Source organism: Bos indicus, chromosome 29 (genome assembly GCF_029378745.1).
Source record: "Bos indicus isolate NIAB-ARS_2022 breed Sahiwal x Tharparkar chromosome 29, NIAB-ARS_B.indTharparkar_mat_pri_1.0, whole genome shotgun sequence".
Classification (NCBI taxonomy): Eukaryota; Metazoa; Chordata; class Mammalia; order Artiodactyla; family Bovidae; genus Bos; species Bos indicus.
Genome location: NC_091788.1, coordinates 43,904,052 through 44,038,873, shown reverse-complemented (window position 1 = coordinate 44,038,873; position 134,822 = coordinate 43,904,052). Strand labels below are relative to the sequence as shown.

The following is a 134,822-nucleotide window of genomic DNA, read 5'->3' as shown; positions in this document are numbered from 1 at the left end:
TGCCTTTTGCCCTTGAGCTCCTCAAATCCTCTGAGAGCCAGTGAGATGGACAGAGCCAGCATCACTATCCCCCTTTATAGAAGTGAAAACTGAAACTCGGGGCACTGACAGTGATCTACTTAGCCTGAAAGGGCAAGACCTGCTGGCTCTGGGTCCTCCTCCCCGCTCAAGCTTCCCACCCAGCCACTGTCACTCCTGCCCTCCCCTCATTCCTACAAAGCAATCATGTTGGGGGGACAGCTCGATGCCCAGCCCTGAGCACTGTCTCTGAGCCACAGACCCAGGTTCTGAGCTGACTGTGCTGCTGACTTGCTCTGTGGCCACAAAGAAAGGGCAATCCCTTTCTGAGCCTCCTTGCCTGTAAAAGTGGAGTTCCATAAGTCCCAAACAAGATAAGGGACTTGCGCTTGTTTTGTTGATGGGAACACACAGTCCCTGCAGGCAGGAGTTTCATGGAAACATTATAACTGGAGCTTTGGGGGATGGCAGGTGGCCTTGCCACCTGACTTGGAATGAGTCTAATGATGAATAGCTGACTCTGTTAATGACTCCCCTGAGCCTGTGGGAATAAGGCTGAGACGCAGCCCCCACTCTCTGCCCATCAGTGAGCATCCTCCGTTGGGGGAAGAGACTTGGGAAAGGTCAGAAGCTCCATTCAGGGCTGGTGACAAAACAAAATTACAGGGACGAAAGCTTGGAGAGGCAAAGACCCTTATCCAAGGCCACACAAAGCCAGGAAGCAACTCCAGAGCTCTCTGGAGAAGTTCTGGTGTATCAGTTTAGTTCAGTTCAGTTGCTCAGTCTTGTCCGACTCTTTGCGACCCCATGAATCGCAACACTCCAGGCCTCCCTGTCCATCACCAACTCCCAGAGTTCACCCAGACTCACGTCCATCGAGTCAGTGATGCTATCCTGCCATCTCATCCTCTGGTGTATGGGGGAGGGCAACTGGAAAGCCCTGGGGATGACAGAGCACTTGGGCGATGATTTGTCCCCCAAGCCTGACCCAATCCTGGGCCCTTCCCTCAGCAGTCAGTCATCTGCCCAGCCTGGCTGAGTGGTCAGGGCTCCCAAGCAGGACCCAAAGCCACAGGAAGAGCCACCTGCGCTCTGGGGCTGTTCTAAGCCCACCTGGATGTGACACTGTTCCACCCAGCGCTGGCTCCCTGGACGGTTCCTACTCCCCTTGTTATCAACCGGAGTTCCAGCCCCTGCAAAGCCCACATCCAAGGCCTGCTCTGTGCCTGGCACTGGGTTCTGCACTTTGCAAGCGCTCAGGTAGGCGGTCCATTCTCCCCATTCACAGAGGCAGCTGTGTGGCTTGGCTGGGGCCTGCGGAGTCCCTGGGGAGCCTGCTGCTGGCTGCTCTCAGCTCTGCTGAATGGACGGGATCCTTGCAGACACACCCCGTGTTGCCATGGTAGCCCTGCAGTTAATGAGCATTTATAATACAGGATTTCATTGACTAGAATTGTGTATGTGTTGTTTTGTTTTTTTTTTTTATGCAATGTCTCAGGCTGTGTGTAAAGGCCTGAGTACGGGTGATGAGGCTGGGATCCTGGGCCAACGGAGCATCGAGGTGTCCTGTGTTTCTGACCCAGTGGACGCTCAGGCCAAGTGCCTCCTGTTCAGGGCCTGGACTGGTCTTGCCGGAAGGTGTCTCGGACAGCCTAGGGTCTAAGGGGTAGGACCCTGAGGGACGTTCAGGAGAGGCGAGAGGCGAGGAAGCCTGGAGGGAGAAATGCCCCAATGGGTCATTCAAGTCCCTTCCCCTCAGCCTGGAGCCTCGCCTTGATCCTGAGCTAGGCCCGGGCACCATAACCCTGCCCCTCAACCCCACAGCTGCTTCCCCCACCCAAGGACCTGTAATCGCCACACAGGGACTGACTCAGCTCTTCCTTCCCCTCCCGGCCTCTTCTTCCTGGAAAGCACCAGCGTCAGCAGCCCCAGCCCCTGAGGGCCCTGGGGGATAGAGCTGGAGGCCCCCTTCTACAAGGTCATCTGGGGAGAATGATGGAGGAACCGAGCCGGAGGGTAAGACTCCCAGGCTGGAGCCAGCTCTCCTCGGCCCCTCCCACAGGGCACCTAGGGAGGCAGGTGGGACGAGGGGGCCCAGGAGTCTGGGGACAGGTCTGGGGACAGGGCATCACAGGGGAAGGGACATCAAGGGAGCAGAGAGAGGAGACAAGGTCCCCGAAAGGGCCTAAGCTCCCCCCACCCCCATCCCCTCCCACGGGAGGCAGGGAGTGGGACAGGCTGCATCCGCCCCTAGGAAGCCTCCTCCGTGGCGGCCTGAGGTCAGCCTGCAGGGCCCTGTGGCCTGAGCCAACCCCCGGCCTGGGATGGATTTTTCCTTGATTGTTTCTTGTTTCCTTCCTCCCCTGGGCTCCTGCCAACTCCAGCCCTGTCCTCCTCACTTCTCACCCGCCTTTAGGGAACTCTGACCCGACGGAGGCTGGGACTCCAGATGAGAGCTCCCCCAGAACTCCCCCAGCTCCTGCCTCTGCCTTGGTCCCCTCCGTGGGAAATGGGTGGCAGGGCCTGACTGGAGGACTTCTCTGTGGGTCTGGATTTTTGGTCCCAGGCCCAGGGCCAAGGGGCTTTCCAGAGTCGTGACAGCCCTGTCCTAGAAGGGACCAGTCCAGGCACTTCCTTGGGAACCTCCGAGCCACATGGCCGTCTTTTGGTCAGGGCAACACAGAGTTAGCAGAGGTTGTGTTCAACACTTCCCACCCTTTTGAGACACTTTGTCATTATTCATTTTGAAAACTCATTGGCATCTACCTTGTGCCTAGGGCTGTGCCAACTGGAGAAGACACAGATGGCCAAGGCTGAGTTCCAGACCTCAGAAAACAGAAACTCTGGGTAAAACAAACAACCAATTCTGTACCATAATGGAGATCCTTGAAAGCAGAGGCCAGCTCTGATTTATCTCTTTCCTTCCCGGGCGGCATGGATGAGGCCCAGTCAGTGACAATGGATTGCATGCATACTATTAATAAGTCGCTTCAGTCGTGTCTGACTCTTTGCAACCCTATGGACTCTAGCCCTCCAGTCTCCTCTGTTCATGGGGTTTTCCAGGCAAGAATACTGGGGTGGGTTGCCACGCCCTCCTCCAGGGGATCTTCCCGTCCCGGGGATTGAACTCACATCTCTTAAGTCTCCTGCATTGGCAGGCAGTCTGTTTACCACTAATGCCACCTAGGAAATGGGTTGAGAGAAGAACCAAAAAGAACAGCAGTAAGACTGGTTTGTTCTGCTAGTGGAGGGGAAGCAGGTGGAAGAGTCAGGAAGGCTTCAAGAAGAGGTGATATTTGAGCAGGATATTAATGGATAAGTAGGAATTTGCCAGTTGGAGAATGGAAAAGATATTTCAAGGGGAGCAGGCAGGGACAAAAGCAAAGGCCAGAAGGAGTACGAGTAGATGCATGGTGTGATCAGGAAACAAGAGATGTCTAGCAGACCATGGCATAGAAGAGGGGGAAAGACCAAGAGGGTAGAGGGCACCATTTGCCTTGCTCGCCTCCCATCCTTCTTATTCTGGCGACCACCCATCAATTTTCCAGAGTCTCTAGTATGATTGACCCCACTGCCAAGCTCTAAAAGTGGGTCTGAGACCCTGGTCTACCCAATCTGAGTGATGGGGATGGTTTAGGGATAGGCATATATCAGCAAGGGCTTCCCTGGTGGCTCAGTTGGTAAAGAATCTTCAGGCAATTCGGGAGACCTGGGTTTGATCCCTGGGTTGGGAAAATCCCTTGGAGGAGGGCATGGCGATCCACTCCAGTATTCTGGCCTGGAGAATTCCATGAACTGTATAGTCCATGGGGTCTAAAGAGTCGGATACGACTGAGCGACTTTCACCACCATATATCAGCAATGAGCTTCAGCCTGTGATTGATACGGCGACAGATGGCAAGACGTCAACTCAGGACTCCCGGCGGCCAGCTCTGTCCCTCTGAGGGAAGAGCCTGTCAGAGAATAAAGCCAGCACAGAGAAAAACAGAGCCAAGAGAATGACTTTCAATGACATGGCTTGTGCTCCTGCATCCAGTCTTGCCTGAGGCAGACATCCATTATATGAACCAACAACTTAACGACTTTTGTTTAGTGCAGTTGGAATTGGGTTTCTGTCACTTGCCACCAAGAATCTTGCCTATTAAAGAATAGTTAAAAGCAGGACTTCCCTGGTTGTGCAGTGGATAAGAATCTGCCTGCCAAGGCAGTGGGCACGGGTTCGATCCCTGGTCTGGGAAGATTCTACATGCTGCAGAGCAACCAAGCAACTCAGCAACAACTGAACCCTGGAGCCCTGGAGCCCGTGCTCTGCAACTAGAGAAGCCACCGCAGTGAGAACTGGAGCCCTGGAGCCCGTGCTCTGCAACTAGAGAAGCCACCGCAGTGAGAAGCCCTCGCACTGCAACGAAGAGTAGCCCACGCTTGCTGCAGCTAGAGAAAGCCCGCTCGTAGCAACGAAGACCTAGCACAGCCAAAAAGAGAATAATTAAAAACAGACAATAGCTCATGGTAGCTGCTGAATGGGTGGGAATCAAGGATCTGTGTAAGTGCGATATGACCAGAATTGCATTTTTTCACTGAAATTACTTTTTTTTTTTTTTTTTTGACATGGTAGCGCTTTCATTCGGTTCACAATTTAGAAATCACAAGGGGCAGAACGTCTCCCTCTCACTCTTGTTTTCCAGGCACCAGTTCTCCTCCCCACGGACAACCAGTACTGTTTCTTGTAAACACTTCTAGAGATACTCTTTGCACAAGCAAGGCCTCTCTCATCTTCTTTTATACAAGTGAAAGTTGCTCAGTTGTGTCTGACTCTTTGAGACCCCATGGACTATACAGTCAATGGAATTCTCCAGGCCAGAATACTGGAGTGGGTAGCCTTTCCCTTCTCCAGGGGATCTTCCCAACCCAGGAATCAAATCAGGGTCTCCTGCATTGCAGGTGAATTCTTTACCAGCTGAGCCACAGGGGAAGCCCTTTTTTACACAAATGGCAATATTTAGACAAGGAGAGCCCCAAAGTACAGCAGGCCATGGTGGGAGTGGGGAGAGGAGAGGCCGCATTGCTGGGGGTGGTGGGGGAGAATCTGCAGGGGCTGTGGGAAGCTGCATTTTTTAAAACCCCTACTATTCACATTGTCCTGCACCTCCCTTTTTTCAGTTAACACTATACTCATGACCACATCATATCCGTTCATAGAACATGTCATCAGTGTAATTTTTTCACAGCTGCATAGTGTTCCACATGGGGTGCCCCATAATTTACCTAAACTATGGCCTCTCCAGTCTCAAGCTACTCCTCTGCTTCCTCTGCTCCAGACACAGGCTTTCAGCTCATAATGGTCTCAGCTGACAGGCGTTTAGCTTGTCCCCAGGACTTTCTGTGACAAGCAGTGCTGCAGTGGGTCATCTTGTATAGATGCTGTTTTACACACATGTGAGCACAGCTGCAGAATAAGTTCATAAGAACTCAAGAGTCATGTGCTTCCCAGTGGTGCTAGCGGTAAAGAAAGAGTCCCCCTGCTAATGCAGGAGACGTAAGAGCCGTGGGTTTGATCCCTGGGTCTGGAAGATCCCCCGGAGGAGGAAACGGCAACCCATTCCAGTGTTCTTGACAGAGGAGCCTGGGGGGCTACAGTCTATGGGGTCACAAAGAGTTGGGCATGACTGCAGCAACTTGGCGTGCGGCACACGGGTGTCACAGGACGCTCGCAGCTGTCATTTGATCAGCTCTGTCCACTTGTCCTTCTCAGGGGATGTACCAGGTCCAGGGTCCCTACATGGACCACAGGGCCTGTTTCTCCTCAAGCTTCACTGGTACCAGGTTCTCAGCCTTTTTGATTATTTTTTAAAATTCTATTTATTTATTTATTTGGCTTTGCCAGGTCTTAGTTGAAGCATTCGGGATCTTTAGTTGTGGCCTGTGAAATCTAATTCCCTGACCAGGAATCGAATCTGGGCCCCCTGCTTTGGGAGCGCAGAGTCTTAGCCGCGGAACCACCAGGGAAGTCCCAATCTATTTTATTGTTGTCACCGTGATTGGCAAACACTAACTAAAGACAGGGGAAGCTTGAAAAGTGAAAGCAAAGGTGTTTGTCGCTCAGTCGTGTCCGACTCTTTGCGACCCCACGGAGTGCAGCACGCCAGGCTCCTCTGTTTATGGAATTCTCCAGGCAGAATACTGGAATGGGTTGCCATTTCCTTTTCCAGGGGAGTCTTCCCAACCCAGGAATTGAACCTGGATCTCCTGCATAGCAGGCAGATTCTTTACCATTTGAGACACCAGGGAAGCCTTGGTATGGTTTTAACCTACATTTCTCTTATGATAAATGAGGTTGGCCATTTTTCATAGTCTTCAGGCCAACTTTCTTTCCTTTTCCATGAGCTGACTGAGAAGTATGCTTTGGAGGGTCGATTCAGAGACGAGGGTGGGGCAAGAGGCCTGATTGGAGGCAGGGGCCACTTTGGGGACAGTTGGTTCAGAAGAGAGACAGAACTTGGGTCTGAGCTGTGGTGTAAAAGCCGGCGCTGGAGATAATGAGGTCGAAAGATTGGAATTTGGTGACAGATGGGCTACGGGGGCCGGGGAGGAAGGAAAAGGACGGGTCAGGCCAGTCCAGGGTGATGACTTGGTTGATACGAGGGGGCAGGGTAGGAAGGGAGGATAGGTGAGTGAGTCATCAAAGGCGGTGGAGGATCCCAGCGGGTCCCTGCCCACTCTCCATCCCACGTAGTGACTGATGCAAAACACCGAGCTGATGGCCACACACCCCTGCTCACGTGCTTCGGTGGACACAGACCCTGGGCAGTGCCCCTGCTTGCCTCCAACTCCAAGCCACTGCTTGGTTCCCTCTGCTCTGGACCCGGCCTGCACCCACCCAGGCTCCAGGCGCAGGTGTCTTGCATGACTTCTTTCTCGGGCCATCTCCCTTTATTCTGCAGCTCTCAGCCATGGGGTCAACCCCAGTTGATGTCAGGTTGCCTCGGAGAAACTCTGGACCACGGTTCTCTCTGTGCCATGGTCATCTGACTCATGTCCACCCCCTCACCCTGACACTGGACTTTAACCACGGTTGTCTCCCCAGAGTGGATGCCCATGAATGTGAGTGAATGAATGAACGAAGGGCAGGGCGCTGGAGGCAGCAGACGGGGCAAACAGGAGATGAGGGTTTAGGACGCCAAAGGGCCTGGCGCCGGCCGCCTCTCTGTGAGGCACAGCCACTCGGCCCCTCCCTGGCGCCCCCTCTCATGCGGCTTGCTTGGGTTTCTGCTTAGCATTTGTGTTAGTGCTTGGTGGCTTGCAGTTTCTACCTTGGAGTGGAAACTCCAGGAGTTCCCTTTGGTTGAGGTCTGCATCTCGATGCTGAGACGAGATCCCGACAGGAGCTGGCAGCACGGCAGGCGTCTGAACAGGAGCGGGTGTGGGAACTGACGGGCTGAGGCCCAGGGTGGCACGCTGCTGCGTCCTTCTCTCTAAGAATCTGTTTCTGTGGATGGACTGAGGACGTGTTATGACCCTGCATTCCTTCGGTGGGTAGCTCTTGTGGGTCTACTGTGTGCCAGGCACTCTACAGGGACAGGACAAAGTCTTTGCCCTCAGGAGACAGGTTTACAGAGCTGAAGGGCGAGAGAGTTGTATGTAGATCTATATGGGGCTCCCCATGTGGTGCTAGTGGTAAAGAACCCACTTGCCAATGCAGGAGACTTATGAGACTTGGGTTCGATCCCTGGGTGGGGTAGGGTCACATAGTCAGGCACTACTGAAGCGACTTAGCATGCACACACATATATATATACATTATTTTCTTTCTTTTTAAAAAAGTTCATGCATATGGCAAAAGATTTTAAACAGGATGTGAGGATGGACATGACTAATTCCTTGAGACCTCCTGCTCCTGACCCTGCTTCTTCAATCCCCAGCCCCAGAGGAAAACCACTGTGATTGGAAATATTTTCTTGTGGTTTTTAAAGACTTTTTTTTTTTTGATGTGGATCATTTGAAAAATCTTCACTGAATTTGTTACAGGATTGTTTCTGTTTTATGTTTTGGTTTTTTGGGGTGTGTACCAAGTGGGATCTTAGCTCCCCTACCGGGGATTGAACCCACACCCCCTTGAAGTGGAAGCCAAAGTCTTAACCACCAGACCACCAGGGAAGCCCCCGGAAATATTCTAAGAGCAGAACATTTGAGATTTTTTTGTTTTGCTTTTAATTTAATTTATTGGAGTATAGTTGATTTGCAGTGTTGTGTTAGTTCCTGGTGTAACAGAAATCATTTCTGTGTATAACAGCACAGTGGTTCACTTATACATACATAATAATCCGCATCTGCTAATCTCAAACTCCCAAGCCATTCCTCCTCCACCCACCCCTACTTGGCAAGTCTGTTCTCTATGTCTGTGAGTATATTCCTAATTTGTAGATGAGTTCATTTGCGTCATATTTCATTTTACTATTATTTTTTTTGGCATGCCACAGCATGCAGGATCTCAGTTTCTGGACTAAGGGATTGGTGTGGCCCTCCCCCACTCCCCGGCAGTGGAAGCCCAGAATCCTAACCGCAGGATCTCTGGGGAATTCCCCATTTGTGTCATATTTTAGATTCCATGTATAAGTGATATCATATGGTATTTGTCTTTCTCTTTCTTACTTCTCTTAGTATGATAATCTTTAAGTTGTTGCAAATGGTATATATGTATATATATATATATATATATATATATATCTTTTTTTTTTTTTTAATATTTGGCAGCATGTGAGATCTTAGTTCCCTGACCAGGGATTGGACTCTTGCCCCCTGCTTCAGAAGTCGAGAGTCTTAACCACTGGACCACCAGGGAAATCCCTACCATATTTTCTTTATCTATCCATCTATCGATGGACATTAAGATTGCTTTCATGTCTTGGCTATTGTAAATAGTGCTGCTATGAACCCAGGGGTGTCTGTATATATATATATATTTTTAAATTTGTATCCATCTTTCTGAATTATAGTTTTGTCCATATATATGCCCAGTAGTCGGATTGCTGGATCATATGGCGATTCTGTTTTTAGCTTTTTGAGGACTCTCCATACTGTTCTCCATGGTGGGTGCACTGGTTTATATTCCCACCAATGGTGTAGAAGCTTTTCCTTTTCTCCACACCCTCTCCAGCATTTGTTACTTGTAGACTTTTTTTTTTGTAAACTTTTTAATAATGACCCTTGACTTTTTAATGATGACCACTGACTTTTTAATTTCTGACCACTTCCTCATTGCAGTTTTGATTTGCATTTCTCTAATAGAGTCTGGCGGGCTACAGTTCAAGGGGTCACAAAGAGTTGGACATGACTTAGCGACTAAACAACAGCATATAATTAGTAATGTTGAGCATCTTTTCATGTGCTATTGGCTGTCTGTATGTCTTCTGTGGAGAAATGGCTATTTAGGTCTTCTGCCCATTTCTTTTTTTTTTGCCCATTTCTTGATTGGGTTGTTTGTTGTTGTTGTTGTTATTGTTATTGAGTGTATGAGGTGTTTATATATGTGTGAAAGTGTATGTCTGACACTTTGTGACCCCATGGACTGTAGCCCACCAGGCTCCTCTGTCCATGGAATTCTCCAGGCAAGAATACTAGAGTGGGTTGCCATGCCCTCCTCCAGGAGATCTTCCTGACCCAGGGATTGAACCCGAGTCTCTTAAGTCTCCTGAATTGACAGGCAGGTTTCTTTACCACCAGCGCCACCTGGGAAGCCTCTGTGTGTGTGTGTGTGTGTGTGTGTGTATGCGTGTGTATATTTTAGAAGTTAAGTTGGGGGCAGAACATTTGAGGAGGATTCCAGATCTCAGGGGAAGGTGGGCCCCAGGGCTCAGACAAGGCGAGCCTTCCAGATTCTGCTTGAGGGCTCCTCCAGCTCCTGGGAGCAGAGAAGCCGGAGGGGCTGCTGCGGGGCTGCCTCTGCTGGCCTGACTCTCCTGCCTCTCACTCCTTGGGGCGGGGCCCACTGACTCAGCCCTCCAGGCCTCCTGTTCTGTTTCTCAGCAAGAAATGCTTCAGACCCTGGGAAGATCTGGAAGCAATGGAGCTGGCAGGAGAGATGGGGCTCTTTGGGGCCCCACCGGCTCGGGGCGGACGCCTGGGCTCTCAAGGAGCAGTGTACAGGGGCAGGGGTCAGCGGGGTCACAGCCGGCAGCTGTCCGGAGACTCCTGAGGGGCCCTGGGCAGCTGCACAGTGCTCAGCTGTCAGGCGGGCTCTGGGCTGACAGGAGGAGGAGGGTGGGTCTGGGCAGGGGAGTCTGGAGCTGGCCATGGGCCTGGTGGGCCCAAGAGCAGGCCAGCCCTGAGGCCCCTAGGGCCCTGGCATTTCCAGGAAGACCCAGAGGGAGCAGAGATAGGCCTGGCTGCTTAGGGATAGAAGATATAGAATGATGATGTCAAGGAGCCAGAGGCGTCCAAATGCCTGAGTGCAGGTGGTTAAGTCCCATCCTTTTGACCTCTGGACGTTATGGCCAGACAATGTGGCCTGGTGCTGACCTCTCTCTCCCCCAGCTTCCGGTTCTCTGTCCTTTGGTTTGATCCATACTCAGGAGGAAGCTTCCCCTCATGGAAGCAGGATGGCTGCAGCAGCTCCATCCTCGTGGCTGTGTCTTTTCTCCTACCTCCAGCAGAAGCCTTGGAGCCATGGTGTTTACCGTGTCTTAGGTGGTGTCTATCCCTGGCCAACCACCGAGGCCAGGGAAATGCAGTGTGTGGTTCGGTTTAGGCAAGGGAGGAAGGGGGAGGTTCCCCCCACCACGGAAACTGGGGTACAGTTTCTGTAGGAACAGAGGGTGCTGGGGAGGCTCTGTCCTCTGTTTTTTTTTTTTTTTCCTTTCTTTTTTGGGCATGTTTGTTGCTACGTGGCCATGTTTGTTGCTATGTGGCCATGTTTGTTGCTACGTGGCCATGTTTGTTGCTACGTGGCCATGTTTGTTGCTATGTGGCCATGTTTGTTGCTCTGTGGCCATGTTTGTTGCTATGTGGGCTTCATTAGTTGCAGCATGCTGGCTCAGTAGTTACGGCGCACGGTCTGTTTCCTCTCTGCAATTGGAATCCTCCTGGATCGGGGATCGAATCCATGTCCTCTGCATTGGCAGGTGGATTCATAACCACTGGACCAGCAAGGAAGTCCTGTCCTCTGACAGCTGTTAAAGTGTCTCGCATCTCTCTCAGCTTCACTTTGCCCTGTGTGGCACTGCCAGCCCTTCCCTAAGTTACAGGCTGGATGTTGTCTGTCCACTGTAGAAAAGCCTTCAAAGATCCCCCGAGACACACAGAATCTGTCCAAACTCCTTCACAAGTCTAGACTGTTTGAGTCATCTGGCTCTAATACATGGTACCAGGTCACTCAGTTCTCTTTTCTTTTCTTTTTCCCCTTCTCCCTCCCTTCCCTTGTATTCCCTTCCTTCATAAATTTAGAGCCTGGGTGTATACACAAGAGCATTGAGAACACGTTCACACAAAAACTTGTACACGAGTGTTTATAGCAGCACTACTCACAATAGCCCCAAAGCGGAAACAGCTCTAATGTCCATCAACTGATGAATGGATAAACAAAATACAGTCCATCTGTACAATGGGATGGGGCTTCCCAGCTGGCGCTAGTGGTAAAGAACCCACCTGCCAATGCAGGAAACCTGAGAGACTTGGGTTTGATCTCTGGGTTAGGAAGATCCACTGGAGGAGAGGATGGCAACCCACTCCAGTATTCTTGCCTGGAGAATCCCATGGACAGGGGAGCCTGGCGGGCTACAGCCCACAGGGTCGCAAAGAGCTGGGCATAACTGAGGAGACTTAGCACGCATGCACGTACAATGGAATAGCATTCAGCCATAAAAAGAAACGAAGCGCTGATAATGCTACGACTTGGGTGAACGTCGAGAACATTATGCTCCGTGAAAGAAATCAGACACCAAAGAGCACACTGGTATGATGCCATTTATTCGATATGCCCAGAAGAGGCAAACCCATAGAGACAGAAAGTAGATTAGCGTTTGCCAGGGGATGGGAGCAGGGTGGAGGCGGTGAGCAACTGCTAGTGGGTATGGGGTTTATTTTGGGTGGTGAAAATATTCTAGAAGTAGTGGTGATGTTTGTACCACTTTGTGAATGTACTAAAACCCACTAAATTATACGCATTAAAGTGAAGTTTGGGAATTCCTTGGCTGTCCAATGGTTAGGACTTGGTGCATCTACTTCCGTGCTGGGGCCCCTGGTTCCATCCCTGATTGATTAGACCTAAGATTCTACAAGCCACATGGCAAAAAAAAAAAAAAAAAATCTCTGTTACAATTATAAATTATTCGAGTTTTCTGTACTGACAATCTGAATGAACTTTTTGGCCAACCAATATCTCAGTAATTAAAAAAAAAAAAAAAAACTGCCTTCCTCTACCCTCCACCAGTCAAGGTCTCTCTCGTTTACTTACAGGGTTCTTTGAGGGAGAGGCCACGTGTGTCCCGCAGGGACTGGCTCTCAGGTGGCTCAGCCAGGAGCCCCAGGGTCAGGGGAAAGGAAGTGTGTATCAAACAGAGAAGTGAAAAATCAGCCTAAATGGCTATTCCCAGCACCAGGGGAAGCAGCGAGGCTGGGCTGAGCCAGCCTGGGTGACCTCGAGCTGAGGGAAAGGAAACACTGAGGTCAAAATGGCCGCAGGAGGCAGGAAGAACGGATGGCAGAGGAGAAGTCATGGCCCTGCCCAGGTCCTCACCCCCCAGGACCTCCACCCTCAAGAACCCCCAGCTTCCTGGTTAGTATACACTTGGGGTCCCAGACACAAAGCGATGAGGGGCTTTTATTCCTTCAGCAGCTCTCCTCTGACCTTCCTTGATACAGAGCCTGAGCCTAAAGGGTGGCTGAGCAGGGCTAAAGGAAGCTGGGCAGGCCCCTGGGCCAGCGGGTGAGAGGGCTGGGGGCCCTGCCAAGGGCAGAGCTGGGGCATCGAGGCGTGGAAGGCAAACTTGGTCTGAGTGCAGGACTTTGCTTCTTCAGAACCACCTGCTTCACCCTTGGGCTTATGTCTCAAGGGCCCGGGGCACGACCCGGACCAGGGAAGATGCCACCAAAGCAGGTTCTGGAGCAGGTGGGTCCCAGGGGTCCAGGCCCAGCTGGACTCCTCTGCTTCTCCCCGTCGCCAAGGCCCCCCACCCCCCCAGAGCCTTATTTTAGAGTCGTGAGCCCCACACGAGTGAGAGGGACGAGGCTTAAGGAAACTGCTGAGCCAGCTAGAGGGGGCTGAGGAGCAGTCGGCTGGCAGTCGTTGGGCACTGACTTCCTGCTGAGAGCAAGGGAAGTTTCTGGTGTGGGGGGCACGTGTCTGCCAGACCTGTCTGAATCTGGGGTTCTCATCCTGCTTTTTCTGTTTGTTTTCAATGCCTGCCTAGGCCCTCCCAGAATGCTGCCCACAGTCACACGACTTGTATCCAGGCAACGGGCTCTTGTTCCCATTCATGCCAGCTCCGGCTTTCTCCCCCAACCTGCCCTGCACGTGCTTCCCTCCCCTCCCCCCGCCCTGCCCCCACCCCCACCAGGATACAGGTATTGTCTCCCCTCTGCTAACCACCCCCATCCCACTGGGATCTCTGGACCGTCCTTGCCAAATGGGCACCAAGACATTACCATTCCCCACACAGCTTCTCCAGCAGCAATGTGAAAATAAGTGCCGGGGTTATGGCACCCTGGGAGCCACATGTGGCTCGCAAGATGAGGGTCGTTTTGTTTATTGTGGCCAAAGGCTTGTCATCTTCCCAGGCAAGGGTTTCCCGGGGGTGGGGGGTGGGGTGGGGGTGGGGGTGGGGGTGGGGTTTTTTTGCTGACATTTGGCTGGGTAAAATGCAAATGACATTCTTGAGCTGCAGCAATTCTATGGGGTTGTGGAAGAGGGGCCCGGGCTCCAAGAATGCCGGGTCTGGAGGCTGATAAGTCACGGTGGCCTTCTGGACCATGGTTGGGTGCTTCACGTGTGGGGGACCCTGGGGAGCAGTGAAAACCAGCCTCCTCAACCCCCCAGGTGGGGCTGGTCTCTAATTCTGGTCCTCAGAGGAGGCGCCTGTAAAACGAATACAATGGAACAGCAGCTGCTTGTTTTCAAAGGGGAGACCGGTTCTGCCCAAGCCTGGTCAGATCTGTTGATTCCACTTCGCCGTCAGACGGGGGAGGCAAAAGTTGGACAGTTAGGTTACCTATTTATCTCTGACTCAAGGCATTGGCCCTTGGCCTGGCAGCCGGGAGTTTCCAGCCGTGGCTCTGGAGTCTGAGGCAGGACGGCCACCAGCTGAGAACAGAAACCCACTCCTCATTTAGCAGCGATAGCCTCTTGCCAGGTGCCAGGACCCCCAGGGGTGGGGACATGGTGGGGGCCCTGGAGGGCCTGGCCTTGTCCGAGCATTATGGGCTGGAGGCGAGACCCGGCAGCGGTGCAACTCGGCCAAGCCAGCGCAAGGGGATCTGGCTCTGGCGCAGCTCCGGGAGGCCCCGCTCCAGATGCAGGGGTCGGGCCGGGACCACGTTGGGCCCGAGAGGACCGCGCCTGGCGGGCCCGGCATGCAGCCAGCTGCACGCTCCTCGGCCGAACCCAGCGCCTCCTCAGCAGAGGCCATGGGGGCCTCAGAGGGTCAGAGCTGGGGCTGGGCGGAAACTCAGCATGACAGACGCTCTGCTTCTCTGGACAGAGGTCGAGGAGGCAACATTCTTTGTTCACTACCAGGAAAAAGAAGGAGTGGAAGACAGATTCAACGCAGAAGTTACAGAATTTATTCTATTTCTCCAAAAGTTGTTTTCCTGTCTGACTCATATACGAAATCGTAAAGCCTTGACCTTCCTGAGCGTGCTGCACCCACGGCCAGTTCTCTCTGGACTCCAAGTGTCCAGGAAGAAACAACAGTTTTCTTCCAGAGAAGCTGGACTCAGGGATGGGGACCAGCTGCCCGAGGCCTTCCCGCAGGGCCCCTGCCCCTTCCACGGGTGGGATCCTGTTAGAGGGCTACTCCCAGTCCCGACGTCTGTGAGGCCTGCGTGACGGGGCTGACGAAGGACAGCGGCTCAGATCCTGACCACCTGAGCGGCAGCACACGGACTCTGCCGCCCCTCGCCGCCTGCGGTCTGCCTCCTGAGGTAGAGTCGGCCGAAGGTGCCCCCCACCTGGCCTTTGGTGAGGCGCCCCGGGTTCACACAGACGCAGCCAAGGATGTCCTGGAGGGGAGGAAAGAGTGACTGTGGGTCTGGAAAGGCTGAAACCATGGGCACGGATGTGAAGAAGCTGGACTCATCTAGGGGTTCAGCCCCAGAGGATGTTATAGAAACTGGAAACAAAGGCAGACGAAAACCATCTTCGGGCCAATGTGTTAATTTATTACAGAAAACTCTGAGTCCCTCTTGTGTCTCCAAAACAAAATAAAGAAGGTGACTCAGCCAATTCCCAAACGTGGAGACAAACTTGCTCTATTGGTTTCACAGCGTGAAAGGTTTACCTCCTGAGGTTGCACTGGCTCTGCTTTGGCAAGAGGAGGTTGATGGGGTACATTCCCCCACGAGAGCCCGAACCTGAACGTGCCCAAGAGCTGCTGGGAGCTCATCTCAGAATTCAGGGAGGGGACAGGCAAGCCCAGGTCACCCGAGGTGGCCATGGGTGAGAACCGTGGTTCGAGGGCCTTCCTAGCTGCCTCCGGGGCTTCCAGGCTGGGCTGCCTGAGCGCCATGCCGTGGGTGGGGTGGGGTGGTGGCAGTGGGCAGCAAGGGCGCATCACTTAAGCATTATACTAACAGATTTGTTTTCTACTCCTACCCCTCCCCCAAAGGAACGAGGCCACTGTCCCCACCAGCAGACCCGAGAGGAGTTAAGTGCCAGGGCTCCAGAAAGGAACTGGTTCTGGCATTGCTGGGAAATGGCTGAGTTCAAACCCACCTTCACGAAGTATCTCAGCTCTGATGGGGCTATGAAGACGTCGGGGGTGACGGGCAGCTGAGCGTAGAGGTAGAAGTTCTCGTAGTCGATGGCCATGTCCTCCTGGGGTGGGTAGAGTGGGTAGTAGCTGCAGAGAGGAAGAGAGAGTCAGCAGCAGCGGACTTGGGAGCCGTCCCCAGATGGACTCCTTCTCTGCCGCTGGTTTTCACGCTGTCACACCCTGCCTCTCCCCGCCTCTGTATCTGGGGGACAGAGCAGGCCTGTCATGCCAGGAGGGAGCTCCCTGGTGGGGCCTAGGGAAGGCTGTTGTTGTTCAGTTGCTAAGTCGTGTCTGACTCTTTGTGACTCCAGGGACTGCACAGGCCAGGCTTCCCTGTCCTTCACCATCTCCAGGAATTTGCTCAAACTCATGTCAACTGAGTCGGTGATGCCATCCAACCCTCTTATTCCCTGTTGCCCCTTTTCCTTCTGCCCTCAATCTCTCCCAGCATCAGGGTCTTTTCCAATGTGTTGGCTCTTTGCATCAGGTGGCCTGGCCAAAGGATTGGAGCTTCAGCTTCAGCATTAGTCCTTCCAATGAATATTCAGGGTTGATTTCCTCTAGGATTGACTGGTTTGATCTCCTTGCTGTCCATGGGGTTGCAAAGAGTTGGACACGACTGAGCAACTTTCACGTCCACTGGGGAAGGTTCTTGAAGTCAAATCTGTCCGAGCTCTGTGACTCCAAAGCACCCCGGGCACGGGCAGGTGCCCCACCGGGCGGGCTCACCTCCGCTGGGTCAGGATGTGTCTAAGAATTCGGCTGAACCGGTCTGAAGTTCCAGAAGAACTGCAGAAGGAAGAAAAGCAAGAAACGGAATGTGGAAACTTGTCTCTCGGCACCTGTTTCTCTTTGGGGAGGATTTCTTAAACTAGAGAGATGTGATGTGGCCAAGGTGTGTGACAGGAAGTTGCCTCTGGGGAAGTTTAAAGACGTATCTGTAAACAGCTCGGTCTGTTGAGCAGGACACTGGGTTGAGAAGGGGAAGAGCGGGAACTCCTTGTGATCAGGCCCAGGCAGGCCGTCATCAGCCCCACACCGTGCGAGAGCACGTGGGGTCTGCCCCTCGAGGGGCCAGCTGTAGCTGGCTGACCCTTGCACCTCCAACCAGAGCCAACCTGCACACACCCATCTCTCCTAACACACGAATGGCTCCACACTCCTTCCCATCACAGGTAATGGAAGAACTGAACCACTGGGCCTCAGTTCAACAGACCCGGTAGCATCTGATCCCCTGCAGAGTAATACCTTGTTCTGGGAGGGGGAATACCCTCCAGGGTAAATACAGTCACCCCATGCGCATGGACAGCTTGTTTAGGTCACACATGTGGCAAAGGAAGCAAAGTAGATGAATGTCTATGACTAGAAATTAGGGGCAAAGATAGGATGGAAGGGACCCCGCAGGGCCTCAAACACTGCAGACAAGTGGTAACAGACACATGCGTGTCCCGCCGCCCCCTGTGGGTGCAGAGAAACTCACTGGCCAAAGGGTTTGGCAGAAAGTGCTGCTCTAGGGACTGCCCGTTTGAGACTCTGCCCAGCAGGCCTTTGGCCAAGGACAGGACCAGGGTCCAGAGGGCCAGAAACTGCCCGTGGAACTGGAAGCCCCTTCTCACCTACTGATCTCCTCAGCCCCCATGTGGAACAGCAGGTCGGTGGATGTCAAACCAAAGATCACTCCGTTGATGGAAAGGGTGCAGGGCTCGGACACGAGCCTCACTCGCTGGAACGAGAAGGGCGGGGCAGGTGTTAGTGTGTCGCAGTTAGAAACTTCTCCTCTGGGAAAGTGGGGGGTCCAGAGGGCTGGGGAGACCACGGAAAGTCCAACACACAGTACATAACACATGTGCTTGTGATAAAGAGAAGCTGAGAGTCAGGCCCTCCATCTCCCCACCCTCCACTTCCAGATGGAGTTGGGTGGTCGCCACCGGCACGTTGCACTCGGCTGCCTGCTGTTACGGAGGGGACGCGTGTACCTTTTTGTCCTCTCGAAGCAGGTCGGAGCAGCTGAAGGGAGGCTGTGGGTACACGGGCTCATGGTGCACGTCTCTCAGCGACGGGACGATGATGAGGTGGGAGCCGGAGCTGGTTTGCCAAAAAAACATGTCAGAAGAAGGAAGATGAACACAGCTCATAGCCGGGTGACAGATTCCAAGTGTCAGGGCCTCAGACAAGAGCCTGCTTCCAAGGGGGATGCTCAAACAGAGCTCTTCCATGAGGAGGGGCTGCTGTTTCCCCATGGGGTACTGGGTGTGAGAGACGGGCTGTTCTATCACACAACCACCTCGACGGGCTCAGGACATGTTTTCTCGCAGCTCCGCATCATGTTCTACTGAGAGAGGAAGAGAGGATGACCGGCAGAAAAAGGGAAGACGAGACAGAGATCTAGAAAATCAGGAAGGACAAGGATGTGACCAGAAATCCTCAGAGCCCAGACGGCGCAGTGGTAAAGAATCTGCCTGCCATGTAGGAGACCCGGGTTCGATTCCTGGGTTGGGAAGATCCCCTGGAGAAGGGAATGGCAACCCACTCCAGTATTCTTATCTGGAGAATTCCATGGACAGAGGAGCCTAGAGGGCTGAAGTCCACGGGTTTGGAGAGTCGGACACAGCTGAGAGACTGAGACATCTTCACCTTCCTCAGACCAAGAGCTGAAGCCAAAGTTCTGACTCTTCACACTGGGTGAACAGATGTGGCTTTTAGGTGTCCAGTTGCCTCCCTGACTGGGGGCTCTTCCCTCGGGAGGGACCAGGCAGGCAGGCTGGATCCAGGAGGGGGAGAGATGGTGCATTCTCCCAGAGCTCACGCCCCCTCCCTGCCCCTCCGCCTCACACAGGGAACCAGGGCTGGTTTTTATTCCTCAGCTGACGGTCTGACAAACATGAAAGAGAGATCTACCAGCAACAGCAGAAGCAGAGATGACAGACTTCCCTCTGTGGAGGGTTGTAACACAGAAGTGAAGAGAAACCCCGAAACTCTAGGGGCCGATGCTTTATCCTCTCCAGCCACACAAGAGAAGAGGGAAAAAACCCATCTCCTTGATTCCCTCGCTGTCCTTGGCAGAGGGGCCTAAGGTGGAAGGTGTTATTTTGGAGGCATATCTGACATCCGCTGGGCTTCTCTGGTGGCTCAGTGGTAAAGAATCCACTTGCCAAGCAGGAGATTCGGGTTCGATCCCTGTGCATGCTCAGTTGCTCAGTTGTGTCCGACTCTTTGTGACCCCATGGACTTGCCAGTTGCCTCTGTCTATGGGATTTCCCAGGCAAGAATACTAGAGCAGGTTGCCATTTCCTATTCCAGGGGATCTTCCCTACCAGGAATTGAACCTGTTTCTCTTGCGTCTCCAGCATCCGTGCCTGGGGAATCCCATGGACGGAGGAGCCCGGCAGGCTACAGTCCATGGGACCACAAGAATCGTTAACAACTTAGCCACTGAACAACACCCACCACTAGCTTTCACTTCTAGCGCCCTCTCTTGCTTAAGACGAGAAGGCTTCCCAAAGGTGGGCACAGGCAGGTACCCACCTGTGCAGGTATAGGGACACAGCTGCCTCTCACGAGGGATAAAGGTGCTGCTGATGCTCACACACGTGCCACTTGTTTGTCACGCCTGCTCAAAGCGTGAGCCGACACTTCTGCAGCGGAAAATCTGAACCTCGAGACCAAGGGTGCTCTGCAAATGAGTTACTGTCCCTTTGCCACTGAGAAGTTCCCTGTGATTATCCAAGACTACCAATTTGGGTGCTGAAGCCTGGCAAACGAGCGAGGGGTGGCCTGGAGGGGACAGTGTGTGTTCCAGACCCCCGGGGCTCAGTGTGTGATGGACACAAAGAGCAGAGGTGCAGCCGGCCGCTGTTAAGACGTGGACTTGCTCTGTTTCCTCGCAGGAGCTGGCAGAGCAACAGTTAAGGAGGAAACGGGCCTCCTGCTCTGAGTTATACACGGGTTGTAGGGGGAGGGATCCGCGAGAAAATTCCAACTATGCTGAGCATTGCACAACTTCACACATCATGGTGGGCCGGGCCTCGCAGCCGCTCCCTCAAGCTCCGGGGCTCTGCTGGGCTCCCGGGAGGGAGGCGGCACTTCCTCATGGGCTCTGGTTTTCACTGATAAATGGGCTCAGTGCTCTGTACTGCTGACCCCTCAGAGTAAAAATAAATCCCCCCAAAGAGGGCCATTTTTATACTGTTTGGGGAGGGTGGGCAGCCCCTCTCCCCGAGGCGCACTCTGGCTGCAGATGAAAGTGCCTGGTGGTGCTGGGAGCTCACCCCCAGGGCAACAATGCCCGGTCTGTTCTTTGTGTGGCACTGCTGTCAATACCACATGGGGTGAGGAACCAAAAACAACCCCATCTCAAGGGAAAGCACCCGGCTGGCGTGCGGGGCGGTCCCTGCCTATCCCGGAGGGGACCCAAGGGCTGACAAAACAGGGACACCAGGCCTGCCCCTGGTTTTCAGGGACTTATCTCCTGAGGAGCCTCCAGGTCTGACAAACTCATTCAGGGTCCCAACAACCCTGGGGGTGCAGAGGGAAGACACCTGTCGTGTCACTTGGAGTGGGGGAGGGAGAAGGGAGCGGCAGGCCCAGCTGCAGGCTGTCACACCACACGATCCGAGCCCCCCGATTCTGGGGACGGTTGGGGTTCTCCCCCAGTCCGAGAGGCCTACCCTGCTGGGACGAGAAGGTAGAATGACAGCTAATCATTGCTGGGATCAGTTCTCACCGCCAAGGGCGGAAGACTATACATCTTGTTTCAAAAACCACCGTTGTTCCAGACGTATTTTACACTTAGCCTCAGGAATGTTTGTTTTCGATGAGCTCAGCTCCTGGCAGGCAGATCCCCGGAGGAGGAGATCCACCACCAAGAGCAGCTTCTCTCGAACCCGGGCACTGGAGGGGAGTGACAGGAAATGGGGGTGTCAGCTTCCAGAAAAACTTTCTACTTCTAGCTTAGGCTCTTCCTGGAATAGCGACTTTTCTCTCAAATTAGAACTGCCCAGCCCTCATCACCGCTATGACCTTTCCCAGTCCCATCCCTCCAGTCCCTGGCAAGGGTTCAAAATCCCCACCCTCATGTGTCCCCACCCACGTACGAGCTGTCGCGGGGCGCCGTGAAACCATCGAAGCACTGACTCGGGGAAGGACTTGGGCTCACCCCCCAACTCTCACTCACAGGAGATGTTAGGCCCCCTGGGACTCTGTGCTGTAAGCCATCAAACACTCCCCGGCCCCACCCCGGGAAGATTCCCAGGGAACATGAATTTCTACAAAAGGGAGTGAGAAAAGGAAGGAAATGCAGAAAGAGCCAGGGAAGAGCGAAAGTCTGGGCAGCCTTGTCCTTTCCAGTGTGTTTATCTCTGTTTTTACAAAGATGCCTCTTCACTCAGGGTCGGCGCGCTTGAAGTGCAAGGGTTCTAGCTGATCTCTGCAGTTCAAAAGGATACAAGGATGGGAACTACCACGACTTTTGAACGGTTTCAGCATTAACGGGGAGCCCTGGAGAAACTCAGGAAATGTAAGGTTCTGCCCAGTATTTTGAATGCTGACCTTCGTGTTCCTTCAATAATTGTTCGGAGACATTGCTTGAAAACATCTTCAAATGAGCTCGTCAGCAGACAGCTCTGCAAGAAAAGAAAGGAGATTTACAGGTTGAATGTTTGGTGTCTGTTCACTTGTAGAGCGCTGGTCAGACGGCCATGGGGGCAGATGCTGGGTGAGGAGCTGAAGGAGATACAAAGATACACAAGACAAAGGTCTCTGTCCTTTTGAGAACTGAGTCTAGTTGGGAGCAGGCAAGGAGGTCAGGGAAGAATCAGTCCTGAAAGTGAGCCGAGGGGAGGAGTAGGAAGAGCTTTGCAGCCTTTGCTGTGGCTGGTAAACCTGAGAGGGCTTCCCTGCTGGCCCAGGGGTAAGGGATTCACCTGCCAACGCAGGAGATCCCTGGTCTGGGAAGATCCCACATGCCGAGGAGCAACTGAGCCTGTGCCACAACTACTGAGCCTGTGCTTTTAGAGTGCAGGAACTGTGACGACTGAGCCCATGTGCCGCAGCCACTAAAGCCTGCATGCCCTAGAGTCCACGCTCCGCAACAAGAGAAGCCACTGCAACGAGACGCCTGCACGCCGAAACTGAAGAGCAGCCCCTGCTTGCCCAGCTAGAGAAGAGCTCGCCTGCAGTGAAGACCCAGCAGTTGAAAATTTAAAAAAAAAAACAAAAAACAAAGAAACCCCTCCAGAAGGGCCATTTGTGTGTTAAGTTCAAAGGACAGTGACACTCAGGGCCCAGAGCTGTCGCAGCCAGCAAAGGGCTTTCACAGGCACAGCTCCGGGGGACCACGGGCACCTCCCCCACCCTCCTGCCCCAGAGCCACACGTGTACACGAAGGGGACCAGGACTCAGATATTTGGATCCCCTCCCCAACCCGCCCCAGCTTCCAGATGGCTCTGTACTCTGGTGAAATGAAGCCCTCACATTCAGTACCTTTATTAGACTTGCCCTGCAATCATGTTTTTCTGATCAGCCACAGGGATTCATTTAGGCTGTTACAAATGCAGGATAAACTCCAAGAAATGAAAGTAACAGTGAGGCCTTGACTGAACGCGAGTACCCAGTCTCTCCCTGACTCCAGCCCCAGCCACTTACCTCAACCTGTTCATGCTTAGCGTCCAGGAAAGGGCCAAACTGCAGAAACGAAGGTACCAAAAGAACACATCAGAACTGCACGTGCCTCTGAGTACCCTCACACACCCGATCCTAGCAGTTCTCCGCCCAGGACCCATCTCTCCCTCCAAGGCTGCCTGTACAGGCTGGGACAGGTGGCAGGTGGCGGGGGTGGGATGGTGCCCAGCCATATCACAGGCAGAAGGACACAGCCTCCTGGATGGCCAGGCACTGGGCCGTCACTAGCTGCTTTGCCTCCTATAATGCTGGGTTTTGTTCCCCCTTCAACCCAGCAAGGGCAGTCTACCTCCAAGAAGCAGTACTCTGAGCTTTCAAAAGAGATGAGTCCACAGATGGGAGTAATTAGACAAGAGGTGAAATACTGAAAAGTCAGTGCAGGTGGCAAACCCCTTGGGCTTTTTGATTACGACCATGCACACAAAGGGACTCCCTGGTGGGCCAGGGGCTAAGACTCTGCTCCCGACGCAGGGGGCCCGAGTTCTATCCCTGGTCAGGGAACTAGATTTCACATGCCACAGCTAAAGATCTTGCATGCTGCAACGAAGATCAGAGACCCCACGCACCACAACTAAGACCCGGTGCAGCCAGATAAACAAACGTTAAAACAAAGACCACACACACCTCGCCAAAGAGGGAGACCAAGAACTCAGCAATACTTTTAAGAAGGAGGAGAGTTTGACACTCTTCCTAAAAATTTAGAACCTCATCAGACCTTTTTCTAAGATTACGCCCACCCCATTCTCCCTTCGGTGCCTCCCTAGGTGAACTGTCCCCGGAGGGGCCCTACCAGGATGCAGACGTCCGGTCGGTCGCGGTTGATGATGGTGATCAGGTCGAGCAGGGGGTCAAAGGTGATGCTGTCAGATGTGGTGTACGGCCCACAGGCCACCAGGACCATGAACTGCTCAGAATCTAAGCCGGAAAGGATTGTTAAGGTGTTGATGAGAAGATGCTGGGATGGTGGGAGAAAGGACAATGAGGGCAAGAAGCCTCGGGACTCAATTAAGAGTCCCACATGTGCAACTCTGGGGATTGAAAGGAATGAGACCTCACCCTGCCCTCAAAGAGCCCTCCATGAGCTGCACAGACAGGCAAGTGTGCAAGCAACCAGAACTCCAGAGACGATGGGAGGAAGGTGGGAGTCATGAGAGAATTGATCGAAGTGACGTTTGCTTACGTGGTTTTCCTCTTAACTTTTTTTTTTTGGTGGTAAAATATATACAACACAAAACTCAACTTTTTGGGGGGCGGGGGGACGTGCTGCGTGGGTCTCAGGACCTTAGTTTCCTGACCAGGGATCGAACCTGAGCCCTCAGCAGTGAAAACTCGGAGTGTAACCACTGGACCACCAGGGAAATTCCTCCTGATCACAGCCATGTTTAAGCCAACATTTCAGTGGTATTGCTGCTGCTGCTGCAGAGTCACTTCAGTCACGTACGACTGTATTGCAATCCCATAGCTGGCAGCCCAGCAGGCTATTCTGTCCCTGGGATTCTCCAGGCAAGAACACTGGAGTGGTATTAGATAAATCCATAATGTTGTGCAATTGTCACCACCTTCCATCTCCACAGCTCTTTCTATCTCGTAAAAATGAAACTCCGCACCCGTTAAACACTAACTCCCTGCTCCCCCTCCCCCAGTCCCTGGCAACCACCTCTATGATTCTGACGGCTCTAGGAACGTCATCTAAGGGGAATCATGTGGTATTTGTCTTTTTGTGACTTTGCTTACACTTGAGAGCAGAGTTTTTCGGGAGCCCGGGCAAGGCAGGTCCCCAACAGCACTGAGGTTTGCGAGCTCAGTGGGAGGGACCATCAGTGTTGAGAGCAGCTGGAGAATTTGGTACATCGAGGGGTCCGGGAAGACCAGCTAGGGGGCAAGGCTTGGGACGGGAGACTCTCGTGTTATGGGGTGCAGGGCCTTGTTTCGGGGTGCCCTTTTCCTCAAAGCATCTGCTTTCCTTTTAGAGAATCTGCCTTGGCGTCCATAAGGTCCTCTCCCCTCCACCCGCTGCCCTATGGAGATGTAAGTTAGGTGCACCGTCCTCCCCAGCCAAAGAGCAGCAGGCATGTACTGGCTTAAGCCATTCACTCTTTCCTCTGGATTCCAGAATCTCAAGGTGAACTATGCAAGGACAGAAAAAAGACAGGCGCTGACCCATCCAGCTGAGGTGCCTGGTCAGTGCAGCCCAGGACTCCCTGCTACCTGGACACCTGGCGTTGCTGAGCCGTGATCCGGACTGTAAGCCTGTTCCGGCCATTGTCCGGGCTGTGTGCTACCTGAGTTTCCCCTAACAAATTCTCTTAAATTAGTCTGAACCAGGTTCTGTAGCTTACAACAAAGCCAATGATCCTTGACTTCTTAACAGGCAGCTTTATTAGCTTCTTATGGTTTTGGTAACAAACTACCACAAACTTGGTGGCTTAAAACAATACACATTTGTTATCTTACAGTCCAAGAGGTCGGAGGTCCTAAAATCAAGGTGTGGGCAGGGCAGCATTCTTTCTGGAGGCTCTGGGGAGAATCCTTTCCTGGCCCCTTCCAGCCTCCAGAGCTGCCTGCATCCTTGGCCCATGGCCCCTCCTCCATCTTCAAAGCCAGAACCTGACATGTCCATCTCTGTGACCCGCCCTCTCCCGCCCTTCCTTATAAGGACCCTTGTGGTTACACTGAGCCCACCTGGACAACCCCCATCTCGAGAGCCTTAACTTAGTCACACCTGCAAAGTCCCTTTTGCCATATAAAGTCATATGTTCAGGAATATATTCCAGGAATGAGGGCCACTGTTAGTCGAGCGTAGCAGTAACTGAACTGAGATAGAGAATTCAAGGAGGAGAGTAATACTGGTGCTGTGCAGAGGGGAGGCGACAAAGCTACATTCAGTTCCAAGGCGCCCAGGAGACGCCGGCCTCAGGTAAACGGTGAGCGCCCAGGGCCAGGTCCATGTATTCTGTGTCTCCACACCCAGGTGTTGAGCCCAACACCTTGCTCACAAAATGTCTATTAACAACTGTTTCAGGGACTTCCAGCAGTTAAGATTCTGCACTCCCAGTGCAGGAAGTTCAGGTTCGATCCCTGGTCAGGGAACTAGAGTCGGCATGCCACAATGCAGCCCCAGTGCAGCCAAATAAATAAATGACTATTAACAAAACAAAAGCAACTTATTCAATTGCTTCCAAAGATTTCCGTGGCACAGCTCCGGCTCCGGGCAGTTCAGCCCTGTCTGTCCCCTTTGCTACCTGAACTTGATTCAACACCAGCACTCCAGTTTCCATAAACACTTACTTCCTGAGAGAATGTGCAAGGTCATAAACTCCTAAATCTTGCTCCCAATTCCAGGCCGCCTCTAAGGATGACCTCACACAACATTAACGTGGAGCGGGTGTTGACAATACAGCTAGCATCAGCTATCTCCCTGCTAATCCTCAACAGCCTACTGCTCTGCTTACAAAAATGCTTGGAATTGTTCTGAAGCCAAGTTTACTGAAATGTTCATCTTTTCTCATCTAGGTTAGCTACCAAGATGGTCTAGGCTTCCTGAGAAATGTATGTAATTTTAAAATAGAGTTTCCTTTTTGGAATAACCTTAGAATTGTAGAAATGTCCCAAACAGAGTCCAGAGTTCCCGTATGTACACCTTTCACCCAGCAACCGCTAATGCTAACATCTTACATAACTAGGGTACATTCATCAAAACGAAGGCATTAATACTGGTATGTTACTGTTAGCTCGTGACTTTATTTAAATGTCACTGGTTTTTCCACTAATGTCCCCTTTCCTTGTCCAGAATATCACATGGCATTTAAAGGAATTCTTTTTTAAATTGGTGCTCTTTACCCTTTTCTTGTTTTTTTCCTTTTCTTCCCCCTTCCCTTTCATTTTTTGGCCGCATGGCATGCAAGATCTTTCCCAACCAGGAATGGAGCCTGTGCCCCTGCATTGGGAGCTTGGGGTCCTAAGTACTGGATAGCCAGGGAATTCCACTGGTTTTTTTCTTTTTCAAAGCAACCTTCAAACACTTGTTCAACATTAGTCTTGAAATGCCAGCTCTTGTGGAATCAGAGCACAGGAGGTAAGGCTGACCAGCCACACAGGCTCAGACCCCTGGCCTTCCACAAAGGGCCCGTGAACCCATGAATCTGCGGTCGCCGTGGAGCTCCAGAATGGTTCTCTCACAGCTCCTGAAGCTTTCCCAGGGCCAGAGGAACTGTGCTCCAGACCCTGGCCCACCCTTCTCCACCCGCACTGTTGGCAAATACCCTTGGAAGTCTAGCTCACCTCCATCCTCTTCATCGGGCTGATGGAATGGGAGCGGCACACCCTTCAAACAGGAGAGAAAACTGTGGTGAGGTTTTGCCCCAGGTTCCGCCTCTGGTCAGGAACGGGGTGGGCACTGAATGGGGGCTTGTTTGTGGGTGTCTTGCTCCTTGGAGCTAAAAGCCCACAGAGTTGATGAAAGTGGAAGTCGCTCAGTCGTGTCTGACTCTTTGAGACCCCATGGACTACGAAATCCATGGAATTCTCCAGGCCTGAATACTAGCGTGGGTAGCTGTTCCCTTCTCTAGGGGATCTTCCCAACCCAGGGATCGAACCCAGGTCTCCAGCACTGCAGATGGATTCTTTACCAGCTGAGCCACCAAGCAAGTCCAAGAATACTGGAGTGGGTAGCCTATCCCTTCTCCAGTGGATCTTCCCGACCCAGGAATTGAACCGGGGTCTCCTGCATTGCAAGTGGACTCTTTACCAGCTGAGCTATTAGGGAAGACCACAGAGTTGATGCCCCTTCCCTTTTCCTCTACTGCTCAGAGTGGCCAAGACAGCCGGTAGCATGAGGTCACGGCTAAACTCAAAACACACCCAGGAAAGAGCAGGAGCAAAACGGGCGACTGCAGGATCAGTGTCCTGCCTGGGAGGGCAGGTGCTGCTACTTCTTCCACATCCCCTGGAAGCCGGCAGAGGATCACCGCAGAGCAGGGGCTGCTAAGCTATGGGCGAATCTGGCTACCGCCTGTTGCTGTAAGTAAACTTTCACTGGCACACAGCCACGCTCTTTGGATAATGGGTTGTTCGTGCCTGCTTTTGTGCTACGATGGCAGAGTTGACACTGTATGAAGACCAAGTCTGTGGAGTCTGAAATATGTATCGTCTGGCCCTTTAGGGGAGCAGTTTGCTAAGCCCTGACCTAGAAGTAGGTCATACTCTACAGAGAATTGAGAAGCGAATCAACAGGCCTTTACAGAGGATGGGCTCCAGGATGGAGAGAAGCCCACACACTGTACCTCGTAGAGTCTGGTGGCAACAAGTTTTCTACCCGTGGTGTTGATTCCTTCCATGACCACCACCTGAAAGGCAGGCAGCAGACAGACTTGGTCAACAGGAGGTCTGGAAGAAGTTACTGTGATAGAGTTACAAGTACTGTCCAGCTACTCTCATTCTGTAATTGTAAGCTTGGGGTGTTTTTCTAGAAAACAAATGAAGTGGGTTATATTAGTGTAATAATAATTACGCTTTACATGGTGATCTCATTTTTACAACATTCCTATAAGGTGAGGATTATCATTTCCATTTCACAGATCAGGACACTCTGGGTTTGGGAGGTTAAGTAATATCGCCACAGTCATCCGCCCTGCGGGGTGGAGCTGGGGTTGAAACCTGGCAGCAGATCCCAGAGCCAAGGTCGGAGCACACAGGGGACTGGAACCCCCACACTGGCATCCGCTCTGGTGCCTGAGCTCCAGTTACACCTCTTGGCATCAGAGGTCAAAAGTGCGGGGCACCTGGCCACAGTTCACTACACACACCAGGAGCAAATAGCATAGCCGCATCCAGAGGGGAGACACACCCCTGATCTCACCTGTCCAGGAAATAGAGAATATTCTTTGAGCTCAGATAGATCCACTGGAATCTGAGCGCCTGAGGAATGTTCCAAATCTCCCTCCAGAATCACTGACTTGTGGTTCAGCTTCCCGTTGCTGTCACAGCCGATCTGGCCCAGCAGGGTGACGGGCTCCTACCGAGATACACAGGAGAACAACAGTCTTTGGGACACAGGAGCTTACAATCTGGTCCGCCCGATGGAGAGCAAAACAGCCCTCCAGTAACAGCACTCATGTTTTTTGGTGGCGCGTCACTTTGAGCCCGAGGCGACCACAAGTATCATCACTGGCTCCCAGGGGTGAAAGGACCCTTAAAGGGCACCTAGCCTGTCCACCATCTAATGCCCCAGCCCCTCTAAGTGGCTGTCTGAGCCACAGCATCTCCAGTGAAGGGGAACTTGCGCCCGAGCCCACCGTCCCCACTGGCAGCCCGCTCACCACATATCTCTCTCTTTTTTAAGTTCTACCAGCTTATCGCTACCAACCCATCCATCTCCCTCCACCTTCCTCATGCATGCGTGCTCAGTCATGTAAACCCATGGACTGCAGCCCACCAGGCTCCTCCATCCACTGACTTTTCCAGGCAAGAATACTGGAGTGGGTTGCCATTTCCTTCTTCACCCATTTCCTGAATAACGGTTAATGACAGCTCTGGTTTACTGGGCTCACTGAACACCAGGCACTGTTCTAAAGGCTTATGTGTATCAACTCACTTAACTCTCACAATAACTGTGAGGTGGATATTATTATTGCATCCATATTAGACATGAGAAAAACCAGCAGCTGAAAGGTTAGATAATTTAATCAACGTCAAACAGTGGGCAAAGTGTGGGTTTGAAGCCCAGATGTTTGGCTCCAGGGCCATATCCTTTAACCACACACCATACCGCCTTGTAACAGGAAGTTCTTCATTAAACTGAGCTGAAATTCCTCTCTCGGTGGCTTCCTCTATCCTGTTCTCACTCCCGGGAGCAAACCGAGGAAGTCTAATCTTTCCCCAAGAGATTGTACAACCCAGCCTCCCCTCCACTACTTCCTCCCAACTCCCCCGAATCTTCCTTATATGACACGGTTTTGCATATCTTCCCCAGCTGGCCATTCTCCTCTGAATGCAAATATGTGACAGAGGCGCCGTAAAGAAACTCTGAGAACACATCTCCCCTTAGCGTACATGCTAGAGAGAAAGCACTGTACACGTGCTAGATTAAAGTATGACGTGGACATTATTCACAGCACCTGATCCCTGATGACAGAGACCAAAGAAGGGGAGAGACCATGAGTCACCGTTTCTGGAAATCCTCACTTTGCTGCTGTTCTCATATCCTGACACTTGAATGCTTAAGGCCCTCAATCTTGTTTACACGCAAGGCTCTAACCCAAGTGCAAAGCAAATGACTTAATCTGGTCACAAAACCAGACAGCACTTATAACCCATTTTACCAAGTTCATCCAAGGTAGATGTTCTAACTAGAAGGTAGACAGTTAGTGAAAAGGAAGCTGGAGGTTGACTTTTCATCACTGATTTAAAAAAACAGTATCAATCAGGAAAGACTATTAGAACAACTCTTACCTGTGCTGGGACTAGAATAGGAGCAAAAGCCTCAATTTTGTAATGTTCCTTGAGTTCACTGCCAAGTTCTTCTATCTTACAGGTCAGAACTGAAATCCCAGAGGGAAAAAGCGTGTTTAAGACATTTTACTTGCCAAGCAGAGAAAACACAGCACCTTGTAAAACACTAAAGTCAGTCATTTCACAGAAGCAGGCAGGGTGCCAAGGACGGCAGCCAGTCTGTAAGCTGCTCAAGCCCGAGCCAATTGCCCAATATTTGGTTGCTGAACCCGGCCTTCCATTTGGCCATGGTCGGGGGGAGGGAGGGGTCACGGATGAGGTCACAGTCCCAAAGTCGGCCTGGATCCCTCCCCAGCCTGCCTCTTACTCAGGTGGTCAGGGGGGTTTCAGGGAAGCCAAGAACAACCCTAAGAGCCTTCCAGTCTTTCCAAGGAAGAAGCCATAAATGTCTCCGCTTCCTTTAACACTCTAATTGGCTTCCTCTACACAGTTCAAGTGGTTGTTACTGGGAAACGGTTATGTGCTTTTTCTTAGCAAAGTGCTTGTGATTTGGGAGAATTATTGAGAGTGGTCATCTCATATCCGTTTCCTAATAGGGGCGCCCAGAGGACATCTATCAATCAAAGGGAACCTTGAACTTGTTCTACCAGCCTAGCTGACACTTTGTTACTGATTCAAGCCCCTCCAGGTGGTTTTATACCCTCCAGAATGTCAAAGGGAAAAACAAATACCTTCTCGAATGTCTGGGAGCTTCTGAAACATGTATTTGTAGCTCCCGGTGAGCGGCTCTGGATGTCCCAAGACCTTCAGGCTGAGGGGACTAGCTCCTCCTCTCCCGGACCAAGACATCCCCTGCGCCGAGCCAAAGGAGGTAACCACTTCTCCCCGGTTACTTCTCGAGCTGTATTTCTGAGGGGGAGTAGCGCTGATTGGAAGCAAAAGACATCAAAGTTACCGCGTTCACATCTAAAAGGAGAGGAGTCTAAGATGAGGTTACCTCTTGGAAATTTGGGATTGGAGGCATGCCAGCCTGGCCTCACATTTTATAAATCTAATCAGCTTAATGGGGTTGGACATTCTGGACCTTTAAGGAATTTTAGGAATGAGTGGGGTTGAGGAATACCAAACGTGTTTAGAAAAGCTTAGACACAGAGACACAGTTTAAAAGGTCTTCTCCTGGCTTAAAACTAACAAAGTAAAACAAAACCCAAACTCTGAATTGATTAAGAGCCAGTTTCAAGTACCATTTTCTTCCTTATGCATTTTTAGCATTTGTTAGAATATCATCAGAGCCTCAACTGTGGATAAGCCGAAAGTTGCTCTGTGTACACGTAACACCTCATGATACAGTTCAAGGTAGAAACAGTAACAAAATGAAGTTAAATGAAAGGGAATCAGCTTTCCCCAGTGTCTCTGGAGGTGGACAGGTAATGAATTCCGTCAGCCAGTGAACAAACACTCCCATTCTCCAAGTCTCAATCGGCAAGTTCTCGTCTTTCTCCTCACTCGCTGATAAAGTCCACCTCCGGGGACACACGAGTGTGGCTGATCTGCTTAGAGGACAGCGAGGTCCTCTAAGCCTTTGGTTGTGAACACAGTGCACCGAGAGGCCTGCTTACAACAGGCTTCATCTGATGCCCTGAAACCCTGAGGGAGCCAGTTCTACGTGGGCACTGTTCCAGTGGGTGCTGCCGGTTCCTCCTTTGCAGAGAGGCTGCAGCAAACAAGCCTGACTAATGACCTCTGTCTCCAGTGCTGCCTCCACCTGAATAATTTAGAAGTTACTTTCATAAATTACGAAGCCAGTTTCTGATGTCGGCTTTACTAGCGTGCATTACAGAATGACTAGGCAGGGCATCTCGACTGCGCCAAGCACGAAGCTCTGTGAGGCGCACATTACAGCCGGCCCTTTAACCCAGGAAGATGCTCACACGGGGTCTGCTGCAAACAGATCTACAAGTTTCAAAGTCTTGCTTGTTGAGAGAACAGAACTGCTGCCATGGTGCTGGCACCTACAAGAACCACTCTGTAACCAGCCATCTCTGTGCATCCAAAGATGCCCTTCTAAGTCTAGAAAGTTCTATTCGGAAGCCAGGGTGAAAACTCCTGAAAGCAGGAGTGGGCCACACCAAAGTCAAATCTGCCCTCGGGATCCACTATCTTTCAGGGGACTTCCCCAGTGGTCCAGGGCCTAAGACTCTGTGCTCCCAATGCAGGGGGCCCGGTTCAACCTCTGGTTGGAGAACGAGATCCTGTAGGCTGCAACCAAGAGTCTACATGCCACAACTAAAGAGTCCACATGCCACAACGAAGACTGCTGCTGCTGCTAAGTCGCTTCAGTCGTGTCCGACTCTGTGCGACCCCATAGACTGCAGCCCACCAGGCTCCGCCGTCCTGGGATTCTCTAGGCAAGAACACTGGAGTGGGTTGCCATTTCCTTCTCCAATGCATGAAAATGAAAAGTGAAAGTGAAGTCGCTCAGTTGTGCCCGACTCTTAGCGACCCCATGGACTGCAGCCTACCAGGCTCCTCCATCCATGTGGTTTTCCAGGCAAGAGTACTGGAGTGGGTTGCCGTTGCCTTCTCCGACAACTAAGACTAGGCAGAGCCAAATAAATAAATAAATTGAAGAAAAAAAGAAGAATCTGACCCGCTCTGATCTTGAACAATGCTAGCGCTTTTTTTTTTCTTTTGTGTGTTTTGGCCCTGCCAAGTGGCTTGTGGGATCTTAGTTCCCTGACAGGGATCAAACCTGGGACTACGGCAGTGAAAGAGCTGAGTTCTAACCACTGGACTCCCAGGGAGGTCCCTATCACCTCCTTTCTGATGTGACAGAAAGTCTTAGGTTGGCAAGTCTTAAGCTCTGCTTGGTCTAGAAGTGACTCCCGGCAGCCAGTGTCGCCCTAACTGGTTCACATCACTGTTCTTTTGCCCCATCCCGATGCGGCAGCACCTAAAGCCCTTTCTTCTCCTCAGCAGAGCTCCCACTACAGAATTCTCTCATGGAACATGTGTCATTTATAGATTTCCAAAAGTCACACGTGATCCCTGTGGATTTATGTGCAGAAGTGGCAGCAGGGATAAAATACCAATGAAGTTGGGGTAGGTTCAGGGACAAGAAAACTCAGCAACTAGTTGTAACCTGAGTGAGGAACAAAGAACAGGTTACGCAACATTATGAACAAAGATACGTGCTTTTCTTTTTAAAAAATAAATACCTAAAAAAAAGAAGAAAGAAAGAAACCAACAACACATGAACTAACAGAAGCAGGTGGAAACCTATTAGCCTCCTCCTGACAAGAGACTCGCAGGCTCCCCAACTTCTGAATAGACAGTTTGTTTTCGGTAGGAGATATCAGTTTCTGAGCTAGGAAATGAGCCCTAGAAAAGAGGGTGGAAAGTGAGTTTCCTTAACTACAGCTAAGAAGCAGTAACTTTCCACACAGGATGAGGGTGGAGAGGGGAGGGAGCAGTCGGCCGTCCAGCCAGTCGACTGCAGAGGGAAACGTCCACCCCTCCTCCTTAAGTCAGGCTGTAGTGTCTGGTTACCTCCACCAGGTAACCAGAGAGAGGGGAGGGCAGGCCTGCTGCCTGACAGCTGAATTATCAGAATGCATACCTTGGAGAGAAACTCGATGGTGAGAGGAGCTGATGGGGGCTCCGAGCAGACACACTCCTCTTTGTGAGGGGGGTTTCTGGGGTGGTGATAGTTCGCTTCTGAGAACCCTAGAAGCAAAACAGGAGAAGGGCCCAGTCACTCTAGACCCAGGTTGCTAAGTGAAGTGCGCATATCCTCAGGAAGAAAGGGAGGACGTGCCCGGATGAAGGGCACAGACCGCACAGGCCTGGGTTTCTTCTGAAGGCCCCATCTTTCAAGCAGAATCTGACTTCAGCAACTGTAATTCAGTCCTCAGCAGTATGCTGTCTCCATTTGGGAGGCAACTATGAAACAAATGCCAACAACATCCCCCCAGAGGACTGCCAAGCAGGCAATCTGTCCTGTCAAATCGCTCGTGTGCTCACTTTCCTTCCCCATCTCTCTGCTTCACCGCAGCTGGGAGTCTGGCTACACAAACAGTTTTAACCTGCACGGACACATTTTCCTGTCAAGGGATGGGACCATGTTACTATTTATTCTGGCAAAGTCTACCACACGTTTTCAGAATTAAAGAAGGGAGTGACTCCAGGCAGATAACACGGGTGAGCTCATACTTGGAGAGTATTTAGCACACGCCTCACTGATGGTCAGTTTTGTTTTCTGAGTGGTTTTGCTCATTAAGAAGAATCCAAAGAGATGCCTGGAGTGGAGGGTGAAACTGGCAAATCCCGAGATCCCTCGCTCCCCAGAGTCTGGGACAACGGACTGTGGCTGAGCAAAGACAAAATCCTCCGCTGGAGGGAAACCAGGCAGCCGGCTAGTTGGCTGGCGTTCCCCTGCCCTTGGGCTCCTCCTGGCTGCGGGTTTAGGTTATGCCACCAAAGCTGCCTACAGGGGTGACTACAGACAGGCAAGGAGAGAGAAAGCAGGATTCGAAACCACCCTTAAGTGGCTGGAATGGAAACTAGATTTTAAAAGGACCCTTCCTTATGTACCACACTTATACAATAGCCATTTAAAAATACTCCTTTCTAGTATTTCAATATTTTTCCAATTGAAAATATTCTAATAGTTATAATCTTAGTTTGAATATGATCCTTCATTGAAGTATTGTATATACTGAGTTTTTTGCTGTACATTAATTCTGAGCATTTCTCCTACTTTGTCAGTCTTCACCCTTTCTGGTAGCTGTGTGGATGGAATTGATACATAATAGTCTACGTAACTACTTCTCTATTGTTGGGTGTATCTGTTTCTGGAGACAACAAATACTGAGGTGCTATCACACACGTAGCTTTTCCTGGAATTTGGATGATTTCTTACGAGAGATTCTTACTAGGAGCGATTACTGGGCCAAACGATGGCAAAGATTTTATGGTTTCAATAGGCTTTTCTCAAACTATTTTTCCCGAAGATCCTTCTAATATATAGGGGGCTACAGAGCTCCAGGTCCATCTCCCAGGATGAAGCAAGAGGACAGGACTCTGGGAAAGAGCAGAGCCTTGGGGCTCAGCCCTCAGCCACGTGGTGAAACCTGACTGTGTCAGCAAACCAGCTCGAGACGTCCCTGGGGTGTGCTCACTCGAAGCAAGCTCAGGAGACTCACTGCTAACACTACGGGCTGGGTTATCCACCCATAACGAGACATACAGAGGGACTGCAGTCTCATACCCTGGGGGGAGCTCATCCTCACAGCACACAGGAACCCAAGTTATAGCCAGATTATTCACTTATTAGAAGCATGACGCCAGCAGCACGGGAACTTCAAATCCCCAGGCTGACACATCTTTCCCTGTCAGGCGGGACATGTGGGGAGCCGGACTACAACCGGAAGATTTATGGTGAGCACGGGGGCAAGGGTAGCTGGTGGGACTTCCCTGGTGGTCCAGTGGCTCAGACTCTGCACTCCCAATGGAGGGGAGCCTGCGTTCAGTCCCTGGTCGGGGAACTAGATCCTACATGCTGCAACTAAGACCTGGCACAAAGAAATAAATAAATATTTAAAAATAAAAAAAGAGTAGCTGTCTTTGCACAAGTTAAATATTTAATGGTGACAAGCTAAGACCACTGACATACTCACCTCTGCAATATGGGCCCTCCTGCCCCTGGCACTGGTCTGGGTGGGAAAGGCCAGCCCTGGGCTCTGACCCTGTCATCGTGCTGCGCTGATGCCCGAGTTCCCACGTGCTGGGCACTGTTCAAGTCTTTTTCCTGTTTCTACCCCAGATCCAGTCTGCCTCTCCTCTGAGCTCCAGATGCATATTTCAAACTGTTCACTCATTTCAGCTCATCTCTTGGCTATGATTCCATGGCCAAACTTTGATCTGTGTTCGAGCCTCCTGAGTACTTCTGTAGCAGGAATGAGGTGTCCTCAATATGGTATTTCAGCCATCAGAAAGGTGTATACTTCAACAGTAAATTAAGTAAATTTGCATCTGATTTATGTATCAGTCTACTGAGAGCTGAGTTACCACGAGTCAGTCCTCCCAAATATGAACAACTCTGATGCTGTGAACATTTTAGCTTTTTTGCTCTCCACAAGCACATTTAAATGACTCACCTTTCCTTCCTTCTTTTTTTTTTTTTGGGTGGGGGGCCGTGCAGCGTGGCTTGTGGGATCTTAGTTCCCAGATCAGAGACTGAACCCAGGGCCCTGGCAGTGAGAGCACCAGGTTCTTGCCAGGGAATTCCCTTATCATCTTCTTTGTTACAGTGTAATTTACTTTGATAGATTAAGGCTTGCTCCTTGTTTAAGGATTGCCACAAATTCATTTTCCATAAAGACTAACTATGATTATTGAATACATTGCTTTGGGTTTGGCACTTTACATGTTCATTTAGTTTTCAAGCCCTTCAAGATATTATTCAAGATAATATCACGGGGTATTATCTGCTGGCTATTGGCTTCTTGAGGGCAGAGCACAACCTTGGCTGCTTCATTCACCAGTTCATCCAGTGTCTGGCTCACAGTAGTTGCTCAGTAAGTGAATGAATGAACCCTGATTATGTAGGAAAGGAAATGGCAGCTCAGAGAGATAAAAGCAGCTCACTCGAGGTCACTTATGTCTTTGACTCAGGCTTTGAGGACCGTGCCCTTCCACTGCTCTACTCCGCCTCCTACCATGGGGCCCAACACATAAACTGGATAAGCAGCAGTCACAGTGCCTCCACCCGCTACAAAACTAGACTCCCACTAAAAAGAGCAATTATGGGGAAATCACACTGACCAAAATTTTATGATATGCTACCTGAAGACAGCAGGATAACTATGTGTCCACAAGGACTGCCATCATGTAAAATCATCTACGCACATGATCGGAAAGGAAGATGCATACGTGGAAATAGAGTAGGAACTGTATGAGTGGCTAATTTTCTCCTTCAGAACTTCAAGTGCTGTGCTGATATTTTTAGAATAAAGAAAAAAAATGCTACATGTAGAATGCAATTTCCAAACAGGGTACACGCACCTTAGAGGGTGTGGTGTAAGAGTTCAAGAGGGTCTCCTCTTCCTCCTCCACTTCAATTCTAAAAACACTGGTTAAGAGATAATAAACTTCCACCCAAAATCTAAGGCAAGGATCGATCAAATAAGAAATCTGAATACTAGGTATATTACTTTAAATTTGAGTTTGTTCTTATGTTTTTTGTGGTTTTCAAAAAATTATTTATTTATTAAAAAAATTTTTTTTTTTTTTTAGGCCATGTCATGTGGCACACCAGATTTTAGTTTCCTGACCAGAGATGGAATCCATGTCCCCTGCATTGGGAACTCGGAGTCTTAACCACTGGACCACCAGAGAAATCCCTTATTACTTGCTCTTAACTTACACATGCAACTATAGACAATGAGAAAATACAATATGTAGATTGATACAAGGGCCTTGAGCAGAAAAGGATACAGCTCTTGTATGGAGACAATGTCTCTGGCTCCTGCGTGCCTGAGCCCTTTGTCCTTGGAGGCGCCATGTCGGGTTTTGGATACTCTTTTGCTCAGAAACTGAGGAATAAAAGATAATGAATATATTATTCCATAGTCAAGTAATAGAGGAAGCGTTTCCCACAGTCATGAGGTAATCATGGGCATTTTGAAATATAATCGAAAATATAAAATTCCTCAAAAGAAGAATGAAGATGTACATGATAGACTAAAGACTTAACCTGTCGCTGTTTCTCTCCAACACGTAACAATTCTAATATTAACACCAATTACTTGCTGACAAACTACCACCTGCTGAGCATAGTTTTAGGAGGGACTTACAACCATTCTCAATTCATTCAATAACCATAAAATATACACATCATGGGGACCACTACTGAAGAGGAAACTGAGGTTAGGAGTCATTAAAGAGTTGGTCCAAGCTCACTCTGGGACTGGAATCCAGGTCTGATTCTAAGGTACACACTCTTCTCAATACAGTGCTCCACCTTCCGACAGAGCAGACACGGAAATTTACATTATTAGTTTGCCTACAGTTTCTTCTTACCTCGTGCTCAAAAGAATTCAGGGTCTCTAAGGTAAAGCAGTCTTTATGTGTGCTGGTGCAGAAGGCTATAAGCTCGCTGGCCATTCCCTCTTCATTCTGTCCATACAGAATGCACAATTCTACCACTGTAGGGGGAAATTGGACACATAAGAACTTAGTTCATTTCTTGTGGCTTTCACCTTGAAAAGTGAAAATAATCTTTTATTTATTCAATAGTCATTTATTCAGCACCTACTAGGGACAGGCACTGTTCTAGACACGAGGATATATTAATAGCAGTGAATAACAAAGAGACAAACCCTTGTTCTCACACAGCTCACTATGGAGAGGAGACAGAAAACAACCAAATAAGTAAAAAATGTATGTTAGCTGGTTAAATGTGTTTTGTAGAAAAAATAAAGCCTGGAGAGGGATCAGGGGGCTGGCAATTTTAAACACAGTGATTAGGGAAGGCTTCATTGAGGGCATGACATCTGAGTAGACTTGGAAGAAGTAAAGGAGTGTGGCAGGCAGTGTTGAGGGGATAGAGCTTTCAGGCAAGGATCCTGAGGGAGAAGCAAGAGCAGCAAGACCTCCACGGCTGGGATGCAAAGAGGAAGGAGGAGACAGAGACAAGCTGAAAGGGTAAAGGGGGTGCAGACTGCTGGCCCCTGTAACTATTCTGAGCAAGCTCAGAAATCACTGGGTGGTTTGAATAGAACAGTAACACAACCTGACTTCCAATGAACAGGGTCACCCTGGCTGCTGTGTTAAGCAGATTGAAGGGGACAAGGGCGGAATCAGGGACCAATGAAGAGAACCATGGCAAAATCCATGGTGAGAGATGACAGTTGCTTGGGTCAAGGCAGTGTCAGTAGAGGAGGGGAGAAGTGGTTGGACTCTAGACTGGAAGCATCCTGAAGGTAGAGCCCGTGGGATCTGCTGACTGGATGTGGGGTGTAAAGAGAGAAAGTCATGAGGATGATGCTGTGGGTTTAGCCTGAGCATCTAGAAGGGGCCAGTTACTATGAACTGAGATGGGGAGGCAGCAGGAGGAACTCTGAGGAGAGGGAGCAGGAGCTTAGCTTCAGACACTGAGGCTGAGATGCCAATCAGACTTCCAGCTGGAGACATGTGGGAGGCAGACTGGCCTGCAGATCAGGCAAAAGGTCTGGGCTGAGTTATAAATCTGGGGACCACTAGCAAACACATGAGATCAGGTGAGATCATCAAGGAGCTGGGGCTTAGAATGCAGAGGAATGTGCAAAGGCTAAGAGGTGGTGGCACGCACATTAGAACACCCAGGAGGAGTGTCCAAGCAGCTAAGAGGAAAATGCATTTTAAAGAAGAGGACCGGATGAATGGCATCACATGCTGCTGCTCATCCAAAGGCGGACAGAAAAACGCATCTGCGGCTTTGGCCAGGTGAAGGTCGTTGGTGACCCTGGGAGGAGCAGTTTCAGTGAAGCGGTGGGGATGAAAAAGCTGACTGAAATGGGCTTAAAGAGGAAAAACTGAAGAAGAGGCCATCATTCTGAGAAGATTTGTTGTAACTGGGAGAAGATAACTGGAGTGGGATGGGGCAACAATGGAGTACTTAGAGGTTGGGGTAAGAGTCACATTCCTAGGCTACTAGGAAAAAATATCTTACGGAGAGAAAACAGAAAATAAGAAAGGGAAGAATTACTGAAGTGATGTCCTTAAGGAGGAGAGAAGGAATGGGATTCAAGACTCAAGTGGAGCGGGTGGCTTTTGCTGGAAATATGGAGAATTTATTCACTGTAATGGGAGGAGGCAAGGAATATAGCATAGACACAGGTCCTTCTATTTTTCTCAGGGAAACAGAAAGTAAGTTCATCAGCTGAGAGTGAGCATGGGACAGAAGACTGTCAAAGGAGGACCAGGTGACGAATGTCTCCCACAGGAGACTCAGAGTGAACAGATCAGGGAAATATGCTAAGATATGTCAGGCAATATTGAGGTCCAGGTGAGGTTAGCAATCATGAAGCACAAGTCTAGAATTCCAACATCACTGCCAATGTGGTCCTACACGAAATGGGACCAGGAGGCATCTTGGATTGAAGCCTTTACCAACTTAGTTCACACAACTCATTTCTCTTGTTTTGACTCTAGGCTCACCAAGTAAACTTCTGACTATGATTGGTCTTCTCATTCAAGTCTCCTGTTGGGAAGAGAATGCCCTGGAGATAAAAATTTAGAGTATTCCAGTCTCTCATAAATTAACGTTTGCATTCTGGTTTTCTATATTAAAAAAGAAGTTCAATGTGCTGATGAAGGGTAAAGGCAGATGCCTGATCATCCTGATTCTAAAACCGGTAACTCCACACCTCCCGAGAGTTTGCTTCCTGACACTGCCCTAGAGCCTCACCAATACAATGGACTACTGGACGTGGGCGCAGGAGATCTGGTTCACAGCCCAGCTCAGGCAATTAACTCTCCTTATCTGTTTTTCCGTGGCTCAGTGATAAAGAATCTGCCTGCAGTGCAGCAGACATGGGTTCGATCCCTGGGTTGGGAAGATCCCCTGGAAAAGTAAATGGCAACCCACTCCAGTATCTTGTCTGGAAAATCTCATGGACACAGGAGCCTTGCAGGCTATAGTCCATGGGGTCATAAAACATTTTGACACACCTAGCCTCTAAACAACAACAATAGGTTTCTCCACCTGTAAACTTTGTCAGCAACAGCTGCTAAGCTCCTTAAAGTTCCTTGCAAAGCTAAAATTTAATTTTAGGAACCCAGGACAGGGACTCTTATTTGCACAGACCACCAACAGTTTTGATGAGAAGTGATGGATCAGCAGAAGTTAAGGTGTAGGCTGGAAAGGGAGGAGCCAGGAATAAAAAGCTACATTTCAAAATCCCAACATCTCTTGCTTTTCTGTTGGGCTTTAAACATTTTCCTAATTCTGTGCAACTGCGCTGACTGAAAACCATTCTTCACATTCTTATTTTTCAGTTGGGATCCAAGCAGTACCCTGTGAGCATTTCAAAGTTTCAAACTCAGTTTCACTCATCTCACAAACACCGACAAGCCCCATCTAGGGGAGGTGAACCTCGGAATAGAGCAGGGAGGGGGTGGACCTGGGCTGGGGACCAGAGAGGGGGCAAGGAACTCACATTTCTCAATCACAGCCTCCTCGCATTCTAGGCCGAAGATCTGCAACTCCTCCACCAAGAGCTGGGCGGACACAGCCATGATGACCCAGGAGGGGGACCGGGGCCGGGCCCACCCTAGCTCCGATCTGACGCCAAGAAACCCACAAGCCTGGAGATCGATGAGCAGAACGAGGTCCCTCTGATCCTTTCACCCTCCGAGGGCCTGAGGCGGGGAGTGACCAAATGGCCCAAGACCTCAGGCGGTCAGAAGGGCCCAGTCGTCAGTCACGGAGAAACACTATTTCCTTCTTTTTTTGGAAGCCCTCAAACGCCTAGAGAAAGAAAACAGAAAGCTTGAGAAGTTCGCTCCCCTGGAACGTCCTGCTTCCTAAAAGCCACTGCAGAACTTCTCAGTGATGGGAGCAAAACAGAGTAGCCCGGAAAAACCCGCCAAATGCTTTGTACGGCGCACGCATGCGCGAGACCCAGGTTCAACCCCACCACTTCCTCCTGCTTCCGGCTGTCAGGTCCCTGACTAAGCGCGCGCACGCGCGTCCGAGAACGCTTGAGCACAAATGCCTGAGTGCCAGCTCGCGCGCCGGTGCCTGGCTGCCCGCCCGCTCTACAGGCGGCTCCGCAGTTAGCCTTGGTGCTACGCTAAGTCTTCAGTCATGTCTGACTCTTTGCGAGCCCACGGATCATAGCCCGACAGACTCCTCTGTTCATGGGCTTCTCCAGGCAGAGTACTGGAGTGGATTGCCATTTCCTACTCCAGGGGATCTTCCCAACCCAGGGATCCAACCTGAATCTCTTTCTTGTCCTGGATTGGCAGGCGGGTTCTTTACCACTAGCGCCACCTGGGAAGAGATTCCTTCAGTTCAGTTCAGTTCAGTCGCTCATTCGTGTCCGACTCTGCGACCCCAGGGATTGCAGCACACCAGGCTTCCCTGTCCATCACCAACTCCCAGAGTTTACTCAAATTCATATCCATCGAGTCGGTGATGCCATCCAACCGTCTCATCCTCTGTCGTCCCCTTCTCCTGCCTTCAATCTTTCCCAGCATCAGGGTCTTTTCCAAGGAGTCAGTTCTTTGCATCAGGTGGCCAAAGTTTTGGAGTTTCAGCATCAGTCCTTCCAATGAATATTCAGGACTGATTTCCTTTAGGATGGACTTGTTTGATCTCCTTGCAGTCCAAGGGGCTCTTAAGAGTCTTCTCCAACACCACAGTTCAAAAGCATCAATTCTTTGGTACTCAGCTTTCTTTATGGTCCAACTCTCACAACCATACATGACTACTGGAAAAACCATAGCTTTTAGTAGATGGACCTTTGTTGGCAAAGTAATGTCTCTACTTTTTAATATACTGTCCAGGTTGAGCATAGCTTTTCTTCCAAGGAGCAAGTGTCTTTCAATTTCATGGCTGCAATCACCATCTGGAGTGATTTTGGAGCCCAAGAAAATAAACTGTACTAATTCCATTGTTTGCCCATCTATTGGCCATGAAGTGATGGGACCGGATGCCATGATCTTAGTTTTTTGAATGTTGAGTTTTAAGCCAGCTTTTTCACTCTTCTCTTTCACTTTCATCAAGAGGCTCTTTAGTTCCTCTTCTCTTTCTGCCATAAGGGTAGTGTCATCTGTGTATCTGAGGTTATTGATATTTCTCCTGGCAATCTTGATTCCAGCTTGTGCTTCATCCAGCCCCACATTTAGCATGATGTACTCTGCATGTAAGTTAAATAAGCAGGGTGACTTACCTGGCATGAAAGCTAGCCTTCTGCATGCAAAAGCTGTACCTGTACTGTGGTTAGTTGCTCAATCGTGTCCAACTCTTAGCCCACCAGGCTCCTCTGTCAATGGGATTCTCCAGGCAAGAAAACAGGAGTGGGTTGCCATGCCCTCCTCCAGGAGATCTTCCCAACCCAGGGATCGAACCCAGGTCTTCCACATTGCAGGAGGATTCTTTACCATCTGAGCCACCAGGGAAGCCCATGAATACTGGAGTGGGTAACCTATCCCTTCTCCAGGGGATCTTCCCTATCCAGGAATTGAACTGGGATTTCCTGCATTGCAGGCAAATTCTTTACCAGCTGAGCTACCAGGAAAGCTCAAAGCTGTAACTGCCAGCACCAAAATCCCGGCTTTGTACCTTGCCTTCCAGGCACCCCCTGCTCCATGTTACTCGTTGAGATGTGTCTGTCACTCTTTCGTCTTGCCCTTTGGTGCGTAGGTGCTTCGAGTACATGCCGTTACGTGTCCCATTCTGTGCCCAGTGCAGGAGAGGAAAGCCTGTAGTCCCACTCGGTCTCCTGGGTCACCTCTGCCCTCAGTGTGATTTCTTTAGGGAATCTGGTTGCCATGGTTATCGTCATGGTTACTACCATGGTCCCAGTCATAGTGATAGATCTGTTTTCTGGATCTGGAGCATTTCAATGGAGAAGAAATGGAAAGGAGACAAGTGATTTAGTTTTGGAGACAACCTAATTGGAATTTTCAGGTAGAGGTTCCCAGTGAGTTACTGGAAGCTTGGGAGTGAAGATGAGTCAGTAAATGGGAGAGAGTTCAAAGGTAAGATGAGAAGAGGAGCTTCCCCCCAAATACCTCCTAATTCGTTGAGCCAAAAATCTCCATTGGCTCAGCTTAGATCAAATAACCTTAGACATCATACTTCAGTAATGGGATGGTAGGTTGGTAGAGTCTCTAGAAAAACTTGGCGTTATGTATCAGGAGCCTTAAAAATATTCATCCCTCTTGACTCAGCATTTCTTATCCTAAGAAAACCAGCCAAAATTCAAAGTTTTATAAACAAAGATGCTCTTCATTTTTTGTTGTTGTTGTTTGTGAAAAAAAAATACAATTAAAAAATGGAAACAGAGTGTCCAGAGGTAGGAAAGTATAGAGTATCACTAGAGCAGTGATTCTCAAGACTGTACTAGAGAGACTTTCTGGGCAGTGCAGTGTTGAATTGGTAATGGATGAGGGGCGTAGTGTGCTGCAGTCCATGGGGTCTCTGAACTGAACTGATTGGGTCAATGCCTCTTCCTGTTGGAGAAGTGCCCTCCTCACACTGCTATCAAGGGATTTACAGATGTAATTATGTCCCCAAATCAGTTGACCTTAAGAAAGTGACATTATCTAGGTGGTCCTAACCTAAAAACATGAGCCCACTAAAAGCACTGTCCCTAGCTGGTGGCAGAAACTTCTAGAAAGGAATGCAACTTAGCCAACACTTTAATTTCTACCTTACTGAGAACCCAGACATGTTGTGCCCAGACTTCTGACCTACTGATCTGTGGGTTAATAGATGAATATTGTTTTATGCCACTAAATTGGTGATAAATTATTACATAGCAACAGAAAAATATATGCTCTACTGCTTGTACCCAGGTGAACTGATCCCACCCTCTGTCCTTGGTACCCACCAGTAATAAGTCTTAGGGGAATGTAAGGTGGTTTTCCCTCCCCAGCCCTCTCCCAACCGCAGTTAATACGCAGAGTACACCCTGTTTCACAAGGCTGGACTGAGGCCAAGACAGGGCTCTGCCTGGCCCTTCCTCACTCATGTCCTCAGGTGCCCCCTGAAAGTCTTTGACCCCTTTAGTGCAGTCTCTTTTTAATGTCTGTTGCTGTTGTGTTGCTTCTATTTTTTGGCTGTATTCCAAGGCATAATGATGTTTGTTCCCCAAGCAGAGATCAAACCCGGACCCCGTGCCCCTGCAGTGGAAGCCATAGCCTTGACTAGATGGACCTTTGTTGGCAAAGTAATGTCTCTGCTTTTTAATATTGACCCAATAGAACACAACAAAGAAAAAAAAAACAGAAGAGGAAGTTATTAGAACAATGACATGATCTATTTTGAAATATATAATGCCTTCAATATTGGATACGGTTTCATTACATGGTAATTACCAAAATAGTGTCGTATAATGGTGAGAGAGTTAAAACATCATCTGTTCTGGGTGTTAAACAGGCTAAGAATGACTTTGACCCCTCCTCTCTTTCCTTTTCTGAATTATCATGCTTCGTTGCTCAGTCGTGTCCAGCTCTTTGCGACCCCACGGACTGTAGCCTGCCAGGCTCCTCTGTCCATGGGATTCTCCTGGCAACAATACTGGTGTGAGTAGCCATTCCCTTCTCCAGGGGATCTTCCTGACCCAGAGATCAAACCAGGGTCTCCTGCATTATAGGCCAATTCTTTACCATCTGAGCCACTGGGGAAGTTCCTCAGTTTTTTTTTTTTATTTTTTTTTTTATTAGCTGTTATTATCTGGAGATGAGTGATGAGGGTTGATAGTCAAAGGACTGGTTCTGGTCTCTTCTAGAAAGCTTTCAAGAGCATGTCAAGACTTTCTTTTTAGAATGTAGGGTTATTCGTCATATATCGCATTCAGGTAAAAGGAAAAAAATCTCTTTCTACATCCTGTAACAAATGCTTAGTGACGGTTTGGATTGGTTTTTTTCTGCAGATTTACATCCGTTGTCCTCTGCCTTTCCTTACCAAGCAACGGGGGCTTTTTGTACATCAAAGCCAGGGGTCCAAGACTGTGGCCCTTAGGCCAAATTTCACCAGTTATCTTTTTTATGAGGCTTGCAAGTCAAGAATGGTTTTTATATTTAAAATTATGTTTATTTATTTAATTAATTTATTTTGTTTTTGACCATGCTGCATGACTGGTAGGGTCTTAGTTCCCTGACCAGAGATCAAACCTGGGTTCACAGCAATGAACATGTGGAGTCCTAACCACTGGACTGTCAGGGAATTCCCAGGTTTTGCATTTTAATTTTTTAAAAGGGATATTCCTTTACTTTGCATTATGACCAACAGTGATTATCAATTTTATGATGATGCCGTAATTTAAAAAGTAATTTTATTCATTAGTTTTTTTGGCGGCCCTGGGCCCCTGTTGCTGTGCACAGGCTTTCTCTAGTTGCGGCGCGTGGGGGCCAGTCTTCGCTGCGGTGAGCAGACTTCTCTTTGCAGTGGCTTCTCGTGGTGGAGCACAGTCTCTAGAGTGTGTGGGCTTCAGTTGTGGTGTGTGGGCTTAGTTGCTCTGAGGTGTGTTGAATCTTCCGGGACCAGGGGTCAAAACTGCGTCCCTAGCAACGGCAGGTGGATTCCTAACCATTGGACCACCAAAGAAGTCCCTCAGTTCTTACATTTTTAAATGGTTGAAAAAAAAATGATTTGTGGAAATTATATGAAATGCAAACTTCAGTGTCCATGTAGTTTTTTAGAACACAGCTGTGCATATTTGTTTATGAATGCTTTATGGTTGCATTTGTGCTACAGAGAACAACTTGAAGGGTTATGATTGAGGCCCCGAAGCCTCAAATATTTACTGTCTGGCTCTTTACAGAAAATGTTTGCAGATGCTTGCCATAGACAATAATCACTGTCCATCAAAGGTGTTGCATGTATATTTTTCCCAGTTTTTTTTTTTTTTATCAAAGGTATTTTTATCCTATTTTCTTCCAGGTGTATTGAGATATAATTGACATACAGCACCGTATAAGTTTAAGGTGTATGGCATAATGATTTGACTGACTGACATCATGAAATGATGACCACAATAAGCTTAGGGAACATCCGTCATTTCCTAGAGATACAACATTATAGAAATAGAAAAAAAATTTTTTTCCTTGTGATGAGAATTCCAAGGGTTTACTCTGTAACAACTTGCATATATAACATAGAGCAGTATTAGTTATTGGAGAAGGCGATGGCACCCCACTCCAGTACTCTTGCCTGGAAAAAATCCCATGGACAGAGGAGCCTGGTGGGCTGCAGTCCATGGGGTTGCAAAGAATCGGACACGACTGAGCGACTTCACTTTGACTTTTCACTTTCACGCATTGGAGAAGGAAATGGCAACCCACTCCAGTGTTCTTGCCTGGAGAATCCCAGGGACAGGGGAGCCTGGTGGGCTGCTGTTTATGGGGTCGCACAGAGTCGGACACGACTGAAGCGACTTAGCAGTGTTAGTTATATTTATCATGTTGTACATCACACCCCTAGCGAAATCATTAGGCCGCATCTTGGGGTGGTCTGACTCTCTGCAATTCACGGGGTTGCAAACAGTCGGACATGACTGAGAGACTGAACTGAACTGTACATCACACCCCTAGCAAAATCATTAGGCCGCATTTTGGGGTGGTCCAAGAGGTTCTAGTTCTTTATGTCTCAGGGCAGAAAGAACTCAGTGAGAGGCGAGGTGATAGATAAGAAGTGATTTACTAAAACAGAACCCTTGTGAGGCTTACAAGTGGGTGGGCAAGAGGGTGCTGCGCCCCAAGAACTTATTGGGCTACAGTTTTATAATCAAAGGAAAAGGCGGGGAGGGGGAAAGACCACTGTCTTCCTCATTCTTTTTTTTTTAACTATTTATTTAATTTTTGGCTGCGATGGGCCTTTGTTGCTGTGCCTGGGCTTTCTCCAGGTGTGGGGCTTGGGGCCACTCTTTGTCGTGGAGCCCAGGCTGCTCACCGCGGTGGCTTCTCTCACCGACTCGAGAGTGCTGGCTCAGTAGTTGGGCTGCAGGGGCTTCGTTGTCCCGCAGCATGCAGAAGCTTCCCGGACCAAGGACTGAACCTGTGTCCCCTGCACTGGCAGGCGAATTCTTTACCACTGAGCCAACGGGGAAGCCCCAATCTGTCTTTTAAGGTTTTTAGGTTTCCTGCTCTACTTAACAAGATCTTCCCAACCTAAGCTTATTCAGCTATCCTTCTAATATTTCTTTTGTGAACTGCTTTACAGTTTACTTTTTATACTGATTTGAATCTTTAAAATTTATTTCTTTATTATGTAGGCTGTGCCAGGTCTTAGTCGTGGCATGTGAGATCTAGTTCCCTGACAAAGGAGTGAACCCAGGCCCCCTGCGTTGGGAGCGCAGAGTCTTAGCCAGTGAGAGCCCCACACCTTGAAATCATTATGGAATCATAGTGGACACCCATACCTTCTTCCGGGGTCTGATGGCAGTGACTTCAGGATGGCTCATTTAGTTCGATGTTTGCTACTTGTTTCTGTTAAGGATTCATAATCAGAGTCTAGTTTTTTTCTTCTAGTTCTGTTTTACTCAAAGTTTATTAGAAATGGCTGCTGAATTATGCCCAATTCCACAAGAGAATGGTTTCCTCTTTTAGCTCAAGAGTGTAACAAAATGTCACTTTTATAATGATGAAATAAAGATTCACTCTAATTTAGCAGATTGTGTATTTTTTTTCAGATTGTGTATTAAAAACATTTATGAATCAAAGAATACTATCAAGAAAGTGAAAAGATAATCCATAGAATAGGGGAAATATTTACAAATTATGCATCTGATAAGGGTCTAGTTTCCAGAATATGTTAAGAACTCCTACAACTAAGCAACAAAAAGACTCAGTTTAGAAATGGGCAGAAGACTTGATTATACTTTTCCCTAAGAAGATATACAAATAGCCAATAAGACATGAAAATATGCTTAACCTCATTAGTCATTAGAGAAATGCAAATCATATTACTTCACACCCACTAGAATGATTATAACAAAAAAGGATGAACAGTAGCAAATGTTGAATTTGTGAAGAAGCTGAAACCTTCATACATGCTGATGGGAATGCAAAATTTAGAGGAAACAGTCTGATAGTTCCTCAGATTATTAAACGTAGAGTTACCATGTTGCTGTGCTAAGTTGCTTCAGATGTGTTTGACTCTTTGTGACTCTTTGGACTGCAGCCCACCAGGTTCCTCTGTCCATGGGGATTCTCCAGGCAAGAACACTAGAGTGGGTCGCCATCCACTCCTCCAAGGGATCTTCCTGACCCAGGGATCGAACCTGCAGCTCTTATGTCTCCTTCACTGGCAGGCATGTTCTTTACCGCCAGTGCCACCTGGGAAGCTCCTGGGAATTACCATATGATCCAGCAATTCCACTCCTAGGTATATACTCAAGAGAATTGAAGGCATATGTTTATACAAATACGTCTACAAGAATATTCATAATGGCACTATTTATAATACCCAAAGAATGGAAGCAACCAAATGTCCATCGACTGATGAGTGGATAATAAAATATGACATATCCATACAATGGGATATTATTCAGTGAATAAAAAGGAATAAAGTTACTGATTCATGCTACAACATGGATGAATCTTGAAAGCATTATGTTAAGTGAGAGAAGACAGAAACGAAACAAAAAAAAAAAACAAAAAAGAAACCAAAAAAATATATATTGTATAGTTCCATCCATACGAAATGTTCAGAATAGATACATCTGTAGAGACAAAGAGTAGACTTGTGGTTTCAGGGGCTAGGGAGGGAGAATGTGGAGTGACTGCTAATTGGTAAAGGGTTTCTTTTTTGGGGTGATGAAAATGTACTAGCATTTAATAGTGGTGATGGTTACACAATTGTGTGAATACACAACATTGTGAATACACAACATTATGAATACACAACATTGCGCATGTACTGCTGCTGCTGCTGCTAAGTTGCTCAGTCGTGTCTGACTCTGTGCGACCCCATAGACGGCAGCCCACCAGGCTCCTCTGTCCCTGGGATACTCCAGGCAAGAATACTGGAGTGGGTTGCCATTTCCTTCTCCAATGCATGCATGCATACTAAATCACTTCAGTCGTGTCCGACTCTGTGCGACCCTATGGACAGCAGCCCCCCAGGCCCCTCTGTCCACCGGATTCTCTAGGCAAGAATGCTGGAGTGGGTTGCCATTTCCTTCTCTGAACATCAAATTGTACACTTTGAAAGGGTGAAGTATCTCAATAAAGCTTTTAAAAATGGTCATGTGGCTGTGTTTTGTAATAGCATAGACCAATGTAAATGCTCATTACGTAGTATCTCACATTAGAGAAAAACAATTTCTATTGAAACGGTCAGGTGGCATTTTGGGGAGCTCCAAAGAGCTCTGGTCCTTTATGTCCTAGTTCAGAAGGAATTCAGCAAAAAACAAAGTGATAAGTGATTTATTAGAATAGGACGCTTGTGAGACATGCAGGCAGGCTAGAAGATGCTGCCTGAGAACTAAGTGGGTTACAATTTTACAATCAAAGGAAGAAATCACCAGCTTCTCCTCCAAGTTGGGCAGGGAGTTTTCTTGCCCCTACATGGTCAAGCTAGGTCTACAAATTACTGTGTTTTTTATGTGTGCAGAGAGCGTGTCCTAACTTGCTGAGCTCACTGGGCAGGATATGGGTCTCATGCCGTCCATTGCTGTTTTTTTTTGGTTGTGCTGGGTCTTTTTTCTCTAGTTATGGTGAGCAGGGGCTACTCTCTAGGTGCAGTGCAGGGGCCTCTTGTTGCCGTGGCTTCTCTCGTTGCGGAGCACAGGCTCTAGGGCATGTGGGCTTCAGGAGTTGCAGCTCCTGGGCTCCAGAGCATGGGCTCAGTAGCTGTAGCCCAAGGGCCTAGTAACTCCACAACGTGTGGGGTCTTCCTGGATCAGGGATCGAACCCATGTCTCTTGCACTGGCAGGTGGATTCTCAACCACTGAACCACCAGGGAATCCCCCACCATTGTTTTCTTGTTTGGGGGCATGTCTCATGCTTCTGTTGCTAAGCAAACCTACTTTCTCGAGTAAATATTAACAGAGGTCCTTCATTTTTTCTACTTACAATTCCCTAGTGGGATTAACTATTTGATCACCTATTTTGTCCCTTTACTCTGTCCCTATCACTGTTAGGCTGTAAAAAACCCATAATATCCTGAAAAGCTGGGGCAGAGAGGGTTTATCATTATTACTATTTTTTTTTTTTTTTTTTTGAATGGCTTGTCATCTCAAAGGAACAGTTTGGTCAGGGAATAAAATGCATGCAATGTCCCATGCTGTGACATGCTGTCCTCCGCATGTAAAGTCTGCCTGTGGGTGGAAAGCCCAGGCTATCTATGGCGGAGGGAAGAGCACCTCCTGGTCCAAGTGGCCGTGGCCGGGAACAGCCACTCTGGGGAGGCTCCCACACCAGCCTGTGTTTTCTAACAGAGCCCTTGGCTACTAGATATTTTGAACCTGCTCTCAGATATCTCTTTGACCTTCGTTTTGTCATGCAATGATGATCCAATCCCTGAGTTATTGGTATTGTTACCTCTATTTCCCACATGCAAATAAGGAAACTCAGAGAGGGAAGTGACAGGCTTGGGAAGAGTTCTCTCTGGGCAGAGGCGGATCCAGTCCAGCCCAGATCTCAACCTCAAGTTCATGCTTTAAATGCAGCCCTAAACAAACAAAACTCCCCAAGATGGAAAAAAAAAAAGAAAAGAAAAACAGAGAATCCCATCTTAATATAGAAATACAATTCTTGCATAGTGTTTTCCAGCTTATAATGCTTTTACTGTACTTTGTCATTTGATTTTTGGCTCATTGGTTGTTAACCCCATTTTACTGATAGGGATTCTATAAACTTGGAGAGTTTAGATAATTTGCTGGGGGTCACATTGCTGGTAAGGAACAAGGTAACTGTAGACCAGTTCTTTCATATTGCAGCTGTGAGTAAGCGTAGAGAAACTATTGTGGGGAACTCCCAGGGAACAATGAGGTGAGATTTAAAACCAGCTCCTGTTAGAGATCCTGGACTTTGATTGCAAATCGGGACCGCAGTTACCTCACATTTGTTAGAAATGATTTAAGGAGTTAAGGTCAGGGCCAATGGCACGCTGCTGTTGGCTCATGCAGTGGCTAGGTCACATGTATTCTGTGCCCCAGAAGGAGCTCACGCAGTGGAAATCAGATGGAACATGATGCTGAGAATTTATGCTTGCAAACTTAATAAAGGGCGGCTTTTGAGCCAAAGAGCAGCAGTATATATAAACACAGCATGTAATATACCATTGTCGTTCAGTTGCTCAGTCGTGTCCGACTCTTCCCGACTCCACGGACTGCAGTACACCAGGCTTTCCTGTCCTTCTCTATCTCCTGGAGTTTGCTCAAACTCATAATACATGTTTAATAGTAAATAGCTATATACATCCCCAAGGATGCCCAACATAAATTATAAAGGGCTTGAGGGAAATGTAGAGATAGGACAGAACTGTCATGTAATAATACAGTTTGTAATAATGAGAAGTAAATCTTGAGACTACAGCATAATCCCAGTATTAGGCAAGGCTATATCCTAAATCAAGTGAGAAAGGATTTATTTCACACTTATAATTTTTATTATTTCATTTATTTTTATTGTGGTAAAAACATAAACCTAAAATTTACCACTTATTTACTTTTATTTGTATACTTCATTAACATTATCTTGTATTTCTGACACTAGTATTGCCTGGAGGCATTGCCCTGCAGTGTAGACATGTTGCCACCAGGTGGCGGCAGTGTGGCACAGTCCCAGGGATTGAGCTTCTGCAAGATTATTCAACCTCTGTCCTTCCCAGACTCCCCAGGCTGTTGCTATGGGAAACTAAGACATTCTGAATAGAGGGAGGCAAGATTTTTAAAAAGAAAGCTATGAACCTTGAGATAATTAACTACACTTTATTGAGTTACTATCAAGTCTGAGGTGCAGAGTTGGTGAGGGAGTGAGGGGAGGGAATGTTACAAAGATGGTACATCCTTGGTGGGCTGAAGGCTGGGGTCATAATGATCGCAGTGGGTATCTACTGTGCACTCACTCTGCTGGGTGCCTGTCCTGAGTTTTCCTTACTCCTAAGGCAACCTTGTGTGGCATTACTGCAACCAGCCTTTACTCCCCGTGTGTGTGTGTGTGTGTGTTGCTCAAATGTGTCTGACTGTGACTCCATGGACTGTAGCCCGCCAGGTTCCTCTGTCCATGGGCTTCTCCAGGCAAGAACACTGGAGTGGTTTGCCATGCCCTCCTCCAGGGGATCTTCCCGACCCAGAGATGGAACCCTGGTCTCCTGCACTGCAGGCGGGTTCTTTTCTGTCTGAGCCACCAGGGAAGCCTACCCTGCCAGTCAGTCGCTCCCTTATTTTGGCCTCTGCGATCTGTTTGAAATGCAAATGTTGTCACGTCAGCCCCGCCCCTTGGGTAGAACCCTTGCGGTGGATTCCTCTCACCTCTGGACCCCCACCCCAGGCCCGGCCTTTGTTCTCCTTTCTCAGGCCCTGCTGGTCCATCCTCCGCAGAGGTTTTGTTCCCACTCTGTTTTGCACCTGGAGTGTCCTTGCGTCCCCTCTTCACGGATTGACTCCAACTCCTCTTTCTCAAGGCCTCTTCCTTGACCGCCAGAATCTCTCCTTCATGACCCTCAACACAGCTTTATTTTCACATTTGTCATTTATTTGTCTTGGACTCATATCTCCCAGCTCATTTTCCCACAGGCTCCCTAAGGCAGATCACATGTCTGTGCTGACATCTCGGTGCTGACCCTTGGCAGGTAGATGCTCTCAGGAGGTGCTTATTGACTAAACAAAGGGAAGAAGCTGGCGGCTGGAGGGCCGTGCTTAGGCTCTGAGCCAGTGGAAGTGCCGGCTGAGACTGGGCGCAGGTCTCCACTCTGTGCACTCAAGTCGAGGCCTTTGTGACCTCAGACTGATGAGCTGAGCTCCGCACTTCAGTTTCCTCATTGGTCAAATGGGTATAGAAGCAGGTGGAAGGACTGCCGGACTCCAGAATGGCTACAGAAACGAAATGAGTTCACACACGTGGAGGAAGGATATAGGCACTGGGGTGCTGGCTAGAGACCAACGAAAGAATGTAAAATAGCTCATTAATACTGCTTTGTATTGGTTACAGGTTGAAATGATAATATTCTGAGTATATTGAGTTAAGTAAAATGTCATATTTTATTATACTGTATATTATAAATTAATTTCGTTTTCCTTTCTTGGGCTGTGCTGGGTCTTTGTTGCTGCGTGTGGGCTTTCTCTAGTTGCGGTGCACGTGCCTCTCCTCGCAGCGGCTCAGGCTCAGTAGTTGGGGCACACAGGCTTAGTTGCTCCTCTGCATGCGGAATCTTCCAGGACCAGGAACTGAATCTGTGTCCCCTGCATTGCAAGGTGAATTTTTAACCACTAGACCACCAGGGAAGTCCCTCTTTTTTACTTTTTCAAATATGGCCACTAGAAAATTTTAAATTACACATGTGACCTGCATTATATTTCTACCAGCCTATCTCACCAGGATGGCTGGATTGGTCCCCACACCACTCTGGCTCCCTTCCAATCTATTTTCTATTAATACTCCATAGCCAGAGCAATCTTTTCGAAAAATAATATAATCCTCTCACACCTGTTACCTCTTGCGTCTTGCCCCGTCTTACGTAAGACCAATCCTTCATTTCCCTTTGTTAATAGGATGAAGAACCACATCCTGCTGAAGCCTTAAGCCTCTGCCCAGACTGGCCCCAGCTGCCCCTCTCCAGGCGGCATGTGAACGCTTAATTGTGGCATGGGGGATCAAGTTCCCTGACCAGGGATTGAACCCAGGCCCCCCGCATTGAGAGTTGCAGGGTCTTAGCTACTGGACCACTGGTGAAGTCCCAACAACCTCCTCTTTAAAAAACAAAACAAGAACGTTCCCAGTGGCGCATATGTTCCACCCCCGACCTGGGAAGATTTCACATAATACTGAGCAACTAAGCCTGATCACTGAAACTGCAGGGCCCACGCTCTAGCGCCGGAGAGCCCGCGTGCTGCGACTACTGAAGCCTGTGTGCCTACAGACTGTGCCCCAAATCAGGAGACGCCGCCGCAATGAAGCCTGCTCGCCGCAACTACAAAAAGCCTGTGCACGGTATCAAAGACCCAGTGCGACAAAAAATAAAGAAATTAATACAATAAAATAAAAATTTAAAAAGAAAGTAGCTATTGCTGTGAGGTTTTTTAAAAAAATATATTCTATTTTTATCTATCTATTTTTGTCTGTGCTGGGTCTTTGTTACTGTACGGCTTTTCTCCAGTTGCGGGGAGCGGGGGCTACTCTCCACTTGCAGTGTGAGAGCTTCTCATTATGGTGGCTTCTCTTGTTGCAGAGCACGGGCTCAGGGTAGCTGTGGCACTTGGGCACAACTGGAGCTCAGGCTCAATAGTTGTGATGTATGGGCTTTGTTGCCCTACAGCATGTGGGATCTTCCCGGATTAGGAATCGAACCTGTGTATCCTGCATTCACAGGCGGATTCTTTACCACTGAGCCACCAGGGAAGCCCTGCTGTGAGGTTTTGAGAATTATCAGTGAACTGTACACGATAGGAATTAGGCCAGGCAAATTGCTCTCCTCCTACAGTAGAACAGCTTAATGTTAAGTGAGTAAGCAGAACCTCTAAGTGCAGTTGTGCAGGCTGTTCACTGAGCAAGGAGGCCTGGCCAAATGGGTGGGAACAGGCTGTTGAAATCGAGCTCATGTTTTGCTAGCCAAGCTGTGGATCTCTCTGGGGGTGGAGTGGGCACCACCCACCCACCAAGCTGGGTGCTGAGCATGCTGCATCTGCCTGGAGGGGGTATGTTTTCTAAATTCACCCATGGGTGGTGTATGGACTAGGTGGCCCTGCATTTATGGTCAGCCCAATGGTATGTTTTAATTGAGTCAAGCGTTCTATCGTAAGAAATTACGAAGAAAAGACAACTTGTTTATTTGGGGTGCATGCCGCATGCTAAGTCCCTTCAGCTGTGTCCGACTCTTCGTGACTCTATGGACTGTAGCCTGCCAGGCTCTTCTGTCCTGGGAGTGTTATGTATAAATGTGAGAATATGGCAATGACATTAGTCTTTCTTCCCCTCACTTTCCCAGCTGTGCCCTCGAGCTGCAGGATGCTTGGCATCTGGACCTTCTTCCTTAGCTCATGATGTGAACTAGAACCGGGTTGGACTGGGCTGGACCCCAGTTTTGGCTGTTTATCTTGTCCTTAAAGGTGACATTGTGGGAATTGAGTTGTGTCCCCAAGGATCACGCCAGTGTGCAGGACAAACTCTGCTTCTCCCTTTAGCAAACATTCCCTGAGGGCCAACCCAGGTGACTCCTTGCCACTGCCGTCGCCCGGCGTCCCCCCACCCCCATTTATCAAAGAAGGGCTTTTCTGGGACTTCCCTGGTGATCCCGCAGGGAGCATGGATTCGATCCATGGTGGGAAAACTGAGATCCCATATGCCGTTAGTGACAGTGAGAGTCGCTCAGTTGTGTCAGACTCTTTGTGACCCCAGGGACTATACAGTCCATGGAGTTCTCCAGGCCAGGATACTGGAGTGGGTAGCCGCTCCCTTCTCCAGGGGATCCTCCCAATCCAGGGATTGAACCCAGGTCTCCCTCATTGCAGATGGATTCTTTACCAGCTGAGCCACAAGGGATTGGGCATGGCCAAAAAAAAAGCCTCTTCCTCCCCAGCCCCTCTCCCCCAAGGCTGAGGATGGATGGGGACAGCAGCCAAGGAGGGGTGCCGTTTCCTTTCTGAGTGTTTCACCCTGAGGTCCAGTCAGACTGGAGCTGCTGTCCTGACTGCTCCGGTTTCTTGGGCTGAGGAAAGGGCAAGTTTAATGAGTCCAGATGTTTTTCTGACTGGTTGTGGGCACAGTGTAAGTGTTCAGGAAGACAAGGAGGTGTGCGTGAGGTAGGCTGGGAAGATGGACCCATCGAGAAGGCAAGTTCTGGGTTTTTTTTTTTAGAATTAGCCAATTCTTCTTCTTCTTATTAATGAACAAAGCAAAACAAATACCTGGAATACATGAGGTAGCTAGCAAGTGGCCACAAAGCTGAAGTGCATTTTAAGCTCCATTTATACAGAATTAAAACTGCAGTTGTTACACATTCTCCTACTTTAGTAAATAGCAGATTTTCAATTCGTGTTAGTAGGTACAATGAGCTTCTTCCTCAAGATGATCAGGCTGACTCTGACACTTCTGTTCTGTCCTTTCTCTTTTTTTTGTAGGCATAAAAAAGTTTTATCTTTTTTCTAAAAAAAATTGAAGTATAGTTGATTTATTTTGTTTCTTTATTATTTTGTTTTCTTTTAACCAACGTATTTTCATAGTTTATTATTTCTTCTCATAGTTTATTATTATTTCTTCTTTCCTAATCAGGCCAAAAAACAAATCTAGAACATTATGAGTCTTTTTCAGATACAAGAGGACATTTAGTTATTTATTCTTCTTTGTGTAATATTTGGGGCTTCTCAAGAGGCGCAGTGGTAAAGAATCCACCTGCTAATGTAGTAGATTCAAGAGATGCGGGTTCAATCCCTGGGTTGGGAAGACTTCATGGAATAAAGAAAGACAATCTACTCCAGTATTCTTGCCTGGAAAATTCCATGGACAGAGGAGCCTGGAGGGCAGCAGTCCCTGGCGGGCAGGGTCTCAAACAGACACGACTGAGAGCACTCACTCACACACACACACACACACCCCTACGTGTAATACTTAATAACCTTCTATGTTCTAAAGTCACATTGGTGTTTTTTAAACCTTCAGAACTGAATTGCGGGTGGCTTTCTGATAAATAACAATGTCTTGTTTGGCATATTGAATGAACTTGTGTTTGATTTTTGGCCGAGGTGGTCCACAGCTCTCTAGTTGTGGCCAATGGGCTTAGTTGCCCCCAGCAGGTGGGATCTTAGTTCCCTGGCCAGAGGTCAAAACTGCATGCCCTGCATTGCCAGGTGAATTCTTAGCCACTGGACCACCAGGGAAGTCCCTTGAATGAAAAAGTATCATTACAAGTTTGTTGTTGAATTTACTTTCAAATACTTCTTAGCTTTTACCTGTTAACATGAAATCAGGCAGAAGTTTGGGAAGAGAATAAACTGAACATCATGGTAAAACAGATTTACGATACGGAAGTCCTTCCTATCATCAGAATTTCTCTGAATAGTTCTGTTTCTGCAGCAAGCAAGCATTTACCCCTTGAGTGTCTGGACCCCAGGGGCCCCTGGGGTGGCTCTGTGGCTCGCTGACTCCCGCTTGGTGCTCCATGGCTGCTGTCCGGCTCTTCACTCCCCCCATCTCCTCTCCAGGCTCCCCACTTACTCATAGATTAACGCCTTCCATGGAGAAGCTCAGGCAAGACCAGCTACATAATTTGTGAGACCTAGTGCAAAGTGTGGAGAAGGCAATGGCACCCCACTCCAGTACTCTTGCCTGGAAAATCCCATGGGTGGAGGAGCCTGGTAGGCTGCAGTCCATGGGGTCGCTAAGGGTTGGACACAACTGAGCGAATTCCCTTTCACTTTTCACTTTCATGCATTGGAGAAGGAAATGGCAACTCACTCCTGTGTTCTTGCCTGGAGAATCCCAGGGACGGGGGGAGCCTGGTGGGCTGCCGTCTATGGGGTCACACAGAGTCGGACACGACTGAAGTGACTTAGCAGCAGCAGCAGCAGTGCAAAGTGAGAATTTGGGGCTCCTCGTTCAGAAATGACTGAGCATTTCAAGATGGTAGCAGCCAAGCATTATACCCAAACGTGGTACCCTTCTGAGCGTGGAGCTCCAAGCAACTGCAAGGTTGCACACCCATTAAGTCGGCCGTGTTCACAGTCCTTCTCGATAATGCCAGAGCCTTCCTTTGCTTGAAGCCAGCACTGGACTAGGACCACGTGGGCTGGCTGCCCTTCTCCTGACTTGGGCCCTTCAGCTGCTTCTCTGCTGCCTGATGGGTCTATTTTATAATCTTAATTAAGTCCTTCTGAGACCTGAAGCTGCTCTGAGAGAGGGGAGGGGTGTCCTGGGGCAGACATGGCTGGGGAACCAGGAGACCTGGCTGGGTTCTGTCTCCAGAAAGGGCTGGGTTGGGGCTAGGCTTATATGACAACTGACCTTGGGTTGCCCTTTGGGTGAGTGCTTGCTAAAGAGAGAAGTAGTCTTGGCACCTGGGAGCTGATGAAAAGCTGCCCGAAAGAGATAACAATGGTAGCATTATTTCAATTTGGGTGTTTTTTTTGGTGTTTTGCACAGTCATCTTGTCTTGCACAGAGCTACTCTGGAAACTTGTCTAGAAATAGTTGGAAATCACCCAGGAAAGTCATGTGTATCCATCACCTTATCATTAAAAGTAATCAAGACTCATTAAAAGAGCTGCCTTCTTGTAAATAAAGGAGACGCTATGCCCAGTGCCCCTTCAATCTCAACAGTGATGATCCTGAGACAGCTGGAGAGGAAGTACCCAGAGCAGGGCCATGGTGGAAAGTTTCTAGATCTGTGCCGCCTGGTACAGTAGCCACTAGCCACATGTGGCTACTGAGCACTTGGAATGTGGCTAGTGAGACCCAGGAATTACATTTAAATTTTATTTAATTTTAATTAATTTCAATCTCGGTAGCCACAGGGAGCCGTTAGCAACTGCATTGGACAATGCAGACTACATCTGGAATCTAGATTCAGAGCATTGTAACCCTAAACAATTTTAAAATATTTGTAAAGACCCAAATCATGTCAAAAAGTGGTTCTATTAAATGTTTTAGGCAGACAAAGCACAGTACTGGGAACCAGATAGAAGAGCCTTGTATTGACAAGGAGACAGATACGGAACTGACTAAGATGTAAGAATTGTAGAATTCGTGAGCTGATGAGACCTAAAGCTTTTTAAAGTCCTTTTCCAATTGTGCTGGTAGACCCTGTTGCAGAAACAACCTCGCAATGTGACGATGATGGTAATGTTTTGTCAGTGTCATCCTCCAAAAGTCACCAAGGACAGTGGTCCTTCCAGTGGCGTAAGTACCTCCAGAGTCTTCTCCCCTATAAAAACATGTGAACACTGGCCAAAGATGTTGAAATCAACTTTTTCAGAACTCTGAAAATGAATCAAAGGCTTGCAACAGATGCTCAACAGATCAGTCATTAAGAAAATGCGAATCAAAACTGCAATGAGATACCACTTGACACATACTAGGATAACTATAATAAAACATGGAAAATAAGTACTGGCAAGGGTGTGAAGAAACTGGAATTCTGTGCTTTATGGTACAAATGGAAAATGGCACAGCCGCTGTACAGGTCCTCAAAAAATTACCTGATTACCCACAAATTCCTCTCCTGGGTATTTAACCTAAAAAATTGAAAACAGGTATTCAAACAAATATTTGCACATGAATATTCGAAGCCACACTATTCACAGTATTCTCAAAGTGGAAGCAACTCAAAAGACCATTAGTTGATGAATGGCGAAACAAAATGTGATTTATCAATGCAGTGGAATATTATTTGGGGATCAAAAGGAACGATGCATGGATACATGCTACTATAGGGATAACCCTTGAAAGCATTATACTAAGTGAAAGAAATCAGACACAATGACCAGATTTTACATGATTCCCTTATCCATCTCTCTCGAAAGGTAAGTACATTCACGGTTCTTTATGATTGGTGCCTAAGGCAAATTTATAGAGATAGAAAAGTGGATCAGTACCTAGAGGGGTGGGATGGGAGAGCAGTGGGAGGCATGTTCGAGTGGGAGGGGACATGGGTAAACCTGTGGCTGATTCATGTTGGTGTTTGGAAGAAATCAACACAATACTGTAAAGCAATTATCCTTCAATTAAAAATAAATACACTTAATAAAAAGAAAAGCCGATTAGTGATTTGCCAGGTGTTCGGGGAAGGCAGTCATGGGGCTTGCCCTCACAGAGTTCACAGTCTAGCTGAAACTGCAGACACCGAACAAGGAGGACAATGAGATGATAAAATGTGCCAGGGGCTATGGTTCTACTCTAAGAGCACGTGGTCCCGGCTGGAGGGGCTCCTGGCCAGGGGCGGGCGTGCTTCCTGAGGGAGAGCTGTCTACCGGGCGAGAAGGCATGAGCCAGGGTAGCGGCGGGGGAGAGGGGAGGGCCAGCCTTCAGTTCACCCCCTTCTCTTGCTGCCTTTTCTTCCAACCCTGACACCTCTGACCCTCCCCACTGCTGCCAGAGAGGCTTTCCTAAAATTCACATTTGTGCTCGTCACTTACTTGAAACCCTTGACTGAAAAAAACCATAAAGAACTATGAATGATACTTACCTCTGGGGAGAGAGACTGACAGGGGAAATTTTTTTTTTTCCTTTTGTGCTTTTCTGTGTTTATACTTCTACATGTACAACTTCTGCTTTTGAAATGTCAACAGAGGTCATTTCCTTGATATTCCCTTAGGAGATTATATTTCTCTTCATGTTCTTCTCTGACTTTCTGCCGCCATCTGGAGAAAAAGTCATTTCTTTAGCAAATACGATCTTCCCTCACATTTCCCATTTTTTTCCAATCCCAGTTGATGCTCCAGTATTTTAGTCAGGACCTATGAAGGAGAACGGAGAAGGCAATGGCACCCCACTGCAGTACTCTTGCCTGGAAAATCCCATGAACGGAGGAGCCTGGTAGGCTGCAGTCCATGGGGTCGCTAGAGTCAGACACAACTGAGCGACTTCACTTTCACGCACTGGAGGAGGAAATGGCAACCCACTCCAGTGTTCTTGCCTGGAGAATCCCAGGGATGGGGGAGCCTGATGGGTTGCCATCTATGGGGTCGCACAGAGTCGGACACGACTGAAGCGACTTAGCAGCAGCAGCAGCGGCATGAATGAGAAATGACAGAAATGTGACTCAAAATATCGTATGCTCTTGGCTTTGCTTTTGCTCTGGTTGGTTTCATGGCAACTGGAGCGGGCTGGGAGAACTGCTCTACCTGTTCTGTGTCTGTTTCGTGTTTGAACGTCCTGTCGGGCAGGCAATGCTTATTACTCTCATTTCATAGAGGAGAAAACCAAGACGAGAGAGGCTAGGCAGCTCCCCCAGCGTTTCACAGTTAGTAAGGGAGCTGGAACCAGACAGGTTGCCTCCAGAGCCTGCCACCTGGGACATGGATCTCTTGCTGAAGACCTCCAGGGTCAGGATCCAGAGGATATCTTCCTCCAAACCCTCATCAAGTGAATCTGATTGGCCCTCCTTGGGTCACACGGCCTCCCTGCACCAAACCTTGGTGCTGAGGAAATGGCATGTTCTGATTGGTCAGGCTGGCCATGGAATCAGCCTCTTTAACCACAAGGACTGGGTGTGGGGGGCGTTGTTACCTTTGCTCTGAGCTCATCTAGCCACAGGATTCCACCTTGCATCTTCTAATATGCATCACACTCTCTTTACTTCTTTGTCTCTGCTTTTGCCCTTTCTTCTTCATGGGACTATTCCCCACTCCCTTCCACCCCGCCCCCCACCCCTCCCATCCCTGCTCCCCCCACCTTCCCGCCCCCACCCCCCCAACCCCTGCCCCACTCCCGCCACTCCCCACCCCCCATCCCCCCACCCCTCCACCCCCTCCCGCCACTCCCCACCAGGCTAGTGACAACTTCTCCATCAAGATTCAGGTCTCTCATTTTCCGCAGGAAATAGTTTGTAACCCAGCAGGCTGTCAGACCCACGGTTCTCCCATGGCTCTGAGCGGGCTATACCCCATCCTGGTTGAGGCTTTCTGATCCATGTGTTCAGAATGCACTAGAACCAAGTAAAGCAAGTCAGATGCTATCCAAGGATTTGAAAATGTTAAGTGAGGAATCAGAGGCGGAAGATGCTCAGAGCTGCACCATCACCCACAGGGCCCTGGTTGTCTACTAAGGCTGGGGCACTCTTGCTGAGCAGCCCTGGGGCTGCTCAGATCCTTTCGCTTTTTCTTCCAGTCTGTGAATTCACCCAACAACTGTCCAGAAAAACCTCTCCTGGGATTCAGTTTAGGCAGAGTCAGTTTCTGTGGCTAAAGACTAGAAGAATCTTAGTAGACAAGTGCCTCTTGCTCTGGTCATACCTGTGCACACCTGTCATACATCAGCAGAGCTGAGTTATTTGCTCACTAAAGCAGTTTCCCTGCACACAGGGTATTGTCCCCATTTTACAGATGAAGTAAGCTAAGCTTTAAGATGTTAAATGCCTTGCTCAAGTTTACACACTTAGTAACTGATAGCACTGGGACAGATAGGTACTTGGAATAATGGGAAATGAATGGTTTTATGGAAACATAGTTGTCGTTATTGTTCCATTGCCTGGTCGTGTCTGAATCTTTGCGACCCATGGACCGCAGTACACCAGGCTTCCCTGTCCCTCACCATCTCCCGAAGTTTGCCCAAGTTCACGGCCGTTGCATCGGTGATGCCATCCAGCCATCTCAGTCTCTGATGCCCTCTTCTCCTTCTGTCCTCAATCTTTCCCAGCATCAGGGACTTTTCCAGTGAGTTGGGTGTTCACACCAGATGACCAAAATAATGGAAATGCAGACCTGGGTTCAAATTACAGCTCTGCCACAGGTCAGTCAGTCAGTCAAGTTACTGACTACTTGACTTTTAGCCAGGAGAGGTACTACCTGAACGCTTGATGGGTGCCAGGTAAGGTTATTTGTATATATGATGTCATTTAATCCTTACGACAACTCTGTTGGGTAGGCCTTATTTCCCCTCAATTTACAGTTGAGGAAACTGAGAATCAGAGCAGTCAAGTGACTTGCCCAAGATCACAAGAAGAAAAAACATTCTGAAAGAATTTACCTCTAACTGTGAAGAGAGCGTGGGAATCGACAGAGTACGGGGAAGAAAATTTCACATTTTTTCCAGGCACTTTCCTCTCAAGTTTGAATTTTTACAACATGTGAATTGCTCCCCAGGTGGCATTAGTGGTAAAGAACCTGACTGGCAAGGCAGGAGACTTGAGAAATGTGGATTTGATTCCTGGGTCAGGAAGATCCCTTGGAGGAGGGCTCGGCAACCCATTCCAGGCTTCTTGCCTGGAAAATCCCATGGACAGAGGAGCCTGGTGGGCTACAGTCCATGGGGTTGTAAAGAGTCAGACATGACTGAAGCGACTTAGTGCACACACATAGAAAAAAGATTAAAATGTCTGAATAATATTATTATCACTGTCTAAAGGCTTTAAGGTGGTAGGTGAAGTCTGGGGAGGAAATACCCTGCCATAACCACAGTCAGAGTGTTGGGGGAGAGTATGGCACCAACCTCCAAAACCTCCTTCCAAAAACCTTCACCTCTTGATATCCGAGGCCACAAGTAGATTCATTTGGCATGAGTCAGGGCTAACTTGAGTGATTAGTAGAATGTAGCAGAAGTGTGTGCTTTCTGAGGGTAAGGTCACGAAGGGCTTTCATTCTGAACTCTGTCTTGAGCTCTGGATCACGTCTTATGGAGGATGCCAGTTGCCATGTTATGGGAATGCTTCAGCAGTCCAATAGAGGCCTTCGGAGAGAGCAACGGAAGCCTCCAGCCAACAGCCAGCTCCAACTTGCCAGCTATGTGGGTGAATGACCTTGGAAATGGATCCTCCAATGCCAGTCAAGCTTTTAGATGACTGCAACCTCATGAAATTCCTGAGTTAGAGCCACCCAGCTGAACCCTTCTTGAATTCCTGACCCACAGAAACCAGCAAGAAGAGATAAGAAAGCCTTCTTCAGCGATCAATGCAAAGACATAGAGGAAAACAACAGAATGGGAAAGACTAGAGATCTCTTCAAGAAAATTAGAGATACCAAAGGAACATTTCATGCAAAGATGGGCTCGATAAAGGACAGAAATGGTATGGACCTAACAGAAGCAGAAGATATTAAGAAGAGGTGGCAAGAATACACAGAAGAACTGTACAAAAAAGATCTTCACGACCCAGATAATCACGATGGTGTGATCACTGACCTAGAGCCAGACATCCTGGAATGTGAAGTCAAGTGGGCCTTAGAAAGCATCACTATGAACAAAGCTAGTGGAGGTGATAGAATTCCAGTTGAGCTATTCCAAATCCTGAAAGACGATGCTGTGAAAGTGCTGCACTCAATATGCCAGCAAATCTGGAAAACTCAGCAGTGGCCACAGGACTGGAAAAGGTCAGTTTTCATTCCAATCCCAAAGATAGGCAATGCCAAAGAATGCTCAAGCTACCGCATAATTGCACTCATCTCACACGCTAGTAAAGTAATGCTCAAAATTCTCCAAGCCAGGCTTCAGCAATATGTGAACCGTGAACTTTCTGATGTTCAAGCTAGTTTTAGAAAAGGCAGAGGAACTAGAGATCAAATTGCCAACATCCACTGGATCATGGAAAAAGCAAGAGAGTTCCAGAAAAACATCTATTTCTGCTTTATTGACTATGCCAAAGCCTTTGACTGTGTGGATCACAATAAACTGTGGAAAATTCTGGAAGAGATGGGAATACCAGACCACCTGATCTGCCTCTTGAGAAATTTGTATGCAGGTCAGGAAGCAATACTTAGAACTGGACATGGAACAACAGACTGGTTCCAAATAGGAAAAGGAGTATGTCAAGGCTGTATATTGTCACCCTGCTTATTTAACTTATATGCAGAGTACATCATGAGAAACGTCTGAGTGAACTCCGGGAGTTGGTGATGGACAGGGAGGCCTGGCGTGCTGCAATTCATGGGGTTGCAAAGAGTCGGACACGACTGAGCAACTGATCTGATCATTTGTTTAAGCCCCCAGGTTTTGCAATGATTTGTAAAGCAGCAACAGATGACTAATCATGAGGGCGAGTAGAGTGGGGTGGAGGTCCTGGCTGATTGTTTCACTCTGTCTTTCAAACTTGCCATAGTGTCATATTCCTAAGGACAGAGTAAGGAACAAGGTAGGTGATGAAATAGTTAATCCCACTAGGGGGTTGTAATTTAAAAAAACACAGGAGGCTGCTCTAAGTTACACAAGAAAGCAGGTTTGCTTACCCACAAAACCAAGCAGGCTTGCTTAGCAACAAAACGATGTAACAGAAGCAAGAAATATGCTCCAGAACACTAAAACAATGGCAGCAGGAGACCCGCGTCCTTCCCTGTGAACTCAGCAAGTTAATGATCCTTAGGGCATACTCTCTGTACACATAAAAAATGATGATTTACAGAAAAGTACTCACTGTTACAGAGACCTGGAATAATCTCTACAGTCCTGACCTGAGCATGTAGAAACAACAAAAAACTCTCCTGCTCAACCTGGAGGAGGAGCTGATGTTGCAAGCATGACGTCTACTCAAGAACGACAAAGAAGGTCTTCTCCCCCTCCCCACTCTTCTTTTGATTATAAAACTGTAGCTCGCTAAGTTCTCAGGGCAGCACCCTCTCCCCCTCCTGCTTGTAAGCCTCAAAATCATCCTGCTCTAACAAATCACTTCTTATCTATCACTTCGCCTCTCGCTGAATTCTTTCTGTGCTAAGACATAAAGGACCAGAGCTCTTCGGAGCCCCCCAGAGGGCCACCTGTAGTTTGCTAAAACTTCAAAAACAGTGGCAAAAATCACTTAAAAGAAGAGAGAGAAACAGGTTATCTCTACACCTCTGTATTTGTTCCAGCACTCCATGGAAATACCCCACGAAAATATTACAATGTCTTAGTATTTACTTCTTTTTTTTTTACTAAGATAATAAAAGTAATGCAATTTGAATTTGTGTTGTACTTTTTTCTGCTGCTAAGTCACTTCAGTCGTGTCCAACTCTTTCTGACCCCATGGACTGCAGCCTGCCAGGCTCCTCTGTCCACGTGATTCTCCGGGCTAGAACACTGGGGTGGGCTGACATTGCCTTCTCCAACTTGTCTCTAATCTTTCAAAATATATTTAATACTGGATCTGAGCTCCGAGGGGTGCTGTGTCATACCAGGGACTCGATCTTCTGCTTGACTCCTGGGAAACCGAACCACAATCCATTTCTGCAAAGTGGAATTGCTAGGAATGCCAGTGACGGGTGGAGGTCTCTATCCATCGCCCGAGTCTGGCTGCATCATTTACTCGTCAACTGTGTGTGGAGACTGTACTGTCTCCCAGGCCCATTGCTGGGGAGACATTTGCCAGGGGAAGATACAAGTCACACACCAGGGAAGAGCTTTAATCATATAAGGCAGGAAAGAGTTAATGCCAAATGAGTGAGCGCAGTGAGTCCTGAAGTTCCCGGAACCCAGCAGGCAGGGGCTGCTCCAGGGACAACGAGGGGCAGAAACATCACCTTAACCCTCCAAAGACATGGCATTTCCACGTGGGACAAGGATGAACAGAGAGGATTTTAAGGGGCAGAGTCAGGGATTGGAAAGGAAGACGGTGCCTTCTTGGGCCCCTGGGCACAGTTTCTCTTTTCTATACTTTCACAAAGCCGGCGGGCCGCTGCTGGCTGGTTTTCTCCAGCAGCCCCAGCCTTGCTGTCAGGGCAGCTCTCTCTCATGGCTCTGCAGAGTCGCCCTAGTCCTCAGCCAGTCTTGCCCCCATCAGCGCCAGGAGAAACTGGAGGAAACTGGACACTGGCTGGGGCGCTGCCAGCAAGTGCCAGGCTGTTGGCAGCTTAGATGGTTTCCTTGAGGGGCGAGACTCCCAGCTGCTGAAGAGAAACTTCTTCACCCTTCTCTTCTGCATCATTCCTAGACAGGCGTTCTTTGACTCTGTTGAAATGAAAAGACAAATGACATTAAAAGGAGGTGATGAGGGGCAGGGATTGCGAGCATTGTGGGCAAGGGTGTATTTGTTCCACATACAGGAGGTGTATCTCCGCTGTCCCAAAGTCCCCAAAGAAGGTGACCCGTCCTCTCGTCCCTGTGAGGAACCTCAGCAGGTGCCTCCCACCGTCCCATCCACTCCCTCGCTCTCTCCTGAGATCCACAGCTACCAGGGGCTGGCCTGGCTGGTATCAGCCAGACTTGGAAAGGATGCCAAGTCAAAGAGTCTTCAGATGAGGACCTGAGGCCAGACACACACCCCAGGTCACACAGCTGGTGAACAGGGCACCAGGCTCAGCCCACTTTCTGCTGCTGGGCCGGGCTTGCCCAGGGACCAGGGGCACCAGTGAGACCCCAGGACTGGGCCCTGGCCCAGGTAGAGGTCAGTCGTTCAGGAGGCAGGGAGGGAGGAGTCAGGTGAGGATGAGGGCAGGGAGGTCACTGCAATAGCCTCCCAGTAGCCCGAGGGCTGTCCCCAGGGCTGCCTGTCCCTGATCACATCCAGTTCTGCTGCTGTTTCCTATTCAACCCTCTAGTCTTTGAAATGATTTATGTTCTGACCTCCTTCTGTTTATTTCATCCTCTTCTTGAACAGACTAAGAACTGTCTATTTTTCTACTTAGTTTTTCTTATCTTCTTGTCTTAATCACTCACATAGCTTGCCAGATTCTCCTGTCCAGTTTCAGCTGGTTCCATTTTTAGAACTTGTTGCATATTCAAAACATTTCATCAGTGTTTTTTTTTATTTTTAATCCTTACCCATTCTATTTCTGATTTTTTAGTTCAATGGTTTAAGCCTTTGTGTCTGTGTGATCATGGCCTAACATAATCACAAAGAAACATTTTTCTTCTCGTTTTACTGTTCTGCATCTCTCTTTTCTGCCCATTAAGCCTCGTTTTCCTGACTTCTGTCCCTCAGGGTCATTGAGGGACAGAAGCTTGTTGGTTTTGCCTGCTAAGTGCCTGTGGTGGGGAGTGAGAGGTGGTTCTCTCCAATTCTGTCTGATAGATTCCTCTTCCCTTTCAAAGATGATTCCTAAAAACCCAGAGGCAGACATTCTCCACATTCAACTGCTGCAATGGGTAGGCTTGCTCAGTGTTATTTTTGAAACTCATCAAATGAGCAAAGACAACCAGAGGCAGCCTCTTCATGTAATCCATAGTCTTTTTTTTTTTTTGGCTGTGCCTCGCAGCTTGCAGAGTCTTAGTTCCCTGACCAGGGACTGAACCCAGAGCATAGCAGTGAAAGCGTGGAGTCCTAACCACTGGATCCCCAGGGAATTATCAATGGTCTTCTTTTTTTAAGTATCTGAAATACAGTATAAAAAATATATATATCTGAAATATAGTACACACACACACACACACAATGATTAGGACTCCACACTCTCAAGGTAAGCATTAAAAACATGCTTGGGTCAGCCATGCAGCTGGTGCTCACTATGGGTGGGAGGGCAGCCGGAGGTCCTAGCTGACCAAGAGCCTGGCCCTTGGCCCTGGTGGAAACCAGACCTCTGCTGAAAGGCTGAACTTTTCTCTCCACCCTTCACCTCTCCATGCCCCCCACCAGTGGGAAGAGCTTCATGGACGGTCACTGGTTGGACCTTTGGCACTTTCTCAGGCCAGGCTACCTCTCTTCCGGGTTTTCCTGACACCTCACAAGCTTAGGGGAGCTTCAGCTTCACCCAGCTCCTTCCCTCACTTCTAGGCCTGGGAAATAGGAAATGGCCTAATTGAATTCTTACAATTTTTTTCATTGTGTGACTCATCTCCTTGATTACCAAAGAAAACCTGCTCAATGCAGATAATTTGGAGAAAAAAATTCTAAATATAAAGCAGCCAGGAAAAAAATAAAATATCACTTATACTTTGAGACAACCACTGTCACCATTTTAATATACGTTTTTTCTCTTTTGAGTCTCTATTTCTTGACATGATTAGGAAAATATCCTAATGATAATACACTGAAAACATTTGTTTGTATGTTGTAAACATTTGTTTGAATGTTGTAAACATTCCCCATGCCATTAAACACTCCTCGTCAGCATAACATTTAACTGGTGCACAGTGTATCATAGGTTATCTAAATTGCTGGATATTTGGAGAGTTGACATTTTTTTCTGATACATTAAGCATGATGATGAATATCCTTGTAAATAAACTTTGTCCACATTTCAGCTACTTTTTTTAGGGCAGAGTCTTGGAAATGTCATTGCTGCCTAGAAGCTTGTGAAAAATTTTCCAACTCATGGTCAGTAATGCCAAAGAACCTTCCAGAAAGCTTGCAGGAGTTTCCTCCTTACTATCTGCACATCTCCTGCATTGAAAATGTTTCCTTAGTGAATATTTAAAACAGGACATCATATGGTTTTATTTGCATTTCTCTGATTATGACTGAAGTGGATATTTTTTCTCTTTTTACTTCCTACTGGCATTTCCTTCTTTGTGAATGTTCTATTCTTACATAAAAGGGCCTTTAAAAAAAAAACAAAAAAAACAGGATTAGTCAACTGCTTTTTTGCTATTTTTTCCAACAAACTAGGGCATAGACCCAACTGGGGCTGAGCCCTGGACCACATCAGGCATTCAGATACTCTGAGAAACAGTATCTGGTCTCGTGATGGATGAAGGGTCTTGAGGATGAGCAACTTGAACTTTAGAAACAGGCATTTTCTTTTCACCTTAATCTTTAACATCCTAGGCCTGTGACCGGCATTCATAACTATCTGATGAGATTAGAAACAGAAAAATGAGAGGGGCTGAGAAGTTCTGAATTCTTATTGTCTAAATGGCTGAAACTCCACTCAACTGTCTCATCAGAAAGGCTGTCTCTTGCCTCTCCTTCCCCAACAAACCAGAGCAAGTCCAGATGCTGCCATCTCATGTTTGGTTGGACAAGAACAGTCGAGAAGAACCCTGGACTGGCCACTGAAGAAGCCCAGGTACTAGCTTCTATCATTTATAATATGCTGGTCAAGTCTAAATCTCCTGTTGGAGGCAGCCTCTTACCAGCCTGTCTACACTGTTGATTGAAAATTATAGATTTGTGGTCTACATCCGGCTTACCAGATTACACAGGCTGGTTTGGGCTATGACCAACGGAATGGAAAAGACCCTTCAGCAAGCTTGTGCTTGCCTCCCTGAGATGGAGACCCACATCCTGATGGCTTGTGATGCGGGAATGAATGGCATCCCGGCGGCTCTGAGGACCCTGGCAGGTGTACTGAGTGCTCTGGCCCTTCCCAATATTAGCCTATATTTTCTTCCTCCTGCCATATTGTATCCTTTGAATTATGACAACCTTAAATAAGTGTGCTTTGTGGAGTCTTATTAGTGCTTCCAAATATAAAATCCTGTGTAATTGCTGGAGTAGTGGAAGTCAAAGAGCAAAGGACCTACTGGAGCCTGAAAGAGACGTGACAACTAAATGCCCCTTGTGATTCTGAACCCGACCCTCCTGCTCTACAGGATGTGGTTGGGGAGGACTTGAATGAGGTCTGAGGGTGAAATGGTAGTCACATAGCAACATTAACTTTCTGACTGTATGTGGTGGCTGTATTGTGCTCATGCAGGAGAACACCCTTGGAAAAATTACACACGAACATATTTGAAAGAGATTTCAACAACGTTCTCCATATGGTTCAGAAAAGAAAAGTTCTTTGTCCAGCACTAGCACTTCTGTTTGAGATTGTTCCAAACCACACAAGCATGTGTGTATACATATGTATATATACAACTATAAAGATAAACAACAAAAGCAACACAAAATACGGGACTACTCTGTCATGCTTAAGAGAACTTCTCGTACTGTGGCAGTCACAAGCTCTTCCTCACCCCTGGGAGGAGGGGACTCCTGACAGCACCAGCTAGATCAGACCCAAACAGTAGATCGCTGTGAGAAAGAATCACTTGTTGTCAATTGCTATAAAAATCAAAATTATTCAGGGCAAATGGTGCCCCAAATTCAGTTGGTTCATAGCCAGTAACAACATACTGTAGTTTCATAATTAATTGTTCCTGGCAAGGTCAAAGGAAAGTATATTACCTAAAACCAGAATTTCATTTGGCATTACTCAGATTTTTCTATAGCCAGGGCAAGCAAAATCTGATTTTAAAAATGCCAAGGCCAGACCATTACAGTGGTTCTCTCTGTCATATTAGGGAAGGACACTTCTCCAGTTTCTCTTCCAAGTACCTGGGGCCCTCAGGCAACATCTCAGAGCACCTGCGAACAGGTTCCGGACTGGGTTATTGACAAATGCTTACTAGACCCTGGGATACATGGACCTACATCTGTTCTGTGGGACGAGTAGGGGCTAAGAGCAGAAGGAAGAGCATTCCAGACAGGGACCCCTGGTGGTGGGCAGGGGTCGAACATGGGAGGGTGGGCAGGGACCATATCCTGAGAGTTTCGTAAGGTTTCAATTTTTATCCTCAGTGCAATAAAGAGCCAAGAAAGGGTTCTGAGGAGACAACTGCTGTGATTCTACTCACAGGATAAGTCCTTCACACCAGCACCTGTGTAGAGAGGAAAGAGGAGAGGGGCAGGGGAGGATCTGAAGTTTTTGTGATTGTTCAGACAAAAGATGATGGTGGCCAGGAAAGTGGAGAGAGATCGACAGATTCAAAATATATTTTGGAAGTAAAATTGACAGGACTTGTCAAGATCTATATCCTTGATCTACATGAATCCAGACTTTGTCCACAGCTCAGGGTAGAAATGGGATGTTTATGGTTTGGGTTATGGATCCCGCAAGGCTTACAGGATCCTAGTTCCCCAACCAGGGCTTGAACCTGTGCCCCCTGCAATGGAAGCACAGAGTTCTAACCACTGGAGCTCCTGAAAATTTCATGGGGGTTTATTTTGAAGGGATGCAAACACAGTCCATGCACACAGGCCTCTGGGCACAGATGGTTCAGCTGTGGCGTCAAGCTGGACCCAGAGAGGTCTCCTGGCATCCTAAAACTGAGGCTCATCCTGGAGCCCTTGTTGGTGAGAAATGCCTCAAGAAGCCACACGAGTCCCCTCTGATCTTATTTTAGAAACATTGTCAAGGACATCCCTGTCAGCTCACACAGTGATCTCCCTGAGAAGACGTGTTAGAGACACGTCTTCCAGTGCTAGCTGCTGAGAAAAACCTCCTTTTCTCTGAGGAACTGGTGTTCCCCGTCCTCTCTGAAAAGAGTCATCAATGTGGGGTCTCCCTTTCTGCTGCCAGAAAGCTTAGAGCCAAAGTGGACAGCCAGCGGACAACCTCGTGGGCTGGTCTTTGCTTCAAACTGGGGCGCCTCTTCCTCCCGCTAAACATCACCCCACTGCTCTGCCACATTTCGCTTCAACTCGTCCTCTTTTTCCTGGTCTGTAGGTTATTCTTATTTCCATTTCACCGTTCGCTGTGGAAAAATGGAGGCGGGCAGCACGCTGGTCTCTTGGGCTCTGTTGTCGCCACCAGACCATGTGTTAGCGGCACATGGAGGACCTGCACTTGTCTCCGCTGCCCACCCCGACTGTGCCCAGAGGCCCCTCACCTCCTCTCCATCGCCTCGATGGTCTCCACCAGGGGCAGGTCACGCGTCTCAGCCAGGAAGCAGACTGCCAGCCCGGCCAGGATCGAGGGGGCCCCGAAGCCCACGGGCGGCAGGACGGCACTGAACTCCCCGAGCATGGTGAGCAGCGGCGCTGCCAGGCCCCCGAGCCGGGCGTTGACCGAGGCAAAGCCCATTCCCATCTGCCTGTCGGAGCAGGGGGCCGGGTTAGCCGCTGTGGCCTGGACGCCCGGAGGGCCCGGCGCGCCGGGTCCTGGGTGTTGGGGGCAGAGCAGGACAGAGAGCGGGTCCTGCTGCAGTAAGCCCAGCAGGCGCCAGCCTGGAGTGAGGACCTCCCAGTTTGGGGCCAGCACCCTTGTGTACCCCCTCACCTGCCCCCAGGTCCCCACCTGATCTCCGTAGGGTACAGCTCTCCCGTGAACAGGTACACGCAGATGAAGGAGCTGGCCAGGCAGCCTTTCCCCAGTGCCGCCTGGGCCGTGCGCAGGCTCTGCATATCTGGGGGACAGGGGGACAGAGTTGCAGGGGGAGCCCAGAGCCCAAAAGGGGAGCAGGGAGGCACAGCAGGGTGGGGCTGGAGGGGGAGGGACTCCTGGGGAGGAGGGTGGATGAGGCTCAGAACCTGCAGAGGGAGAAGGAGGCAGAGCCCTGGGGGTAGAAGCTCTGGTTGCAGAACATGGAGGGGAGGATGGGGGGGTTTCTACCTCCAGGGACCCAGAAGCTTGCACACTGCCCTTCTCTGCCCTCTGCCTCCCTCCTTATAATAAGATGCCTTATTCCATCTATCACAGTCCTTTTGGAAAGGCAGGCCAAGCTGCAGAGTTAGGCCTGGGTTCCAACCCAGCTCTGACTCAGCTGGGTGACCTGGCCACTGTGACTCAACCTCTCTGAGCCTCCCTGTCCTCATCTGTAAAATGAGGGGAAAATGCTCAGTGTCATTGAAAGTTTGCTGTTACCATCATTATTCATCATGCAGCAAAATTCCAATGACAAGCCCAACATCAGGGTGATGGTCAAAGAAATTATGGCACGTCCTCTGGATTGGGGGCAGCTCCCACTGCACGCTGGAATCAGGAGAGGAGATTTTATAAACACCCACACCTGCGCCCTGCTCCATCTCCAGTACATCAAAGCCTCCTGGGGCTGGTTCAAGTTTGGGTATTTTTAAAAGACCCCCCAGGGGAGTCTGATGTGCAGCTAGAGTTGAAAAACACCAATCAGGTTAAATACTAAATAGTATAAAAAATTAGGGTCATGAAACATTTGCATTAATGCGGAAAAGCAGATTTGTGTTACAACAAATAGTGAAAAGAGATATGTTTTATATAGATAACTATGTATAGTATATACATATATAATCCTATTTATAGTATTATGTATATATTTATCTCAAATACGTCAAGTATAAAATCTATGAATGGGAAAAAAGATTGGAAGAAAATAAGTCAAAATTTCAATAGTAATAATTTATCTATTCTACCATTCCCTCTCAGATTGAACAATAAAGAATCTGCCTGCAGTGCAGGAGACCTGGGTTCAATCCCTGGAATGGAAGATGCCCTGGACTAGGGAATGGCAACCCACTCCGGTATTCTTGACTGGAGAATCCCATGGACAGAGGAGCCCGGTGGCTGTAGTTCATGGTGGTCACAAAAAGTCAGACATGACTGGGTGACTAACACACACACACACACACACATCTATTCTTCAGGGTAGGAACTGAAGCACAGAGAAATCAAACAACCCGCCCAAGGCCATGGTGGCAGAACTGGGGGTCACAGCTGGGCCCTTGGCTTTGCTCAGGCCTCTGATATGCAAGCCTGGCTTCATGCTGTGATCATTGGACTAAATACTGAGGTTTGGGTCCCTCTCTTTGAGACTGGTTGCCTTGGCCTGGAGCCCATGGGCTTTGGGAGTTTTCAAAGGTCTCCAGATTGGTGATGATTGCAGCCAGCTTTGCAAACCACTGTTTCAGATCCGGCTGGTGGAAGTTCAGACTCTCAAGTGCCTAGCCAGGCTCCAGGGGGACATGCCAGCCCGCCCTCTGCCTCTCCAGCTCACCTTAGTGAAGTGAAAAGTGACGGTGTTAGTTGCTCAGTTGTGTCCAACTCTTTGTGACTCCATGGACTATAGCCACCAAGCTCCTCTCTCCATGGAATTCTCCAGGCAAGAATACTGGAGCGGATAGCCGTTCCACTCTGCAGTGGATCTTCCCAACCCAGGGATCAAACCCAGGTCTTGTGCATTGCAGGCAGATTCTTTACTATCTGAGTCACCAGGGCAGCCCTGGTGTTCTTATTCATCATTCTAATCTCTCTGGCAAGACAGTAAACGCTCTGAGGGCGAAGACTCATGTCCTTTGTAGATTCTCCACTGTGATACTGTCACTAGGTCCTGCTGCTGCTGCTGCTGCTAAGTCACTTCAGTCGTGTCCGACTCTGTGTGACCGCATAGACGGCAGCCCACCAGGCTCCCCTGTCCCTGGGATTCTCCAGGCAAGAACACTGGAGTGGGTTGCCATTTCCTTCTCCAATGCACGAAAGTGAAAAGTAAAAGTGAAGTCGCTCAGTCGTATCCGACCCTCAGCGACCCCATGGACTGCAGCCTTCCAGGCTCCTCCGTCCATGGGATTTTCCAGGCAAGAGTGCTGGAGTGGGGTGCCACTGCCTTCTCCTGAGTCACTAGGTCCTAGTGCTAAACTCCAGTAGTCTATAGTCACTTTCTTTCCAGATCCAGAAGAATATCCCTCAGCCTTGTTTCTGCACAGTGTCTGTTGCCCCTCAAACCCTCAACCCCAAAGGCAGAAGCAGGCAGCTCACCTTCCGGCACAAACATGTTCGAGATCACCATGAGCCCGGCCAGGATGAGGAAGGAGGCCACTGTGGCCCGGCGGCCCACGTAAATCATGGTGGTGGTGGCCACCAGCATGGCCGGGATGTCTATGACGCCAAATAGGACCTGTACCAGATACACGCTGAGCCCAAACTTCTGCAGGTCCATGGCCAGGCCGTAGTAAGCCAGGGAGTTGGAGAACCTGGAAGAGGAGGCAGAATGGTCCTGCTTCAGCCCAGAGCTCACTGTCCTGGATCTGAGGGCACCCAAGGGTGAACGGCATAGGACTCCTCTGCTGGCTCTACCATCAAAATATTCCCAGAACCTGACTACATCAGGGGGGAGCGAAAATCCCCTGGCTTGGCAGGATACTCCCTCCTGGTCTCCTAAGCCTCTGATTTTGGCCGTGGAGCCCACGGTCCTCCATCCACATCCCTTTCCAGCCACCCTGAGTCCAGCCAGCACCATTCCAGCCCTTCCGTCTCCAGGCTTCAGCGGCTGATCTGATTTGGACAGGACATCAAGAATTATGTCCTGAATTATCAAGGGAGGTTCAAGAAAAAGCTTGTGACTGTTTTATATGGCTTGTCTGGAAACTTCTGTAAATCCTATGTTTTAGTAAAATATTTTTGTTATTCTTAAAAAAAAAAAAAAGAATTGGAGGGAGGGACATCCCCAGTGGACCAGTGATCAGGACTCGGCTCTTTCACTAACGTGCCCTGGTTTCGATCCCTGGCCGGGGAGCTAAGATCTCGGGGTTCACAGCCAAACTGACTCTGTTGGCCTGGAGTTCCAACACTTGGGGTCTCCACAGAAACTTACGAGGTCCCTGAGACAGTGTCTCAAAGAGTTACTTGTACATCCATGTTCACAGCAGTGTCATTTACAATAGCCAAAATGTGGAAGCAAGCCGGGTGACCATCAACAGCAAGTGGTCTACACGTGCAATGACTCAGCCTGAAAAAGGCAGAAATCCTGACTATGCTACAACACAAATGGATCTTGAGGACATTATACTAAGCGAGATAAGCCACTCACAAAAAGATAAGTGTCGTATGATTCCACTTACGGGAGGCCCCTAGAGTGGTCAAGTCCACAGACATGGAATGCTGGTTGCCAGAGGTTGAGGGGGAGCAGGAATGGAGGAGATATTGTTTAATAAGTACAGAGCTTCAGTGTCGAAAGATGAAAAGAGTTCTGCTGACGGCGGTACAGCAATGTGGTAGGTACCGCCCAGTTACCAACGGTTAGGATGCTGCGACTCCCCTGGTGGCCCAGTGGTAGAGATTCCACACTTCCACTGCAGGGGCACAGACTTGATCCTTGGAAACTAAGATCACATTTGCCACGTGACATGCCCCCCCAAATGGTTAAGATGCTGAAGTTTATGTTATGTGTATTTTATGACACTTTCTGGACATGAAACAAAATAAAATGTCCCTGAGGAAGGGGCTTGAGATGGGCCCTCATGATGAGAGGGTAACAGGCAGGAAGGCCAGGGGTCTCCAAACGGAGGAAATAGCCTGCAAGTGTCAGACATTTTTCTCTCTCTAAAGCGGCAGGAGGAAACAAACTAGCGATATTTTTTTCCTTCTCTGTACAAATTTAAAAGGAGGTTTCTCTTCAAATACTGTGTTGCCATAAGGACACCTGGTTTCACCTAAAGTTAACTATTCTCAAACCTAGAGATAACCAATGCCTTTTTCTTATGGAAATGCTTGTCTTAAGCGATGCTAATGTGCTATGCATTTACCCCAAACTCTGTCTTCAAGTCGGTTCCACCTCTTGGCTCAAAACCTACTTGACACACCAGTATGTTATACTCAGATATTGTTCCCTTAATCTATGTAAATGAAACTATTTGTACGGTGGTCTGCCCTTCTTCAAGATTCAAGTTAATCATTTTATGGCCCAGGATAAACCATTTGGTGCCAAGATTATCCCAAAATGCACCTTATGCGTGAGGGGCCTGGTGCCATTCTGAATTTTAAGACATTCCTTTCTTTCATTAACAGACTGCTAGTGACTATATATCGGAGAAGGCAATGGCACCCCACTCCAGTGCTTTTGCCTAGAAAATCCCATGGACGGAGGAGCCTGGTAGGCTGCAGTCCATGGGATCGATAGAGTCAGACACGACTAAGCGACTTCACTTTCACTTTTTACTTTCATGCATTGGAGAAGGAAATGGCAACCCACTCCAGTGTTCTTGCCTGGAGAATCCCAGGGACGGGGGAGCCTGGTGGGCTGCCGTCTATGGAGTCGCACAGAGTCGGACACGACTGAAGTGACTTAGCAGCAGCAGCAGTGACTATATAACATCCAGCTGAAGACTAGCCAGGCCGGGGCGGGGGGTGGGGGGTACTCTTTTGCCCCCTTCTGATGCCTATGTCAGAAGCTTTCTCTATCTTCTTTATACTTTAATAAAACTTTATTACACCAAAGCTCTGAGCGATCAAGCCTCGTCTCTGGCCCTGGATTGAATTCTTCTCCTCCGGGAGCCAAGAATCCCGGTGTCTTTGTATGATTCAACAACAACCTTTCAATGACCCACCTGCATAGGTCTTATTTCTCTGCAGGACATGCTGGCACAGACCCAGGAGTGTAGGGAGAGGGGAAGTGGAGAAACAGAAAGTGGCAGTGGGCTCTCTCCTACCAGGGCCCAGCATCAGCCCCCAAACCACTTACTGAGAAACTCCTGCCATCCCTCCCGGTTATCCCCAGCCGTGTGAGTCAGTGAAGATGGAGAAAAGGAGAAAAAACTTCAGGAAAAGGTAACAGTCATTCTTGTGGGCACTATCGACAATAGCCAAGACATGGAAGCAACCAAAATGTCCATGGACACATGAATGGATAAAGAAGTGGTAGGACTTCCCTGGTGGTGCAGGGGTTAAGAATCCACCTGCCAATGCAGGGGACATGGGTTCGATCCCTGGCCCAGGAAGATTCCACATGCTGTGGAGCAACTGAGCCTGTGTGCCACATACTAAAGCCTGCATGCCCTAGAGCCCGTGCTCCACAACAAGAGAAGCTGCTGCAGTGAGAAGCCGTGTGCCGCAACTAGAGAGCAGCCCCCGCTCTCCGAAACTGGAGAAAGCCACTGCAGCAATGAAGACTCAGTGCAGCCAAAAAAAAAAAAAGAATAAATACAATTTTTTTACATAAAATAAAGAAGATGTGGTATATTTATACAGTGGAATATTACTCAGCCACAAAAAAGAATTAAATAATGCCATTTGCAGCAACATGGTAGGTTTATCACGTCAAGTGAAGTAAGACAGAGGAAGATAAATATCATTTGATATCACTTATATGTGGAATCTAGCAAATGATACAAATGAGTTTATATATGGAACAGAAAGACCCACAGACAGAAAAGAAACTCACAGTTTTTATGGGGAAAAGTGGAGGAATTTGAGATTAACATATATACCTACTATACACAAAATAGATAACCAACAAAGACCTACTATACAGCACAGGGAACTATACTCAATATTTTGTAATAAACTATAAGGGAAAAGAATCTAAAAAAAAATACATAATGTATAACGAAATCACTTTGCTGTACTCCTGAAACTAACATAACATTGTAAATCAGCTATGTACTTCAGTTTAAAAAATAAGAGAGAAAAATGACGGATTTTTCTGGGTGAACCTGACCTAGTCATAGAAATCCTTTAATTCTGGACATAGAGGTCAAAGGTGGGGAAGTCAGAGACTCGATATGTGAGAAGGATTTGCTGTGATGAAAATTCTCCTTTGAGATGGAGGTGGCCATATGGCAAGAATATAAATGGCCTCAATGACTTGAGAGTTCAGTTCAGTTCAGTCTCTCAGTCGTGTCCAACTCTTTGTGATCCCATGAATCGCAGCACACCAGGCCTCCCTGTCCATCACCAACTCCCGGAGTGGCCCCTGGCTAACAACTAGTGGAGAAATGAACATGTCAGTCCCACAACAACAAAGAACTGAACGCAGCCAACACTTTGAATGAATCTGAAAGTGAATTCTTCCCATGCAGCCTGCCCACCATCTTCATTTCAGCCTTGTACGAAAATCCTGAAGAGAGAACTCAACCATACTGTGCCTGGACTTCTGACCTACACAACGATAAGCTCATAAATGGATATTGTGTGGAATCTAAAATATGACACAAAGGAACTTATCCATGAAATAGAAACAGACTCAGGATGTAGGGAACAGACTTGCGGTTGCCACGGGGGAAGAGAGGAGGGGGAGGTTGGACTGGGAGTTTGGGATTAGCAGAGCCAAACTGTTCCATATAGGATGGATAAACAACAAGGTCCTACAGAATAGCACAGGGAACCGTATTCAATAGCTTGTGATAAACCATAATGGAAAAGAACATGAAAAGGAATGTATAAATATATGTAATATAACTGTCACTTTGCTGTACAGTAGAAACTAACAACCACTGTAAATCACTATAAACCAACTATCCTTCAACAAAATGAACTTTTAAAAAATGGTATTGTTTTAAGGGCGGTTCAAGAGGGACAGGACATACATATATCTATGGCTGATTCATGTTGATGTTTGACAGAAAACAACAAAATTCTGTAAAGCAATTATTCTTCAATTAAAAAAATAAATTAATTTTAAAAAGGGGGAAATTGTTGCTTAAAAGACATTGTTAGTTTATTGAACCTGGGTATTTCTTAAGACTTCAAATGTACTTCTGTATCATTGATATTTCATTAAAGAAACTCAATTAATGAAAAAAATGGTATTGTTTTCAGCTGTTGTGGTCATTTGTTACATAGCAACATGAAAGTAATACAGTATACGAAAACTAAAGTGATTGTTGAGAGGGCTGAGGGACACCCAGTCAAAAATTAACTGGTTTCCATTCATATCCTTTGCTTAATAATGCGTGTGCTCAACTGGGGATTAGAAAGTGGGGCATATAAGGAGTGGCCTGTGAAGACGTGAGCGCCCTAGCTGAAGGTCTTCCCAGCACCTGGGTCCTGAGGAGCTCTCTGGCTGCCCAGGCCCAGAACGGCCTCACAGGCAGCACTTTTGGGGCAGAAGCCCTCTGAATGCTCAGTGTGGGGACAACCCCACATTTGCAGGGCACAGGGACACAAGTGCTTTGCCAGAGTGGGGAACTTCCCAGAATCCTCTGGAGGCATATTAGGATACAACTAGGTGTATTTTATTCAAGTTGCCTGGCTGATTTCAGTCGGTGCCCCCAGCTGGGTGAGACCCATCTCTAGATGTGGGTTCCCTAGGTCAGCAGGGGTATCTTATGCACGGCCTTAGGTCTTAGCAACCAGCAGGGGCCCAGAGGACCCTGGACACTCGGAAGACATGGGAGAAAGCACAGGGAACAGGACTGACTTCACAAGGCCCTCTGTGCATTGCATTAAGTATTTGAGAGTTTGTCAGTGGGGACACTGGCGTGTCCTGGCCTTGGGTCAAAGTCCTGGACAGGAGCCCAATACCTACCAGACCACCATGAGACAGCACGTGACTTTACGGATGGCTGGGGTTCGGAAGAGGTCCAAGACTGAGTTGGAGGGGCGACCAGCTGCAAACTCACTCTGGATGTAGGAGCTCACCACCTGGGCAAGGAAAGTCTGATCACGGGGAGGCGGGATCTGCGATCCTATTCCTAGGGGAGGGCCAAGGTCGAGAGCCCTGGCAGGATGGTTGACCCTTGTCTCCTCCCTAGGCTGGTTCCAGGACTTTGAGTTGAAGCAGAGCCTCCAACCTGAGTCCCAGGGCTCCTGGGCTGCCCACTGATTAGGCTGAAATAATCAGGGGCACCCTCAGGCCCACTCCTGGCGTCAACTCTGAGACAGTCTCAGCCGGTGGTTAAGGAGGCAGGTTCCCAGGGGTTCTGCCACCTCCTGTTGTGTTTTCTTAAGCAGATTGCCTAAGTTATTATTTCCCTGCCTGTTCCCTCTGGATCCAAAGGGTTGGGTGACTTGGTAATCCAAACATCAGATTCCTCATCTTTAAAAGTGAGGCATTAGGAAATCCCCTGGTGGTTCGGTGATTAGCACTTGGCGCTTTCACTGCCATGGCCCCCATTCAGTCTCTGGTTGGGAACTGAGATCCCGCAAGCTGCGCAGAGCAGCCAACAAGAAAAAAGTGAGGCATTAAATGAGATTGTGTACGGAAAACCCTTAGCACGGTACCAAGCAACTGGCTCGATAAATGTATTTATTTATAATAAATGGTAGCTATCTTATCATAAATGGTATGCATAGTAAATGGTACTTTTGTTATTGATTATTTGATAATTTCATCTTAGGATTTTTATTTTTATTTTATTGAATTTCTGGCTAAATGTGAATGGGTTATTTCCCCATCCCATGGATGGACAGATTGATAAACAAAACAGTGAAATGATTTACCCCAGATCACAGAGCCATTCTGTGGTTAAACATCTTCGTCCCACTGGATCTCTTCCCACTCTATTTATTCTCAGCCTGTTCACCTGGATGGTGAGTCCTGGCAAGTCACCAAATCCCAGCACATCTCGAGGCTGCCAGCAAGACTGAAAACTGGTGCTCCCCTAACTTGCAGCAGACCTGCCTACCTCCTTGGTCAGCCTTTCCCCTTCCTCCTTTCTCCCGTTCATCGCAGCCACCTTCCGCAGGTTCTTCAGAGCTACCTGGGTCTTGCCATGAAGGAGGAGCCATCGAGACGACTCTGGCAGCCACCTGGGACCAAGAGAAGGGTGGAGAATGAGTGGCACTGAAATGGCCCCTGTGATGCCCTCTGATGGCCACCGGGGCACTGAATGGGCCGAGTGGCACTCATGCCATTCCTCAAACCAGAGCACACCTTCTTTCACCTTCCGGACCCCAAAAAAAGGAAAAACCCTTGCTGTCGGCAGAATCGGGAAAACTGGGGGACGTGCGGCCTCTCTTTCTTGCAGCACATCTCTCAGAGAATCTCTGCAGTGTATTCAGAGACGACATGGGCCTTCAGGTGTCCACAGATCTGGTTTTGAGACTGGTTCTGACCCCAGTAAATGGCTTTTTTATTTGTTTTCCTTTGGTTGTTTGTTGTAGTTAATTTTCTTTTTTTCTTAAAATTTTTGCTGGAGTACAGTTGATTTATAATGCTGTGCTACTCTCTGCCATAACAACAAAGTGAAACAGTCATACATACACCTAAATCCCCTCTTTCCTAGATTCTCTTCCTATATAGGTCATTATAGAGTACTGAGTAGAGTTCTCTATCCTATGTAGTAGATCCTTATTTGTTATTTACTTTACATATGGAAAAAAAGTGAAAGTGTGTTGCTCAGTTGTATCCAACTCTTTGCAATCCCGTGGACTGTAGCCTGCCAGGCTCCTCTGTCTATAGAATTCTCCAGATATGAATACTGGAGTGGGTAGCCATTCCTTTCTCCAGGGACTCTTCCTGACCCAGGGACTGAAGCTGGGTCTCCTGCACTGCGAGCATATTCCTTACCATCTGAAGCACCAGGAAGCCCTAACTTGTATATGTCAATCCCAGTCTCTCCCAGTATGTGGCTTTGAAGAAGTCATGGATCCACCTGGGCTGCCTCATCGCTCCTCCTATAAAATTCCCTGGGGTTGTTGTGAGGCGCAAAGGAGCTGATGAAGGCAAAACTCTCGGTGTGTTCTGGAGCCCCTCAGTAATGTAAGGGGTTCTATCCTGAACCTGCCCACAGCCATGCATGGTCCTCGTGAGCCCATGTCCTCACTTCTGCACGTCCCCACCACATCCCCCAAACTCCAGTCGCTGCCCACCCCAAGGCTCCCCCAGGGACAGGTGAGGGCCTGGCTATACAGGTGCACTCTGCCCCAGCCCTCTCTGCTCAGAACGTACCAAGAGTAGAGGAAAAAGATGAGGAAGGGGACAGAGACCGCAAACTGCAGCCACCGCCAAGGGCGGATCAGGTACGCCACGCCCGCCAGGATGAGCTGACCCGAGGTGAACGAGTACCCCAGCAAGATCCCCGCCACGGTCCGGCCCCGGGTGGGCATCCACTCCACGACTGCGGAGAAAACCACGCCAGGCTCAGTGGGGCTCGTTGCTCACATGGGTGTTTAATTCAAGCCTCCCCGCTCCTTTAGAATGACTCTGTGGCCACTGGAAATCATTCCAGAGAGGCATGAGCACAGACAAAGATGTCCCAACCTCAGTCCTTACCCTTAGACAAATGCCAGGTGGACTAAAGAGCTTCATGTAGGGCTTCCCTGGTGGTCCAGGGTTAGGAATCCACCTTGCAAGGGAGGGGACACGGGTTCGATTCCTGGTCCAGAAAGGTGCTACATGCCATGGGGCAACTAAGCCTGGGCACCATAATTACTGAAGCCTGAGCCTAGAGCCTTTGCTCCGCAATAAGAGGAGCCACTGCAGTGAGACACCTGCACGCTGCAACTAGAGCATCGCCCAAGACTAGAGAAAGTCCCTGTGCAGCAACAAAGACCCAGCACAGCCGAAAATAAATACATACATGTTAAAAGGAGCTAAATAGAACAATAAAAGCATAACAATATTAGAAGAAACCATGCTAGATGTCTTTTCAATCTTAGAGTCAGGAAAGGCTTTTCCAAGAATGTCACAAAACCCAGAGACAACAAAAGGGAAAACCAAAAAGAGCTGCATAAAAGTAAGGAGTCTCTGCTTAAAAAAAAATACCCATTGTAAGCAGAGTCATAGCTTCAGCAAAAAAGACAGGAAAAAAAAATACCATTTCAAATAACAGTCAAAGGGTGACTTTCCCTAATCTGGGAAGAATTCTTACAGATCAATAGGAAAACAACTAACACGCCAAAAGGAAAAACGGGCCAAGGCTGTGAACAGTTGGTTGAAAGGGAATATAAGACTTAATTACGCATGTGTCTGTCTGTGTTAGTTGCTCAGTCGTGTCCAACTCTTTGTGACCTCGTGGACTATATATAGCCCGCCAGGCTCCTCTGTCCATGGAATTCTCCGGGCAAGAATACTGGAGTGGGTTGCCATTCCCTTCTCCAGGGGATTTTCCTGACCCAGGGATTGAACGAACCCGGGTCTCTTGCACTGTAGGCAGATTCTTTATCATCTGAGCCACCAGGGGAGCCCCTTTTAATTACATGATTTTTTGCAAATAGCAAAGCTTGGAAACAATTTAAATGTCCATCCGTGGGGGCCTGGTGACATAGAGCAGGCACACTCTCACGAAGCAACCAGAATAAACGGAAGAGGATGCTGCTTTCAGGCAGCAGCCAGCTCGTGTGTCCAGTCCATTGGCAAGCCCTGTGGCTTCTCCCTGCAGAACCTCAGAGCCTAACTGAACCTTCCTGCCTCCCCCTGTGCTAACCCCAGCTCACTCCAGCCTCGCCTCTTGCCAGGTGACCGGATGAGCCTCAGACCGGCCTTCCTGCTCCTGTCCTCGAGCCGCATGGCAGCCTGAGGGGTCCTGGCCGATGCCAAGTGGGACCAAGTCAGGCCTGTCCTCAGCTCAGGGCCCTCCAGAGGCTCCTGCCTCACTCGGAGTCAAAGCCAACGTCCTTCAAGGCCCAGGCCTAAGGATCTGCGGCCGTCGCCCCAGCCCTGCTTGTCACCCACCTCCGCTCTGTCCAGCCACGAGGACCTCCTTGCTCTTGAGTCCTCTAGACACACTCTTGCCTCAGGGCCTTTGTCTGGAACGTTCCCCCCCGGTGGCCACAGGTCCCCTTCCCTCACCTCCCTCAAGCTTTGGTCAAAGTGACCCCTTCTCAGCGAGCCCTGCCCTGAGCCAATAAAACTGCAGGCTCTCTCCGCCTCAGGCCGCCACCGCCCAGCCCCTCGCCTGGCCGCTCTCATCCCCTTTCTGGGCTCTGTAACACTTATCACCTTCTAACACACTACGCAGTTCGCTTATTTGTGTTTATCTGTCTTCTTGCAGGAGAACATGGGCTCTTCAGAGCAGGATCTACTTGTTCTCCACCTCCCACACCTAGTAGTGTGTGTGTGTGTGTGTGTGTGTGTGTGTGTGTTCGTGTGTGTGTGTGTAGGGATGTGTGTATATGGTGCATGTCTTGTGGGTAGGAGTGTGTATGGTGTGTGTGTAATGGTTAGGAGCATGTGTGTGTCTGTATGTAGGAGTATGTGTATATGTGTGTGTGTTATGGTATGTGTGTATGTGTAGAGGTGTACACAATTGTGCATACAATATACACATTATATATTGTGCAGGGGTGTGTGTTGTGGTTAGAAGTGTGCATGTGTGTATGTCAGAATGTGTGTATATGGGGTATGTGTGTGTGTAGGCATGTGTATTATACAGGTGATTCTAGCAGGAGATGGATTTGGGACGACTGTTTCTGCCTTTAGATTCCATGAGCCATGGCTGGACGCCCACCCTGAAGGATGAGGCAGGTAGGCTGGGGTTTGCTGAGGTCCCACCGTGAGCTCAGCACCCTTCAATGTCCGGATGTGGGAAGGAGAGGTGACCAGAGTGTGACCTGGAGCATCCTAGTTCTCCGGCCCCAAGATTCCCCACTACCCTGGGAAAAACGACCCCAACAAACCAAGTAATTAGAGGCAGGGGGCGGGCCTGCGTCCAGGCTGGGCTTCCTCTGCCCACACGGCTCTCTGCCACAGCCACTGGAACCAGCCTGGAGTGACAACTGAGCCTGTCAGTGTGGGGTGGGGATGTTCCCACCTGGCACCCAGGAGGCCAGGCCGCCAGCGGCCCCAAGGGGAAGCCTCGCCTCTTTGGGATCCACATACTTTCGGGATGCCTGCCATCCACCCCGGGGACCCTGTGTCTCACCTCGTTTCCACGTCCCCACGCTAAGCCCCACAGGAGCCTGGCACACAGTAGGTCCTTAGTAAGTGGTTATTGCTGACTAATTCACACAAGAAGGGAACCCAGCCCTCTCAGCTCGCAGACATGCAAATCGCAACCCAGGGTTCCCAGCTCACTGCTGGCAGGCCCCGCTGAGAACCCAGGTCTCCTGAGAACCCTGGTGGGAGGCTGTGAGTTGAGGTCACCGGATGAGAATCCCACCACAAGGAAACGGGAAAGAGGCGCACCAGTGGGGCTGCCATTGCCCTCCTGCCCCTGCCAGGCCCTCCCCTGCAGTCCCCTCCACGGCTGGACTCACCCAGAGAGAGCGAGTTGAGGATGATGCCGGAGAAGGTCATGCCCATCAGGAACCGGCAGAAGCAGTAGGTCCCAAAGGAGCTGAAGTATGCCGTGGCCGCCCCTGAAACTGCCAGCTGCAGGTATGACCAGACCAGGGGGGCCTTGCGGCCCAGCCTGAGCCCGGCCATAAGCCCAGGTTAGGGTTCCGAGGTGGCAGCAGCTTCCCCCATGGCTGTCGTGGAGGGAGGATGAGAGGAAGCTACTTATCCCCACCCCCCAATTTGAAAGCCACTCATCCTAAGAGAAGCGCACTTGCTGGGGCCCAGGCCCTGGCAGAGGCCAGGGAGGGAGAACACGGTGTGGAAGGAGCGCGGGGATGAAGAGACACCTTCCTGCCTTCGTTCTTTCACTCAAGGAGAATTCTAGCTCCCGACCAAGACCCCACTCTCCCAGGATTTGGGGGAAGGCAGAGATTCTGCAGAGGCCCAGAAGCTGGTGCAGAGGGTTATGAGAGGGTCCCCTGAGTGACCTCCTGGCAGGGGGTAGCCCTCGAACCAGAACTCATGGGGTGTGAGCCCTTGAGGGGGCCCAGGCTGATGGGAGCCGGACCCCAGGAGCCGGTCTTCATTTGAATTGGTCATTTTGGTGGGGCCAGGGTGAGGTGGGGCTTGTTATACCGTAAAGGAATCCAAGGCCAGGGAAGCAGGGCCTTGGCATTGCCCCATTTGTAAGTGAGGGTCCAGGGCTGTAGCCCTAGCTTGGCCAGGTGGGCAGCACTTCTTTTTCACACACCGCATGTTACACTCATTCATTCCATCGTTCATTCATTGATTCTGTTGCACAGATGTCCATTGATGACCTCTAAGGGGTAGGTCTGAGCTGGGGGCTGGTGACAAAGAAGACACTATGCATAAGATACAGGCTCATTCAGAGAAAGACCCAATGTGTCATGACACAGGGCGACAGGGGCTACGACAGGGCCACCCACGAGGCGGCTGAGGCACACAGCACAGTCCAGGGTGTGGGTCTGCAGTCCTGGAGACCCCAGAACCTGAAGATTGAGAGGAGGGGCTGTGGGGCGGGGAGAGGAGAGGGGGAGAGAGAGAGAAGGGGAGGCGAAGCATGGAGGGAAGGGAAAGAGGACGGAGGAGGGAAGGATGCCAACTCCATCAGAGCCGTGGTGTGCGCTGCGCTTCGGGGCATCTCTGTACCCTCAGGTAGTCAGCAGTGGCTCACCCACACAGTGCAGTGCAGCCTGGATGTAGGCAGGATGGGATCGCTGTCTGAAGCAACACGCAGAGGCCACGAATGAAGTGAAATGAAATCTTGATAGAGAAGCATGTGTGGGCTGTGCCCGCGTTTGTATGAAAAAGGGGGATGGAGCACATGTGCGTGCTCAGGACTGTTGTTCAGTCGCCCAGTCGTGCCCGACTCTTTGCGACTCCACGGACTGCAGCTTGCCCAGCCTTGGATTGTATAAAATCATAAAACATCTCTGTGAGATACACAGAACCAGGCTGCCCTAGAGGAATTACTGGAGTGCAGGGCAGAGGGGAGAACGCTGGCCTGCATACCCACTTGTACCTTCTGGAATCTTGAACCATGCGAATGTATTATATAATAAATTATATAATACATATATCTACTTTAAAATAAATATTTTAAATACATATTAAATACATTAAAATACATATTATTTTAAATTTTAGTTTAAAATAAACTTTAATAAAGAAAAGTTAATGAACAGACTGGGGAAACCCTCGCCCCCAAAGGCTCACCTGTCTGCAAGGCTGCCAAACACAGCGGCGCCTGCCAGCACCCCGGCCATGTAGGCGGACTGAGCCAGGTCGCGGAGGGTGCGGGCCTCGCACACCAGGTCCCACTGCGGGGGAGGGAGGGACGCTCCAGCCTCGGCCTGGGGTGCAGCCCCCACCAACCCCGCAGCCCCTGGCCCCACCTGACCTCCGTCACGATGGTGGACGGGAAGACACTGCGGTCGTACACCCAGCCGTCCTTGCAGCCCTCCGTGGCTGCCCCGTCGACAGAGGCGTTGGGGCTCAGGAGGGCCCACTGAGGCCGTGTGAAGCGCCGGCACGGCTCGGGGAGCCCGAGCGGGTGCAGGGGTACGGTGGCTCTCAGCCAGGCCCCCGAGCCGTAGACGGCGGCCGCACTGTGGTTGGCGGGGCTCTGGCAGTGGTGAGGGGGCACGGCGGCCGTGAAGTTCTGCAGGAAGTTGTGACAGGCCAGCAGGCTGCAGGGAAGCAGCAGCAGGGCCGTGGAGACGAGCTGGAAGCGACCCACGCCACCCAGGGCGTCCAGCAGGTCTGTGAAGGCCATGGCCCCGGGCCTGTCCTGAGGCCCAGGTGTGGGGCCTTAAGTAAAGGGGCTGGGCCCTGGGAGGTGGAGGAACAGGCCGGGGTTAGGACCGCAGATGCCCCGTGTCCGGAACTCACAGGGGTCCAGTTACACCTCACAGGAGGCCTGGGGCGTCCCCACGTCTGGAGGCTCCCCTGCTGCCAGGCCCTTTCTCCTCGTTTCTCCTAATCTCTCACCTCCCGGGTTAGAAAAGTGAGGGGTCCCAGGGGGCCGCCTCACAGCCCCCTGCCCAGATCTGCAGGCCCAGGCCCCTGCCCACAGCCCTCATGGGGGGACCCCAGCCGTAAATGCAGCGCCATCGTCACCCTCCTCTTCTTTCTGGAGGCTGCCGTGAGGCGTCTTCAGGAGCCCAGTTCCAGCCTCAGCGCACGGGACCCAGGCCTGTCACTGGTCTCCCCTGAGGCCAGAGCCTTAAAAGCTTGGAGATCATGTAAGGGGGTGCCAGCGATTACTGCTGCTTGCCTCTCCCCCATTTTCCTGGAAGTTGTGGGCTGCACAGGAGATATTCAGAAAAAAGTCCTTTAAAAATGCCCAAATAGGGCAACCACGAGGAAGGCCTGCTCTCCCTGCCTTCACCCCAGGCACCCTCAGGCTGGAGGTGGGTGAGGGGTAGGGCCTCCACGCTTGGGCACCCACAGTGTCCCAGCCTCTCATCAAAGGAAACCCACTACAGAGAACCAAGAGGGTGGGGCCCTCCACCTGCCTCCTCTCACAAACCAGCCCTGGCGCCCAGGAAATGACGGGCCACTCCCCTTACTGATGAGACCCAGTAGACCGGCCCAGGGACTCCCAAAGGAAAAATGCAGATTCCAGGCCCCGTCTGCCACTCGGGGCTCCGCCTGGGGCTCCCGGGGCCAAGGGCAGTCCCCACCCCCACCTGGCTCCATCAGTCTCTGCCCTGCAGGTGCTGCCCTAGTTTGCGGTTCTCCCCTCGCGGCACTGCTCCCAGCCCCTCCTCTACCCCCAACTCAACCTACTTTTATCTCTGGTAAGAAGAGCCTGGATCCTTAGGACCAGAACAGCTTATATAAACCACAGGTGTCTGGGTCACAGGGCAACTCCCCTCCCCCAGCCTCAAGAAGACTTCCAGGAGGCTCTGTGCTCTGGGGAGGTTCCTGGGGGTCAGGTTGGTGCTAAGTAGGGCTTTGGGTCTCAGCCAGAGCCTCACGTTCCCTGCAGAATGTGCAGGGAAGGAAGGGGTCAGGGCTCAGAGGAGGGGGGCATGGAGGACCAGCAGGGCCATGTGGGACCTCAGCAGTGTGGTCCCATCCCCGCCCCCCACCCCCTGTCAGATGCCCAGGACTCGGGCAGAGGTGCCAGCCACTGGGGCGATGGGGAAGGAGACAGAGGGCAGGGCAGGGGTGGGTGCAGGATAAGGTACCCTCGTGGGCCAGCAGGTTTAGGCAGAAACATACTCCAGAGACAAAAGTGGGGTCTTTTTCTTTATTGTTCGGGGTTTCTCCACATGTAAACATGAGACCCCTCCCACCCCATGCCTCTGGTATCCCCGTAACTCAGTCCCCACAGAGTCCCCTTTAAAATAACCAATATAAAAAAGGAGAGCGGAGGGAGGGAGGGAGGGAAGGCCTGACCACCCCCCAGGCTAGGCTGCTTCTGGTCAGCTGGCAGGGACAGGCTAGGGGGGTCATGGGGCAGAGGGGAGCATTGGCTTCCGCACAGGCACGAACAGGCGTTCCCAGTCCTGGGGAGGGGGCCCAGCTGGGAGGGGGCTCCACAGGTCTAGACTGCAGACTGTTGCAGAGCTAGTGGTTATAAAGTGTGTAGGTGGGGGAGGGGGGGAGGGGTGGCCTGTGGGGGCAGGAGAGAGGACACGTCAGGATGTGGGAGGCTTGGGGCCCCCAGCTCCCCGGGGAGCCCCATCCTGAGGCAGGAACTAGCGAAAGCTGCCTCCCTGGTCTGGCGACCGGAGGGGCCGGGTGGAGGCAGGGAGGGCCCCACGGCTCTGCCCAGAGCAAATGAAACACGGCGGCTGAGAGGCGAGGGGACAGGAGGTCGAGGCCGCCTCCTGCTCCAAGGAAGGCACCTGCAGCTGGTGTGGCCTGGTGTGGCGTCGCAGGAAGGCATGGCTTGGCGGACGAGGAGGGCAGAGGAGCATAGCAAGGGGGCCTGAGCCCCCGTCTCACGCAAACATGGTCAGCTGTAACCACTGCCGGGCAGAGAGGGCATAGAGAGCAGTCAGCCAGGGCAGAGGCCCCAAGTCCCGCCTCCCAGCTCCATGGCTCAGGGGCTGCTGTCTCCTCCCTCTTTCAAGGGCAGGAGGGAGAGGGACCCTCCTGGGGAGGGGGCCACTCTTACCTCCTCTACCCCTGGGAGCCCAGGCTGCCGGCTCCTGTGCAGGCCTCCAGGGGCCTGGGTCTTCCTGCCCCCACCCTCAGAAACCAGAGATCCTTGCTGTGTCTGTGCAGGATGCAGGTGGCCAGCCTCAGGGCTGACTCTGAGGCTGCAGGCTCCAGCCCCTCCGGGGTGGGGGGCGGGTGAGAAAAACCCACTGCCCCTGAGTGCCTTCCCCCACCCGACCAGAGGAGAATCCCACCTTAAACAAGTCAAAGGTCACCACTCCATCCAGATCAGTGTCCAGAGTTTTGAAAAACCCTGTGTGTTCAAGAAACGAGATGGGAGGAGGGCTCGGTGAGACACGAGTTCGAGGGCCAGCCCCACCTCCAGCCTCACCCTCCACCTCCCCCTGCTGCCCGAGAGCCCCCTCCAAAGTTCCCTCCATACTCCTCATCTCCTGGCACTCAGCCTGTGTGGACCCCCAGCTCCATTCCCCGAGACCCTCGTGGGAAGGGGGCGCCCATGGGGACACTCACGGAACATGGTCTCCAGCCGCACCAGGCAGCACACGAAGTTGTCGAAGTCCACGGCCAGGTCGGGCTCCGAGTAGCGGGTGATAATGAGCTCGTACAGCTTCTTGTTGAGCTTGAAGCCTGGCCCAGGAGAGCAGGTGAGGCCCCGGGAGGTGCGGGAAGGGGGACGGAAGGCTGGGCAGAGTGAGCCCCGCCATGGGGGGAGGCAGTCCTGGGCAAGTGCTGGCCCAGAGAAAGCTTGAGGACCCAGAACGACCCACCCAGGAGCTGGCCATCAGGCCCACAGGTCCAGTTTCATCTGCTCGGAAAGCCCTGGCCTCATCCTGAAGTGGGACTGTGAGGGTGAGCCCTGCACAGCTCCCATTGGAGGCCCTGGAGGCTGGCTGCGCTTCTCCCTGGCTGTGTGGCTCCAGGCCAGTCACTTCCCCTCTCTGAGGAGACACTTTTCTCTGTGCTCAATGGGATAATAAAAGACCCTATCCTCGCAGGCTGCAGTGAAACAAAGTGAAGTGAGTGAAGTGAAGTCGCTAAGTTGTGTCTGACTCTTTGCGACCCCATGGACTGTAGACTATCAGGCTTCTCTGTCTAAGGGATTCTCCAGGCAAGAGTACTGGGGTGGGTTGCCATTTCCTTCTCCAGGGGATCTTCCCAACTCAGGGATCGAACCCACGTCTCCCGCATTACGGGCAGACGCTTTAACCTCTGAGCCACCAGGGAAGTCTAGTGAGGACAAGAGGAAATGCTAACAGTTACCAGGAGAAAAAGGCAGTAGATGGCTGTTTGTTATCACTTCACCACCACTGCCATCAACAACCCCACCCCACCCACTGACAAGGCCCCATGGGTGGGCCACTGCCCTGGGAGCTGTCAGGGAAGCAACCCGGGCCATCTCCCTGGGGGCTCCACAGGTCCTGCCCGCCCTCAGGCCTCACCTGCAAACTCAATGGCCATCCGCATTTCATAGGCACTCATGCTGCCCGACTTGTCCAGGTCAAACTTCCGGAAGATGGACTGGGGTGGGGGGCAGAGGGTGAGGGCTCGGCAAGCATCCAGCCCTTCCCATCCGCCCAGCGTGGAGGGTTAACGAGGGTCGGGGGAGAGGGGGTGAGCCACTGGGACACGTGGGCTCAGAAGGGCAGAAGCCAGGGTGAGGGCTTGGGAACCACATAGCCGGTCCGGGAGCCGGAGGCCCGCCGCCCGCTGTGACTGAGGCCGCAGAAGAGGGGAGGGTGCTGCGGGCAGGAACCACCTACCAGGTAATTCCGGATCCGGTTCCATAGGATGTTGAACTCCACCAGGCCCAGTTTGCCATTGCCGTCGCGCTGGGCGGCCGTTAAGAAGAAAACTCCACAGCGTAAACCAGACGCTGGGTGAGTGAGTACTGAGCACTGAGGGGAGGAAAGACTGGCCGTGGAGAGAAACCCGAGGTAGGGGAGGGGAGAAGCTGCAGGAGCTGCCCAAAGCCAGGCCTGAATTGGGGTAGGCTGGGAGGGGTGTTCTCTGAGTGCCAGCCTTAGGGTCACCTGTAGACGAGGCCCTCCCCCGTCACTTGACACAGCCCTGCGCCTCAGTTTTCCCCCCAGTCAAGGGGAGGATGCCAGGAAGGAACTGGCCTGTCCACATCTGTCCCTTTCCCTGCTCTTGGGACAGGTCGGCCCTTCCTCTGCCGACATCCCAACCCAAGCCCTTCCTATGCTGACAACCCAACCCCGGGCCCTGCTCAGGAGGATACATCCATGAGGTTGACCATGCTGCGGCAGGACTCCAGGCTGAAGCCCGTGGTCCGCAGGTCTTTGTCTGCAAGAAAGACCAGTCTCAACACCTCAACCCGACCAGCGTCCCCAGACTGCCCCGTGCTGGGTGCACTGGGTGGGAAGAGGGGCAGGGAGGCACCATTGCTGTCCGCTGGTATCTAAAATCTAGCTGAGGAGGTGCGTAGGATTGTTTTTATCATCAGAAAAAGTTTAAAGTATTCTAGTAATCAAGCCGCTGACCCAACAGCCACGTCAACACCACGATTAGATGTGAGTAAAAAGGACCGGTGCTGGACAGAAGGGAAGGAAGTGCAGTAGAAACATGCAGGGAAGGGGGTCACGGCAGGGCTAGGGGCTGCCTCAGGTCCCGAAGGGTGAGAAGAGCAGGAGAGGGGCTCTGGGCTGAGGGAAAAGCATGGGCACAGGTTGGAGGTCAGAGGTCAGAGGCGGGGGCAAAGGGAAGGCTAAAAGGCAGCTGCCTTCAGTTGTACCCAACGGGGAGTGAAGCCCGTCACCTGTCACCCGCCTTCTGGGACGAAGGGGGCTGGCACACTGGCCCTAAGGTGCCCTCAGCTAGCTAAGCTGCTTCTTTTTTGAAATATCCATCTATTTATTTATTTGGCTGCGTCGGGTCTTGGTTGCGGCACGCAGGATCCTCCTTGCAGCACATGGACTCTCCAGTTGTAGCGCAAGGGCTTTGCTGCCCCTTGGCCAGGGATCAAAGGTGGATCCTTAACCACTGGCCCACTCCCCAGCTAAGTTCCTAATCACACCAGGGCCTGGAGCTCAGGCACAGAGAATGGGGTCTGGCAAGAGGAATTTAAGAGGAGAAAGCGGGGTGAGCAGGACTCTGAAAGGCAGTGGAGGGTGCCCGCCCTCAAAGACCGAGGGGTTGGGTTCAGCCCAGGGTGGGAGAAGCCTAGATCCTGGAGTCTGGAGGAATGGGGGCTGGGGGCGTGGAGGCAGACACGGGGTGGAGAACAGCTACCCAGGGACGCTCACGTTTGCTGATGATCCTGTTGAGGATGGTCCGCAGCTCCTTGACGCTGATCTCCATGTCCTGGGGGGAGATGGAGGATGGCACCTGCCCTGGGGAAACCCCTCAGTGCCCCAGACACCCGCCACCAGGCCCAGCCTACCTCCCCTGCCAGTTGTCTGAAGAGGGACTTGAAGTTCTCATCAATCTCCTCTTCTGAGAGCACTTGCTGGAGAGGGAAGGTGGGGAGAGCAGGTCAGGGGCGCCCCAGCCTGGCCTCTGCGTGGCCAGCAGCAGCAGGCGGGGCTGGGAGCACTCATCAGCTAGGTGTCACTTCACTTCAGAGCCTCACTCTCCTCATTTGTAAAATGGGAACCCAGTCCCTACTGTATTCCTGTCTAGAACTCTTGTGGTCTAAATATGGAGGTGGAAATACAGCCCAATGATGAGGGGTGAGCCTGGATCCCTGCTGCGTGACCTTGGGTAAATTCCTTAACCTCTCTGAACCTGAGTTTCCCTCTGAGAGGAGAGACGGTGACAGCACCCTGACACGGTTGTTATGGAGGAAACCGGGTGATCCAGGTAAACAGCTCAGCACAGACCCTGCAGAGAGCAAGAACCCAGGGGCCCTGCGCCATTACTATCGCAAAGTCCTTTGCAAACTGTAAAGTGCTTGGCAAGTGAGGGATGTGTATGGCTCCTGCCAGGAGGGGGTCTGCCTTGCTGGCTAGAGACCAAGACACAGGACACCCGGGTCCCCGTCGTGCACCCAGGGTGGGGGCAGGGCACGTACCTCGTCGGGGAGATTGGCCTGGACCTGGTCATCCAGCTCTCTGCAGAGGGTGGGGAGAGAGAGGGGCCAGTCAACGGGGGTTGGGGCAGCAAGGGTGTGGTGGGAGGAAAGGGGGAGACAGGGGAGGGCTTTCTACTCACTGGGTCCCTGCGCTCTTCTCTGAGAAGAAACGCAGCACAAAGTCACCTTCCTTGTTGGGCTCGAAGGTGGAGGGCACCACCACGTACTCCCCAGGCGGCAGGCGGAAGCGGGTGCTGACCTCCCGCAGGTTGATGAACTGCTCGGACCGGGCCCGGGAGGCGTTGGACAGGAAGAAGTCCCGCTTCAGATGCACGGCCGGCTGGCCCATCAGCTGGTGGGAGGGGAGGAGAAAGTGGGGGCTGCAGCTCAGCCCACCCTTCGGAGTTGCCCCCAGACCCAGACCCAGACCTCAGGCTCCAGGGTCTGGCCAAGGGGCCAGAGAGCTGGGTCACGGTTCAGTCACCCAAAGGCTGCCCATCCCTGATGAGTCACATTGCTCGCTTCCTCATCTGTAAAATGGGTGTAAAAGCCCTGCCTGCTGCACAAGGGCAAGGGGAGGAGACACCACGGAGGTGAATGCAGACAGTAAGGGAAAACCACTAGACATTCAGGCATGACCTAAATCAAATCCCTTACGATTATACACTGGAAGTGACTAATAGATTCAAGGGATTAGATCTGATAGATAGACTGCCTGAAGAACTATGGACAGAGGCTCGTGACATTGTACAGAAGGCAGTGATCAAAACTATCCCCAAGAAAAAGAAATGCAAAAAGGCAAAGTGGTTGTCTGAGGAGGCCTTACAAATAGCTAAGAAAAGAAGAGAAATGAAAGGCAAAGGAAAAAAGGAAAGATATACCCATTTGAATGCAGAGTTCCAAAGAATAGCAAGAAGAGATAAGAAAGCCTTCCTCAGTGATCAGTGCAAAGAAATAGAGGAAAACAACAGAATGGGAAAGACTAGAGATCTCTTGAAGAAAATTAGAGATACCAAGGGAACATTTCATGCAAAGATGGGCTTGATAAAGGACAGAAATGGTATGGACCTAACAGAAGCAGAAGATATTAAGAAGAGGTGGCAAGAATACACAGAAGAACTATACAAAAAAGATCTTAATGACCCAGATATCCACAATGGTGTGATCACTCAACTAGAGCCAGACATCCTGGAATTCAAAGTCAAGTGGGCCTTAGGAAGTATTACTACGAACAAAGCTAGTGGAGGTGATAGAATTCTAGCTGAGCTATTTCAAATCCTAAAAGACGATGCTGTGAAAGTGCTGCACTCAATATGCCAGCAAATTTGGAAAACTCAGCAGTGGCCACAGGAATGGAAAAGGTCAGTTTTCATTCCAATCCCAAAGAAAGGCAATGCCAAAGAATGCTCAAACTACCACACAATTGTACTCATCTCACATGCTAGCAAAGTAATGCTCAAAATTCTCCAAGCTAGGTTTCAAGAGTACGTGAACCAAGAACTTCCAGATGTTCAAGCTGGATTTAGAAAAGGCACAGGAACCAGAGATCAAATTGCCAACAACTGTTGGATCATAGAAAAAGCAAGAGAATTCCAGAAAAACATCTGCTTTATTGACTATGCCAAAGCCTTTGACTATGTGGATCACAATAAACTGAAAAATTCTTCAAGAGATGGGAATACCAGACCACCTTACCAACCTCCTGAGAAATCTGTGTGCAGGTCAAGAAGCAACAGTTAGAACCGGACCTCGAACAACAGACTGGTTCAAAATTGGGAAAGGAGTACGTCAAGGCTGTATATTGTCACCCTGCTTATTTAACTTATATGCAGAGTACATTATGAGAAACACTGGGCTGGATGAAGCACAAGCTGGAATCAAGACTGCGGGGAGAAATATCAACAACCTCAGATATGCAGATGACACCACCCTAATGGCAGAAAGTGAAGAGGAACTAAAGAGCCTGTTGATGGTGAGAGTGAAAAAACTGGCTTAAAACTCAACTTTCAAAACACTAAGATCATGGCATCCAGTCCCATCACTTCATGGCAAATAGATGGGCAAACAATGGAAACAGTAACAGACTATTTTCTTGGGCTCCAAAATCACTGCAGATGGTGACTGCAGCCATGAAATTAAAAGACACTTGCTCCTTGGAAGAAAAGCTATGACAAACCTAGACAGCTTATTAAAAAAGCAGAGACATTACTTCGTTGACAAAGGTCCATCTAGTCAAAGCAATGGTTTTTCCAGTAGTCACATATGAATGTGATAATTGGACCATAAAGACAGCTGAGTGCTAAAGAATTGATGCTTTTGAACTGTGGTGTTGGAGAAGACTCTTGAGAGTCCCTTGGACTGCAAAGAGATCAAACCAGTCCATCTGAAAGGAAATCAGTCCTGAATATTCATTGGAAGAACTGATGCTGAAGCTCCAATACTTTGGCCACCTGATGGGAAGAACTGACTCATTAGAAGAGATTGAAGGTGGGAGGAGAAGGGCACAAGAGAGGATGAGACAGTTGGATGGCATCACCGACTCAATGGACATGAATCTGAGTAAGCTCTGGGAGCTGGTGATGGACAGGGAAGCCTGGCATGCTACAGTCCATGGGGTCGCAAAGAGTCGAACGTGACTGAGGGACTGAACTGACTGATGACACCATGAAATAACTTTCTTATCATCCTTACCAGGCGTTTCCCATATAAGACACTGTAGGGCCCTCTACACAAGCTCCTCACTTATGCTCATGGGAGCCCATGAGGCTTAGAGCTTAAGCGACTTGCTCAAGGGCACAGAACACTCAGCCCACCCACTACCCTGTTCCCAACCAGCATCCCAGATGTCCTCAGTGTAAAGAGTCAGACAGGAAGAGCCTCGTGGGTGTGGTTCAGGCAGGGCTGAGGGTCAAGCTTCAAATCCAGCCTCCTGACTTGTTACCTGCTCTGACACACAGGAGGACAGTGTTTGCTCTGCCCACTGAAGAGCGGGCAGGGGGTGGGGGCACTGTGTGAGCCCCCAGGGGAGGTGGCGTCTTAGCTCTCTACGTGTGGGCGTGCCGCTGTCCTGCTCCCTCTGGGCAGCATCGGGCCACGTGTGTTCAAGGGTGTGTAAATCCAGGTGAGTCAGGTGCCACACCTACCTCCGGAGGGACCTGCAGAGAAATGAGGGGAGTTAGAGATACACGCTTGGCCCAGGGGCAGGGGGTGTGGTGTGTGCCACACAGGGGCCCAGAGTTCTTCAGATGAAAAGGACAGGATGGGGAGACCAGGAGGGTTAGGGATGGGCCTGGGGCTGCTGTTGCCTCAGACCTGTTTTCATGCCAGAGAAGGACCCCAGGAGGGAGCCCCAGGCAGGGCCCTCTTGGTCCCTGGAATGCCCTGCACCTCAGCTCTGAACTGGAGTCTCCAGGATTGCCCCCTGCAGGGCCAACTGCAAAGTCCTCCAGTCCCGGGACATCAGACATCCATACCAGTTTGCTGTCAGGGGGCTGTGGGCCTGGGCAGAGGCTGTGACTGTCCTTTACCCCGACCAGGGAGATCCAGAAGTGTCTGTCTGTCACGAATACAGAGTATGTAGCAGGGTCCTCCATGGCCAGCATCCGCTTACATACTTCGCAGATGGGGAGCTCACTACTCCTCCAGGGCAGACCACTTGCCCACTTCTTTCTGAAACTGAGCCAGGAGGTCTGTGTCCCAGGCGTCAGCTAAGCCAGAGGTCTGCCCAAGAGCAGCCTGCTGGCCTCCGAGGACAGGGAGAAGAATCTCAGGATCTTCCCTTCTCCTGGCTAAACATTTTCCTCACTCACTGTCCGCCTCCTGGGAAGAATTTTAGGCCCCTGGCTGCCTTAGTTCTGGTGGTGGGCCTCAGCAGGTGCCTCCCCAAGGTCAGGTTTAGGACTGTGTACCTCAGGGGTGTGACTGGCCCCAGCTGAACCATGATTGGCAGGTGTCACCAAGTCCTCCAGAGACCCCCTGGCACCCCCTGGCAGAGCTGGCCGGGAGGCCGCTTTCTCTGCTGCATTCCGCGCAATCTGCCTGCTCACCTCGTAGACAGCGAAGCCTATGGTCTCCATGTCACGGCCGAAACGGCGCTCCCGACGGCGGTGCTTCTGCATGAGGGCGAGCAGGAAGCTGCAGCCTGACTCGCGACCCCCGTAGTCGTCGGGGTCCGGGTCATCCGTCTCCTCCAGCCGGATCTTGAACTGGGGGTTCACCCAGAAAGTGGCTGCAGGAGGTAGAGAGGCAGGGATCAGCAGAGAGGCGGAGGAGAGCAGCCTCCCATCAAGCCTTCCCTCCTCCATGTGTTCATTCAACAGATATCACTGGGTCCACCGTGTGCCAAGTGCCATGTGTGCAGAGGGGACACACGAAGTCCCTGCCTCAGGAGCTCACATTCCAGAAGGAGGCAAAGCGCGAGCAAGTCAGGCTAGGCAATGGGACAATTACAAAGACAGCAAGCTGGAGTTGGGCAGGGAAGGAATCCTCCAGGTGACCTGTGAGCTGAGACCTGAAGAAGAAGGCCTGGGAAGCAGGACAAGGCAGAGAGAGGAAAAAAGACCCACAGCGGGGGCTCCAGTGAGCAAAGGGGATCTGGGATGGTGACAGAGGTAAGAAGTGTGGATTGAATCAAAGAGTAAGAAAGGCCCCCTGACAGGTCTGTACTGGGAGGGGCATGATTGGATTAGGGTTTTAGAAGGTGGCTGCTGTGTAGACAGTGACTTGGAGCAGGGGCAAAGAAAGAGGGTCTGCAGGGGAGCCACAGGGCGGAGGGAGCCTTGCATTTCTGGCTGTTTAGTAATTCAGCTGCCTGAACCATCCCCCCCCCGACTAGAAGAACAAAGTGCTGGGCAGAAAATACAAAACCTCCTTTTAAAGGCACCAGTAAGTCCAGCATTCCCTCCCCTACACACCAAATGAACATTAATCAAGAAGATAGATCATAAGTGAGGGTGTAGAGAAATCAGAACCTCACGTACAGCTGGTAGGAACATAAAATGGTACAATTACTTTCCATAATAATCTGGTGGTTACTCAAATGGTTTAACATAGAATTACCACGTGACCCCGTGATCCCACTCCTAGGAATATGTATGTAGGTGTGTGTATATATACGTACATATACGTATGTATCTCCAAGACTAATGACAACGTGTGGTGGTGGTTTAGCCGCTAAGTCATGTCTGACTCTTGCGACCCCGTGGACTGTAGCCTGCCAAGCTCCCCTGGCCATGGGATTCTCCAGGCAAGAATACTGGAGTGGGTTGCCACTTCCTTCTCCAGGGGATCTTCCCAACCCCGGAATCAAACCTGGGTCTCCTGCATTGCAGGCAGATTCTTTACCGACTGAGCTATGAGGGAAGCCCCTCTACAAAAGGTTCTATAAAACGAAAAGTACTTTTTGTCTCAGCCAGAAAGTCTTTCCTCAGACCATCTTTTCTAAAGTAGTTTCCACTGTCATCCTAGGAACCTCCAGTTTCTTACACCTACATGTGTGCTAAGGCTCTTCGGTCGCCTCCAACTCTTTGCCGCACCTTGGACTGTAGCCCACCAGGTTCCTCTGTCCACAGGATTCTCCAGGCAAGAAGACTGGAGTGGGTTGCCATTGCCTTCTCCAAATGACAACATATGTCCACACAAAAAACTTGTATGTGACTGTTCAAAGTAGCATTGTTTATAACTGACAAATGATAGAAGCAACCCAATTTAAACAAAATGTGATATAACCAAATAATGGAATATTATTCAAAATAGGAATGGAGTCCGGACACATGCTGTATACCATGGATGAACACTGAAGACATTATGCGAAGTGAAAGAAGCCGGTCACCAAGGAGCACAGGTTGTATGGCTCCATTTGTATGGAATTACTTTCTGGAACAAGCACATCCATACGAGACAGAAAGTAGATTAGCGGTAGGATAGAAATAAGGGGGAGAAATGACTTGGGAGTAACAGCCAGGGCTGTGCAGGGCTTCTTTGGGGGGTAATGAAAATGTTCTACAATTGATGTGATAATGGGTACACAACTCTATGAATACAGTAAAGGCCACACTGGATTTTACACTGTAAAATGGGTGAAATATATGGTATCTGAATTTTATCTCAATAAAGCTATTTTAAAAAAATGGAAACTGGGAGCCATGAAAGGTAAATAATGCCAAAGGACTTCTGTGGACTCACAGAGACCTTGAGTCCTGCCTGGGCACAGGGGCAGGAGACAAAGTCTGACAGGAGATCCCAGCAATAAAACTGGAAGCTCTGTGAGGAATGCCCGCAGCAGAAGTATGAAAGAAAATAAAACCACTGGGAGGAAGGAAAGCATTCTCTGAGAATTTACAACCAAAAGCAGCCTTCTCATGAGCTTGCAGTTTTAATTCACGCTGCCCATGAGGTAAAAGAAAAAAAAAACTTAAGGAGACAATTTATTTTTCAGAGTCATGGCTTTGGAGTATCCTAGGTGTGACTGGCAGAAACACTCGAGGAACTTAACTTCATCCAAGAACTCAAAGAACTCCCACATACTTCTAGGTCAAATAAGCCAAAAACCTCTCAAGGCTACACTGGATAAACCTCATTCTGGCTGAGACTGACCAGCCACGATGGATGGAAAACAACTTGCCAAGACTTCAGACACTGACATTATCGGACATGGACTATGAAAGACTAAGCTTACTACGTTTGAAGAAATAAATGAGAAGCTGGACTATATGAGCAAGAATGAACAGATTAGAAAAAAGCCACTAACACTTCCAGAAATGAATTTTTCAAGTGAAATTAAGTATTTGTTGGGAAGATTAACCAACTGCAAAAAAGAAAATTCAAGTGAATTGAGAATGGATCTAAAGAAACTACCCGGAATGCAATCTAGGGAGATTCAGAGGAGGGCCATTTAAGAGATGTTAAGAGATCTAGAGGATTGACCGAGGAGGTCTAGCTTACATTGGATTGGCATTCTCAAGGCAGAAAATAAAGAGACCAGGAAAAGGGTATTCTCAAAGAGCACGGCTAAGAATCATCTAGAATTGCTGAACGACACCAACCTTCATATACAGGGAGCTCAACAAATCCAAACCAGAATCCCCAACTCAACACATCATTGTCTAATTGTAAAATATCAAAGAAACAAACTGAAAAGAGGAAAGACAGACATTTCAGAAGACACGGTAGATGAGCAGATTCCAGACTCATACAGTAACAGTGGCAGCAGAGGGAAGAGTGGCAGCATCTCCAGAGAGGTGAGAGTGATGTCGACTCAAGACTCAGCATCCAGAGAATCATCAAGAATGAGCACATCACAAAGGCATTTTACACAAGTCCTGAGAAAATGTATTACCAAAGTCCCTCACTAAAAGAAATTCAGAAGGATATATTGCAGACAGACAGAAAAAGATCTCAGGTGAAAGGTCTGAGTATGGCGAGCAAAAACACTAATATTATGTGGGTACTCAAACAAACATGGATTATATCAAATAATGGGGATGATGATGGTGCTTACTTTAGGACAGGAAGGAAATAGTTAAGGATTAAAATACTAGCTAAAGACAGCATATTGAACAAAGAGAGGATGTGATCCAGCTGGAACATTTTCAGGTCTTTATACTTTATACTGTTCAGGTAGAGGGTAAAGATACTGATCAACTAACTTTGGAACTTATTAAGCAAGCTCTTATATCTTCCAAACTCATAGAGGGAAAAACTAGCAGACAGAAAAGAAAAAAACTCACTCCAAAAGAAGGCACTTTTGGAAGGCAGGAGGGATGAACAGAAAATGCATAGTAAGTCTGCTGAAATAAATACAAATATATCAGTAACACTATGAATGTAAATGGATTAAATTTTCCAATCAAAGGACAATGTTTTCCAAATCTGACCATTAAAAAAGTCATATGCTATTTATAAGAGATAACTAAAACACTGAGCTATAGAAAGATCAGACATCAAAGAGTGTAACAAGACATACCACAAAAACAGTAATCAACAGAAAACTGGAACAGCATAGTCACACAGACTGAAACAGACTTCAAAGTAAAAAGAATTATTAAGATGAAGGTGGGCACTGGAAAATAAAAAAAAGTTTAACTCACTAGGAACTTAAAACAATTTTAAACTTGATTCACCTAAAATCATAGCTCAATATTTGTAAAGAAAAATAATTGACAAAAATAAAGGGAGAAATTGGCAACGCCAACAGGGTGGTGTGAGATGTTTATTATCCCTTTTCCAGTAATTGATAGATTAAGCAGACAAAATAGTCAGTAAGTTTGATACGGTGAACAATTGTAGAAGATTCCCTCTAACATTCAGAGAACAGTCAAGCGAATAGGCCTGTCAAGAAAACAGACTCCAGATGGGGTTAAATCCCAGCTCAGCCACTTACTAGTGACTTTGGTAAGCTATTTAATTTCTCTGTGCCTCACTTTCTTCATCTGTAAATAGTGATAATATAGTATATCCCTCATAGGATCAGTGTGAAAGTTAAGTAGATTATATTTTAAATATTTACAGAAGTGCTCAGCATACAGTACACAACAGGAAAGTGTTCGCCAGTCTTTTTAAGAACACGTGAATACTCACGCTGGGCCATTGTACCAGCTTCTGTTTATTTCAAAGTTATGATCTATATAGATCATATTTTCTGAATACAAGGAAATTAAATTATAAATCAACAATAAAATAGGGAATTCCCTGGCAATCCAGTGGTTAGGATGCCATGTTTCCACTGCACAGGGCCGGCCAACTGTTGGCTTCATTGATTTTTCTCTGTTGTTTCTCTATTTCATTTATTTGGCTCTTCTGCTTGCCTTGGGTTTAGTTTGCCCATTTACTAGTTCCTTAAGGTAGAAAACTAGGTTGTTGTTTTGAGTTCTTTTTTAAAATAGGTACACAGTGTTTTAATTACTATTGTATGTGATTTCTCATTTACATTACTATTTCTTTGAGATAAACTCATTCTATGGGGCAGCATTACCTTGACACCAAAGCCAGATAAAAACATCATAAGAAAAGAAAATTACAGACCAGTATCACTCATGAATAACAATATAAAAATCTTCAACAAATACTGCTCTGCTGCTGCTGCTAAGTCACTTTAATCGTGTCCGACTCTGTGTGACCCCATGGATGGCAGTCCACCAGGCTCCCCTGTCCCTGGAATTCTCCAGGCAAGAACACTGGAGTGGGCTGCCATTGCCTTCTCCAATGCATGAAAGTGAAAAGTGAAAGTGAAGTTGCTCAGTTGTGTCCAACACTCAGCGACCCCATGGACTGCAGCCTACCAGGCTCCTCCATCCATGGGATTTTCCAGGCAAGAGTACTGGAGTGGGGTGCCATTGCCTTCTCCATCAACAAATACTAGTAAACCAAATCCAACAGTTTATTAAAAAGATTACATACTATGGAAGATTTATTCCAAGAATGTGAGAACAGTTGAATATAAGAAAATCAACCAGTGTAATATATCACAATAGGACAAAGGGGAAAAAAAATACATGACCATCTCAACTGAGACAGAAAAGCCACTTTAGAAAATCCAACACAAATTCATGACAAGAACATACATAAATTTAGGAATAAAAGAGAACTTCCTCAATAAGAAAAAGGGCATTTAAGAGCATTTAAGTAATACATTCAGTGGTGAAAAAAAATGAAAGCTTTCTCTCCAAGATCAGGACAAGATGCCTACTTACATCACTATTATTCAACATTGTACTGCAAATTCTAGCTAGATCAATTAGTCAAGAAAAAGAAAAAGTAATCAAATTTAAAATGAAGAAAAAAACTATCTCTACTTGCAAATGACATGATCCTGTATGGAAAAGCCTGAAAAATTAGAATATTAGAATTAATAACAAATTCAGTGAAGTTGCAGATTACATCAGGACACAAAAAACAGTTGTGTTTCTATACACCAACAATGAAAAAAAATCCAAAGAGGAAATTAAGAAAATAATATCTTTGTAACAGCATCCCAAGCTATAAAATACCTAAGAATAAATTTCACCAAGGAATTGAAAGACTTATACACTGAAAATTACAAAACTTTGATGAAACAAATTAAAAAAGACATAGAAAAGTCAAAAGATATAATACTCAAAGTAATCCACAGATTCAATGCAATTCTTATCAAAATTCCCACAGAAGTGAAAAGCAGATCCTCAAATTTATGTGGAATTTTAAGGGGCCCAGAAGCTAAAATAATCTTGAAAAAGAGCAAAGTTGGAAGACTCATGCCTCCTGATTTCAAAACTCACTACAAAGCTAAAATAATCAAATTGGTGTGATATTGGAATAAGCATAAACAGATACGTAGACTAAAAGAATAGAACTGAGAGACCAAAAGTAAATCCATACCTAAATGGCCAAACGATTTTTGACCACTGGGTGACCAGATCATTCAATGCATAAGGAATAGTCTTTTCAACAGATCCTAGGACAGCTGGATTTCCATAATCAGAAGAACTAAATTGGGCACCTATCCAATACCATAAACAAAAACTAACTCAAAATAGATCAACACCTAAATATAAGAGCTAAAATCATAATGCTCTTAGAAGAAAATGCAAAGCTAAATGACCTTGGATTTGGCGATGGATTCTTAGCTATGACACCAAAAGCATGAGCAATAAAAGAAAAAACAGAAGATTGGACATCGTCAAAATTCAAAACTTTGGTGCTTCAAAAACACTATCAAGAAAATGAAAAGAGAGAACAGAAACAGAAAGGGAGAAAATACATACAAACCATCTACCTCATAAGGCTCACATCCAGAATATATAAATATATATATGAAGACTATATGAGAAGACAAACACCCAATCTAAAAATGGGCAAACGATTAGAATAGACATCCCAGAAAAGATATACAAATGGCCAATAAATACATGAAAATATACTAAACATTATTAGTCACTATGGAAATGCAAATTAAAACTGCAATGTGATACCACTTTATAGCAGCCAGGATGGCTATCAGAAAAAAGGTGGACAATAAGTGTTAACAAGGATGTGGAAAGAAAACAAGGATGTGGAGAAATTGGAACCCTCATGCACTGATAGGAGGAATGTAAACAGTGCTGCCACTTTGGAAACCAGATCAGTTTCTCAGAAAGGTAAACATGGAGTCACCATACAACCTAAAAATTCACTCCTCCTTGTAGACCTAAGAGAACACTTGCTCATACAAACACATGTACATAAGTATTCAGAGCAGCTTACTCACAATACCCCCAAACTGAAAATAATTCATCAACTGAAGAATGAATAAGCAAAATGTGGTATATCCACGTCATGGAATATTATTCAACCTTAAAAATGAAATGAAGTATTGATCATGCTGCAACATGGATGACCTTTGAAAACACAATGCTCAGGGGAAAAAGCTAGGCACCAAAGGCCACATATTGCATGATTCCATTTTTATGAAATGTCCAGAACAGCAAATCTATAAAGACAAAATTAAATTAGTGGTCACCAGGGGTTGGTGAATGAGAAGGTTAGGGAGTGACTACTAATGGATATAAGATTTCTTTTGCAGGTAGTGAAAATGTTCTGGAGTTAGGTAATGGTGATGATTATACAGCATTGTGAATATATTAAAAAACCACTGAATTGTACCCATTAAAAGTGTAAATTTTATAGAATGCAAATTATATTACAATTCTTAAAAACATGATATATTAAAATTGTATAACTCAAAGGTACATACAGAAAAAAATTAATGAAGTAAGAATCTGATTTAAGAAGTTATAGAATGACAATTACATCAAAAAGAATAAAATACCTAGGAATAAATCTGACTAAGAAGGTAAAAGACCTATTCTTGGAAAACTGCAAGACACTGATGAAAGAAATTGAAGAGGACACAAACAAATGGAAAGCTATACCATGCTCGTGGACTGGAAGAATTAATACTGTTAAAATGACCATACTACCCAAGACAATCTAACAGATTCAATGCAACCCTTATTAAAATACTAATGGTATTTTTCACTGGCCTAGAACAAATAATTCTAAGATTCATGTGGAAACACAAAGATCTTGAATAGCCAAAACAATATTAAGAAAGAAGAACCAAACTGGAGGTAGCACACTGTCTTACTTCAAGCTATACTACAAAGCTACAGTAATCAAAACAGTATGCACGGGTTGCTTTGTATCCCACTTTGGACACCGTGAATTGTCAGCCAAAAAAATAGAGAAAACAGCTCATAAGAATAAAGGATTTATTGAGTTCTTTAAAAAAAACAAACAAACAATATGATACTGGTATAAAAACAGACACACAGATCAACGGAACAGAACAGAGAGCCAAGAAATGAACCCACACCTATATGGGCAATTAATCTATGACAAAGGAGTCAAGAATACACAATGAGGAAAAGACAGCCTCTTCAATAAATGATGTTAGGAAATCTGGAGAGCTACATGCAAAACAAACAAAACGCAACTATTTTCTCACACCATATACAAAAATAAACTCAAAATGGAATAAAGATTTAAATGTAAGACCTGAAACTATAAAACTTCTAGAAGAAGCCGTAGATAATACACTCTTTGACATCGGTCTTAGTAATATTATTTTGGATCCGCCTCCTCAGGCAAGGGAAACAAAAGCAAAAATAAACAAAAGGGACTACATCAAACTGAAAAGTTTCTGCACAGCAAAGGAAACTAGCAACCAAATAAAAAGACTGCCTCCTGAATGGGAGAAACTCACAGGAGATCACATTCCTGGTAATCAGTGGCGAGGGGTAGAGGCAGAGAGAATTGGATGACGGTGGTCAAAAGGTACACATCTCCAGATATAAAATGAATAAATACTAGGGATACAATGTATAACATGATAAATAGAGCACTGCTGTATGTTAGATCTCAAAGTTGCTAAGAGAGTACATTCTAAGAGCCTAAGAGTTCTCATCATAAGGAAAAAATACATTTTTTTCTATTTCTTTAATATTGTATCTATATGATATGATGGATATTCACTAAACTTATTGTGGCCGTTGTTTTATGATGTATGTAAACCAAATCATTATTTATGCTGTACATCTTATACAATGCTGAATGTCAATATATCACAATAAAACTGGAAGGAAAAAACGTCATAAAATAAATTCTAAAAATAAATCCAAAGAAAGCAGATGAATGAAACAACAAGCAAGAAAGATTCATAATATGGAAAAAAAAATACTATAAAGAATAAAGTAAAAAATCATTTTATTTTAAAGACTTATTGACAAACCCCTCACAGGATTAATAAAGACAAAAGAGACAATGAATAAAAGAGATGTTATCATTACAGATGAGGTATAGTATATTAAGGATAACTTCATGTTAATAATAGAGAAAACCAGATGCAAAGGATGAACTCCTAGAAAATAAAACTCCTCAAAATATTTTCAAGAGGAAGTAGAAGACCTGAAAACTTTAATGACCATAAAAGATACTCAATATCAAAAGTTAATCTTTAAATAAAAAAGCAGGCCTGGTAGTTTTCTAGACCTGTTCCACCGAACATTCAAGCAAGAAATCATCCCCATCTTATGCAAACTCTTCCAGAAAAACAGGAAAAGACAGAACATTTCCCAGTTCACTTTGCCAGCCAAATATAGCACCCATATCAAAATTAGATAAAGTAAGCATGAAAAAAGAAAACTACTGGCAGACCTCACTCATGAACATGGATGTAAAATTATTGTATAAAAAATTTATATCATTACTCTGTTGTTTTATCTCAGGAATGTAAGGTTAATTTAATATGAGAAAAGTGATCAATGTAACTTATTGTTTTAACAGGTAATTTAAAACAGCTAATTCTAATAATAAAGTTATTTCATAACATTAAGTTTCATTACTCGGATAAAAGGTGCATACACACACACAAAAAAAACTTAAAGTAGAAAAGGTTTTAGTGATGAAATCTACAGTCAACGTTTAATAGTAAAAACTTTTCCTTTTGAGAGAAGGGTAAGACCAGAACATAGTGAGTGCTAGTGGGCATGCAGCAAGCCTGGCCAGCACATTAAACAAGAATGAATATGCAACAAAAGTTATAAGCATTGGAAAAGAAACAAATTTATCATTATTGGCAGATGCTATACTGTCAGTTAGAAAACCAAAAAGAATACAGAAAAATGAGTAAAATTCATTACAGTTTAACAAGCTTGCCAGATGTAGAATAAACTTTAAAAGGTCAGCTGCATACTACAGTATCAGCAATGACCTGGCAGATGTCATTTAAAAAGAGATACCATTTACAACAGCAACAAGATGATAAGAGTATCTAGGAACAAATCTCAACAGAGGTATAAGCCCTTTACAATGAAAATTATAAAATTTTATTGAAAGACACTAAAGACCAAAATAAAGAGACATAGCACATTCTTGGATAAGAAGAATAAAATTGGAAAGATGTCAATTCTCCCCAAATTGGTCTATATAGTCTATGCAATTCCAAATTAAAATCTCAAAAGGGCTTTTTGTAGGACTTGGTAAACTGATCCTAAAATTCACACAGATAAAACAAAACCAAAAAAAGAAAACCAGAAGCAAAGAGCAAGAGGAGCTAAGAGACGCTTGAAGAAGGAATTCATCCCGTCCAATTGCAGGATTTATAAATCTCAGTTCCACAGCCAGGAATCAAACATGCACTCCCTACACTGGAAGCAGAGTCTTAACCACTGGACCACAGCAAAGTCCGCAGGACGTACAAATCCATAGCAACTAAACCAACGCGGCAGTAGCAAAGAGATAGGCCGAGGGACGGAAAGGCAACTCAGAAATGGACCCAGCTACGTGGGAACTCTATGACAGGGCTGGACCTGCAGGGAAAGGACAGGCTTCTCAGAAAACGGTACCGCGAACAGTGGTCATCTGGGGAAGAACTGAAATGAGATTCCTGTGAGGGAGAAGAATGCTTGAACACAGAGGGCTGGGAGCCAGGCTGAGAACTGCTGGAGGAGGCAGGACATGCGAAGAGAGCAGCGGTGGTGGATTTGGCAAAACCAAAGCGGACAAGGAGCAGCCGCAGCAGCATGGTGGGGACGCAAGGTGGACTGGAGCGGGTTAAGCACTGAACTTAGTGAGGAAGGAAAGGGGGAGGCTGGCCATCTTGAGAAACTTGACTTTGAAGGGGAGCAGAGAAATGAGCGGGGAAGTGGGTTCCAGAGGCAGGCAATTCTCCCTTGTGCCCCGGAGCGAGAGGCGACGGGTGAAGGAGCCCGAGGGAGAACGGGGTCTAGAGCAGAGGTGGGGGGCGGGGTGCCCCTGAGTGGGGACAGTTCCGCCACTGTCTCAGGCAGGAAGGCAGCAAAGACGGGCACAGGTCCAGACAGGCTGGGGGCCTTGGAGGTGGGACTACGATGGGTGTCCTGTGAGGTCGGAAAACAGTGACAGTGGCGGCAGGTCTGAGGAGAGACTGCTGCTGCTGCTGCTAAGTCGCTTCAGTCATGTCCGACTCTGTGCGACCCCATAGACAGCAGCCCACCAGGCTTCCCCGTCCCTGGGATTCTCCAGGCAAGAACACTGGAGTGGGTTGCCATTTCCTTCTCCAATGCATGAAAGTGAAAAGCGAAAGTGAAGTCGCTCAGTCGTCTCCGACCCTCAGTGACCCCATGGACTGCAGCCTTCCAGGCTCCTCCGTCCATGGGATTTTCCAGGCAAGAGTACTGCAGTGGGGTGCCATTGCCTCCTCCGAATACTGCCCAAAGTGTGTGTTCTCTCTCCAGGCCCAGTCAGCGGCTCTGGAGCCGGTCGAGAGGGTTCAATTAGGATTATGGTTGTGCCAGGTAAGAGGACCAGAGGAAGCTAGGAGCCAAGAAACTTGAGTGTTTGCAGGGACAGCATTAAAATGCTGACTCCAACCTGGGGAGGATGAGGATGCTAAACCTGTTAAGAAGAGAAGGCAGGGTGGGAGAGGAAGGATGCCCATGGACCCCAGGGAAAGGCGACAGAAGGACCAAGGAGGGAGACAACGGGCCAGGAGGAAGGCCCGGAAGGAGGAGTGACAGGAGGTGGCCGGACAGCAAGGAAGTCTCCTCTGTCCGCACCCTGAGCTCAGGCTCCAGCAAGGCAGTCAAAGGTGGCTCTTGGGAATTCACACTTTTTCATCCTCAAAGCAAATTTGCAAAACAAGTACAACTACCCCTATCTTACAGGTGAGGAAACAGGCTCAGAGAGAAGATATGTCTTGTCCAGGGCAGCAGGGCCCAGGACCCCACTCCCCAGGTCACCTGGGTAGTTGCGGCAGCCCCCCGCGGTGCTCCCCCGCCGCCAGGTGCCCTCATACAGGGTGGTGTTCCAGTTGCGGAACCTCTGGCTCTTGAGCGCGTCGGGTGTCAGGTTGCAGATCTCCAGGCGGGTGAATTCACGCATGAAGTCTCGGAATGACATCCTGGGGGTCGAGGTGAGAGTGAACCAGGATGCCCAGTCGAGGCATCAAGAGACATGGCACAGCTGGTTTTCGGGGGGGTGGGGTTGGGAGCTGGGGTGCCCACTCAGACTGAGGAGGGGGCTGCTCACCAGAACTCCCCATCCTCCATCTTGACCCGGAGCTGCTCCCGCATGTAAGGGTCCACGCCGTTCCACTCCGAGGAGCTGCAGGAAAAGGGCACTGCCAGGGGCTGGCGGCCACTGACCTGCCCAGCCTCTATCCCTGGGGCCTGTCCTTCCCTGGCCCAGGTCAGGAGGCCTCCACAAGGGCAAGTCCAGAGACCCCAGTCCCAGGGGTTATCTTATGAGGGCCAGCTCAGACGCCCCGAGGATGCTGGTAGGTGGGCACAGCCGCCTGCACGCACAGCCTGAGCTTTGCCAGGGCAGTCCCCAGACCCGGTCACACGCAGATGGGCCCCTCTGTTCAAGCCTGAGTCCACTGTGGGATGGCAGAGACCCCAGCAGAAATGCCAGTGGCACTGAAGAGTCTTCCCAGGCCTCCCCGGCCAGCCTCCATGGACCCTCACCCGTCACTCCAGGCTCCTGTCCACTCCACCTCGCCCCAGGGGTTCCGCATCCGGATCAGGTTCACCATCTGGCCCTGGTAGTTCACCTGTTCCCCAGAGCTCATGTCAGCGCCTGCTTCTGGCACACATTTTAACACCCCTTCCCGCCACCTCATCCTCACAGAACCCAGCTCAGCACCCAGCACCCACCGTTGGAAGCACAGCTGAGAAGCCTGTCTGGGCATAAACTGCTGAGAGAGGCAGCTCTACACACAAAGTACAGTAAATCAGGGTGGGACAAGATAACCATCTTTGGGCGAGAGTCCCTGGGAGATAGGAAGGTGCTGCTGAAGGTCACGGGGAGAGTCGGCCTCTCCCACAGCCTTGGCCACAGGCCAGAGACGCAAGGAGGCTGGAACCACCCTTTGGGGAAGACCTCCACCTGGGGCAGTACCTGCTTGGCCCCGGTCACAGAGTAGGCGTGGCCCTTCACCAGCTTCTTGAAGGTGACAGCCTCCATGTCCAGAATGCTGGAGATCTGCAGAAAGACACATGGGCTGCAGCCGCTGTCCCCACCCCCATTCAGGAGATGAGCCCCGAGTCCTGGCTTTCCCTTGCATACACCCACAGTTACTGGGAGTGATGGGCAGGACCCCTGACCCCATCTCAGTCCCTGGAAGGGGGAGCTGCTGGCTACTCCACCAATGATACTGCTGGTGAGGGGGGGTGTGCACCCTACTGACACTGCTTCTGGCCAGAGCTGGCCAGACCCTGGGCAAACATGCGTGAACACAAACATACAGCCATGCAAAGCCTCTCCCCTCACCCAGGAGCCACGAGGTCCTCAGAGGACCTCATGTGGAGGGACTCAGGGAGGCAGAGAAGAGGGGTGAGCAGAGACTAGAGTCAGGTAGGGCTGGGGAAGAGCGCGGCAGCCGGGTTAGAGTGGAGAATGCAGTGATGGTGGCGGTGGAGGCCAAGATCAAGGATGAGGGAGGTCTGAAGATAAGTCGGGGAACAGAGAGCAACTGAAGGAACAAATGGGGAGTCTGGGGCCCACAGGAACTGGGACTCGGGAGGAGCTGAGGCCAGGCTGTGAACTGGACAGTGCACGGGCACAGCCTCAGATGACAGGAAAGAGGAAGTTGGAGAACATGCTGAAGTCTGAGGTTTTGGGAACCAGGAGGAAGCCAGGCATGGAGGTGGAGGACAGGACTGAGGTGATGAGCCAGGCTGGCTGAGGATCCAGGGATGGTGTGAGGCAAAGGACAGGGTCTGGAGCCAAGCCCGTGGCAAGTCTGAGGCTGGGCTGAGTAGAGAGAAGGAACCGCTAGGAGACTCAGGTCCCAGGATGGGGGAGGCACTTACATCGATGGAGCAGCCCAGCAGGGAGCCACGCTCCAGGGCCTTGAGGATGATGTTGTAGAGGTCGCTGGGCGCCTTGCGCAGCTCGTACCACTCGGTGACTCCGCCGGTGAAGTCCTCAAAGCCCTCAGATGTGCTGCCTCCTGAGAGGGCCTCGTAGCTGCCGTTCACCCTGTGGGCGGCCCAGGTCACCATTCTGCACCAAGCAGGACCCCCAACCCAGGCGTGGCCTGGAGCTGTCCCTGGGCCCCCACTCACTTGGCATAGGCCTTCTCCAGCAGGGCGCTCCAGAACTCGTTGCCTTGGGCAGAGTGCACAAACACCAGCTTCCCGTCCTTGGTGGGCAGCAGGTCATCCACCACCACATCCACCCACTCACCAAACTGCCACAGCTGGGGGAGGAGGGGCACAGTGAATCCCTGCTTTGAGATCCCTCGGGCCTGAGGTCAGGCCTGAGGTCAGGCCTCAGCAGCTCTGCCACTCACTAGATACCTGATTCTAGGCCACGCATCCTAGACACAGGATCTGAGCAGGTCGTCCTCGCTGAGCCTGTTTCCCCCTCCACAAAAGGGAACAATAATGCCTTCCTAATGGGAAAACTAAACAAGATTAGGCAGGCAACACTTGTAAGGCAGCATTGTTCATATTTTTGAAACAGACCAAGTTGCCTCTTCAGGTACAGAGACGTTGCAAAGCCCTTGGACCTTGGCTCTGCTGGGCCCTACCATGACCCCAGACTCTCCCCCTCCCCACCATTCTAGGCCAGGGTGTGTGTGGGTGTGTGTGTGTGTAGGGAGTGGGGATACCTAGGTAAATTAGATGTGGAATGAAAATGCGGGTGTGTGTGTGTGTAGGGGGATAGGGATACCTAGGTAAATTGGTGTGGAATGAAGATGCAGGATCCAGATCCTTCAACCACAAGGTGGACAGGATTCCCACAATCACGGGCTTGCTTCAAAGATGCCTTGAAAGGCAAGTTTCCCAGTGGGGGAAGGATTTCCCGCCATCCCAGGCCATAAGTGACTCTGTGCTACAGCACTGGGGGCCGTGAGTGTGCAAAACAGTGGGGCAAAAGGGAGGAGGTGCGCCCACAGCACCATGGAGAAAGTGAACGGGCCAATCAGAGGCCGTGGAGGAACGGATTGGAGGAGTAAGAGGAGAGGGTGGGGAAAGGACAGCGAGGCCACGCCCCTGCAGACCAGCGCTGGCAGGTGCCGCACTTGGCCACAGTAGTTCGCCCCGCACTGTGGGTCCCGTCAAGTGAAGCCAAATGCGCCAAGGCGGGTGAGGATGAAGTAGGGCAAGGCGCTCCCTGACCAGAAGGTAGGAGAGGACACCGGCGCCAGAGGTTCTCATCCAGGGTTGCTGGGCATGTCTCTTTCCCAAAACGAGCCTACTGAGAATTCATCAGTGTAATTTGAAAAGTGGGCCCTGTGCGCAAAGAGCATCAGGAAAAGCTGGTTTAAATAAACTTTATCCAGAGTCTTTCTTTTCCGCAGGGCTCTCAGTGGCTGGAGACTGACAGAGTGCAGGAGGAGTTGGGGGTGAGGGGGTCGGGGGGAGACTGAGGCCAAGGGTGTAGATGACCACAAGTGACAGCCGATTTTCCCCAGCAGAACACTATTTCTCAGACAGGGAAACCGAGACCCTGAGGAGGAAAAGGATTTGTCCCATAGGACATAACCCAGAGAATTTTCTCTAAGCACTTTCTTTTCTCCAGTGTGCACAACCAGCCAGGAAAACTGCCAGCTGAAATACCTGCCCAACCGTTTCACACATGACAGATTCTCACACATGACAGACCTGAGATGGAATCAAGAGGTCACATACTTTCTGGGGGGTGGGGGGGGGGGTGCGGGGAGCTGGCCCTGCAAGGTGCGGCCCCGCGCCACCCTAACTTCAGGGTCCCCCGCCCATCTCCGTTGCCTGCTACCCCTCTCTCCCTCACCGCCCCACTCCTTGTCCAAGGTGCATGTGGGGCTCCTCACCTGGAAATGGAAGATGCCAGCGTAGCCATCCTGGAAGCTTTGGCCATGTGGAACTACTCGGTGCAGGAGGGTGTCATTGAGGGTAAGGGAGGCGATGGCAGCCAGGAGCCAACAGTCCCCTGGGATGGGAAGGATCCCTGTCAGGTCTACTGTACCCATCTTTGCCCAGTGAGTGCCATACTGGGGAGAACCTGGGACTCCCCGGACAGGGTGCCCCTCAACTTACAGAAAAGACCCAGGAATCTGGGCAAACCAGCCCCAGCACTGAGAGCCAGAGCCTGCTCGGGCTTGCAGGAGGGAGAGGCTGAGGCGGAGCAGGAAGGAACGGGCACAGGGAACTACTACGCAAAACACACTCGGGATCCCCCAGGGCCTACCCAGTGCGCCCTGGCAGATGTCCGTGCGGGTGGCTCCATCCACGATGAACTGGGGGTTTGAGAACAGCTCCTGCAAGAGACCCAGAGTCCTGTCTCTGGGCCAGCCCCTCCTAGAAACTGGAGCCCAGCCATCCCAGACCCCACTCTAGGGACCTGGCGTCCTATTCCCACTCCTCACTCAGGAAGGAGGTAAACTGAGTCCCATCCAGGGTGGCCCCTCTCACCGTGGGACGCTTCCACTTGATGCCATAGGTTTTGGAGGAGTTGGGGCCCAGCTCCTTGAAGCCCAGGCTCTGGGGCACTGGGGGGAAAGCCTCGTCACGGAAAAGGGCCCCTCTTTGCAGGCAGTGAACCCGCAGCTGCTCGTAATCCTGGCCCAGGTACTTGATGGCATTTTCATGGCGGCCCAGGCCCAGCTCCTTGGCCCGCTGCTTCTGCACTTGTGCAGACACCCCGGTGCAGTACACCGGAGTGATGAACTCCTCGGCCATCCTGTGGGACAAAGGGGCCCTGCTCAGAACCCTGGCCTTCCCAGGACTAGAGCTGGGGCTCCTATCTGCTAACACTGCTCTCTGGCCCGCTGCCCTCCTTTCTCCCCAAGCCTGTGGTTTCCCCACCTCCTCACTAAATTAGGGCGGGCAGCCATACCTCTCTGCTCCCAGAATCCACCAGAGGGGGCTTCCCATCCCCTAGGTGCGCTGGCCATCATCTCCCTACCCTCACCCAATGCTACCACCTCTCCGTTCCCAGATTCCCATTGTCCTGGGTCTGCAGGCCTGCGGTCAGCCAGTCAGGTGGGGAAGGGCGGGGTCCGAGATAATAGCACAAGGAACGAGGAAGGTGGGAGACCCCGAGGCAAGTACTCTTTGAATGCCTCTCTCCCCAGATTAGCCAAGCTCCTAGGCACTGGCCCCTTTGCCAGCTTGGGGGCTGATAAGTCCAGGCAGTCCGGGGTTCCCCTCCCCAGGCTCCTGAGACGGGTTGAAGGATCAGGGAGGCTCGGCCTCAGTCCTTTCCCCTCCCGCCAGCCCCCAGCCCAGCCCCTGGAGACCGTGAGGAACGCAGCCTGGGGCGGGCTCCGGAGCCTTGCGGTTCCCGAGCCCCCGCCCCGTCGCAGGCATTCTGAGAGCCCGGGGGGAAGGCAGCCCCACATCCGGGATCCAGGCCAAGCTGGGGGAACGCCGGGCCGGCCTCACACTCCTTACCTGGGGGAGGAGTGTTGGGGGGTCGCTGCGGTCCCTGCTCTGGCTTCCCGGGTGGCAACTGAGGACAGGGCCCAACCAGGAAGAGCGCTCCACCCCGCCCTCCTCCGCCCCTCCCTTCTCCTCCTCCTTCTCCTCGGGCTTCCACCCCGCTTCCTCTCCGCCCTCCTCTCCGGGCACCTTCTCCGACGATCTCTCTAATTCACGGTATCTCCTCGGCCCTCCTCCGCAGACGCTGGGCCAACTCCGCGAGAGGACAAATTAGTCAAAGGCAGAGTAGTCCCCGGGGAGGGGCCAGCGCCCATCTGGGTGGGAAGGGCTGGGGCCCGGACGCCAGGGCAGCGCGGGGGAGCGGAGGGGGAGGACGGGACAGGGGGTATTTTTAACCAGGGGCAGCAGCTCGAGTTGCAGGGCCGGGTGGCCCCACCCCACGCGGCGGCCCCGGAGGGCATTCTCGGGAGTCCAGCCCCGCGGCGCCACCTCCTGCAGCCCGGGGTCCGTCCCCCTCCCCTCCGCGGAGCCGCAGCTGTCCCCCCACATGGCCCCCGCCCCGCGCGCCCCTAGCGCGGGGCCGAGATTACCTCGGGCTGTGGCAGCTGCTCGGAGGAGGGGCCGGGCCGGCGGCGGGCAGACCCCTGCCGGACGCTCTGCAAACTGCAGCCCCACCCCGCCGGGTCCCCGCCGCAGCCAGGCTCCTGGGCCGGGGCCGCTCCCCGCCCCCACCCCGCCCCCGCGCCCCGGGGCGCAGGCTCCCGGCGACGCCACCCCGCCTTAGCGGCTCTCGGCATCCAGGCGGGGCTCGGGGAATCGGTCCCCCGGACCCGGGCTGGCTGCGTGACCTTGGATGAGTCTCTGCGGCTCTCGGCCTTAGTTTCCCCATTTGCGCCGCGAACGGGATGAAATGAGGAACTGCGGGATCCCATCTTGCGCTCTGAGGTTTCTTGTGCTCGGAAATTGCGAGAGGCCAGCATCCTTGCCCTCTCCTCCTTGCCCTCTCCTTCTTGCCCTCCCTCTCCCACCCACCCGTGTACCGCTTTACTCAGGAGGGGGCGGCAGAGGCTGCGAGGCAGACAGCAGGCCCACCCGGGACACAGAGAGACCCAGCCACCTGAGATGCAGTTGGAGGGACGGAGACTGCAGCGGACCCTCGGCTCAGGGCTTTTGATTGGCCTTGGGGGCCCCAGCCAGGAAGGTCGCGGCCCTTACATGATGTTTTCTTGTTGTTCGGTCCCTAAGTGCCTGACTCTTTGTGACCCCATGGACTGTAGCCCGCCGGGCTCCTCTGGGGATTTCCTAGACAAGAGTACTGGAGTGGGTTGCCATTTCCTTCTCCAGGGGATCTTACTGATCCAGGAATTGAACCCCGCGCCTCCTGCATTGGCAGGCATTGGCAGGTGGATTCTTTACCACTGAGCCACCAGGGAAGCCCCTTATACACACAAGCCTTTTGTTAGGGAAACAGTGCTTAGCCTTCCCCGAATTTGAGGGCCCTTGATCCCAAGAAGATTAAGGGCCACGGATCTAATCTGACTCGGTTCTCACTCCTAGTACACAGATGAGGAAAACTGAGGCCTAAGAGTGCAGCTTGCTGAGCTCCTTCAACTGGTGAGTCAGACCTGGGACCAGCTTCTGAGCTCTTTGTTCATCACCACTGGGCATTTATGTGTCTGATCTTGACCAAACCCTTCTGACAGGTCTTTGCATAGCAGACCTGTGACTAAGGCAGACAGGCCCAGCTAAAGGAGGCTGCTCCTCTGGTTCAGCTTTGGGGTTTAAGAAAGGTGAATCTTATTGGAAAAGTAGGGTTAACTAGGCAGTGAGGTGCTGGAAAGGGTGTTCCAAACTGAAAGAACTGCATGTCCAAAGGTCCAGGGGCTGGGGGGACACAGGTCAATCAGGAGACTGTAATTGTTCCTTGTGACTGGAACGCAGGGAGCAGGGGCCTGGGAGATGCTCTGGGGAGGTAGCCAAGGCCCCCCTTCCCCTCAAAGCACTCTGGCTCAACCCATGTGCCCCACAGTCCCCAGATTATTTTCAGTAAACTGTCACTCCAGCTGACTGTGTTTGACTGTTCCCCAAATGGGCACTGACCACCTCCTGTATGTGCAAGGTGCTGTGGTCACCTGGACATCGGATGCTGACGACCCAAGGCCTTGGCTCCCTCTGAAGGAGGCAGACATTGACTCAGCTCTTGCACCCATGATTGAAAGTGAAGTCACTCAGTCGTGTCCGACTCTTTGTGACCCTGTGGACTGTAGCCTACCAGGCTTCTCCGTCCATGGGATTCTCCAGGCAAGAATACTGGAGTGGGTTGCCATTTCCTTCTCCAGGAGATCTTCCTGATCCAGGGATTGAACCCGGGACTCCCACACTGTAGGCAGACACTTTACCGTCTGAGCCACCAGGGAAGTCCTACACCCATGATTAACTGGGAAGAAGAATGATGTGAAGGAAGCCCATAGCTGAAGCCCTCACTAATCCAGGGTATTAGAGTAAAGATAAATCAGACAAAGTTATGTCAGGGATGGGAGAGGTAGGGGAATTAGTTGCCTTGGCATATGGAGGAACTAAAATATTCTGAGTGTTGCTTGAGCTGAGAGAGAAAGGGAGAGCAGAGTTGTGGCAGGCCTGGGTGGGCTGTGGAAGATGGATTTTGTTCTACCTGAGGTAGAAGCCTGCTCAGATTTGTACAGATGATGGAAGAGGACAGCTGGCAGTGTCCTCTGGCTCAAACTCCAGAGGTGGTTAGACATAAGAGAGAAAGAGATGGATTTGAAAACTTATTTATTAATAGGATACACCATATCAAAATTTAACTCAAACTGGATTATACACCTAAATATAAACCCTAGAGCTATAAAACCTCTAGAAGGAGGACTTCTCTGGTGGTCTGTGGCTAAGACTCCTTGCTCCCAATTCAGGGAGACTGGGTTCGATCCCTGGTCAGGGAACATGCCACAGCTAAAAGATCCCGTATGTCACAACTAAGACCTGGTGCAGCCAAATAAATAATTTTTTTTTTTTTTTTTAAAGAACAACAACCTCTAGAAGAAAGCATTGTTGTTGTTGAGTCACTAAGTCATGTCCGACTCTTCGCGACCCCATGGACTGCAGCCTCCCAGGCTCCTCCGTCCATGGGATTTTCCAGGCAAGAGTACTGGAGTGGGGCGCCATCGCCTTCTCCAATACGCTGTCTAGGTTTGTCATAACTTTTCTTCCAAGGAGCAAGTGTCTTTTAATTTTGTGGCTACAGTCATTGTCTGCAGTTGTTTCAAATGCCCTTTATTCCTACTATATGGTTCCAACTCCTATTTCTATGCATGTCTCATATTTCTGTTATAAACTAGATATTTTAGGCAATATAATGTAGGTACTCTGGGTACTGGGCACATTTCTTCTGGACTTTGTTATAATGAGTACCAGCATTATCATTTTTTTGTTTGTTTTTTGGTGGAGAACGTGAGTAATGATCCAGCCTTATTTTAATGAAGCTTGATCCCCACGTTTTGAGAAGCCAGAGCTAGTGTATTGAATTAAGGATATGCAGGTTATGATCTGCTTTCCTGGTGGCTCAGCTGGTAAGGAAACCACCTGCAACGCAGGAGACCTGGGTTCGATCCCTGGTGGTAAAGATCAGAAGGGAAGGGTTACTCACTCCAGTATTTTGGCCTGGAGAATTCCATGAACTGTATAGTCCATGGGGTCACAAAGAGTTGGACACAACTGAGCAACTTTCACTTTCACTGGGTTTGGTAAAGATTTATTAAATATGACACAAAAGCCCAGACAATAAAAGAAAAAAAATTTGAAATTTATTGAAATAAAACACTTTGTTCCTCCTCAAAAGGCACTATTATGAAAATGAAGAAAAACCACAGACTAGGAGGAAATCATTGCCAAAAAATATATCTGATGAAGAACTTGTATTTAGAATATATAAAGAATTCTTACAATTAAAAAAAATAATCCAGTAAAATTGGGTGAAAGATTTGAATAGACATTTCCCAAGAAGACATGTGATGGCAAATAAGCATATGAAAAAATGTTTATTCATTGGAGAAATGCAAATTAAAACAACTAGAAGGACCAACATTACAAACCTAGAAGGGCTAAAATTAAAAAGACTAACCATGCCAAGTGCTGGCAAGGATGTGGAGGAGTTGGAATTCTCATACGATGCTGGTGGGATACCACCACTTTGTTAAACAGTTTGGCAGTTTCTTTAAAAGTTAAACATGTATTCAGCAATAAATGGAAATAAACTATCAAGCTACAGAAAGATGCCAGAACCAACATGCATTTATGCATGTTGCTAAGTAAAAGAAACCAGTATAAGAAAACTGGAGAAGGCAATGGCAGCCCACTCCAGCACTCTTGCCTGGAAAAAATCCCATGGATAGAGGAGCCTGGGAGGCTGCAGTCCATGGGGTCGCTAGGAGTTGGACATGACTGAGCAACTTCACTTTCACTTTTCACTTTCATGCATTGGAGAAGGAAATGGCAACCCACTCCAGTGTTCTTGCCCGGAGAATCCCAGGGATGGGGGAGCCTGGTGGGCTGCTATCTCTGGGGTCGCACAGAGTCGGACATGACCGAAGCAACTTAGCAGCAGCATGAGAAAACTTATACTGTATGATTCCAACTATATGACATTCTGGAACTGGTATAACTAGAGATGGTAAAGAGATCAGTGATAGCCAAGCTTTCAGGGAAGGTGGGGGAAGGGCATTTTTAGGGCACTTAAACTATTCTGTGTGATACTGTAATGGTAGATACATGACGTTGCATTAAACCCATATAATGTACAACACTAAGAGTCCCTGGGGACTTCCCTGGTGGTCCAGTGGCTAAGACTCCGAGATCCCAATGCAGGATCCCCATGTTCGATCCCTGGCCAGGGAACTAGATCCCACATGCTGCGACTAAGAGTTCCAGTGTAACTAAAGATTCCACGGGCTGCAACAAAGAGGGAAGATCTTGCATGCAACTAAGACCTGGCCCAGCCAAGTAAAATAAACAGTTTTTTAAACAAGCGTGAACCCTAATGTTAAACTATAGACTTTAATAACAATGTATCAATATTGTTTCATCCATTGTACCAAATAGATCACACTAATACAAAATGTCAGTAGAGAAACTGCAGATGGGAAAGGGGGGTCCTGGAATTCTCTATACTTTCTGAGCAATTTTTGTGTAAACTTAAAACTACTCTAAAAAAAATTAGTCTATCTTAAAAAAAAAAGAAGAGTAAAGTTAAATATGGGCTTCCCAGGTGGTGCTACTGGCAGAGAACCCACCTGCCAGTGCAGGAGACATGAGAGACCTGGGTTTGGTCCCTGAGTTGGGAAGATCCCCTGGAGGAGGGCATGGCAACCCACCCCAGTATTCTTGCCTGCAGAAACCCCATGAACAAGAGGAGCCTACCGGGCTACGGTCCATAGGGTTGCAGAGTCGGACACAACTGAATCAACTTAGAGCATGTGTGTTAAATATACACCTATCATATGACCCAGCCATTCCACCTCTAGGCGTTCACCCAAGGGAAAGAAAAGCATGTGTCCATGCAAAGACTTGTGTATGAATATTCATAGCAACTTTAATTGTAACAGCCCAAACTAGACATAACCAAATGGTCATCAACAAATTGTGACTGGATAAGCAAATTGTGGTGCTATATATATATCACAGAATACTACTCAGTCATAAAAAGGAACAACGGCTTAATCTCAGAATAATTATACTGAGCGTAAGAAACAAGACAGAAAGTGAAAGTTGCTCAGTTGTGCTGACTCTCTGTGACCCCATGGACTATACAGTCCGTGGAATTCTCCAGGCCAGAGTACTGGAGTGGGTAGCCTTTCCCTTCTCCAGGGGATCTTCCCAACCCAGGGATCAAACCCAGGTCTCCCACATTGCAGGCGGATTCTTTACCAACTGAGCTATCAGGGCCTGCTATATAATTTCATTTCTATGAAAATTCTAGGAAAATGATAGCAATTTAGTGATAGAAAGCATATCAATGATTGCTGGAGGGGATGGGGGGGCTGACAGGTGGGAATGGATGGCAGGAAAGGATTACAAAGGGGCTTGAGGAAACTTTTGGCGGTAATGGATATGTCCATTATTTGACTGTGGTATTGGTTTTGTGGGGGTATATATTGTCAACAAAAATGAACCTTGAAGTATATATAGTTTATTTTATGTCAACTATACCTCAGTAAAGCTGCTAAAAAGACCTATAGAATTTAGCCACTGATGGGATATGGTTCCTGGGAGACAGGGAGGGAAAAGACAACTCTAGACCATCTGAGTAGATTCATGGTGTAGGGGACTCTTATCTGGAGGGGATACTGGAGGATCAGGTTAGGGAGGTACCTGTGGGACTTAATGGCTCCTAAAGGAAATCAGTCCTGAATATTCATTGGAAGGACTGATGCTGAAGCTGAAACTCCACTACTTTGGCCACTTGATGTGAAGAACTGACTCACTGGAAAAGCTCCTGATGCTGGGAAAGATTGAAGGCAGGAAGAGAAGGGGATGACAGAGGATGAGATGGTTGGATGGCATCACTGACTCAATGGACATGAGTTTGAGCAAGCTCTGGGAGTTGGTGATAGACAGGGAGGCCTGGTGTGCTACAGTCCATGGTGTTGCAAAGAGTCGGACACAACTGAGTGACTGAGCTGAGAAAGCTGTGGGACCCGCCCTCATCCAAGAGGAGGTGCCTGGCGGTGGGAACAGACCTCAGAATAGAGGAACAAATTTGGGAGTCATTGAACATTGTGCCACCTGAAAGAAGTAGAGGCAGGGGACAGACATGTCATTCTGGATACAAAGATGCTTCATAAAGATGTCTGTGCTTAAAGTAATCTATAGAGTGATCAAAATTAAAAATTCTAGGGACTCTCCTGGTAGTCCAGTGTTTGACTCCGAGCTCCCACTACAGAGGACGTGGGTTCCATCCCTGATTGGGGAACTAAGATCCTGTAGGCCACATGACTCAGCCAAAAAATTTTTAAATTCTAACAAGTGAAAAAAAAAATTCTAACAGATTATTTGGGGAAAAGAACTAGAAAAACTGATTTAAAGCTCCTATGGGAAACTGAACAAGCAATAATAGCCAGATCAGATCAAATCAGTTGCTCAGTCATGTCCGACTCTTTGCGACCCCATGAATTGCAGCACGCCAGGCCTCCCTGTCCATCACCAACTCCCGGAGTTTACTGAGACTCACGTCCATCGAGTCAGTGATGCCATCCAACCACCTCATCCTCTGTCGTCCCCTTCTCCTCCTGCCCCCAATCCGTCCCAGCATCAGAGTCTTTTCCAATGAGTCAACTCTTCACATGAGGTGGCCAAAGTACTGGAGTTTCAGCTTTAGCATCATTCCTTCCAAAGAAATCCCAGGGCTGATCTCCTTCAGAATGGACTGGTTGGATCTCCTTGCAGTCCAAGGGACTCTCAAGAGTCTTCTCCAACACTACAGTTCAAAAGCATAAATTCTTCAGCACTCAGCCTTCTTCACAGTCCAACTCTCACATCCATACATGACCACAGGAAAAACCATAGCCTTGACTAGACGGACCTTTGTTGGCAAAGTAATGTCTCTGCTTTTGAATATGCTATCTAGGTTGGTCATAACTTTCCTTATGACCAACCTAGATAGAATAGCCAAGAGACTTCTGAAAACAAGTTAGGAGTCTAATCCTGTGAAAGTGTTAGTCACTCAGCCAAGTTCAACTTTTTGTGACTCCAGGGTCTGTAGCTGCCAGGCTCCTCTGTCCATGAAATTCCCCCAGGCAAGAATACTGGAGTGGATTGCCATTCCCTTCTCCAGGGGATCTTCCTCACCCAGGGGTCAAACCCAGGTCTCCTGCATTGCAGGCAGATTCTTTACCATCTGAGCCATTAGGGAGCCTAACCCTATCAGGTATTACATCCAATCTATAATGATTAAATAATTCTTATATAATAATTAATGAAGAGGAGTACTGATACATATAGATCACTGAAAGATAGAAGAATCTAGTTCAGTTCAGTCACTCAGTCGTGTCCTACTCTTTGCGACCCCATGAATCGCAGCACGCCAGGCCTCCCTGTTCATCACCAACACCCAGGGTTCACTCAGACTCACATCCATCAAGTCAGTGATGCCATCCAGCCATCTCATCCTCTGTCGTCCCCTTCTCCTCCTGCCCCCAGTCCCTCCCAGCATCAGAGTCTTTTCCAATGAGTCAACTCTTCGAATCAGGTGGCCAAAGTACTGGAGTTTCAGCTTTAGCATCATTCCTTCCAAAGAAATCCCAGGGCTGATCTCCTTCAGAGTGGACTGGTTGGATGTCCTTGCAGTCCAAGGGACTCTGAAGAGTCTTCTCCAACACCACAGTTCAAAAGCATCAATTCTTCGGCGCTCAGCCTTCTTCACAGTCTCCAACTCTCACATCCATACATGACCACAGGAAAAACCATAGCCATCTAGATACAGGCCCAAATGCATATAAGAATTTAGTATATAAGAGCAGCATCTCAAATTTGCTGAGAAAAGATGAGTTTTTCATTAAAAAGCATTAGGAAAATGGGAGGGAATTTTGTATATGATCAATTCCAGATGAACTCATGATTTAAATGTAAAAAATGAAAACAAAAATACAGCCAGCAGCTAAGGGAGACATTCTTTTAATCATCTCCATGTGGAAAAATTCTTTTTAACTGTGACACAAAACCCAGAAGCCACAAAAATTTATTTTATCACACACAAAAGGCTAAACTGAAGAAAATACTTACAATTTACATCCTGAAAGGCTATTTTTCCTTACATATGAGTCAAGTACCAAAAAACAGTGGAGAAATGGGCAAAGATAAGAACTGTTCACAAAAAAGACATACAGCTCTTACATGTATGAGCTTGAGCTCACTTGAAAGAAAAAAGAAATACAAACTAAACCTTCACCAAGACAGGATTTTCTCCTTAGCAGTTTGGCAAACATAAAATAACCTTGTTTCTCATTGGTTGGTGAGTGTTGTGGAAAACAGCCTTCACACAGCTGGAGGCTGGGGAGGGGTTTCAGGCACAGCCCCAACAGATGAACAAGTGGCAAAGTTCTTCAAGATGACCATTTTGGAGGCTTTCCCTGGTGGTCCAGAGGTTAAGAATCTGCCTGCCAATGCAGGGAATGTGGGTTTTATACCTGATCAGGAAACTAAGATCCCACATGCTTCAGGGCAGCTAAGCTGAAGCATGGAGGAGGAGAAGGGAGGAGGAGAAGGGTACCTGAAGCGATACACTGAAACTATTGAGGCCTCTCCCTCTAGAGCCCACATGCCACACTTAGAGAAGACTGCATGCCACAGTGAAAGCCCAGTGCCACCAAAAAATAAATAAAATGGGCCTTTAAAAAAAGACGACAATTTTGACTTGACCTTTGGCTGAACAATTCTAGGAATTCACTGTTTCATATTTGAATAATGCTGTTCTTACACAGTCTTCAGTCCATTCAGTTCATTCACTCAGCCATGTCCAACTCCTTTGCTACCCTGAGGACTGCAGCATGCCAGTCTTCCCTGTCCATCACCAGCCCCTAAGCTTGCTCAAACTCACATCCATCGAGTCAGTGATGCCATCCAACTATCTCATCCTCTGTGATCCCCTTCTCCTCCTGCCTTCAGTCTTTCCCAGCATCAGGGTCTTTTTCCAATGAGTCGGTTCTTCACATCAGCTGGCCAAAGTGTTGGAGCTTCAACTTCAGCATCAGTCCTTCCAATGAGTATTCAGAACTGATTTACACAACTTTCACACTTTTACAGAGTCTTAGTGACTCTCTATAGCAGGGATCCCCAGCACAGTACCAGTCTAATGGAGCTGGGCCGTACAGCAGGTGACTGGTTGTCTTCCACAAAACTGACCCCTGGTGCCAAAAAAGGTTGGGTGCCACTGCTCTATGGCACTATTTAGAATAGCACAAGTGTGGAAACATGTGCCAGTCAATAAGAAAAAAGGGTACACCCATACAGAAGAGTGCTATACAGCTGTCAAAAGGAATGTGCAGATAGGAAACCATGTGATTTGTCTACACCAACTCTCTAACACCATCTCAGTTCAGTTCAGTCACTCAGTTGTGTCCGACTCTTTGCGACCCCATGAATCGCAGCACGCCAGGCCTCCCTGTCCATCACCAACTCCCACCTAGGCCCCTACAATTCAATTCTGATACTAATTCCCAGAATTAGCACAGGCCCCATGAATCTCAGTTCCACAAGAGGCCAGCCACAAACAGAACCCCCAGGTGACCCATACTCCTGTCTGGCTGACTACAAATTTGGGGATGACCATAACCCCTCTCCTCAGGACTGATAATTCAGTAGAAGACTCAGAACTCAGGAAAATACTTTATTCACTGTTACTGCTTTATTATAAAGGATACAATTGAGGAACAGCCAAATAGGAGAGATTCATAGGGAAAGACATGTGGAGGGAGGGAGCCACCCTCCCCGGGAATCCCAAATCTCTAGTGCCTCGCCCTTCCTGGAAGAGCTGGGGAAGCTGAAAGTTCCCACCCTGGAGATCACTTTTTTTGGCAACAGCCACCATCTTGAATAACCTCATTAGCATTAACTCTGGTGTGATCTATAGGAGCTCATTATGAATAACAAAAGACATTCCTATAACTCTGGAAATTCCAAAGGTGTTAGGCACTCTGTGCCAGGAACCAGGGACAAAGACCAAATTTGTATATTTTTATTATACCACATTTGGTTACATACATTTAGATTCTTTCTCTGGATGGACATAAATGATCACTTCCATTGTTTCCAGGAAGGAGAACCAGGAGGCTGGTAGTCAGGGGCAGGAGGTGACTCTTGGTTCAAAATTCAAAACATACATGTGACTATATTACCTATCTGAAAAACTCTTAAAAATACTTTACAGTCCTTGTCTTGGCTTCTAATGTCTGCAGCCTCCAGGCTTCACCCCCATGCTTCTTGGGAACCACTCAGAGAGGAGGGAGGGGAATTACATTTAGATTCCTCTGCCACTTGACCCCTTAGACGTCTCTGCCTTCTGTTTCAGGTACACTCCCCTTTAACCTTTCTCTGGGCAGCAATTCCCTCTACTGATAACACCCGAATCTGAGCTCCTTTCTTGAGATCAGTTCTAAACCCTTCGAGTATTATCTCATCCAAATCTCAAACAGTATCCTTTCTAGTGTAATACTCATTTTACAGATGAGGCAGTAGAGGAGATTAAATCTGTAAGTCATACAGAAACCTGGATCTTGAACTTAAGCTGTCTGGCACCAAAGACCAAGTCTTAATCACTACTCTAGATGGTCTTTCCAAAAATCCTGTTCCTCACCACCACCACCCGAGCGTGGGCAAACCTGACATAGTTCATCACATTATATGGGCTTCTCCGTGGCTCAGTCAGTAACCAATCCACTTGTAATGCAGGAGACCTGAGTTCAATCTCTGGGTTGGGAAGATCCTCTGGAGAAGGAAATGGCCACCCACTCCAGTATTCTTGCATGGGAAATCTCATGGACAGAGGAGCCTGGTGGGCTACAGTCCATGGGGTCACAAGAGGCAACTGCAGCCCAGAGCAAGGACTAAGGCTCATTCTGAAAAAGACCTCACCCTGCAGGCATTTCTAGACTGACATAGAGCCATTTTCCTTTGGAGTTCTTTTTGGTCCAGTAGGTCCCAGGCCCTCTTCTAAGGACTGCATATAGTTCATTTCATTCAGTTCCGTGGGCTCTATGTGGGTCTCAGCATCCACTAAGATGTTAAAGAGGAGAAACAGTGGGATGACTGGTCGCCAGTGGGAAGGGAGAGCTATTACAGGGCTTGTGCTCAGGGGTCTCAACCACTGGTACCTAAATCTGGCAGACCCCCCCTCCCCAAAACTCCCTCCCTACCCCTACCCTGGGTAAAGGACCCAGACCAGGGCCTAAGCACAGCCAATGTCCTGAGGGCATGAATTTATTAGAGGAGTCAGGTCAGAGTGGGTACAAGTTGCAGGTTGGGAAGAAGGGGCAGGAGGCATGGGCAGCCCTGCCAGCCTGAGGCCAAGAAGACAGGAGACTGGAGGGGCCACAGTCAGTAGAGCATTGGGCCAGCAGGCAAGCAGACAGGCTGTTCTTCACCCTGCGAGTATCAGCGCCGAGGGCACAGCAGCAGCTTAGAGAAGACTGGGGGAGGAAGGACAGAGAGCTGCTCAGGGGAAGCCTGCCAAGCTCACACAGCAAGGGGGTGCAGAGCTGGACACTTGCCCAAGCCTGCTGGACCCCAGGCGCCATGCCTCTCCTTCCCATTCTGTTGGGCTCCACACCTGCTTCCCAGCTCCTCCCGGCTCCCCGCCAGCTTCTGTCCCTACTCACTGTGGAGGGTGTAGGTGCCTGGCTCCAGTAGCAGCTGGGTGGGCAGGACAATGAGGAAGCCCCTACTCCAGGGCCAAGCTTGGGATGTAGGGCGGTGCCACTCAGCGTTGTAGGAAAGGCACTTGGATAAGACAGGCAAGGGGCAGGGGTGGTGGCAGCAGAGGCTGCTGTGAGGGGGCAAGGCACAGAGAGGACAGTGGGGTGGCGAGAGGCCAGGACCCCGGGGGAGGGGAATCTGGGCCTTTGGGTAGCTCCTTTGAGCCCTGCCATGGTGGGGGTGCCGCTCCCGAGTCCAGGCCCAGTGGGTCGGCTCCTTGGCCATGACCTGCGTGAGAAGAGTGGATGGTAAGTGGGAGGTGGGAGGTCCAACCTCTTTCCCCAACCCTGGGATGCTGGTGCAGGGAGCCTCACCTCCTCGCAGCTCTGGCGTCTCACAACAGCCCTGAAGCCCATCCGTGCCCACAGCTTGTCCCTCTGATGCAGGAAGTCTGACACTTGATGATGCCAATCTTGGCCCAGGGCCCACAGAAAAATCACGCTTTTGGGGTCCTCCAGGTCTTCCTCCATGTCATTTGCAAGGTACCTGGCCACAGAGGTGGGGGACAGGGGGAACAGAGGTTGTAAGCATCCGCCCTGCCCCCACCCTGCGACTCCAAGTGGGCATCCCCACCAGGTACCCGGGCCACTCACAGTGCCAGGAACAGATTGCTGTGGGTGTACTCGCTGAGCTGCAGGTTGGCACGCCGGAAGTAGACCAGCACCATGGCCAGGAGATACTGCAGATACAGAAATGGGGAGAGTTAGAGCGGAGCACTGTGGGCAGGGGAGGGGACTGTGCCAGGCCCATCAAGCAGGTTCTGGGCTTGAAGCAGGCCTAGAAAATCCAGGGTAAAATGGTGCAGGGGGACCTGCAAAGACAAGGGCTTAAAATGGGGGCACTCCCTCCACCAGACCAGGGGACCCAATGCCTTAGCAGCACTCAGGCCCCAGTAATTCAACCTTCCCCGAGTGAGCCTGGACTCTCCCCCGACTCTCACCTTGTCTGAAATCTGGAAACAGGGATCTTTGGAGAGGAAATCCTGGAGGAAACTGTGCTCTGGGGGAGAGGGAGGAGAAATGGAAGCCTGGGGTTACCACCCTTGAGAGTAGCATTCTAAGTTCTAAAGCCCGAGCCCCCACTGAATCCACTTTCTGACATTTCTGACATGAACCGCACCCCCCTCCCCCAACCCAAACCTGCCAAACCGGAGTCACCTGAGAAGGGATGGGACCAAGACGTGGGCAGGCTGAGATCCCACCTCTCACATCAGTTCATGCTTGGTCCTCACAATCCCTTCCAGGCCAGCCCCCAAGTGGACTCACCCAGAAGGTGGAGGAAGGCCCGGAGCTCCTGGTGTCGGCGGAGATGGGAAGACTCATCGCCCTCACCTTGCTGGCTCCAGCCCCTCAGCTTCACTTGGGTGTCAGCTCCAGGGACTGTGGCCGGATCTTGGGCATTGCTCATCTCTTGGGGGGTTGGGGGTGGGTGGGGTGGGGTGGGACAGGGAGACCTGTAAAGAAAGCAGCCCCAGGACTTAGCATTTACCCCCATTAGCCCCGCACAAGTCAACGGGATCAGTGTGGCTGGCCTGACAGACGACCTCCAGAAGGTGGAGGGATGGGCATGGAGAAACGGGGGTGGTGGTGGTGATGGTGAGGAGACAAGAAAGTCAGCAGAATTCCTGGGGGCTACAGCACCCTCACGCCTCCTCCTGGCACCCCAGACCAGGCCAGAGAGTAACAATAGCAGCAACAAGTGCCTCTGAGGGTTTCCTAAGTGCCTGGAGCTGTGTTAAACGCTTTAACTTATTTCGTCCTGGTAAGGAGACCCATTTTGCAAACACAGAAACTGAAGCATGGAGGTCTCACGGCGACTTCAAGGTGGATCCTGTCTGACCCCAAAGCCGGAGCCTCTTGCCACCCAATTCACAACCACCCCCTCACCCTTCATCAAGCAGCCCTGAAAAAACCAGCAGACCATTACTTCACAGAGGGAAAACTGAAGCCCAGAGACAGGGACGTTATTAGACATAAATACTGGGCTTTAGGGCGAGTTTTGAGGTGGAGCCACCGCAAACATTTGGAGCTACAAGGAGAGAGAACTCCAGCTACAGGTCTCGGGGGAGGGTCCCCTCCAAAACGGCTTGGTCGACCTAGGGGCCTCCATCTAGGTTCCCACAGGTAAGCCCAGCCTCCTCCTTCTAGAAGACTTACCTGAGCTCAGGAGTTAACCTACAGCGTAACTCCAAGCCCGCCGAGTGTGTTTATATAGCCCCAGAGCTGCCCCGCCCTAGAAGCCCTCCACCAATCAGGCCCCTCCCTGGGAAAGGGTGTAGCTTTTCGTCATCACCACTCACCTCCACTTAGAGTTAACCCAGTCAGTCTCCACCACGCACCTCCCAGCTGCGGCTCTCCTGGGTAAAAGTTTCTCTCAAGTTTCATCACCTACAAGAGGGGTGAGGGCAGGCCAGCGGGACCCCAGGGCCAGGAAGGCAGCAGGAGTCCCTCTCCGCTCTTACAAATGCAGCGCCAAGGTGCAGGACCTAGAATGCTACCGACCTGGGTTGTGGCGCGTGGCTGATGAGTAAATTATAAATATTCGGTGACTGTGCCTTGCTGGGGAAGGGTCGCTGGTTGTGTCTGTGTTTATTTCAGATACAGAAATCCCCAAACCTGGGAACCAGAGAGGAGATTGTCTTGGAGTGAGAATTCCCTGGGGCCACATCCCCATTCCAAGGTCCTTTAGGGATATGAGAGCCCCGCCAGAGGCTCCAAAGTGGAGGAGGAAGGCTTTGCCCAGGACCACCTAGTTCAACCCCTCCACACCGCGCCCCTCCGCGTCCCAACAAGCAGACCTTAAGCCTTTCCATCTTCACTGACTCAGTTACTCTTTACTCTTTAGTTTTATAGGACAGTCAGCACCTACATGTGACAGGTGACTTCTCCCCCCACCTTTTTTCCCATAATAAAGTACACATAACTTAATTTGAACAGTATGTACTGTCTTAACACCCTTTAAGTTCACATTTTTAAGTACTCATGAAACAATAGCTCCCCATTTCAAAATTTTCAACTGAGGACTTGGGGGATAAGAAGGAAGAGGATATTAAACTCGAAGTCATCGAACAGGAAAGCAGTGAGATTCACTTTAGAGTGAAAATGATGACACATCTCAAGAAACTCAAAGAATCATAATGGGTTCCCAGGAATTCAGTCAGGTTTCTCTTTGAAGATCAGAGAATTGCTGATGATCACACTCCAAAAGAACTGGGAGGGGCTTCACTGGTGTCTCTGGTGAAGAATCCACCTGCCAGTGCAGGGGACACTGGTTTGATCCCTGATCTGGGCAGATCCCACCTGCTGCACAGCAACTAAGCCCAGGCACCAGGACAATTGAGCCTGTGCTCTAGAGCCCTCAAGACACAACTGAGCCCAGGCGCTGCAACTGCTGAAGCCTGTTCACTCTAGAGCCCGTCCTCTGTTCCTGACAAGAATAGCCACTGCAATGAGAAGCCCTCGAACCACAACTTGAGAGTAACCCCCGCTCTCCACAACTAGAGGAAAGCCCTCGCAGCAGCGAAGACCCCGCACAGCCAAAAAGAAAATAAGTAAATTAATTTTTTTTAAAAAAGAACTAGGAATGGAAGAAGATGTGATCTTGTAAAAAATAGTCCTTTTAGTAAAATACAAACTTGTATATTAACTAATACATGTGGAATCTAGAAAAATGCTATAGATGATCTTATTTGCGAAACAGAAATAGAGACACAGATGTAGAGAACAAATGTATGGACATTGAGAGGGGAAGGGGGGGATGGGGTGAACTGGAAGACTGGAATGATATACAAACACCACTGACACTCTGTATAAAAGAGATAACTAATGAGAACCTACTGCGCAGCTCAGGGAGCTCTACTCAGTGCTCTGATGACCTAAATGGAAAAGAAATCCAAAAAAGAGGGTATATATGTATGCATGGGCTTCCCAGGTGGCTCAGTGGTAAAGAATCTGCCTGCCAAAGCAGGAGATGTAGGAGACACAGGTTCGATCCCTGGGTCACAAAGATCCCCTGGAGGAGGAAATAGCAACTCACTCCAGTATTCTTGCCTGGAAAATTCCATGGACAGAGGAACCTGGTGGGCTACAGTCCATGGAGTCTCAAAGAGACACGACTGAGCTACTGAGCACGTGTGCATACGTATATGTATAGCTGATTCACTTTGCCATAGAATAGAGGAGGAGATGGTTAGTTAGCATCATTGGCTCAGTGGACATGAATCTGATCAAACTCTGGGAGATAGTGAAGGACAGGGAAGCCTGGTGTGCTGCAGTCCATGGGGTCACAAAGAATCGGACATGACTCAGCGACTGAACAGTAATGGCAATAGAAACTAACACAACATTGTAAAGCAGCTACGTTGCTGTTTAGTTGCTAAGTCGTGTCTGGCTCTTTTGCGACCCCATGGACTGTAGCCTGCCCGGCATCTCTGTCTGTGGGATTTCCCAAGGCAAGAACACTGGAGTGGATTGCCATTTCCTTCTCCAGAGGGTCTTCCCTGCCCAGGGATCAAACCCATGTCTTCTTCATTGGCAGGCAGATTCTTTACCGCTGAGCCACCAAGGAAGCCAGAGCAACTATACTTCAATAAAAAGTTTTAAAAACAAGTAAAACACACACTTTTAAACTATAGAACACATTTGATCACTGCCTGTAATCATCTCGCTTCCTTATTTACTTACTTCTCATGCATTTTCCCTACCAGGTCACTGC

The 134,822-nt window shown here is 49.3% G+C and overlaps 4 protein-coding genes across 6 annotated transcripts; all 4 read right to left on the bottom strand.

Annotated features, from left to right (window-relative positions):
* Window positions 1-14,767: 14,767 nt before the first annotated feature.
* Window positions 14,768-41,768, bottom strand: POLA2 (DNA polymerase alpha 2, accessory subunit). Its single transcript, XM_019955252.2, has 18 exons — window positions 41,309-41,768; window positions 38,190-38,314; window positions 37,605-37,702; window positions 37,173-37,230; window positions 33,727-33,833; window positions 30,839-31,032; window positions 30,108-30,196; window positions 28,516-28,671; window positions 27,941-28,003; window positions 26,940-26,982; window positions 23,449-23,573; window positions 22,623-22,661; window positions 21,528-21,601; window positions 17,957-18,065; window positions 17,597-17,703; window positions 16,710-16,769; window positions 15,941-16,067; window positions 14,768-15,228 (listed from the first exon to the last, which is right to left on the bottom strand). Exons 1-18 carry the CDS (start codon window positions 41,385-41,387, stop codon window positions 15,079-15,081), a joined length of 1,803 nt encoding a protein of 600 aa, XP_019810811.2. The 5' UTR covers window positions 41,388-41,768; the 3' UTR covers window positions 14,768-15,078.
* A 15,591-nt stretch (window positions 41,769-57,359) lies between these two features.
* On the bottom strand, window positions 57,360-89,669 carry LOC109554247 (solute carrier family 22 member 20). The gene is made up of 12 exons (XM_019954565.2): window positions 89,005-89,669; window positions 88,821-88,924; window positions 87,062-87,216; window positions 83,814-83,982; window positions 82,549-82,672; window positions 81,450-81,565; window positions 75,965-76,179; window positions 73,535-73,643; window positions 73,128-73,331; window positions 65,852-67,544; window positions 61,162-61,336; window positions 57,360-59,901 (listed from the first exon to the last, which is right to left on the bottom strand). Exons 1-10 carry the CDS (start codon window positions 89,377-89,379, stop codon window positions 67,448-67,450), a joined length of 1,668 nt encoding a protein of 555 aa, XP_019810124.2. The 5' UTR covers window positions 89,380-89,669; the 3' UTR covers window positions 57,360-59,901; window positions 61,162-61,336; window positions 65,852-67,447.
* Window positions 89,670-90,847: 1,178 nt separating this feature from the next.
* On the bottom strand, window positions 90,848-118,357 carry CAPN1 (calpain 1). Of its 3 annotated transcripts, none has more exons than XM_070782899.1 (22): window positions 118,220-118,357; window positions 116,661-116,928; window positions 116,437-116,506; window positions 116,060-116,178; window positions 114,330-114,463; window positions 114,075-114,243; window positions 113,161-113,244; window positions 112,728-112,813; window positions 112,291-112,365; window positions 112,002-112,162; window positions 99,816-99,997; window positions 98,913-98,924; window positions 95,910-96,121; window positions 95,770-95,809; window positions 95,140-95,205; window positions 95,003-95,060; window positions 93,979-94,043; window positions 93,500-93,568; window positions 93,179-93,257; window positions 92,250-92,366; window positions 91,973-92,031; window positions 90,848-91,585 (listed from the first exon to the last, which is right to left on the bottom strand). In XM_070782899.1, the coding sequence occupies exons 2-22, from the start codon at window positions 116,925-116,927 to the stop codon at window positions 91,559-91,561; spliced, it is 2,151 nt and encodes a 716-aa protein (XP_070639000.1). In that variant the 5' UTR covers window position 116,928; window positions 118,220-118,357; the 3' UTR covers window positions 90,848-91,558. The 3 variants fall into 3 exon arrangements, with proteins under 3 accessions (XP_070639000.1, XP_070639002.1, XP_070639001.1); XM_070782901.1 differs by lacking the exon at window positions 118,220-118,357 and adding an exon at window positions 117,819-118,045; XM_070782900.1 differs by lacking the exon at window positions 118,220-118,357 and adding an exon at window positions 117,642-117,810.
* An 11,241-nt stretch (window positions 118,358-129,598) lies between these two features.
* Window positions 129,599-131,566, bottom strand: SPDYC (speedy/RINGO cell cycle regulator family member C). Its single transcript, XM_019955353.2, has 6 exons — window positions 131,375-131,566; window positions 131,050-131,108; window positions 130,703-130,788; window positions 130,424-130,595; window positions 130,013-130,337; window positions 129,599-129,823 (listed from the first exon to the last, which is right to left on the bottom strand). Exons 1-6 carry the CDS (start codon window positions 131,514-131,516, stop codon window positions 129,789-129,791), a joined length of 819 nt encoding a protein of 272 aa, XP_019810912.2. The 5' UTR covers window positions 131,517-131,566; the 3' UTR covers window positions 129,599-129,788.
* Between the last annotated feature and the right edge of the window lie 3,256 nt (window positions 131,567-134,822).

Excerpts from the sequence above, each read along its gene's own strand:
- POLA2 (XM_019955252.2), bottom strand. The coding sequence starts at position 41,387 with ATGGCTGTGTCCGCCCAGCTCTTGGTGGAGGAGTTGCAGATCTTCGGC. Across the intron at positions 16,068-16,709 it reads CACATCCTGACCCAGCGGAG|CTACTACCCACTCTACCCAC; the intron begins GTGAGCCCGCCC and ends TCCTCTCTGCAG. Across the intron at positions 15,229-15,940 it reads AGCTGAGATACTTCGTGAAG|GACATCCTTGGCTGCGTCTG; the intron begins GTGGGTTTGAAC and ends CCTCCCCTCCAG.
- LOC109554247 (XM_019954565.2), bottom strand. The coding sequence starts at position 89,379 with ATGGCCTTCACAGACCTGCTGGACGCCCTGGGTGGCGTGGGTCGCTTC. Across the intron at positions 82,673-83,813 it reads ATCTTTTTCCTCTACTCTTG|GTGGCTGCCAGAGTCGTCTC; the intron begins GTACGTTCTGAG and ends TCTTGGTCCCAG. Across the intron at positions 73,332-73,534 it reads CTGTACCCTACGGAGATCAG|GCAGATGGGAATGGGCTTTG; the intron begins GTGGGGACCTGG and ends CTGCTCCGACAG.
- CAPN1 (XM_070782899.1), bottom strand. The coding sequence starts at position 116,927 with ATGGCCGAGGAGTTCATCACTCCGGTGTACTGCACCGGGGTGTCTGCA. Across the intron at positions 116,507-116,660 it reads TCAAGTGGAAGCGTCCCACG|GAGCTGTTCTCAAACCCCCA; the intron begins GTGAGAGGGGCC and ends GGTCTCTTGCAG. Across the intron at positions 92,367-93,178 it reads GATGGCCATTGAGTTTGCAG|GCTTCAAGCTCAACAAGAAG; the intron begins GTGAGGCCTGAG and ends CTCCTGGGCCAG.
- SPDYC (XM_019955353.2), bottom strand. The coding sequence starts at position 131,516 with ATGAGCAATGCCCAAGATCCGGCCACAGTCCCTGGAGCTGACACCCAA. Across the intron at positions 131,109-131,374 it reads GGCCTTCCTCCACCTTCTGG|AGCACAGTTTCCTCCAGGAT; the intron begins GTGAGTCCACTT and ends CCTCTCCCCCAG. Across the intron at positions 130,338-130,423 it reads GACGCCAGAGCTGCGAGGAG|GTCATGGCCAAGGAGCCGAC; the intron begins GTGAGGCTCCCT and ends CTTCTCACGCAG.